General features: G+C 51.6%; 5 protein-coding genes and 1 long non-coding RNA gene across 13 annotated transcripts; 2 read left to right on the plus strand and 4 right to left on the minus strand.

Moving 5' to 3' along the window:
* Nucleotides 1-205: 205 nt before the first annotated feature.
* Nucleotides 206-20,066, minus strand: TYK2 (tyrosine kinase 2). Of its 4 annotated transcripts, none has more exons than XM_063109287.1 (25): nt 19,880-20,066; nt 19,132-19,288; nt 18,606-18,818; nt 15,620-15,743; nt 15,378-15,525; nt 14,845-15,008; nt 12,258-12,624; nt 11,587-11,790; nt 11,351-11,508; nt 9,822-9,930; nt 9,545-9,734; nt 9,362-9,465; nt 9,099-9,266; nt 8,908-8,995; nt 7,720-7,847; nt 6,541-6,676; nt 6,300-6,454; nt 5,395-5,545; nt 4,827-4,924; nt 4,383-4,575; nt 3,909-4,027; nt 3,524-3,654; nt 3,073-3,190; nt 1,643-1,753; nt 206-1,572 (listed from the first exon to the last, which is right to left on the minus strand). In XM_063109287.1, exons 3-25 carry the CDS (start codon nt 18,796-18,798, stop codon nt 1,438-1,440), a joined length of 3,492 nt encoding a protein of 1,163 aa, XP_062965357.1. In that variant the 5' UTR covers nt 18,799-18,818; nt 19,132-19,288; nt 19,880-20,066; the 3' UTR covers nt 206-1,437. The 4 variants fall into 4 exon arrangements, with proteins under 4 accessions (XP_062965357.1, XP_062965354.1, XP_062965356.1 ...); XM_063109284.1 differs by having other exon boundaries at nt 3,482-3,654; XM_063109286.1 differs by having other exon boundaries at nt 3,482-3,654; nt 19,099-19,288.
* Nucleotides 20,067-35,621: 15,555 nt separating this feature from the next.
* CDC37 (cell division cycle 37, HSP90 cochaperone) lies at nt 35,622-44,961 on the minus strand. The gene is made up of 8 exons (XM_063110905.1): nt 44,760-44,961; nt 38,988-39,263; nt 38,616-38,724; nt 38,417-38,532; nt 38,210-38,332; nt 37,381-37,563; nt 37,204-37,275; nt 35,622-36,183 (listed from the first exon to the last, which is right to left on the minus strand). Exons 1-8 carry the CDS (start codon nt 44,859-44,861, stop codon nt 36,028-36,030), a joined length of 1,137 nt encoding a protein of 378 aa, XP_062966975.1. The 5' UTR covers nt 44,862-44,961; the 3' UTR covers nt 35,622-36,027.
* A 19,428-nt stretch (nt 44,962-64,389) lies between these two features.
* PDE4A (phosphodiesterase 4A) lies at nt 64,390-99,852 on the plus strand. 3 transcript variants are annotated; one of them, XM_063109100.1, is made up of 17 exons: nt 64,390-64,631; nt 75,364-75,555; nt 75,930-75,966; nt 76,077-76,147; nt 77,020-77,069; nt 77,260-77,372; nt 80,899-80,992; nt 82,496-82,719; nt 84,133-84,231; nt 84,330-84,494; nt 84,774-84,873; nt 85,061-85,215; nt 85,480-85,602; nt 85,960-86,142; nt 88,512-88,907; nt 97,062-97,150; nt 99,488-99,852. In XM_063109100.1, exons 1-17 carry the CDS (start codon nt 64,390-64,392, stop codon nt 99,489-99,491), a joined length of 2,337 nt encoding a protein of 778 aa, XP_062965170.1. In that variant the 3' UTR covers nt 99,492-99,852. The 3 variants fall into 3 exon arrangements, with proteins under 3 accessions (XP_062965170.1, XP_062965168.1, XP_062965169.1); XM_063109098.1 differs by lacking the exons at nt 97,062-97,150; nt 99,488-99,852 and having other exon boundaries at nt 88,512-89,453; XM_063109099.1 differs by lacking the exons at nt 64,390-64,631; nt 97,062-97,150; nt 99,488-99,852 and adding an exon at nt 65,907-66,128 and having other exon boundaries at nt 88,512-89,453.
* A 9,302-nt stretch (nt 99,853-109,154) lies between these two features.
* KEAP1 (kelch like ECH associated protein 1) lies at nt 109,155-118,087 on the minus strand. 3 transcript variants are annotated; one of them, XM_063111616.1, is made up of 6 exons: nt 117,866-118,087; nt 115,167-115,852; nt 112,247-112,932; nt 110,551-110,756; nt 110,125-110,301; nt 109,155-109,882 (listed from the first exon to the last, which is right to left on the minus strand). In XM_063111616.1, the coding sequence occupies exons 2-6, from the start codon at nt 115,803-115,805 to the stop codon at nt 109,716-109,718; spliced, it is 1,875 nt and encodes a 624-aa protein (XP_062967686.1). In that variant the 5' UTR covers nt 115,806-115,852; nt 117,866-118,087; the 3' UTR covers nt 109,155-109,715. The 3 variants fall into 3 exon arrangements, with proteins under 3 accessions (XP_062967686.1, XP_062967685.1, XP_062967687.1); XM_063111615.1 differs by lacking the exon at nt 117,866-118,087 and adding an exon at nt 117,465-117,556; XM_063111617.1 differs by lacking the exon at nt 117,866-118,087 and adding an exon at nt 117,151-117,415.
* Nucleotides 118,088-118,698: 611 nt separating this feature from the next.
* LOC134386970 (uncharacterized) lies at nt 118,699-119,739 on the plus strand. The gene is made up of 3 exons (XR_010024567.1): nt 118,699-118,776; nt 118,980-119,156; nt 119,697-119,739. It is a non-coding gene; the product is annotated as an uncharacterized LOC134386970 (long non-coding RNA).
* Nucleotides 119,740-122,144: 2,405 nt separating this feature from the next.
* On the minus strand, nt 122,145-124,803 carry S1PR5 (sphingosine-1-phosphate receptor 5). The gene is made up of 2 exons (XM_063110017.1): nt 124,769-124,803; nt 122,145-123,330 (listed from the first exon to the last, which is right to left on the minus strand). The coding sequence occupies exon 2, from the start codon at nt 123,312-123,314 to the stop codon at nt 122,145-122,147; it is 1,170 nt and encodes a 389-aa protein (XP_062966087.1). The 5' UTR covers nt 123,315-123,330; nt 124,769-124,803.
* Nucleotides 124,804-137,187: the final 12,384 nt, after the last annotated feature.

A 137,187-nucleotide genomic window follows, 5' to 3' on the forward strand; every position in this document is an offset into this window, starting at 1 on the left:
AAAGGAGAGTGACTGAGGACGTTAGTCACTCTCTGCTCTGCCATTTTCTGCCATATGAGACCCTGGGTCACTGCCACCATCACCAAGACCCTCACCAGATGTGTCCCCTGGACTTTGGATTTGCCAGCCTCTGAAACTGTAAGCAACAAATATCACTTTCTTATAAATCACCCAGTTCCAGGTATTTTATTATAAGCAACAGAAACAGACTCACACATTGGGTAAAATACCTCTGAAGGCAAATACAGGAAGCATGATGACACTGGTTGCCTCCAGGGAGGAGAAATCGGTGGCAGAAAAGGAACAGAAAAAAGAGACATGTCATTGCCTACTCTTACATGTTTTTGAATTTTGAACCATGTCACTATTAACTATCCCCCCCAAAAGATTTTTAAATTATAAGGAACATTTAATTTTGAAAAATATTAAAAGCAATTGTCATTAGTATAGTGTGGAATTGATCAGGAGAGCTGCAACATGTAGTCTTTAGAAGCCTTTTATGGGGAAGGAAATTATTTAACTGACTTCCACAAATGTGTCTGACTCGATAATCTACCTCAAGTCACATCTGTGAAGTAGAAACACTTTGGCAAACATCAGGAAAACAAAAAGATTGCAGGTTTATTAAGCACTTGCTTGCATGTCTCGCTGCTAAGAATGTTACATACACCACCTCGTTAGCTCTTTACATTTGTCCTATGAGGTAGCAAGCAAGACCCTCTCCATGGTTGAGAACTAAAGCCCAGAGAGGTGAAGCTATTTGCCTGAGGTCACACAGGAAGGAAAGGGTAAGGGCTGGCTGGTTAGCTCAGTTGGTTAGAATGTGGTGTTATAACACCAAGGTCCAGGGTTTGGATCCCTGTACAAACCAGCTACCAAAAATTTTTTTTAAAAAAGGAAGGAAAGGGTGAAACTGGCTAAGTTTTATCTATGTGTTGCATGCCCCCCAGCCCTAGATACTCTGTACATTTAATAAGTAGCCATTAAGAGCCAGTTCTGTGTGCCAGGCAGTGGTCTAGATGGTGGTTTAGAGGTGAGGACAGTTTAGTAGGTGAATCCAGCTACTTCTGCAGTGTCTCGCTCTAGCTGCAGTCCCCAGGAGAGCAGACCCCAGCTGACCCACCTTGCTGAAGATGGGTTCCAAGGACCACAGCCTCCAGGAGAAGAAAGATGAATTTATTACCAGCTAGTGGGAATGGTGGGTTTCAAGTTTGGGAGCTGGGGGAAGACAAAAGGATGGGATTCAAGGGTCTGATTAGCCCCGTGCCCATATTGACTCCTTCAGGGTCATGGTCAGGCTCATGGCCATGGAAGGAAAGTCAGTTCACAGAGGTGGGGTCTCCACACAGGAGTAAGGCACAGGGGGGAGGGGAAGAGGAGGCTCTCTCTGTAGGTGCTGCCTGATCCAATCCCCCTAAGCAGAACTGCTATTGTGCTTCAGCACACACTAAACACCGAAGGAGGCTGGCCTTGGTATTTCTCGTGGACTGTCTTGAAGATGGGTATGAGGTTCTGGAAGGTCGGGCGGAACGAGGCCTCTGTTTCCCAGCAGTTCTTCATGAGAAGATAGACCTAAGAAGGAAAAACCCAGGCTGTAGTTGCTGCTCTCTCCATGGCTTGATGGTGGGGGCAGGAAACTCACCTCATAGGGACATTTGTCAGGCTGTGGCAGCCTCTCCCCTCGATCCAGCAGCTCAATGAGTCTCGGTATGGTCATCTGCCCCTGGGTGGGGCCTATGAGCTCGATGAATTTCTACAGTAGAAACAAGAAAAGCTCTTTTCAAGAGGCAGTGAAGACTGGGTGGAGGTAGACCCCATCAGCAGGTTTTTTGTTGTTGTTGTTTTTTTTAAAAGATGACCGGTAAGGGGATCTTTTTTTTTTTTTTTTTTTTTTTTTTAAAAGATGACCGGTAAGGGGATCTTAACCCTTGACTTGGTGTTGTCAGCACCACGCTCAGCCAGTGAGCGAACCGGCCATCCGTATATGGGATCCGAACCCGGGGCCTTGGTGTTATCAGCACCGCACTCTCCCGAGTGAGCCACGGGCCGGCCCAGGTAAGGGGATCTTAATCCTTGACCTGGTGTTGTCAGCACCATGCTCTCCCAAGTGAGCTACGGGCTGGCCCTTATTTGTTGTTTTTTTTTTAAGCTGGCCAGTAAGGGGCTTTAAACCCCCAACCTTGGTGTTATCAGCACCATGCTCTAACCAAGTGAGCTAACTAGCCAGTCCTTGATTGCATGGATTCTAATCCCACCTCTACACTTCTCAGCTGTATCACTTTGGACTTATGACTTCACCTCTTTAGGCCTCAGTTTTCTCATCAGTAAAATGGGGTGATAACATTTACCACCTGACGTCACTGCAGAAGGTGGATAAACCAATATTCATAGAGTAAGTCTGAGTCGGGTGTTTGCTATTATTACTAATTCTTATTGCAATTTGTTTTTACTTTTCCAGAATTGTTTTTTTCTTCCTAGAAAGGCACCCTGATGGCCCTTGGACATAATCTCCCAACACACTCTTGGCTCCTCCCCCAGACTACACCTGGCCAATCCCTGTGGCTCCTGACTACTACACAGTCATTGGCCACCAGGCAGATATACATGAGCTTAGCTGGGCTAATGAGAGAAAGTCTCCACAAAATATGCTAGAAAGAGAAGGACCCGTGGTCCCCTCAGCCTGGGGGATGGGTGCCTGGAGGGCTGGGGGACACTGTTGTCACAACAGAGAGAGATCTGCTTGAAAGAGACTACCACAGAGAACAGTAGAACTTAGAGATGGAGAAAATGGATTCCTGATGACATTTGAGAGCCCATCAAGCTGTGCCCCTGTCCCACCCCCGTGGAGTTTGCAAATAATGGAATAAACAGTTCCTATTTTATTGCATCTATTTGAGTGGGGTTTCTGTCACAATCAAAGCCCCTGCCACTGTACGTGGCCCATTTTACAGATCAGGACTGTGAGGCTCAGGGAGGTTAAGTGCTTTGCTAGCCTGGGGAGCTGAAATCTGAATGCATGCCTTTCTAACTCCTCTGGTAAACTCTGGCTTGGGGTGCGGGCCTGGCTCTTACCGATGGGGGGCTCTGGCTGGAGTCGCAGTGCGTCAGCAATTCATACAGGGTGACCCCGAAGGACCAGACGTCAGATGCATAGTAGAACTTACATTCCTTCAGGCATTCTGGGGCATACCTGGGGGGAGGCGACACTCAGGCCTGGGGACTGGACTCAGGGTTTGGGGGGCTGTCAGACCAGGCTGCATCCTTCACCTGGGACTGAAGGACATCTCTGGGCCCAGTTGGACCCCTTCCTTAAAGAAGGGTGAGGTTCTAATTGGCCAGGCTGGCCCTGCCCTTTGCACCTCTAGGACCTGCCTAGTTTCACTGGGACCAGGCCCTGTCAACTGAGACCCAGTATCTGTCTCCACCCAGCCTGCCCCAAGTGACCCTGGCACCCCCCTCAGACTGCACCACGCCTGGTCACCAGAATACAGGGCTGTCCCCATCCTCGCGCACGCAGTAGTACTCGTGGCCTTCGGGCACAGCCTTGGCTAGGCCAAAGTCCCCGATCTTGACCAGCCTGTCGTTGTCCAGCAGCACGTTGCGCGCAGCTAGGTCTCGGTGGATGTAGTGCTGAGCGTGTAGATAGGCCATGCCCTGGGGGTGGGGCAGGGCAAGTCAAGATCAGGGGCAGAGGTCTTGGCAGGGCCTGAGGAGCGGTGTCTAGACAGGCAGGTCAGGCCTGTGGGGACCCAGCCACAATAGCAGGCAGGATGGCAGGTGGGGTCAAGCAAAAGGAGCAGAGCCTGTTGCCAAATGGGTAAGAGCGGGGCGGGTAAGCAGCTGGGATGGGATCGCTCAGGGCAGGCCAGAGAGAGCAGGTTCTGGAAGCAGGGGCGAGCCTAGCCCACCTCGCAGATCTGCTGGGCGAAAAGTAGCAGCTGGGCCAGCCCGACGTTGTGCCGGGGCAGGTAGTCTCGGAGGCTGCCCAGGGGCACGTACTCCATGACCAGCTGCACCGATTTCTCACCTGCGGAGGAGAGGGGTGGCCCGGGGGGCGGTAGAGGGAGGGGCCGGGGGCCACCCACCCGGAGCTCTGCAGAGACTCCTCCAAGGTGGGGAGGGAAGGCCAAGACCCCGCGCACCCTATCCTGAACCCCTTCCCCGGGCGAGGGAGCTGTCGGTGGCTCCTGTCCAGCCTGGCCCCAGCAGACAGCGCCTCCAGGTGGGGAGGAGGCAGCTGGGCCCCGCCAGCCCTGGGGTTTACCAACCGCGTCCTCCAGTCTGGGGTTGAGAGGCTCTGATTGGCCAGGCAGACTGGCCCCGCCCCCGAGCCCCCCCGCCCATGCTCTAACCCCGCCCCCGCGCCTCTAGGCCCCGCCCACCTTGGTCCTCGCAGCAGCCCTTGTACTTGACGATGTGCTCGTGGTCGAGCGTGCGCAGGATGTCGATCTCCCGCCTCCAACCGTAGCAGAGCTGGGGGCTGCTGCCCGCCTTGAGGGCTTTCACGGCCACCATCTCGCCAGTGCCGTCATTGGTCGGGTCGTAGCAGTACAAACTGACTTTGCCGAAGTGACCCTGGCCGGAGCGGGCGGATGGTCAGCCCCACCCTCGAGGTGTCAGACGCACCTCCGGGCAGATCCGTCTGAAAAGCCCTAGGCAACACCTATGCAGTGTTGATGGGTCTTCTTGGGGCCTAGGCCCCCTTCTAATTCCCCAGGGCCTCTCTCAAAGCAGAGGGTCTTCTAGGCCAAACCACACTTTTCCTTAATCCCCAAACTCATCCCCCACCAGGTGGGCCATTCTGGCAGCCCAGGCCCCGCCCTCACCTCGCCCAGATCCCGGATCTTTTTCAAATAGCGCTTGTGGAAAACCTTGGAGTCTGACACCAGCAAGTTCGGGTTCACGGCCAAGACATCAACGAGTTCTGGAAGAATCGCAGTGGGTGAGGTCTGACCCCAGTCCCCTCCCGAGCAGGTTCACACTTGGGGGTCACAAAGCGGGCCCCTGCTTCCCCTGCATCCTATCCCAGAGGTAAGGGGACTTTTTTTTTTTTTTTTTTTTTGCAACAGCTGGAAAATTCCACTTCCTATCCAAAATGCAGAGTCTGCTGCATCAAAACTAACACCTAGCATGTTCTGAGATGGAGTGGAGGACACAAACATTTTAAGAAAGAAAAGAAAAAAACTGCGAGGGTCTAATTCGTTCAAAGAAGTTGTGCCTGTCCCCAAGCAAAATGTTAAGGAGAGCTCGGTGCAGCCAGGCGCCCTTAAGTGAATTAGAACCTGCACACACCCTGAGCCACCACACAGAGACCTTGGGTGCACCGTGCCGCATCAGCAGGGATCCCAGCCCCGGACCCCTTCCCCAGGGTCCCAGCACTGGGATGGGGCTCACTGTGGGGCTGCAGCTGAGTGAGGTCGCGAAGAATAGTGCGGAATGATGGCCGCTGGGTGGGGTCATAGGTCAAGCACTGGCTGGTGAGCATGGCCAGCTCTGGACACGAGGGCTCGGGCAGCTGGTGCTGCTTCTGGTAGAAACGCTCTTTCTGTGGAGGAGGGGACCCATAGGAGTCAGCACACCCTAACCCCTACCCTGTTAGGCAGAGTCAAGCTCCCTGAGCAAGAGGGCTAGACCAGCCAAATGCCTGCTCTTGTCATACCCATTTCACAGATGAGACAACAGAGATTGGGCAAAGCATAAAGGACCTGCACGTGGCCACAGAGCCAGGGCTGGGCCCAGGTCCAGCTGACTCTGCCGAGCTGCAGCATGTCATTCAGCCCTTCCTGCCCTGGCTTCCACCACCTCTGCTCTATGCCCCTCATCTCTCCACCTCCAGGGAACTCCTGTAGACTGCAGCTCCAGAATGCACCAAAGCCTTTGGGCCTTTGCACAGGCTTTGCTCTCTGCCTAGGCTGCCCTTCCTAGCCTGGCTCACTGGCATAATCCTGCACTGAGATAAAACCTCCTCTGAGAAGCCTTGCCCAACCCCTCAGCTGGGTCAGGAGTGACCTCTGGACACCCCCTCCCATCACAGCCCTGGTCGCTCTGCCTAAAACTGAAGCATGTCCCTTACTTGCTTTCTGTGCAGCAGACACTACAGATTTCCACAAGGACCTTGGAAGGCTGGGACTACCATTAACCCCAAGTGACAGACAACGTGATGGAGGTCCAGAAAGATGAAGCAGTGGATGTGAGGCCACCCCGCAGAAGGAAGGAAACTTTGGACTATGAATCTGCCCCTAGGCTCCTCAGAGGTAGAGGCCCTTAGTGGGGAGGACTCAGGAGATCCCTGGACATACCTGGGAGAGGCCATGGCCCTGCAGGGGGACCTCCCCATTAAAGCAGATCTCCAGGAGGGTGGCACCAAAGCCCCACTTGTCAGCGGCCGTGCTCAGGCTGTTGGCCCCGCTGGGCAGGCACTCGGGGGCTATCCAGGGGATCCGCTCCACCCGCTCTGGGGGCCAAGATCAGAGGTCACCAAGGGTGGGAGGAGTACAGAAGGCCCCCTTGCCCCATGCCCAGCCCTGCTCAGGTACTCACCCTCCCTGGAGAGGGCACCCAGGCCCACGCCTGGGTCACTCAGCTTGATGAAGGGGCTTGTGCCCTCAGCCTGCCCCAGCCGCGCCAGCAGGATATTCCGGCCGCACACGTTACCATGAACCAAGTTCTTGTCCTCCTGGGGTGCAATGGGGTGGGGAAGAGAGAGGGAGTGGCCACTGGGGAGGGGCATAGACCCCATTCCCACACCCCCTTCCCATAGGGCCCTCAGAGGGACAGCCAATGTGAAGAAGACGATCATGGTCAATATTGGGATACTAAAATTCTGTTGGCATGACCAGGCAGCACTGGGAGCCGAGTGGGTCCTTCCTTTCTCCAAGAGCTGGTAGCCAAAGCTCTTGGCATTGGACAAAAGGCCAGAGGACCCCAATGCTGTCCTCAAATGCATGCCAGGCATGTTGCTTCCCCAAGGACTTTGCACAGGCTGTTCCCTCTGTCTGGAATGTTCTTCCCAGACGCCCTCATGCCTCCCTCCTTCCCTTACCTTCTTCAGTGAGGCTGTCCCCAGCCCCACCCGTTTAAAACTTCACCTCTTCCCCAAACTGTAGCAACCCCTTATCTCCACCCTGCTTTTTTCCCATAGTTCTTACTGCTTTAAAATATATTGTCTTGGGCCGACCCCGTGGCGCACTCGGGAGAGTGCGGAGCTGGGAGCACAGCAGTGCTCCCGCCACGGGTTTGGATCCTATATAAGGATGGCCGGTGTGCTCACTGGCTGAGTGCAGTGCGGCCGGTCACAAAAATGACCAAATAAATAAATAAATAAAATATATTGTCTCGTACTTAATTTTCGTTCCTTGTTTGTCCCTCACAACTAAAATGCCAGTTCCCTGAGGACATGCATTTGTCTGTTTTGTTCTCTGTTGAGTCTCCAGGGTCTAGGACAGGGCCTTGCACACAGAGGTGCTCAGTAAACATGGAATGGGTGGTAGCTCTGGAAGCTTCAGTGACTGGACCAGGAGGGGTTGGGGGATGAATGGCAAGAGAGTGTCAGAGGAGGCCAAGGGCAAGCACGAGGGCCTTGGACCCCAGGCGGAGCAGTCAGGGTGTAAGAGCAGAGGTTCACAGACCTCTGCGTGATGTGTCAAGGCCTCCCACCCCAAAGCTAAGGCCACTCTGGCCCTCCCTCATTGAATCCAGCCCCACCTACAGGCCACGTACCAGGTAGCTGAGGGCACTGGCCAGCTGCTGGGCCACTGTCACCTTCCAGGCCATAGGCAAATGGCCCCGCTGTTGCCGCAGCCACACGTCCAGGGGCCCATGTTCCACGTACTCCGTCACCATGATGTCTGCAAAGACCCAGCCTCTCCAGGGACCGCCTGCCCACCTTCCACCCTCTAGGGGACCAGGGGGCTGGGGGGTTGGACCTGGGGAAGGTGTCGTAGGTGGGGTTTGGTCTGGTTTGGGAGTGAGTTTAGAGAGAGGAGAAATGTGGAACAGGGCACAGGGTAAGGGGGGTGCGGGGTGAGGTAGAAGCAGCTGGTGGCGCATGGACCCAGGCGGGACACAGATGAGGCTAAAGGTCAAGTGATAAAGGTGATCACAGAAAGTGGAGAACTGGGGATGGGTGTAGACGAGCGGAGGTGTGGAGCTTGAGTTTGGGGTATGAGCGATGTTAGGATAAAAGAGTTGGGCTGGCCGGTTAGCACAGTTGGTGAGAGCACAAACCTAATAACACCAAGGTCAAGGGTTCGGATCCCCATACTGGCCAGAAGCCAAAAAAAGAAAAAAAAAAGGATGCCAGAATAGTTGGAGTTAGGGGGGCTGGGGGTTGCAGGGCTGGGGAGCAGACCAGCATTGCAGGACAGCAGGAGAGATGCATACACATACGGAATGGAGGTGCTGGTGGGTCCAGGATGTTCCTGTATGAGGAGTTTTGAGGTCGCCACAGAGTAGGGGTAGAGGTGGTGGAGGCTCAAACCAGGGTTGTATATGTAAGGGCTGAGGTTTGGGAGGATCAGGGTACAACAGGACCAGGGTCTGCCTGGGGCCATAGTGCCGATGGGGTCTGAGGGTGGATGGGGGCTGGGTTGTGGAAGATGTGTGTTGGTTGGTAAATGAAGATCGGGATGTAGTGGGAATCAGAGTGTAATTCAAGGGTCAGGGTGTAGGGGAAGGTCAAGGTATAGTCAGGGGCTGGGATGTAAGCTGAGGATTCGTTTATATTCAGGAATTGGGATATAGGTTGAAGGTCAAGGTATAGTTCAGGTCAGGGCACAGATGAGAGTCGAGTAGTCATGGGGGGGATAGTCAGGAGTCTGTAGGTCGAGGATCAGGGTACAGCCCAGGGAGTGGGTGTAAGTGGGGGTCAGCCTGCAAATGGGGGTGGGTGGGGTGGGGCCCACTCACTGTCAGAGCCGCGCACGCAGACGCCATGCACAAAGGCCAGGTGCACGTGGGAGACCTGGCTCATGAGGCTGGCTGTCTCATAGAAGGCCTGTGGGGACCAGGCAGGTCAGGGGGCTACAAACCCGACCCCTCAGACCCCACCCCTGCCCCCACCCCCGCAGCCATGCCTGGAAGTAGATGTGCTCACTCACCAGGGCAATGTTGTGGTGACCGGGGTCCAGCACTTTGAGCACCACTCTCAGGTCCTGGCCAAGGCTTCTGTCAGCTTCCTCACCATCCACTTTGCCTTCCTCGGGGCCTTCAACTCGCAGGAGGCCCTTGTACACATTGGTCCTCGTGCCTTGGCCCAGGTGGGACAGCTGCGGGGACATGGTACTGAACACCGCTGGCAGCTGACCTCCCTAGAGCCCCAGCCCCATGTCCCTAGTGGCCCTGCACCTGCCCCCCCACTCACCTGGGTGATCTCCTCCTGGCGGATGCGGTGGAAGCTGAGCTGGTTGAGGTTCAGTGGCCTGGTGCTGGTCCGAGGCCCCCGCATGACAATGAGGTTGGAGATCTCTGGGGGCAGGAGCCAAATCACTGAGAGCTAGCATGGGGGACAGATGCCACCCCCACCGTGTGGCCCCTGGCCTCATACCTCCTGGCCGTGGCAGGCAGCAGCGGCGCAGGGAGAAGCAGTCGTCCCCGGCCCGCAGGGAGCAGCCCTGCAAGGCGGCCCGCAGCTCGTGCATGCTGGCAAAGGCCCGGCCCCAGCCCTCCAGCATGAAGGTCCCCGCCTGCTGTGTGATGGGGAACTTGCGCAGGCGCCAGCTGCATGCGCTGGGGGCCTAGGGCGGGGGGCACGGGCGGGCGATGAGCAGGGGTCCAGAAGAAGCATGCCCAACCCCAGCCTGGGACCCCCACCCTGGGCCCACCTGATCACGCTGGGCCACCGTGAGGATGAGGCGGTAGAGGTGGCTGGTGCTCCAGTGGATAAGGAAGAGACCCTCCTCCAGCTGCAGCTTGGCCCGCACAAATGGCTCCCTGGGAGTGGAGGGGACAAGGAGCACTGTCAGGCCACCTAGGGCCACTGCTGGACCCAAGTCTGGCAACAATGACACACAAGACCTGCCCAGAGGGGCAGACATGCAGCTGTCAGACATGGCTGCTCACATGGTGACACTGACACACACACACACGGCCACTCACATGGAAACACAAGCACACACTTGTGTATAACAACATCAGACACAGCTGCTGACTAGCGGACACACACTGAGACATAAAATAGCCATCAAATGCTGGTACATACCCAGCCAATAGCCACTCACAGGGTGACACATGATAGACAGTCTGTCACACACCCAAAGGACAATGATCATAGGTATATTTAATTACCCAGTGTTGGGGCTGGCTGGTTCCTTGGTTGGTTACAGTGTGGTGCTGATAATTACCAGTGTAACATGGGGACACGGAGGCCCTGACGTCCCACACCCAGAGGTGAAAAACATCACAAGTGCAAACCAACACTATGAAGTGTCACAGTAGTACAGGCCCAGCAGCTGCACACGCAGTGGCTGCCACACAGACATGGCCTGCAGACACCTGTCCTGGTGGTGGCACACCTAGCCACATGGCAGCCACAAGCCTCATGACGACAGCCACTTCACCCTCCCCTGGTGTAGAGATGAGGCTATGAGAGGTCACACCTCTAGAGACACTCCCAGGTACAGATTCCCAGTGTCACAGGTAGGATAAGGGACAGCCAGATACAGGGCCAGTGACCAGAGAAGCAGTCACAAATCATGACCTGGCAGCATGCAGGACAGCCACACACACGACTGCACTTGGTGACCACAGAGGTACAAACACGTCACATTCTTAGCCCCAGAAGTTACAACCAGAATTGTTCAGATGGTGACCCACAAATCACCAGCACAGACACACACCTGAAGAGGTGGAAGGACCCAGTGTGCCCGAGTGGCCACTGCTGCTGCTGCAACACAGTCCCACAAAAATCACCCGTTCCGCACGAGGACAATCTCAAACAGTCACTAGAACAGTGACACAGCCTCATGACAAACGGGCAGTTATACATCCAGACATACATGATGACGGTCCAAACACAGCACTCTTATGATGGCATGGGCAGCCCTCAAATTACACCAATCTTCCCATGAACTTTTTGAAGTCTCCTGGTGTGTTTGCATGCTCCCATGCATACACACGGGCAAACGTGTATGCACACACTAACCTGAAGACGTGGGTGCACACGTTTGCACGCACTCACACACACACACACACACGTACGCGCACAGGCACTAACATAAGCACATACTGATGCAGATGCACGCACACGCTAAGACACGCACACACACACGCACGTACACACCCCCGGTCCCTGGAGCTCAGTCTCACTGGCAGCCACAGTGGTGGTCGTCCCTGTCCCCCGGCCCCCACTCACAGCAGGGGCCCGTGGATACCCTCCTGGATGCTCATCACCAGCCGTGGGGGGGCCACCTCGTGGCACAGGTAGTGGCTGGAGTCAGCCGTCAGACGGAAATAGCCATCCACCAGCGCCACGAAGGACAGGGCTGTGGCCCGGGAGGGCAGGCTCAGCTCCTGTGGGCCAGCAGGACATCTGTCAGACAGGCATCACAGGCCAGCACTGCCCGCCCAGCCCCCAGCCTCAGGCCCCACCAGGCACTTGTTGTCCTGCCGGTGGATGCTGACGTGGCACTCTTTCAGCACCATGTGGGTGATGTCCTGGAAGTCGCAGAAGTAGGCCCATGGCGGCTCCTGTGGCCTGTCCACTGGCTGGTCACTTGCTTCGTGTGCCTTGGCTTTCTTCCCAGACAGGGTGGCTTGAGGACTCCTGCTGCTGCCACTGCAAGCACTGGAACCCTGGAAACCCCAGCAAGCGTGGCAGGGGATGGAGCAGGACAACATGTGTTTATCCCTGTTGCGCATTCTCCCAGGGCAGAGATGGGGGCCAGAGGGGCCAGGCACCTCCTCAGGTAGCCCCCCCAGAAGTCCCAGTGTCACAGGTGGAATGGGACCCCCACCCGCGAGATACACATGCCAGAACCAGAACCTCAGGGAGGGCAGAGAGAATTCTGGCTCACTCAACCCCTGATGCCAAGTCCCCCAGTGACAGACAAAAGGATTCCCCAAAGGGGCAGACCCCAGAAATCAGGTCCCCAAGGGGTAGACAGAGAAAATTCTCCAAGAAACAGACCCCAGGGGACAGACACCCCCGGAGCCATGTGGGGAAACCACAGCCACCATCAGGAGCCCAAGGCCAAGGATAAGAAGAGACCCCCGCCCCAGTGCTACCTGGACCCCCACAGTGGCAGATGCACCCTTCTCACCTCTGCCTTCACTGCCCGCCACTGAATGCCACCAGTGCCTGTCACTAGCACCTCGTGGGTGGAGGGGCCCACAGCAGCCTCAGGGCTGGGGGCTGGAGGGGCCTGCCCACTGTCCCGGATGTAGCAGGGCTCCCCCTCAGCCTGGGCCCGCAGCTCCAGGTGGCACACAGGCACACGCTCCGTGCAGAAGCGGGGTGCCAGCCGTTCCAGTGTGGCCAGGTACTTGACCATGACGACCTGCTGGGAGAGGCAGCCCGGCTGGAAGGCCCGCAGGAACCTGCGGAAGACATTCCGCAGGCGTAGCCGCGTCAGCGCGTTATGCTGCTGGATCTGCTGTCGGAAGGAGCGCGGGATGCAGTCCTTGAAGCTGTGGGAACCATGTGGAGAGGCCGGTCAGGAGCCTGGGGGGCACCCACCACCTGGCTGGGTGACATGGGCCAAGTGGCTTAACCTCTCTGAGCCTCAGTGGCTTCATCTAGAAAATAGGCACCCTGGGCTGGCCGGTTAGCTTAGTTGGTTAGAGCATGGTACGTGACACCGAGGTCAAGGGTTCAGATCCCCACACTGGCCAGGCGCCAAAAGAAAAGAAAAAGGCACCCTGTTGTGAAGGTAGAAATTAAGATATGATAAAGGGCCATCCCAGGGAAGCAAGTGGTATGGGGATCTGGGACCTCTGGAGGAGACTATGGGCTGAAATCCTCTCAGGCAACTTCCTTAAGCTCTAAAGGGCTGTTTCCTTAAAGCTTCATCTGTGAAATGGGGACAAATAGCAGCCACCTGTAAGGCTGACCAAAGAGAGAGTTAAGTGAATTCTTACTTGCAATGTGCTTGGACTACTCATGAGCCCTCAATACGGACCTTGTGAGTGTCAGGTGTTATGATCATGGGAGAAGTCACTGTTGTTTGTATCATGAATTTTATTTTTTTTTATTTTTTATTTTTTATTTTTTATTTTTTTTAAAAAGATGACCGGTAAGGGGATCTTAACCCTTGACTGGATGTTGTCAGCACCACGCTCAGCCAGTGAGCGAACCGTCCATCCCTATATAGGATCTGAACCCGTGGCCTTGGTGTTATCAGCACCACACTCTCCCGAGTGAGCCACGGGCCGGCCCTGTATCATGAATTTTATAATGACCACTAAAGAGCCCAGCTCTGGAAAGCCCCTCTGCTCCTCCCCAAGTCCCACCCCCTCATCCTTCCAAATCTGTCCCCTTCTTTCCATCGCCAGCCTGCACCTGACCACCAGTATGGCGGACCTAGACTGCAGGTTTCTGCACTTTGGTCTCTACTTCCCAAGCCTCTCTCCCCTATCCCTTGACCAGAGGGATCCTAAAGCTCAAAGTTCTAGCTACCTCCTGCCCCCTCTTCCAAGCTTTCCAGGTCTCCCCAGTGCCCTCAGGAAAAAGGCCCCCTGACAAGTGGCTGACTGACTCCTGCACCTGTGACCACATTCTGCGTTAGGTGTCCCTGGAAACAGGCCTTTGCCACCTTCTGCCTCTGGGCCTTTGTATATGCTGTTCCCTCTGCCTAGAATGTGTTGCCAGTGTAGTCTGCAATTGGGTAAAGTCACCTCAATTTCAGGTGTCCTCAGAGCAGTCACCTCCCCTCAGAAGCACTCTCTGATCTCCAGTCTGGACAGAGTGCCTTCTCTAGGCTCCCCGGGGCCCTTGGCTTTGCTGTCACAGCTCCAGTCTTTCAGAGTGATAAAATGATAAGGATTGGCAGATATGTACTTTGAGAAGAATGGCCAGTCCTGAAAGACCCAACTCTTGTGCTGCCTCCCTCAAGCAGGGCGCTCTGATTGCCCCAGCCCTCACTGCAATGCATTGATCCACCACTGCTCTGGTGGTGGCGGTGAGCAGAGTTGGCTCCCCAGACTCCTGCCTCCTTCCTCTCCTTGAATTCTAATGAATTCTCAAGGTCAGTGGGCTCTGAGGATCTGCCAAGTCCCCACCTCCCTGCTCCAACCTCTTCTCACTCCCCCTGGCTCACCCTGCTCCAGCCATAGTTCTTCCAACTTCCTCAACAAACACAGGACACAGATCTCCTCTCCTGATCCTATGTCTGTGGCAGACATCACTAATCAATCACAGCATTATTTCCTATTTGATACAAGAGCCTTTGGTTCATGATCTGGCTTCAGGACCTTTGCACTGGCTGTTACCTCTGTATAGAATGGGTTCCCTCCTTCACCTCCTTGCTTGAATGTCACCTTCTTAGTGAGGAATTCCCTGACTATTTAAAATTGTAAACCCATCACCCCCTGATACTCCCTATCTCCCTTTTCTGCTTAATTTTTCCTCATTGTACTTAACACCATCTAAAATATTGTACATTTCCCTTTCATATTTGTTTACTGCCTGACTCCTTCAGGAGATGTGAGCTCCAAGAGGGCGGGGAGTTTTGTCTGCCTCATTCACTGTTGTGTTCTTGACACCTAGAACTGGTGCCAGCACGCAATAGATGCTCAATAAATGTGTTGAATGAATGAAAATATGGCAATATGCAAACTCTACCCCAGCCCCCAGATGCTTAGAGCATTTTCCTCCCACCTACACAGTGTCCTGACCCCATTCCCAGATACCTGGTCTCCTTGGCCACCTGCGCCAGGGGGACATTGTGGCGGAGAGCAAGGTGGCAGAGGTGCAGAAAGGCCATGCCCAGGCTCTCATTCTTAAAGTGGTGGATCTCCTCTTCACTCGATAGCTCCCACAATGATGCCACATCGTTCACAAACTCATGCTTGCCCTGGGGATGGGGAATCAGCAGAGAGGGAGGTGTGAAAATGTGTTTGCTCTCCAGCTAGAAAACACTAGTTCCTTGCTTCTAGCCACCCTGGGGAGGGGAGAGACCACAATTTTCTGAAAAGGCCAAATACACAACATACATGCCTCCTCTGCCCGATCCTATGTCTGTGCCAGACATCATTAATCAATCACAGCACTCTTTCCCATTCAACCCAAACTGTTTTGGTTCAGGCAGCCAAAAGATCCCAGAGGGCATAAGTTAAAACCTATTAGCTATATTGGACTGGGAGGGAAATGGGGGCTCCTGAACTGTCTCTAAGTCCCCCACAAAGTGGGGGCTCTTGTACTGCCTCTCCAGCCCTGCTCATACCTGCTCAAAGAGGTACTCAAAGGAAGCTGGGTCCAGGAGTTGCACCCCATGCTCTGCCTGTTCTGAGGAAGCCTCAGCCCCTGGGGGTCCACAGCGGTACACAGCCGGCTCCTGAGGATTCATGCCATGCCAGTTCCGGAAATAAAACCTTCAGGAAGAGAGGGGGAGCAGCTGGGGCTTAGCACAGACTCAGACCGGCTCCAGAACAAAAAGGGACAAGCCCTCCAGTGGACCTTCACCACCTTATGCGGAAATACAGCATCAGGCTTGGGTCTCCAGACACCTCTAAGATGTGGTTTGGGGGCAGCCACACTTGGGCCTGGGCATCAAAGAGGGCGAAGAGATTGACGCAGGGTGGAGTGATACCTGGACCAGGAAAGAAACAATGTCAGGAGTCCCATCATCTGCTGCCATCAGCCCTGAGGACCCCCAGACCCACTGTTGCCATTCACACATCCTCCCTGGGCCACCTCCCCTGCCTACAGCATCAGTCTCACATTGCTTGTGGGCAGAGGACAATGCAATGTGTTAACCATGCTGCAGCCTTAGCATGGTTAACATTTGGAGGACTACATTTCCCAGCATCCCTTGCAGCTAGGATGGAGGCCACTTTACTGGTTTCTGGCCAATGGGATGTGGGCAGAAGCAATGAGCACGTTTCTGAGCCTGGAGATAAAACTTCCTGCCATTTTCCCTGTCCCAGGGATGTCAGAGGCTCCTTGTGCAAAGTTGCAAAGCTATAAGATTAAGGTGAACCTTCCGACCTAAATTCGATTTTAGGTAAACCTCAATTGTCTTAAGTTAGTAAGATTTGGGGAATTGCTTGTTACTGCAGCAAAACCTACTCTAGACTGACTAATACAACTCCACAAACTGTTGGCTAAACTCCAGCAGTTATCTCCCTAAACTCCAGCCTCCCACACCCCCCAATATCCACCCACCTCCCATGGTCTCTCCATAGACATCACAGGCCCCTTTAGATGTGCCTTGCTCCAAAAATATCTCATCCATGGTCCCCAAACCTGTCCTTCTTCTGCCCAGTTCTTCCAGCTAGAAACTTGGTCCTTGTCCTCAATTTTTCCCACCCCCTCCACAGCACATCAGTCACCAAGTCCTGATCTTTGTGCATCTTCCATCTGGGATCCTTCCACTTCCTTTAAATTCAAAACCCAGCCCTAGTTCAGCCTCCAGACTTGCCACCATCCCCCACTCCAGCCACTGAAGGCATTTTTGTTTTAATATACATCATTTAAAAATTTTATCGAGGGCTGGCTGGTTAGCTCAGTTGGTTACAGAACAGCCTTGTAACACCGAGGTCAAGGGTTTGGATCCCCATACCGGCCAGCCACCAAAAAAATCTTTTTCCCAAAATAGTTCCTTCAAAATAACTTATGATCACCTACACACCAGCCACCAGATAAATAAAACTTGACAAGTGCAATTGAAGCCCTCGCCTACATCCTTTTTCTTTCTTCTGCAAAGAGGTAACCATACTCCTAAACTAGTGTTTCTCATTGAAAGATCCTCTATGATCTAGTCTTGAATGTTATCAACTGTAAATGTGTGTTATTATACTGTAGGTATCCATCTGCAATATGCTAATTTTCATGCTACAATAGGTTTTATAGCCAATTCTTTTTTTTTTTTTTTCGTCTTTTTCATGACCGGCACTCAGCCAGTGAGTGCACCGGCCATTCCTATATAGGATCCGAACCCGCAGCAGGAGCATCGCCACACTCCCAGCGCCGCACTCTCCCGAGTGCGCCACGGGCTCGGCCCCTACAATAGGTTTTAAAGTTTCATACAGGATGATATGTGTAACTTTGGTTAAATTCCTTTTTACTGGCTGCATAGAATTCCAGTGCTCAGTCATCCCACAGTTTACTTTTGCATTCTCTTGCTGAGGGACTTTGTGACAGTCTCCCATTTTTCACTACAATAAATGAGGCAGCTCTGAACATTCTCATGTGTGTCTCCTGGAACACATGAGCTAAGTTTTAGGTGGATATATAGGAGTGGAACTATATGGCCCCAGAGAATATACATTTTGACTATGTTAGGTGATGTCACATTGCTTTCCAAAGTCACCCCACAAAAGTAGGATACCTCCCTTGTGAGATGACTTTCTAAAGAACCAATCATATTTCACTCTCTGGCTTAAACCTTCCATGGCTCTCCCATTGCCCTCTGAGAAAGTCCAACCCCCTAAGCACTGAGTAACCACGACCCGGCTTCTGCCTGTTACACTCTGGTTTCAATTCTTACTTCCCCTTCCAAACTCTCAAAATTGATATCCCAGGCATCCTGAAGGTCTTTTGCTTCCTCAAACAGATCGAGCTCTCTGGGCCCTCTATTCATGCTGTTTCCTCGGCCAGGTGTGTTTCACATCACCCAGCAAATCCATCTGCGTCCTTTAAGAATCAGCCATTGGGCTGGTGGGTTAGTGAAGTTGGTTAGAAGGTGGTGTTATAACACCAAGGTAAAGGGTTCAGATCCCCATACTGGCCAACTGCCAGCCAAAGGAAAAAAAAAAAAATCAGGTATTGATGGGGAAGTACAAGGTATTGTAGAATCCACACTGGTCTCTTGGTTCCTGCCTTTGTCCCCACTGTCTATTCTCCCCACAGGAGTCAGAGATCACCTGTGAGTATACAAATTCTTCTCTGTTCGCAGTCCTTCATGGCTCCCACCTTGCTTGGAGTAAAATCCAAAGCCTCCCCACAGCCCACAAGGCCATGCACGATCTGCCTTGTCACCTCCCTGTCCTTGCCTCCTCTCATCTCTCCCTTGCTCACTCCACTCCAGCCACGTTGGCTTCCTGGCTGTTCCTGGCAAGTTCCCACCCCTGGGCCTCTGCGTGTGCTGCTCCCTGTACCTGGTACCATCTTCCCCCCGACATCAACATGGTTCCGTCCCTCACCTGCTTGTCTATGTTCAACCAGCACCTTCTCGGAGAAAGTTCCTCTCTCCACCCCCAGCACTCCACATCTCTCTTTGCTGCTTAATTTTTCTCCATCATTTCTGGCCTCCTACCAGTTGTTTATTTATTATGATTCTTGCTGTCTTCTCTACTAGAATATCTGCTCTATAAAGGCGACAATTTGGGGCTGGCACACAGTAGGTGCTTACTCAGTGCCTGCTGAGTAAATGGGCAGATGGATGGATGGTTGATGCCCAGCTGCTGCCTGCACCCCCAGCCCTGCCATGGGGCTGATGCCCCAGACTCACCAATTTTGTGTGCAATCTGTATGCAGACGTCTTCGGCCGTCAGCGAGGCCTCACTGAAGGTGACCCAGGGCTCTCCGCCATCAGGGCCAGCCCAGTGCAGAAGCACCTTCAGCCCTCCCAGGGCAGCCATGGGCTGAGCTCCATCCTCATCAGGCTTGCTGCCCCTGGTGGCCCGCCCCTGGCACAGAGGCATGCTTCTGACAGCTGGCTCAGCTGGCAAGGGACGACTCATCAGCTCCCAGGCCTCAGCCTGGAGGCCCCTTTAGCACCTCAACCTTCCACCCACCCAGGCTGAGACCCAAGGGAAAGATTCTTGGATCCCCCTGGCTACACATCCTCAGGCACCCCAACTCCCCTCCCTGAGCCTCAGTTTATGCATTTTTTTGCCAGGGTTGGGGTATGCGTCCCCACCTATTACATCAATGATCACAACAGGGAGCCTTCCTCTTTTTTGACAAACTTGTATCGATATAAAAATCTGCTCTGAACCCACCTCCCTCAGGCAGGTAGGTGTAGTCAGACAGACCTGGGGATGAGTCCAGGAGCTCCCTGTCAAGCAAGTCACTTAGCCACTCTGGGCCTCAGTTTCCCCATCTGGAAAATGGCGGTGCTGAGAGCAAGGCCATCAAAAGATGGTTGCGACGTTTCAACGCAGTCCTGCATGTTACACATTCAGCACAGACCTTGATACGGGCACAAAAAAAATAACAAACAGTATGACCAAAAAGAGAATAAAATCCTTATTATTGGTTTTATCTTGTGGTCATTTTTCTTGCTGACTCCCATGAGCCTAGGAGGGTGTGTCCATCTCTGTCCCTCCAGGGCTCCCGGATTGTCCTGGAGGTGTCAGCGATTCCACCCATGTTACTGATTTAAGACAAACAGCTATGGGAAAAGGAAAATATAGCGACACAATGTCAGATTACTCAGGACTGGGCTCCTCTCTGGCTCTGTTTCCTCATCTAGAAAACAGGCACGTAATAGTTTCTACTTCAAAGGGGTATTGGGAGGACTCAATGAGATGAGGCAGGGAAGGTGCTTGGCATAGGGCCTGGCACGCAATAAGCGCTTAATAAATGCTCGCTATTATTATCTACTAATGTTTGCGATGAGATTCTGGGGATTGGGCTTTTGGGGTGCCCACTTCCTCCTTCCTCGTCCCCATTGGGCCCAGACCCAGCTTTGAGGATAGGATAGAGGTGGGATCTGCACCTAGGAAGGCTGCACCCCCTCTACCCCCAAGACCCCCAAACCCGTCTGGCGGGGACACCCACCGGGCACCGGACCAGTCCCGAGGCGGCGGGTGCTCCAGTCCACCTCCTGCCAAGCGCCGCCAGTCCCCGCGCCTGCTCCTTGATGACCCGCCAGGCGCATCCTTTCTGATCACCTCCCGGGCGCGCCCCTTCCGCCCTGGCCTGGCTCACCCTTGCCCGGGACTCTGGCTCGAACCCGGGACCCTCCCCGCCGGCACGGGGAGCCGCTGCTCATTAGCCGCCGAGACACCGCCTCCCATTGGCCGCCCGAAACGAGCACGCCCATTGGCTTCCGTCCGTTCTCGTCACAGATAAGCGTTGGTCTTTCCGCCGCCGATTGGTCCTCGGTCTCACTCATCGCTCAGCTGCGATTGGTTGGGAGTGAGCCCGGATGCGCCACAACTCATGCGATTGGCTGCCGCGAGGTGACACACGGAGGCGGGCTGGAGAGTGTGGTGTGTGGGCTGTGCGGCCGGATCCTGCATTCACCAGACGGGCCGTGGGCTCAAGTCAGGTTGATACGGTCCTGACCTTGGGGCACAGGCACATGTCCTCACCTAGGCGTTCAAGGCTGCCGCCGGCCGCTATGCAACCCTCCTACCCCATGTCACGGGGCTCCGCATTCCATCCCGTCCCACCTCTTTCCCTGGCCTTTGCCTGGCCGACATCCTCGCTGGCTGGAGTTCCCCCCTTCTCTTCCGGGAGGGATATCTGGCCCAGCTACTCACATCCCCTTCCCGATCACCTGCAGCGCTGTCCTCTGAGGCCCCCTTGCTGTCAAGGTAGCAGCTTGGACATCCCACCAAATCTGAGGTTTTTTGGTTTTTTGTTTTTGTTTCTTTGCTGCTAGCCAGTATAGGGATCTGAACCCTTGACCTTGGTATTATCAACAGTATGCTCTAACCAACTGAGCTAACTCGCCAGCCCTCACCAGATCTGAGTTCTAAGCCCTGTTCAGAAAGTTGCTGAAATTTACAGGGAATGCTACTGCTGAGTCCTTTAATCTCATTCTTTTATTTGGTCCTGGCAGCAGCCCTCTGTGTGGCGGTTGTTAGCCCCATTTCACAGAGGAAAAAACAGACCTAGAGAGGTGACGAAGACTCTCTCCTTGACCTAACTTTAGTCACAGTTTCATCCTCTGAGCCCTCTTCTCCACTAGTCCTTGACCAGGCCTCGACTTTGGCCCTGGTCTTGTCTTTAGCCTGTCCAAGCCAATATTAGCAAAGAATCCTGTCATGCCCCCGCCCTTGGTATCTGATCAAGTTCCTCATGCCCCCACCTCTGATGTATAAATCCTTGGCCTGCCTTTAGCAAGAATCCCACTATCCTTGATGTCTCCTCTTCGTAATTTTCCCTCCATGGACCCCCTTACCCCACTCTTTGGCTAGCAATCTCTAAATATCTTAGCTGTATTTGGAGTTGAGCCTGATCTCTCCTATTGCAATATCCCTACTGTATAGTCCTAAATAAAGTCTTCCTTAAAGTTTTATTTATTTATTTATTTATTTATTGGAAGCCGGTCTGTACCTGGAACGTGGTGTTATCAAGCACCAGGTTCTAACCAACTGAGCTAATGGGCCAGTCGCTTATCATTTTCACAAGTGTCAGAATAATCTTAGGGGCTGGCTGGTTAGCTCAGTTAGTTAGAACACAGCATTGTAACACCGACGTCGGGGTTTGTATCCCTCACTGGCCAGCTGCCAAAAACAAAAACAAACAAAAAGAGTATAAAAGACAGAATAATCTTTTTCTTTTTTTTAAAAGATGACCGGTAAGAGGATCTTAACACTTGCCTTGGTGTTGTCAGCACCACGCTCACCCAGTGAACTAACCGGCCATCCCTATATGGGATCCGAACCCGGGGCCTTGGTGTTATCAGCACCGCACTCTCCCGAGTGAGCCACGGGCCGGCCCCATAATCTTTTTCTTTAACAGAGGTTGAGTAAATAATCTTCCTGGTTCACACTGCTCATAAGGTCAGAGCCAGGTTAGATCTGACTGTTTCTGAAGTGGAGCCTTAACTGCCATGGCCAAGGGCATGTGGCTGCTCCTCTCTGAGTCTGAGAAAATGTGTGGAAAAGATTTTCTCACAGGGAAGTTGTGGTGATTCAGTATGAAGATGGAGATAGAGACAGCCTAGCACTTGGCAGGTAGTGAGCCCTGGGGACCTGGGGGCTGGAGAATGAACAGGGATCCTTCCTGACAAGAGAGTAATACAATATGCAGCTAGGAGAAAGAATAAGTCTCTGTACTGACATGGGGAGATGTCCAGAGTGTCTGTATATTTCACAACAAAGGAGAGCAACGAAAAGAATGTATTGACTTGTATTTCATTGTATCCGCTCAGCCCACCTATGGAAGGACTCAAGAGAAAAATGGGAATATTGGTTAGCTCAGGGGGGAAAGTCTTAGGGTCCTCCTGGACTCCCCCGTTTTTCTCTCACACTGTGGTTCATCAGCAAAATCTGCCTGCTTCTTATCCCTCACTGCGTGCAGCATTACATGCCTGGACAAATGCCCTCACCTCTGCTCCTGTCCTTGCCTCTCAAAGTCTGTCCTCCCTGAATTGGCCAGAGGGCACCTGTGAACACCCGAGACAGGCCTCATCCTTCGGCTCAGAACCTTCCACGGCTCCCACTTCACTCAGAGGAAAAGCCTAACTCCTCACTGTGGCCCGCCAGCCCTGCATGATCTACTGCTGTCACCTCCCTGCCCTCGCCTCCTGCCTCTCTCTGCCTTTGCCACACAGTCTTCCTCAGTGTTCTCACAACACACCTGACCTCAGCGCCTTTGCACTGTTTCCTCTACCTGGAATACACTTCTCTACATATGCATTTTTTTTTTTTTTTTTTTGACAGCTGGCCAGTGCAGGAATCCGAACCCTTGACCTTGCTGTTATCAGCACCATGCTCTCCCAAGTGAGCTAACTGGCCAACCCTGTTTCTCTAGATTTTTGTGTGGTTCCTCCCCTCACTTTATTTAGATCTTCAAATACAAAATTGCTTCTTTGTGTACCTTTTGACTTATAAAAATATACTGTACACGTCCTTCTGTCACTCGATTCTATTTACTCAATGATATTTTCTTTGGAGATTCCATCCATGTTTACGTAAGTGGCTCTAGAACATTCCTTTTCTCTGTGGTATCATATTCCATTGTACAAATCAATAGATCAAAACTTAATTGTCCATTCTCCTATTGATGGCATTTTAGGTGGTTTCTGTGCTACATGAAACATTCTGGGGGGTGTAAATGCATATAGGCATGGTGTTTTGTTTTGTTGGACTTAAAGGAATTTCTTACCTTTTATAAATGCAGGTGATTAGGCCCAAGGCCTGATTGTGTGAGTTACAGAATTGTAAAGCCATTGATTTTATTTATTTATTTTTTTTAAAGGATGACCGGTAAGGGGATCTTAACCCCATGCTCAGCCAGTGAGCAAACCGGCCATCCCTATGTAGGATCTGAACCTGTGGCCTTGGTGTTATCAGCACTGCACTCTCCCGAGTGAGCCACGGGCCGGCCCTGTGTAAAGCCATTTAAATGCACAACTGGAATAGTCTCTAATGCAAGGTAAGGGTAGTGGTTTGGAAGGACTGGGCCCCTAAGACTTGGAATGGGATATTGGGCAGTGTCTTGCTACAGCTACTGTGATTAATGTCTTGAATTCTGCTCACAGTGCCAATTGTCTAGCTCTTTATCCCGTTCGTGACGCCAGTTGTAAAGCTAGGCGACCATGCTAGTTGTCGTGGCTCTTTTACCTGCCAGTAATCCTGCACTGACTGGGCCTTTGGTTGAGCTAGGGCTGGGTCTGGAGCTCCCAGACCCCTCAAGCCCATTCACAGACTGAGTCACAAACCCTTCTTATGACAGGCTGGGTCACCAGACCCCTTCACGCAGGTCTATGAGCTAGGCAACCGGCCACATGGTCCTTGGAAGCTGCAGGTCTGGAAAAACATGGCCATGCAGGGCAGGTGCCCAAGGCAGTAAACACCAGCCAAAGCAGCGCCACCATGTGGGCACACACACACAACGTTTACTGAATTGCCCTGAACTAGCTCCGAAGCGAGGGAAGCCTGACCAAATTGTTCCATTTACCCAACAGGCAGATACAGATGAGCCTGAGAACTTTGAACACACAAATACCCCTTATTCAAAGGAATTGTTGTAAGAACCCAAATGCCCCAAGGGATCACACCCTGATCACATAAGCCCTTCTCGGCCGCACCCCATCATGGCGCTGGTTGCCCTTCTCTTCCGTACTCTCCTTCCCGCCGGTGCGAATCGCAGGCCAATCAGCTCACCCCAAACCCCATGCAGTATGCTAAGTAGGGATTGTATTTTAAACCAATCAGCTTTCCCTTAAAGCCCTATATATATGTGTCCGTGCTGCCTAATAAACGAGCTCTCTCTGGTCAACTGGTGTTGACTCGTCCTTTTCATTGGTGCCGAAAGGCAACACTTTCCGGGTCGCCCCTCAGGGCTCCCTCGAGCGGCGACACTTTTCGGATCGCAGAGGCAACACTTTTTGAGTCGCCCCTCGGGAACTCCATCCTGCCAGGACCCGCCTCCCTTCCACCGCTCACCACTGACGGTCCACCCTTGTCCATTCTTTTCGGCACTGGCTCCTTCCGCTCACCACCGGCTCATCATTAGGTAAGTCCCCTTTCCTAAAGGGCACCAGCCCGTTTTTCAGACTACCGCAGGGAGTCTAGCCGTGATCGTCTGGTAGCCCCTAACGCCCATACCCCACCCCACCACGGTCTTCACGACCACCATAAATTCCCAAACTATAACAGGTTCCAAAGCCCCAGTAAACTTTTACTTTCATTTTTGGAGGTTAAAAGCCCCATTCTGTTCTCTCCTCTCTCTTTCACCCTCCTGTCCACCACTCTCTTCTCTCCACTTCCCAGGTCCGGGACCGACCAGAAATTCCTAGTGCTAGGTTCCTTCAGGCACCGGGCTTTTGCCCTAGAGAAGTGAAGGTCTGAGTGATGACCCACACCTCCCTTCTCTCCTCCTGGTTCGTACCTGAACCTGCCGGGACTGACGTGACCTACTGGGGATGCCCTCTAGGATCCCGCCTTTCCCAACCGGCCGAAGGATCTGTCTTATCACTAATCTCTGTCCGATTTCTGTCTAAATTCCCATTAAGAGACCAGAATGAGTGCTTCCTCCTCCTCCCTAGGGGACTCTCCACTTCAATGCCTTCTGTAAAACCTCACCAACCTTTCCCTCAGGCCGGATATTAAGCCCAAACTCCTCACCAAACTCTGCACACAAGATTGGACTTATTATCCTTTAGATAATCAAAACACATGGCCCCCTGAGGGCACACTAGATCCTAACATTCTAGGAGACCTCTTTAACTACTGCCAGCGCCTAAAAAAATGGAAGGAGATCCCCTACATCGAGGCTTTTCGCCTCTTGGCTCAGAACCCCACCCTCTGCTCCTCCTGTGCTCCCTCTCAAGTCCTTTTAGCCTGTAAACCATCTTCACAGTCACCCCTCGATTCTTCCACCTTCGACCCTGCTGATGAACCCCCACCCTACCGACCTCCTCCTCCCCTGTCATCCACGTCACCTTCTGCACCTCCTGTGCCATCCACTCCTGTCTTTACCCTCCCCTACTCCTGACCCACTAAGCCCCCCTTTCACCCGTTCCCGAGGACCTCCCCCCGCCCCTTTAACAATTGCCCCACTACGTGAGGTAGCTGGGGCTGAAGGAGTAGTTAGGGTCCATGTTCCCTTTTCCCTAGCTGACCTAAAAAGACTAGGCTCTTTCTCTACCGACCCTACCACCTACCTTAAAGAATTCCAGTGGATCCTGCAGGCCTACAGCCTCACACATCATGACATCTTCATGCTCCTAGCCAATATCCTCCTCCCTGAGGAACGCCGCAGGGTCTGGGATACAGCCCAAACTCATGCCACTGACACCCATCGTACCAATCCGGATCACCTGCCAGGCTCCCAAGCAGTCCCAGAACAGGAACCTAATTGGGATTATAACACAGCCCAGGGAATCCAGGCTCGAGACCATTTTGCCTCTTGCTTAATAATTGGCCTCAAAAAATCGGCTTGCAAGGTCGTCAATTTCCAAAAAATTCAAGAAATTGTCCAAAAAAAGTAGGAAACTCCCTCTGAGTTCCTCAATAGATTAACTCAGGCCTTTCAACAATACACTAACTTAGACCCCAACTCAGAAGATGGAATAGTCCGGGTAGGAGGTAAACAAATCTTTCCCCAAAAAACCCCTCTTTTAACCTGCTGCCTTCAAGGCACTCAATCCGTTTTCTCCCATTCCTTTCTAGTCATGCCACAATGCCCCATCCCCTTGTTGGGTCAGGACATTCTATCACGGCTTCAAGTCTCTATAATATGAGTAAGGGTCCTCCTGAAGAACCTTTGCTCTCCTCACCTCAGCGCCCTTTTCTCAAGCTTCGATAGGCCCTTCTAACAGCCCCTGCACTTCATCTCCCTGATCTAACTAAACCCTTTTTCCTCTATGTTCATGAAAATACGGGACAAGCTCTAGGCGTCCGAGGACAGAATTACGGCCCCTCCTTTGCCACCGTAGCATGCCTATCAAAACAGTTGGACCCCACTGTACGAGGCTGGGCACCCTGTCTAAGAGCCCTAGCAGCGGGGCAGTTACTGCATAAGGAGGCATCCAAATTAACATTTGGGGCACCTCTCACCATTCTCTCATCACATCACCTTAAAGACCTCCTTACCTATAAGGCTCTCCAATCCCTCCCACCTTCCAGAATCCTAACCCTCCTATCCTCGTTTCTGGAAAATCCTGCCCTATCCTTCACTACCTGCCAACCCCTAAATCCGGCTACCCTACTGCCTATACCAGATTCCCCCAACACCCCTTTGCACGGCAGCGTAGAAAGCCTTCAGAATTTCATACCTTACCGCTCTTCCATCACTGAGGGGCCCCTGTCTCACGCTGATCTCGCATGGTTCACGGATGGGTCCTCATTCAAGGAAGGAAACACTCATTACGCAGGGTATGCCATAGTCTCCCTTGATTCGGTTATAGAGGCCCAACCTTTACACAAGGGTACTACCAACCAGCAGGCTGAACTTATCGCCGCCACGCGAGCCTGCATTCTAGCTGAAGGAAGAACTCTTAACTTATACACTGACTCCAAATATGTCTTTCATATACTTCTCTCTCATGCCGCTATATGGAAGGAACGCGGTCTGCTTAACACCAAGGGTAACACAATCGCCAACTCAGCTTTAATCTCCACATTAATTGAGGCATCCCATTTACCTTGTGAATTAGGAGTCATTCATTGCAGAGCCCACCAGAGGGACGATTCCCCAATCACTCGCGGGAATTGTAAGGCTGACCTTGCCACAGGCACTGCGGCACGGCACCCACAGACACAAAACCAACTTCCCATTCTTCCATACGGCTCCCAAGGTTCACAGACACCCTCTCAGCCTCAACTGCCTAATGATGATAAGTCCTCTCTCTTTCGCTTGCTCCATGACCTGTTTCACTCTAGCCCCCAAGCTTTATCCCAGTTTTTACAAGCCTTCTTCTCAATCACCCCATCTGACAAAGCCCTCTTGCAAAAAATTTCCTCCTCACGCACAATCTGCCAGCGTACCAATCCTAACACCCCTCTCAAACCTGGGCCATACCCCTCCCACCAGGCCAGGGGTCTCACACCCGCAGCCAACTGGCAGGTCGATTTTACACACATGCCTTCTGTCCGGCGCCTCAAATACCTCTTGGTGTTTGTTGATACCTTTTCAGGATGGGTAGAGGCATTCCCAACATCCAATAAAAAGGCCTCCACCGTAGCCCAGACTCTCCTTTCCCAAATCATCCCACGATTTGGGATGCCCACTTCCATTCAATCTGACAATGGACCTGAATTTACCGCCCAGATAGTACAAAAACTCTCCCAGTCACTCTCTCTCCCCTGGCACCTACATTGCCCTTACCGACCTCAGGCATCTGGAAAGGTAGAGAGAACCAACAGAACCTTAAAGGACATACTAACTAAATTGTCTCTGGAATTACACCTTGATTGGGTCCATCTTCTACCTCTCGCTCTCCTCAAGACCAGGGCTCTCCCAAAAAGGCCCTCCCATCTTTCCCCTTTTGAAGTCATGTATGGTAGGCCCCTCCTACCCCTGGGGATCACAGCAACTGAAGGACCCATACCACCCACCATGGCCTTACCCTTGCTCTCCCACCTTCGCACCGAGCTATGGAAGTACAAGGACTGGCTACTTCCAGATCTGTCACTTTATTCTACACTTCCCCGGAACCTAAAACCCCCCTAACCCCTAAGTGGGAAGACCCATGTCCTGTCATCCTTTGCACTCTGACCGCTGCTAAACTTGCCCTGCCAGGTAATCATGTTACTCCATGGATTCATATTTCCAGGCTGAAGCCTTACACTCAGGATCCGCCCTTGGCCACCGAGAACACCAATAACAAGCTGCAAAAGAACTTAACACACCATTCTTTTAAGTGTGTCCCTCATCCTACCGACCCTCTCAAACTCCGCCTATCCCGGACCTCAGCCCTACCCCCAATTCCGGAGACATGCCTTCTCCTGTTCTTTTCATTTCACCCAGGGAGCTTTCAGGCCCCTCTGCTAGCTCCCCAGGGTCACCCATTTACACCTGGCAAGAGATTATTTCTGAAACACTCATCTTTCTCTCTCTCTCCCGGAAATTGTTCTCTAATGCGACCGCTCCTGGCGGCCGTCCCCTTAAACGCTTCCCTTCCTCAACCATTTATAACCACACCGTCGCCCCACCAGGCTCTTTCTTCTGGTGCAATGGAACCCTCTCTACCTCCATCCTATCCAATCTTACTGTCCCATGCCTTCTTGACACCATCGTCCCTCAACTCACTCTGTACACCAGTTCAGAACTGTTCTATCTTCTTCATCCACCCTCAAAACAAAAAGGGGCCGCCTTCCTCCCAATCATGGTCGGTATTTCCCTGACAACATCAGCGGTCGGAGCCGGCCTGTCGGGAGGAGACATAGGACACAGTTTATGGGCGGTCAAAGACATCAATACTAAACTTGAAGGGGCTCTGACTTCCACTGCCGATTCTCTTTCCTCTCTACAGAGACAGATCACCTCTTTAGCTCAGGTCACCCTCCAAAACCGTAGAGCACTAGACCTCCTCACCGCAGAAAAAGGAGGTACTTGCATCTTCCTTGGAGAAGAATGCTGTTATTCCTCATAAGCTGCCTTTTCTTGCCCTGCATCATTCTTCAAGCCCAAGTGGGAAAAATCTCTAATCAGGCCTTTAACCAGCTTTTGCTTAGAAACTACCAGCTTCTAGGTACCGATGAACCCCCCGCCTCATCTCGTGAGCACCTCAGCCGATGCTGAAGAGACACCACCTTACAGAGGAAACGCATTCCTACACGCCCTCGCCACCGACGCCTGGCTGCTCCCTCCAGTCTCCAACTACGAACAATGGAACTGGGGCATATTCGTCTCCAACTACGAACAATGGAACTGGGGCATATTCGACTTGTGGCTTCAAGGACTTTTCCCCTTTTGAAATTACTTTTTTCTCCACCCTCCTTTGGGGTTTCATAATGGGTATTTATGTACCTTCCTCCCTTTGCCCCCCACCCACAACGCGCAGTTCAGCAGGAAGTAGCTCGATGACTTCAACGTCCCCTTTCCTAAAACAAGAAAAAGGGAGGAATGTAAGAACCCAAATGCCCAAGGGATCACACCCTGATCACATAAGCCCTTCTCGGCCACACCCCATCATGGCGCTGGTTGCCCTTCTCTTCCGTACTCTCCTTCCCGCCGGCGCGAATCGCACACCAATCAGCTCACCCCAAACCCCATGCAGTATGCTAAGTAGGGATTGTATTTTAAGCCAATCAGTTTCCCCCTTAAAGCCCTATATATGTGTGTGTGTGTGCTGCCTAATAAACGAGCTCTCTCCGGTGGATCGTCAACTGGTGTCGACTCGTCCTTTCAATTGTCCTTCATACTTTTTTTTTTTTTAGTAGCTGGCCAGTACAGGGATTGAACCCTGGACCTTCTTTCATGCATTAAAAAAAAAGAAACAAAGACTCTTTCATGGGCTTCACCTTGGGCCAGTTTTATTTATTTATTTATTTATTTAAATTTTTTTAAAGAAAATGTTATTTTATTAATACTTTTTACATTCTAGGATGTTGTTGTGGAGCAGTTGGGAGGGAGGGGGAGAGGGGAAAGGGGAAGGAAAAGGGATGGAGGAAGGAGGAAGGAGGAGGGGCAATATTAAGGCCTGTGGCACTCCCCTCATTCCCAAAGGGAAGACTGGGGGGCTTCCAGTGGTAGCTTCGTCATTGTTGGGCTGGGTGCACATGTCAGGGGGGTGTAGCAAAAGCCCTCCCCAGCTAGGAAACCCAGAGCCCTTCTTGCTGTGGCTTGGTGGTCGTTGCTGGGCTGGTTGCACCTGTGTAGGGGCGTGGCTGAGGCCCAAGGCCCCCCATCACCCCGGCTCAGGAGAGCCCAAGGTGCTTCCTGCAGCAGCTTGGTGGTCACAGCTGATGGGCCGAGTTTTAAACAACAGTAATGATAAAATAAACCAAGCTCCTGAGCCAAGAAATAAAATCTCACCACTCCCCAGAAGTTCCTCAATCAGAATAAACAAATCTGCCTCTGTCCCTTTTGCCTGCTATGTTTTTCTTCCAAGCCCTTATCACAACTTGACATTTCATGGGAAGTTTCTTTGAGCACGGTTTTAATGCCTGTCTTCTGTTCTAGAATGTCAGCCCCACCAAGGAGGGGTCTGTCTGCTTCCCAGCTGTGTCTCCAGGCCTGGAAGTCTGCCTGGCATTCTGCCTGGCATTCGGTAGGTGCTGAAGAAACCAGCCAGCACTGGGGGAGTGCATGGCCTGGGAGCCGGGATCCCAGGCTGCTGTTCTGCTACTGTAGAAGGGCTGGCCTTGGCCTTCTGACCTCAACTTTCTCTCTGTCGCCGCCGGGAGTACAGTGGCAGGAAGCAGACAATGCTAGATTCCTCAACAGCCAGCCCTGGTGAGGCCAGGGGACCTCCTCCAGGCTTGGACGCTGGACCACAGAGGAATGGGACGCAATGTGCTCCATTCCAGAGGGAACCAACACGAAATATCAGATGGGCTGACTGATAACCATGATGGCAATAATCCCAGTGATAATAATAACTTATATCAATAGTTTACATTTTCCCAGGCTGGATGCTGGGCCAAGACCTGGCTACTTAGCCTTCCCTGGGCAGGTTCTTTTAAAGTGAAACAAATACCCCCACTTGACAGCATAAGAAAAAGGAGCAAGAGGCTGCTGTCCTAGGGCCTGAGACCTCCTTCCCTTCCTAAACGCCTATATCCCAGATGCAGCCCAGCAGGGAGGCCCCAGGCCCCCAGTTTGAATAACAGGCAGGGTTTTCCCAGGATGGGGGATTCCCCGGTGAGCGGCTTTTCATGCTAAAGTTAGGACAGTCCTGGCAAACAGGGACGGTTGGCCACCCTACCCTAGTGGGTTTTCAGGAAGAAGCTAGAACTGGGGATTCCCCTGACCCTGCGAGGCGGCAGGGAGGGACCTCCCCAGAGCTCCCATTGGACCTGGGAAAAGCCAAGAGTTGGTGAATTAAAAACAAAATCCCTTTGTGTTCTTTCAGATGGGAGAGTTCAGGGAACAATCACCCCCCTACTTCAAATAGCCATGAAGTTTCCCTGGAGTCCTTCCAAGAAGTTTCCATACCCCATTGGGCACATGCGTGAACCTGTTCTTTAGAAAATTCCCATGAACAGCCACAGATGGGACACTCTGTGCTGGCTTGAAATAGAAGAGTTAGATGCACAAAGGCTGGCACCAGACAGCCTGAGTTCAAATCCCCACTTGGCCATTGTGTGATCCTGGGCAGCCCCTTAACCTCTCTGTGCCTCAGTTTCCTCCTCTGCAAAATGGGGCTACTCAGAATCCCAAACTCAGAGGTGCATTGGGGCTATCAAGTGAGTTAATACTCATATGGAGCTTAGAATGGAGCCTGGCAAAGAGAAAGTGCTACTATATTTTCCATTTAATGATATTTCTTGGTGATCATTCCTTTCCACTACAATTATGTCTATTTTGTGGAATTCTTTTCTTATGAAATATTTCAAACACCCCAAAAGGCATAGAGATAAGTGAAATCATCACCTAGGCAAAAGATGGAAACAATCCAAGTGTCCATCAACAGATGAATTAATAAATAAAATGTGGTATATCCATACAATGGAATATTATACAGCTGTAAAAAAGAAGGAAATTCTGACACATGCTACAACATGGATGAAACTTGAGGACATTATGGCAAGTGAAATAAGCCAGTCACGAACAAATACTGTACAATTTCCCTTATATGAGGTCCCTAGAGTCATCAGATTCATAGACAGGGTAGAGGGTTTCAGTTTGGGATGATGAAAAAGCTCTGGAGATGGACAGTAGACATCAGATGGTTGATGGATAGTAAAGATCGGGTGGTTGGAGACCACCTTTTTGACCTGAGAGAACTGAGGGGGGAGCCACGTTGATGTCCAGGGGAAGAGTGTACCAGGCAGGGGGAACAGCAAAGCAAAGGCCCTGAGGGAAGACCTGTCCTTAAACTTTACGTAACTGCTATATAGCTGCTGGAATCTGTGACCGGCTTGCTAAGTCCATATTGTTCTTGAATCCCATCCAATATTGATGCAAGTTGTCTGTTTCACTCAATTGCACTGTTCTATTGTAGCCTTGTACAAATTAATAGACCACAATTTATTTGTCCCATCTTTCATAGATGGACATTTATGTGGTTTTCAGTTTTGTGGATTCAATGGCTCTAAGACACATCCTTATCATGCTATTCTTTTCTTTCTTTTTTTTTTTTTTTTTAACAATTTTTATTGTTTATCTTTGAATGAGTAATTCACTCACATGGTTCCAAATCTAAAAGGCACAAAAGAGCTTGACGGACAAGCCCACACTTTACTTCTGGGCCCCCAACACCCAGCTCATTACTGAATTCAAAATAGGCTTGTGGTTTGGCAGTTTCTGAAAAAGTCAGACATAGGATTACTGTAGGATCCAGCAATTCCACTCCTAGGATATCCCCAAAAGGATTGAAAATAGAAAGTCAAACAGAGACTTGCACACTAGTGTTCACAGTAGCATTATTCACAATAGCTGAAAGGTAGGAATAACCCAAGTGCCCATCAGCAGATGAGTGGATAAACAATGTGTCCTATACAAGTGTCAATCAAAAAGGACTGGTGGCCAGCTGCCAAAAAAAAAAAAAAAGGACTGATGAAATAATCGCATGATACATGCACATACTGGAGCACTAGGCAGTGCAGAGAGAAAGATGAAACTGATGTGCTACTGACAAGGAGAGATTTGCAGGCCACCTTGCTCAGTAAAAAAAGCAGGATGAACTACAGATTGTAGGGAGTGCTATGTTTTGCGTAAAATATGGGAGAGGTCATGGGTTCAGATTCCTGTACCAGCCAGCCACCAAAATAAAAACAAAAACCAAACAACAACAACAACACAAAAACAGGGGAGGGATAAGAATGTAATTGCTTTCAAAACCCTGGAAGGAATCACAGGAAACTGTTAATGGGTTTCAGGGGCTGGCAGGTTAGCTCAGTTGCTGAGAGCAGTGTTATAACATCAAGGTGAAGCGTTTGGATCCCCCTACCGGCCAGCTACCAAAAAAACACACAAAAAAATTGGTTTCTATGGTTGGGGGCAGGGAACTAGGTGGGCAGAGGATGAGTAGTTTACTACACTGTTTACCTCCCCAAACTGTGGGAATGCTTTAAAACCCTGGGCCTCTAGGGCCCGCCCGTTGCTCACTTGGGAGAGCGTGGTGCTGGGAACACCAAAGCCACGGGTTCGGATCCCTATATAGGGATGGCCAGTTCGCTCACTTGGGAGAGCGCGGTGCTGACAACACCAAGTCAAGGGTTAAGATCCCCTTACTGGTCATCTTAAAAAATAATAATAATTAATAAATAAATAAAATCCTGTGCCTCTACCAGGGCCAGCGCTAAGGTGAGGCACAAAAGTAGAGAGCGCCAAAAACACTCAGTAACCAGTGTAAGTATTTTAATGAAATATTTTATTAATAAAACAAAAATATCCTTGATAAAATATCAAAAATTTCAGGGCAGATATCAGTAACAGCACTAAGCCATATTGGAGCTCGAAGCAAGAGGAAAAATCGGGGATACTGATTATTTGAAAGTTTTCACAGTGAAGGATCAAAAAGAAGCTGTGGATCCTGCATGGTGGATCAGGTTTATTCAGGTCCCCCAGCCCCCACCTGCCACTCTCAGTCATGTGCAAAGTACTAGGAACAGCTTTTTCGCAGCTGGGTTTGCAGCTCACCACTGCCCCCTGGTGGTAATCAGCTTGGGCACAACAGCATCCTGTGGGCCCTTTTACCACATGCTTTGGTCTCCTGCGGGCCTACTGTGTGCCAGATCCAGTTTGTGCCCTGGTGCACCCATACTACATGGGAGGTGACAATACACAGGTTGGCAAAGCAGGGCACATGGGCAGGTGAGGCAGGCTGGGTGTCTGGGCATGACTCAGAAGGCAAGTCAAGAGGGCCTCTGGGAGGAGGTGGCACTGAGCTGTGGTCTGAGTGACAAGCAGCCACCATAGAATGTGCACCCCAGGAGGGGTGGGCAGAGGGCTCCACTGGATCAGAGATATTTCATGTCTCGAACTGATGTGTACCTGAGAGTTTATTGTACTACTTATTTTTTTGGTGGTTGGCCGGTATAGGGAACTGAACCCTTGATCTTGGTGTTACCAGCACCACCCTCTAACCAACTGGCTAATCAGCCAGCCCTATTGTGATTAAGCCCTTTCCTGCAGTGGAAATATTTCATGCCTTTTAAGGGATCCCCACTTCCAGGGAAATGTCCCAGGCAGAGCACAAGGTCCATATTTTGTGTGTGCACATGCCAGGTACTGTGTTTGCCTGAAGCATCATCACAACAGCCCTGGGGAGGAAGGGACCAACACTACTTTCACTGCACACAGGGGGACACTGAGGCTAAGTTACCTAAGGCCACACCGATAGAAATTTCCAGTGCTCAGGGATCAGCACAGAGGGAGTGGGGCTGGAAGGAGTGGACAAGAGGGGGAGTGGGATGGGGGCAGGAAGGTGACAGGCAGAGTGCAGTGGCCTGGTGAGCTGCCAGGATTTCAGCCTCTGCTCTGAGGGAAAGGAGCCCTGCCAGGCTTCTGAGCAGAGCAACCCGACTTGACCAAGGTGTTCACAGGCACCTTCTGGCTCCTGCCTGTTGGAGGATGGTGTAGAGAGAGGACAGGGAGGAGTCCAGGGCAGGTGTTAGGGCCACAGGTGATGGGGACCCCCATCAGGACAGAGGCCATGGGGACAAAGGGCAGTGGTCAGATTCAAGATCTGTTTTGGAGGCAGAGCAAGCCACGTGAGGTGAGACACAATCGCAATGCCGCTCCTAAGTGGATGGTGGCAGGGGGCTTGGCAGGACAGACAAGGGACTGATGGTTGGGGGGTGTGGTGAGAACTGAACTTTGGGGACTTTTGAGGTACAGGCTTTTGGAGGAAGATTGTTCCAGGCAGTGGAACAACATGTGCAAAGTAAGGATCCAGGCCAGCTGGAGGGCAAAAGCCCTGGGGCGTCATGGGCTCAAGCACCCCACCCACTTTCCCTCCCACCCCCAAAAGAAAGGCTCTGCCAAGAGCCCTCCGAAAGGCCCCAGCAAACATCTGAAATCCTTTATTGGAAGATCATTTGCTGTTTACCAAACAGAAGACTAGACAGGAGGCCAACAGTGAAAACAGAGCCTAGTGACCAAGCAGGCCCCTCGGTGGGGACCCTCCCCCCACCCGGTGGACTAGCCTGTTGACCTCTGCCCCTCCCTGGACCTTGGGGCCTTTGGCATAATGCTGATGGGGGGGCTGCAGGCAGTGAAGCCCCTTGACTCAAGGCAGAGACTTGGATGAACGCTGGGGAGCAGGAGCAGTTGAGAGGGAAGGGCAGGGCAGGCCCCCCAGGCTAGGGGGAGCAGTGAGAGTGGAGAAGCCAGGAGCTGGGGTGACGCTGTCTATTTTCATTTTCTGTAAAAGGGGCACAGGGGCCTGCAGACAGGCGAGTAGTGGCAGCTGGTCACACGCTGCCATCCTTCTCATCGCCTGGCTTGGGGACGGCTTCCAGCAGTGGGTCCCCAGGGCCAGCCTCCTCCCCCTCCTTGGCCTCACTGGACTTGGAGTTGGGGACCCAGAGGCCAGAGTCGATGCAGCGCTGCATGTGGTACTTTGCGTCCTGTGGGGAGAGGGGTGGCAGGTGAGGCTGGACTGCCACCACCTGGTGGCCTGCCTGTCCCCTGCACATCCTCAAGCCTGCTTCCTACTTATTCTAGATCAGGGCTGCCCAAAAGGACTGTCCACGATGGAGGGAAAGTCTATAAGCTGTGCTATCCACCATGGTGGCTGCTAGCCACGTGTGGCTACTGAGTCCTTCAAATGTGTCCAGTGAAGTGAGAAATTAAGTTAAAAAGAAAAGAAAAATTAGAAAAGAAAAAAGAAGCTTGCTGACCTTTGTTCTGGACCTACTTTGTTTATAGAGACAGGCAGTGAGCCTGCCAGCTGTAGTTTGCAAACTCTGTTCTAGATGTTTGTTTATTCCCATGGAAGCTTTTAGAAACTCCGGGCTTGGTCCTGTGACTGGACCCATTCCACAGATGAGAAGACCAGGATGGCCAACCAGTGAGCCAAGTGGCAGGAGTGGGGTCAAATCAAAGCCTAATTAAGATTCAAAGTCCTTGTCTACCAGAGCTATAATTATATAGCTATATGCTTTGGGCAACTGGTTGGCAGAGGGATCCAAACCCATGACCTTGGTGTTACAAGGCTGTGCTCTAACCAACTGAGCTAACTGGCCAGCCCTTGAACAGGACATGGTTGCCACACCTCTCAGGTGCCCCCTTCGCCACAAATTTTGCCAATTAATATTAATATCAAGAGAGAAACTGTGGTTTGGATGAGGAAACTGAGGCTGGGCTCATAAATGGCCCACAGTGACAATGACCACCTATCACAGGGCACATGCGCTGAGAGCTCCATGCTCACTGCTGTATGCTGGCACACAGTGGGTGCTCAACAATCCCACATGAGCATGTGGCATGGTGATACGACCCTCCTCTTAGTCCATGGAGGGGCCCAGGAGGGATACTTCTACCAGCCCACTTCAGAGATGTGGAGAACAGGACTGGGGAGGTGGGGGGGTTGGGGGACAGGGACACACGGTTTGTCCCAAAGGCCTGGGACATGGCTGGTCACTCACAGTTGGGTCCATTTTGCTGATGGCATCTTGGAGCATCTGCACGTCCTTCGCATCAAAGCACTTCTGGAGTTCCTGGGGGTGCACAGGGGCCGGGGTCAGGGCCTAGGTCCCTGTAACCGACCCCTAGGGTCATGCCCCTGGCCCACCTGCCACCCGCCTGGAACTGGGGAGCTGCACCTCAGGGAGGGACTCGTAGACCTCAACGGGGTCCAGGCCACCAGGGCCAAGCCGCTTTTTGCGCTCCTCTTCCTCATATTCCTTCATGGCCTTCTCGATGCGCAGCTTGGCACGGCCCCGCACACGCTCCTTGAACGCCTCCAGCTCATCATTGAAGCCCTCCATGTACTGGCGGTCAGCCGTCTGCGAGGCGCGGGCAGTGGTCACTGGCCCTGAGCTTGATACTCCAACTGGGGGCCCAGGATCTTCCCGCTGCAGTGCCTCAGATCCTCCCCAGGGCTCCCCGGGGTCTGGGGTCCTGAGTGACAGGATGGGCACCCCAAGGCTTGGGCCTCTCGTCTCCTCCCCTCTGTCTTTGCTCTTCCACTCATATGCTAATGACTACCAGCCTGTGCGCCCCCTTCACTGCAGACCTATGACACCCACATCCTCAGTGTCCTCACGTGGGGGTGTCACAGGCACCTTAAATCCAACATGGCCACATCCCAGCTCCTGACTGTCCCTCCAGCCTGCCCTGCACTCAGTCTCCCCAATCTCAATCAGGGTAGCCCTATTCCTCCAAGTGCTCATGCAGAAAAACCTGGCGGCATCCTTAAGTCTGTCTCTCACCCTACACAGAGACCTTCAGCACATCCTGTGAGCTCCACTTTCAAAATCTGGTTGGGATCTGACCCCTTCTGGTCCCTTCCACAGCTCTGCCCTTTCCTGATGTACAAGCTTTGATAATAGGAGCTTAAGTCCCAGTGGACACATGTCCCTCCCATCGAGGACTATGGGCTGGTTTCCTGAGGAGGGGGCCTCCGACCCCCTGGCTGCTCAGGGCCCCTACCTTAATCTTAGTGAAGAACTGCCGGAAGCAGGCACGGGGGTCCACCTTCAGGCTCTTGGCCAGCTCCAGGATGAACTGCATGACGATGGTCTGGTGTGCCACCTGCTCCATGAGCGCACATTTCTGCCAGGGAGAACAGGTACGGCGTTACCAAGTAGCCGCCTTAGGGTGGCACTTTTCTCCAGCCCCAAGGCAGGCTCCACTCACCTCCTCCACCTCAAGGTCAATGCACCAGATGACCAGGTAGTTGGCCGTCTCCTCGCACACCAGGTGGACGTTGTCCGACAGGTACTTCTGGCTGTCATCCCAGCGGCGAAGCATGCCTGCGAGAAGGAGGTGGCGAGATGGTGCTGGGAGGGGACTGGGGGAACAGGGCCCCTGGGCGGGGACGCCGTGCCGCACTCACCAAAGTGCTTGATCTGCTTCTCGTACTTCTCCACGAACGTTTTGTGTTTCTGCTCCCTCACCTCCTCCGAGTCCTCCTCCGCCTTCTCAGGCTTGATATTGACCATGCTCTGTGTTAGGGCGAGAGGGGGAGTGGGCTGGGGCCGGGCCGCGGAGCGCCTGGAGCACAGCCGGGGAGGCCTTGGCCGCAGCGCCCATCCCGTCCACGGAGGAGGTGGTGACTGCGCCATGAGCATCACGGTGGCGTGGGCCTTCGGGCAGATCAGAGGGGGACCGGTGGGGTACTACGTCCGCCCGGCCTCCAGACCTGCTCCCCGCCCCGCGCCCCGTTCCCCCGGCCCCGGCGCACACGTGTGCTAGCCGCCCCACCCACCTTGCTGAAGCCGTCCTTGCTGAGCGTGTCTACGTTCCAGGGCATGCTCTTTTCCTTCTTGCGCATCTCCTCCAGCTTCTGCTCCCAGCTCCGCTCCTCCTTGCGCAGCTGCTGCGCCTCGGCCTGCAGCCGCTCCAGCTCCGCCTTGCCACCCTCGGCCACCTCCAGCTCCTTCAGCTTCCGCTGGCACTCGGCCACCTTGCGCTTGCACTCGCGGCAGCCCCTGTCCAGCTCCTCCTTCTCCTTCTGGAACTGCTCCATGCGCTCCACCCGGGCCTGCGGGCAGCGGCGGCCAACGGCCCGTCACTCTGGGGGAACGGCACCAGAGACGGCCCCAGGAAATGTCCGCACCAACCTCACCCCCACGGCCGCCTGTGCACACCTGAGTCAGGTCAGCCCCTCCTCTGTTTAGAATCCTCCGTGGTTCCCACCTCACTCAGGAGAGCCCAAGTCCTCACTGCAGCCCACAAGGCCCTGAACAACCTGCCCATCACCTCCCGCCCCGCCCCCTCCCTCCAGCCACCCCAGCCACCCCACTGATTCCTGAGCCCACTTCTTTCTTGAACCCCCAGGGCCTGTGAACCAGCTGTTCCCACTGCCTGGACCTCTCTTTGCACAGACCCCCCCACAGCTTACTCCCACGCACCCTTGCCATTTTGGCTCCAGCGTCGCCGTACAGATGTCCCCGACCACTGTCCTGAAGATGGCAACCTCCCCCACTCTTTTATTTTTTTCACTAAAAAACATTTTTTTTGGCGGCTGACCAGTGTGGGGATCTGAACCCTTGACCTTGGTGTTACAACACCAGGCTCTAACGGACTGAACTAACCAGCCAGGCCCCTGCCCCACTCTGCTTTATCTTCCTCCTCAGCACTGGCCAGTTACTAACATCCTATGACAACTATTTATCACATTTTGTGCACTCTCCCCCCTCCAAGGATATTAGGTCTATGAAGGCAGGGATTTGTTCATAGGAACTGGGCCTGGCGCACAGTAGGGGCTCAGGAAACGCTGGTTGGGTGGATAAAGTAATGAGGTGTTAGATGGGGGCCTTCCAGCCCAAGGTTGCCAGAGTCCCCCCCCTCCAACCTGCAGCTCCTGCAGCTACACTCAGGCCCCCTCAAGCCATCTCTGCCTGGTGTCTCGCAGGCTTCTCCGACTCTATGCCCCAAACCAGGTCCTCTGCTGTATCCTCCCTCAGCAAAGCCCAACCCCCACACCTCCTGGGCTGCCACCCAGTCCTGATAGTTTTCACTTCAGATATTTCTTCACTTCCTTCCACCTCGAGCCTTGTGCAGGCCCCTCAGCTGTCTCCAGACCAGCATATCCTCCTGTGCGCCAGCTTGGGGTCCACCTGCCTCCTGCCCACCCCCACTCCGGGATGTCATTGCCCAAGCACTTCCTGCATGCCAAGCTCAGTGAGGGCACCCGTCTCTGCAGACTCCTGGCCCCTGCCTTCACTACCCCTTCCTCAGACCCCCGTCTGGGGCCCCCATCAGATTGCCCAGTCCTCTCTGCTCCCCACCTCTGCGTGGCTCCACCTTCATCTTCCCTGGCTCCCGGTGGTGCCTGCTGCATCCACAGCCACTGCCTTCTATCACTGTCCCTCCAATCCAGACTTGGAGGCCACCAGAGAGGTCTTTGAAACCCATACATCTAACCACCGCCCTCCTGGCAAGCCTACCTTGGGCTGTCTGGGTTCAGATGGGCTCCTAAGCCCCTCGCTGGGTCCCGCCCTCCTCGCCCCACTCTGGGTCCCAGACAGACACTGGCCCTTGGGGTTCCCCGAACTCACAGCCTCTGGACTTCCACACATGCGGTTCCTTCACCTGGAGCTTCTTCTGCTTCTTACACCTGCTCTGCACTCTTGTCTCAGCTTTGACAGAGCCCTCCCCAAGACCCCCGTTCCAGGCGCCACTGAGCCCCAAAGGCCACACTGCAACCATCAGACAATATGATGAGGTGCTGGAGGATGGCCTTGGGATGTCAGACCTCAGGTCATATCCCATGGCCACCACCTGTACTGGCTGGGTATCCCTGGGCCATCCCCTAACCTCTTGGAACCTCAGTTTCCTTGTCTGTTACACACAGACAACAGTGCTGACCTCAAAAGGTTGTGATGAGAGAAACAAAGGAGATCATTAAAGTAAAAGTCCAAAAAAAGAAGAGGAAAAAATTAAAAGTCCAGAATTGTGCTGGACGCTCAGCAAGCTCCATTCCTGCGCTGGCGACTGTTATTACCACCTCTCCAAGGCAACAATCTTTCTCTCTCTCTGGGGCTTACACAAGGAAATATCCTTCAACTGCTTAGCTTGATTTCTGGCCCAATGTAAATGCTTGATTGATAACTGGGAGTGGTTGTTATTTCCAGTAAGTAGTGGAGCTGGGTGCTGTGACAATGTCACTTAAACCTCTCCCGGACTTGGTTTTCCCCTCTGTGAAATGGGGCCTCACAGGTTGCTTTGGGGCCGCAATGAGTGACTCCACGGGAAATGCTTCCAACACAGCATTCAGTAAATGTGTCCCACTGTTATCGTCATTGTCATTGCCACCAGAATGGTCTGCTGATTCATTTCGGTGCCTTATTCCAAGGCTGTGTGCCCAGGTTCCAGCACAGGGCCTGGCACACGGTGGGTGAGAACTGGGAGACATGGACCCTATTCTATTACCTGACAGGACTGACAGAGCCAATCCTGAGCCTCAGTTTTGTCCATACGGATAAGGAGTGGAAAAGCGCCACACCATGGGGAGAGGCAGGAAAAAGCAACTCAGGCCTCTGCCACTTCCCTTCCCCTACCATGGGCCTGTGTAGCCCTAGAGCCTGTTCGCTGCCCTGCGAGGGGCTATCTGGGTTTGGCCTCACAGCTGGGCCCAGGTGGCAGCAGGAACCCACCACCCTGATGGCTTTTGCTGGGCAGGCAACACTCTCCCCAGTGTCCTTTGAGTGGCTGCCAGGAAGGCTGAGGCTAAAAAAGGCCCCCAGGAGCTAGTGGGGGTGGCAGTCTGCCCAGCCTGGGCTTTACACCTCCAATATGGGAGGAGCTGGAGCAGGCGGGCAGAAGCCACCTAAGCAAGAAGGGGCCACAGGCGTCACTGCCCTCCTGCCTGACAGATAGGGAAACTAGGTTCATGGAATCACACGATGTTGTACAGCTCATAGAAAGGAGCCACAAGGAACCACTAACAGCAGCTGTCTCACAGCAAGGGAGTTGGGCAGCTGGAAAGAGAGACTTGTCCCCTTTTGGAATCTTTGAAAAATTTTTTTCTACTGTGACCAAAAACTACCTAAATAATGATGATGATAGTAGCTACTGTTCCAAGAATATTACAGACATTATATAAATAAGGTAACCCTCACAACCCTATGGAGTAGATACTACTCATAGTCCCACTTGGGGAAACTGAGGCACAGAGAGATCAAACAACTCGCTAAGGGCTGACCAGTTAGCTTGGTTGGTTAGAGCACGGCCTTGTAACACCAAGGTCAAGGGTTCAGATCCCCTACCAGCCAGCTGCCAAAAGAAAAACCCAACTCATTGGAAGTCACAGAGCACATTAGTAACACAGAGCAGAGGGAGCCAGGATTTGAACCCAGGTGGTCAGGCCTGTGCTCCGAACCACGACAGGCTAATTTCTACTAAGCCACCTCCCCTCCAGAATGCTTACCCCCCCGCCCCCGGCCCTGTGCAATTTCTTTTCCTATCTGGTCTTGTTTCATTCTTACAAGGTTCTCACAGAGGTGAGGCCATATTGTCCCAGCTTCACACGGGCTCAGACAGGTTATGAGTGTCACCGCATCACAGAGAGAAGCAGCAAGTGGCAGGGCTGGGATGGGAACTCAAGCTGCTGACGCCCCCTGCCTGCCCTACTCCTTCACTACAGCCACAGGGCTCACTACAGCTACCAGGCGGGACAGGAAATGGTTCTGTGCCACGAGGGAGGAGGCTGTGGTGGGAGGACTACACTCAGGGTGAGGGGCAATCAGGCCACCCCGCCACGCAGGACCAAACCGTTTCTGCACAGTAGTAAAGATGAACTTTTTTAGGTGTTCCCAAAAATAGGCTTTAGAGCTTTGTGGAGGTCTGAAATATTTCATGATAAAACGTAACATACAGCAAGAAATAGAAGTGCTAGAACTTTCTTCCCACACTCCAGTGGCTGGCTTACCAGGCAGGTTAAATACCCAGGAGACTGTAGCTTTAAGGAATAGGTTTGGAGGTGGGGCTGGCAGCCAGATGAAGGGACTAATGTCATATCCCGGAAGGATGGAGAAGGGCTCTTCTAGGAGTTTCTGGATAAATGACTGGGAATTGCCATATCGGGTGAGGAATTCCAAACTGGAAGGTTCTGAGAGGCATACACCCTCAGTCTGACAGTTTAACAAGCACAAGTATGTGGATGCAGATTCTCTGATTTGGGGGACCAGGCGGTTAGACCATTAAGTCTTAGAGTCATTCTACTGGCCTGTGAGCACTGCTGGGCAGGGAGAGGGGTGGTAGGACATAGATCACCCAGACCTGGGGTGTGGATTTGGAGGTCCTACTGTGGGCAGATAAATTTTTTTTTTTTTTTTTTTTTTTTTTAAAGATGACCGGTAAGGGGATCTTAACCCTTGACTTGGTGTTATCAGCACCACACTCAGCCAGTGAGCGAACCGGCCATCCCTATATGGGATCCGAACCCGGGGCCTTGGTGTTATCAGCACCGCACTCTACCAAGTGAGCCACGGGCCGGCCCCAGATAAATTTTTTTTAAGGGAGGGCGGTTGAGGTAGTAAGTTTGGAATCAGACCAGGAGGGTCCCTGGGTGACAGAAGGGACAATATGAATTTCAGATTGTAGCAGCATGGAGGCAGGAGTAAGGGGAGATGGGTCTGGGGTTTGGGGTTTAGGATTCCAATGATTGGAGGTTTGTACAGAAAGCCAGTTTTGGGGGTGGGCTGTGACTGGGTATACAATACCAAGTAGGGACAGGGGCTCTGGCTGGACCGGAAGACACTCTGGAAAGGTTTCCTGGTGTAATGGGAAATGGGGTCTACAAGAGGTAAGCCCAAAGGAGAGAGGCTGGAATTGGAGGTGCACCATGGGGAGAGACGAGCAGGCTGGCTGGCAGGGAACCGGGTTTCAAAACCCTAGTCCTAGGTGGGACTGAGGGCCCTGGTGGGACACAGGTCTTACACCCTAGAAAGGAGACCCTGAATGTGAGTCGAGGGTCCCAACAGGAATCTCAGGGTAGGACTGAGTTTGTCGTTCTGTTTGGAAAAGAAGTGAGGTCTATGGATCAGAACGGGAATCCCTGGTCAAGAGACTGGGAAGTAGATCTCAGGATAAAATCAAAGTATTGGGGATCCAGAGTCTACGGGTTGGGGAGGGGCCAATGGGAGATCCCAGATCACAAATGGGTACCCGAATAAGATCCCTTATTAGGATTTGGGGTCCAGACTCCGAAGCAAAGTTCTGGGTGTAAATGGAAGGTCCCAGACAGGGTTAGGGGGACCTCAAGGTTCATCTTGGGAATCTAAACAATGAGAAAGCCCTGGGGGTCAATAGGGAGTTCCACGCAGAAATTCGGGAGAGGGGACCCGGAGATAGCAGGCAGGGATTAGGGTCCCAGCGGTATTGGGGTCCTAGAGTTGAGTCGAGGGACCTGAAAGTCCACGCTGTGGGTGGGAATCCCAGATGTCAAAAGCAGGGTCCTTGGGCAGTATTAGGAGTCAGAACTCTGGAGCGGGGTCCCGGGAGGGGGAGAAGGGGATGGGCGCGCGCGCTCTACCTGGTGCCGCCAGCGGAAGAGGCTGGCCGTGTCGATGTTGGGGTGCGTCTCGTCCTCATCGTCAGACACCTCGATGTGGTCCCACACGCTGTAGTCCACCATCTTGCCTCAGCGGCCCAGCCCGCTCGGGCCCGGTTGGCGGAGGCGGTGGCGGCGACAGTACTGGAGACTTGGCCCGCGGAGCCCCGCCCCTTCCGCTTCCGCCCCCGCCCGGGCGCGCACGCCCCTGCCTGCGGGTGACGTCACACCCCTAGTAACCGCGGCGGCGGCACTGACGACCGAGCCCGCCTTAAAGGGTCCTGCTCCCGTGTTCCGGACACGGAAGATCCGGCCGAGGCCCCGCCTCGTCGGGTCCTGGGGCTTCGCTAGGCACTTCCCGGGGACAATACGGATGGGCACTCCAACCACAAGCCCCCCTCATCTCCTGCCGCCTTGCGGTGGGCGTTTGCGCTTGCTGCAGGGGAACAGTTGATGAGACTTGAGGGAGAGGATTGTTCCCTTAGCCACGCCGCAGTGACGTCAGCCCGAGCCCCCTGCTGGGGAGGAGGGACCTCGGCGAGAAGACCGACCCCCTACCCCTCGGGGATCTAACCCTTCGCTGGGGAGTGGTGCCTGATCTAAGGAGACCTTTCCAGTCCGAGGGGACTTGGACCTACGCTGGTAGAGTCTAAGTGGGGGGGGGGGGTGTATAGCCCTGCGCTTGGAGGGGTAAAAATAGGGAGCTTGTGGCCCTGCTTTGGAAACTGGTGTTTCTCCGGCTGGGACCACAGCCTCCACCTCCGCCTCCATCTCCTGCCACTCATGAGCGAGGACTTACTCTCACACACCCCCTCTGGAATCACCAGGACCCCTATGACGGGTCTCGGGCTCCAGCACACGGCGTCTCCCCGCACGGCCGCTGGGTGTCGCTAATGTCTAGCCAGCGGCCCGTGCTCGGGGCCCCGTGCCTGGTGGGGGATCGGGATGGGGCGGAAGGGGGCTTTCCTTGTCGTCGCAATCTGGAGCCGTTCATAGCCCCTCCCGGTTCGTCTGGGGCCCCCTTCCTGGGCAGGGGCTGTAAGCACTCCGTTACTCTGAGCTTGGGAGACCCCGGCAGCGCACTTTTGTACATCCCAACCCATGCTTTCATGCCGGGATAAAAGGCCGCGTTGCAGCCTAGGGCCAGGATTATCTCAGATTACAGGGTGCTCCGCGGGGGGGAGGGGCAGGTGTGATGGGAGGAGCTCCAGCCACTCTGGTGTGGGACGCCGCTCTCCCCGACGCGGTATTGCGGAGTAGTGGGGAGCCTGCAGAGAAAGCAGTAAAGGTCTCCAGATGCGGGGGGGGTGATTCCCCGGCCCGGGGAGGGGGAGGGACCGTCCGGACAAAAGCGCCCTCTCTGTGCCGCTCCTCCCCCTTGAGCTCCATTCAAACCCGCGAGTGGGCAGGCAGGGGCGGGGGAGTCCCCCTTGCCCCCTCCCCCTGCAGCCGGGGCAATTCAGCATATCAGCGGCCGTCACTGCCCGGGCGCGCGCGCACACCAACCCACACCCTGGCGGGTCTCACCATCGCGCACACACATCCACATCCACTCACACACCAGCAAACAAAGGGTCTGGACACTTCTGTCCCCTCCCGCCCCTCCCAGCCGGAGAGGGCGGGGCATCCCCTCCCCAGCTCCCCTGCAAGGTAAGCTTCTGGCTGCGAGCTGAGGTGGGGAGGGGGGCCCAGCGCCCCGGAGGGAGGTGGCCAGGACGGTGGGGGCTTCCCTGGCTCCTCAGGAAAGCCGCGGCCCCCCACCCCACGCCCTTTGAGGGCTTCGGCCCGGCCACCATGCTGGGGGTGTATGAGGACGACCCAGGATGCCTGGAATTTCCGGGAAGGCGCGGGGGTCTCTACCGGGCTTCGGAAACTGGAGCTGCCCGACCCCGGCGAAAAGGAGTCCCAGGAGCCTCAGCCCCTAGAACTGGGGACAGGGCGCCGGAAGCTCCCCCATCAGCGCCAACCAATTACCAATCTGGCCAGCACAGCATCTCCCCAGATAAGAGAGAGAGACCCCTGAGATGTGTTGTACTGTCCCTCTGCCTCCCAGCCCCGGGACTTCCCCGCCCTGTGCCTCCCCTGCTGTGTCTCTTGTTCCTATGCGGTGGGGGTAGGGGGGACTGGGAATGGTTTTTTGGGCTACTCTTGCTTCTGCTGCGTCCCACTGCCACACACCACTTAGCTGCGGTGTGACCTAGCAAGTGGTTTTGCCTTCCCGAGCCCCAATTTCCTGATCTGCAAAGTGGGTAATGACACCGAGGATTCAGCGAGATCATGCATGCTGGGCCTGCCTTGGCTCCACCATTTATTTCTTCGCTCATTTCACACCTATTTCCCAAGTGCCTACTGTGCACCAGGCACTGAGGCCAGGCTGCAGTAACCAATACCAGCCGAGTCCCTGCTCCTGGCTTGGTGAGGGAGCAAGATCAGTGTATAAACAGAGAAATGTCCACTGCGATTTCAGACTGTGAGGCCTCCAATTCTGTCGTCAGGCGGCGAGTGACTAGGGGGAGGGCACTCAAGATTAAATGAGATTTCTGGTTCATGTCTGCCTTCCTCCTGCATTTTGAACTCCATGAGGGCAGGGTCAGGTCTAAAACTGTGCCCTAGGGGCTGGCCGGTTAGCTCCGCTGGTTAGAGCGTGGAGTTGATAACACCGAGGTCAAGGGTTGGGATCCCCACGTTGGCCAGCCACCAAAAAAAACCCCCAGAAAACAAAAACCTGCCTGGCACTCAGTAGGTGCTCAATAATAAATATCGAATGAATTAAAGAAGGGATTAGATTAGGACTGGACTCTTAGAAATTTAGATCAGGAAGGAGGTTTACCACGAACCATGAACTAATCCACTCCCCTCCCATTTTACACAGGAGGTGAATGAGTCCCAGTGTCCTCATTCCTATAAAAATGAGGATGGATGAAGGAGTGACTGTGAACAGCTGGGAAAGGGACAGGGTAGAGATCATAATTGAGCACAGGGCTTTCCAGGAACTCATGAGGCCCAGCCAGTGCCACGTACCACACAGACACAGCTCTGCATCCATTTATCCAACATGTATGTATTTAGCATCTACTATATGCCAGGAGCTGGGGACACAGCACTGCACAAAATGAAACTCCCTGCCTCCGACAGAGTAGAGGAAACAGAAAAGAAACAACATAAACAAAGAAATATACAACAACAAAATGTGATTAGGAGTGTGATGGAAATAGGGAGCTTATGACAAGAGAGAAAAATGGAAAGGTCCATTTCAGGTTGGGTATCCAGAAGGACTTCCTGGAGGAGTTGAATTGCTCTTGAAACACACACACACTCTAGCCCAGACAAATTTGATCATGCTACTAAACACCACATGCATAGTAGAGTCTGACAGCCTAAATGATATGCCTGAGCCCACATAGCTTCTGAACAGCTGAACAGAGATTTGAACTCAGAACCTGCATTTGTTTTTTTTTTTTTCTTTGTGGCTGGCTGGTATGGAGATCCAGAACCTGCATTCCTAACCACTGGGAGATGTTGCTTCCCTCTGCATCCACATGCATGTACTCCCCATCCCCCCACATTACAGTCACCCAGAGACATGTCCAACCTCAGGCCCACATAGAGTGGTGTGGCGCTGACCACACACTCCTGCAGGTACTGTCTGGTCTCAGCTATGCAACACTTAGACTCATAAGAAGTTCCAACTATCCAGTTGCACACACATGGCCATGTACAAATCCTCATTCACTAAGTCTCATGTACAAAGTCTCATTTATCCTCACTTCCCTTCCCTCCTAGTTATGTCTGTCTGACTGTCTGTCCCATATCCTTCTTTTGAGGGAAGTGGGAGTTGGGCAGGATGTCGAGTGAGTGAAGTCAGCAGTACTCCATCAGGCCAGGCCAGGCCAGCGGCTTCCAAACTGAGCTGGTGGCTGATGGCGCTGATGAGCTGGGTGGGGTAAGAGGCCTCTTTCAGCCTGAGCCTGGTGCCAGCTGCCCAGAGAGGCCTGCACTGCCATCTGGACCCCCATCCCCAGCCTGCTGTCAAGGGGAGGAGAAGGCAGGCTTAGAGGCACCCCTCCACCTTGGGCACTCAGGCCAGCTCCTGAGGCCCAGCCTCCCTTGCCTGGGTTTCTGCCAGGGCTGATTTCTGCAAGCATGCATGTGTGTCATGGCAGTGGTAGGGTGTGTGTCTCTGCTTCTCTCCCCTGGCCTGTCAGGCTCTTCTGGTGTGTATTCCTCCACTGCTTCCTTCATTCCACAAATCCTTGAATACCTGCCATGGGCTGTTCCAAGCACTGGAGATATAGCCAGGACTGGCTATAGAATTAGCAGGGCCCAAGAAAAATTCAAATGCAGGGTCCCTGTTTGATATTATGAAGACCAAGTTCAAGGATTCCAATCCCCTTACCAGCCAGCCATCAAAAGGAAAAAAAAAAAAGTCAAAATTATGAAGATTTTTTTTTTTTTTTTTTAAAGATGACTGGTAAGGGGGTCTCAACCCTTGGCTTGATGTTGTCAGCACCACGCTCAGCCAGTGAGCTAACCGGCCATCCCTATATAGGATCCGAACCCGTGGCCTTGGTGTTATCAGCACCGCACTCTCCCGAGTGAGCCACGGGCCGGCCCAAAAATTATGAAGAATTTTCAAGACAACAGCAACACATTAAACCTTCTAAGCATGGAGATCTGCACAACTTCACAGGCTGTACATCTATGAAACTGGCCCTGGATGCAGTCTAGAATAAGACAGAAAAATCCCCTGTCCTTTGTGGAACTGAGGGTTTGAGGAAAGGGGGAATAGATAAATATGTGATACATCAGGGGAAATAAGAGCTAAGGAGAAAAATAGGGCTGGCTGGTTAGCTCAGTGAGTTAGGGCATGGTGTTATAACACCAAGGTCAAGGGTTTGGATCCCTGTACCAGCCAGCCTGGGAAAAAAAGAAAGAAAGTAGAGCTAAGGAGAGAAATAAAGTTGAGTGAGAGGCAGAGGGCAACAGAGAAGGGGGAAGGGCATCTATCTCAGGGAAAACCTCTAGAAGGAGGAGACTTTGAGTAGAGACTAGAAAGAAGTAAAGGAGTCAACTAAGTTCATTCATTTATTCATTCATTCAAGAGATATTTGTTGAGCATCTACTGCATATCAGCATTGCCCTGGAGTCTCAGCATGGAACAAAACAGACCAACATCCTACCTCATGTCCTAATCAAAGGAGAGGCAATAACTAATAAAATAAGTAAATTATATATGTTTTTAGGTTGTTATAAGTCTAGGGGCTAACAAGTTAGCTCAGTTGGTTAGAGCCTGGTGCTTATACCACCAAGGTCCAGCGTTCAATCCATGCACCAGCAAGCCAAAAAAGAAAGGATGTTATACGTCTAAAGCAAACAAACAAAAGCAAAGTCAGGGGTGAGAGGGGCACGGGATGTCTGAGACTTGTTTTCCAAATGATGCAAGAGGTGTAAAGGATGTGAGGTCTGCACGTGCTCTAAGAGTTTGAAGATTAGCAAGGAGGCAGGTCGGAGGAGGTGTGTTGCTGTCTCTCATGTCTGTCTATAGTTCCATGTGAGTCAGCAAAAACAATAGTGATAACATTGTTATTATCAGGATAGTGGCTACTATTTTGTGAGTACCTACCATGAACCAAACACTGTGCTCAGAACTTGACACGCACTGGTGGTTCACTTCATCCTCATAATGACCCCATCAGGTAGGTATGAATGTTATCCCCATTTTACAGATAAGGAAACTGAGGCCCAGAGATGCTGGGTGACTTGCCCAAGGTTATACAGCTTAATAAGTGGCAGAGCCAGGATTTGAACAAATGTCTGTTGGTGTAATTCTGGAGCCCGAGCATCTGACTCCATCGCCCATTCTCTGGCTGTCTGAGCATATGTATCTGTCTGCATATATATAGAGAGAGGATGCCTCTCTTTCCCTCTCTCCCTATGTCTGCTGTATTCATTCCTTCCTTCATCCATTAAGCATTTATCGAGACTATGTGTGGGATGCCATGATAAATGGGTATGTTTCTTGCCCTCACAGAGCTCTGATTACTGGGGAATCCAGATCATTACAACCCAGAGTCATGTGTGCGTTAATGGGGCAGCATAAGTGGGAGTGGGAGCCCAGAATATGGACTGGCTCAGTCTGGCTGAAAAATAGAGGTGATCTTTAAGCTATCTTTATATGTTCATCCATTTGTTCAACAAATGTCTGTCGAGGGCCTGCCTGGTGCTAAAACTAGGTTGGTGAGATGATGCTTACATTCACTTCTACTAAGTGATGTTGAACTGAAGTACTAGCTTGTGCAATAAGGCAAGAAAAAGAATTAAGAGTCAAAGAAGGGGGCAAAGCAGCTAATCCACAGGAGACCTGCTGGAAACATTATAAATATGCTATTGGGTCCTTAAAATATTGAGCAAATACTTATTAAGAGCCTGCTATCTTCCAGACGCTATTCTGGACACTGGGAATATGGTAATGAATAAAATCAACAAAATATTCTTGCCCTCCTGCAGTTGATATTCTAGTGTGGGGAGAGACAGACAACAAGTGTAACAGATAAACTACATAGTATGACATGAGGTGATAAGTGCTGTGGAAAAATAGAGCAGAATAAGGGGGATCAGAAGTCCCAGGGGTGTTGTAACTTTAAATGAGGATAGGGCAGGGAGGGGAAAAATACCTGAAAAGGTTAGATAGAGGGCCCGTCTGTGGCTCACTCGGGAAAGTGTGGTGCTGATAACACCAAGGCCATGGGTTCGTATCCTATATAGGGATGGCCGGTTAGCTCACTGGTTGAACGTGGTGCTGACAACACCAAGCCAAGGGTTAAGATCCCCTTACCGGTCATCTTTTAAAAATAAATAAATAAATAAATTTGAAAAAAAGGTTAGATAGAAGCAAAGACCTAAAAAAAAAACAAAGATCTGAAGGAGGTGAAGGACCTGTGGATATTTGTGGAAAAAGTTCCAGGTAGAGGAAACAGTATGTGCATAGGCCCTGAGGCTGCAGCATGCTTGGTGTGTCCAAAAATAGCCAGGAGGCCAGTATGGCTCAAGCCCAAGACAGGGAGGTGACTGGGCATATCCTGCAGGGCTGTGTGGGCCATGTGTTGAGGATTTCACTTTTCCTCTGAGTGAGCTGAGAGTCATTGAGTGTTCCCAGCAGAGGAGGGACATGATCTGACTTGGGTTCTTTTTTTTTTTTTTTTTTTTTTTAAAGATGACTGGTGAGGGGATCTTAACCCTTGACTTGGTGTTGTCAGCACCACGCTCACCCATTGAGCTAACCGACCATCCCTATATAGGGATCCGAACCCGTGGCCTTGGTGTTATCAGCACCGCACTCTCCCGAGTGAGCCACGGGCCGGCCCCCTGACTTCGGTTCTAACAGGCTCCTACGGGCTCAGATGATAGCATTTATTAAGCACTTACTGAGTGCCAGACACTGTAAGGTTTGATGTCATTTCATTCTCACATGAATCCCATTGGGATTATCATTACATTTCACAGAAGAGAAACTGAGGCTCAGAGAGTTTGTCACTGACCATGGCCACACAGCTATAACCTTCAGCGCCTGAGTGCGAAGGTAAAGTGAACCAGTCTCTCCTTCTCGCAATCTTTTTGGCAAAAATCGGCGGCAGCAGAGCGCACCCATCATCGGGAGCTGCGTCTGTGTCCCTGTCTGTGTGTTTCTATTTCGACACGTCCCTGTCTGTCTCCGCGCGCCTCTGCCTGTGCGTCCCCCATCTGTGCCTGAGCCGCCGTCTCTCTCTGCGTCCGGCCCCCGCACATCGGAGCTATTTCGGGTTTAGGCATAAAAGCCCAACAGCTCGGAGGAGACGCTTCCTCCGGCCCCCGGCTCGGACCACGCGCCACAGGCGGCCAGCTCTGGGAGCTCCCTGTCTTCTCTGCGGGATCCCCAGGCGGGGAAGCCCCTGCGGGAAGCAGGGTGGGGGCTGGGGCGACCCGGGCCCAGAGGCTCCCGGCCCCCCAGTGGCCAACCCGGGCATTGACGCTGTCCAGAGCCCAGCCGTGCGTCAGCTGTCGCCCTGGCAACGGGACTGTGACGACAACAGGCGGTGCGTCAGCCACCGGCGGACGTCACGCCCCGGGAGAGGCAATCGGCGAGGGGAGGGGGCGAGTTCCAGGCCCTGCCGGCAGGGGGAGCTCCAGGGCGCTAATGGCGGATGCCTTTGACTTGGTCCTGCAGGAGGCCCTGGACTGGGCCGACATGGCCCCTGCAACCCCACGACGCGCTAGGTTGGCGGGATGAAGAGGAGTCGCAGTGTCCTGTCTGTGGCTGGGACCGGGGACGAGGTGCGAGGGGCGGGGTCTGAGCTGGGGGCGGGGCCTAGGCCGCGGGGGAAACGCGCGCCCTCTGGTGGCCATGGCTGTTTCCTGAGCGTGGCTTCACTACCCCGAGGCCGAGAGGAGACTCTCTAGTCCCCTTGTGCCTCAGTTTGCTCCCCTTATTCCATTTTTCTCCTGCTGCCCGGATTAAGAGGCTCTCAGCCCACGAGGAGAGGGAGGGGTCTTCCAAGGAGCTTCCCAACTGGGGAGAGGATTTTGGAGGGGGGAGGGGGGTCTCGGGCTGATATCTTGAGGGTCCCAGATTTGTAGGGAAGGAGGGGGCCTCTTAGACGTGAAGGGTGGGAAGACAGCCTGAAAAGGTGGAGTGTTAGAGGAGTCTCACACGTGAGAGACAGAATGTAGAGACACGAGGGCCCAGAGCCCAGGGCTGGGACATCGAGAGGGAGCTCCACAAAAATTATGTCTGAGAAAGGGCACTGTCAGACTTAAGTGGTGGGAAACTCACTGGGAGAGGTGAGCGAGTAGCTCAGACGAGAGGGGGACACAAGGAGCCTATACCCCCGTCAGCTACTCCCTCAGATGGCTAGGTAGGGGTGTTCCTGGGGGGAGGGGCTCAGCGCTTCCCGGCCAGGCCACGCCCCAATCCCACCCTTGTCCCTCCTCAGAGGCCGCGGGTGACCCCCGAGTCCGGCCGTGTCAACATGCTGGGGGCCGATCTCCGTTGCCCTCGCCGCCGCCTCTCGTCGGGTCTCGGCCTGGGCTGGGCCCAGCCGGAGCCGTCGGACCCCGGCGTCCCTCTGCCGCCACGGCCCACCACGCTGCCGCTGCTGATTCCGCCGCGGATTTCCATCACCAGGGCGGAGGCCAGCAGGTAGGCAGGAAGGGGACCCGACTGGGAGGGGGGGTGGAAATACAGGGTCAGCCACCAAGCCCTTCCTGAGCTCCAGGCTCCTGCGTTTTGCAAAACTAGCTGAAACTTCTGCTGTCGTCTGGCCAGTTAGGCTGTGCTGCCACCCCCTCCAAGGCACCCTTTGCAGCCTCCAGAAAACCCTTCTTCCATTCTTCCAGCTGCCTGAGTCCTTAAGGGGCAGGACTGTAGAAAGGGCTTTCAGCTCTGCAGCCCCCAAGGATGTCCCCATTTTCACAGAGCTGGGATAGTCTCGGGAGTGGGCCTCTGACCAGTGCGCACCTGCCTCGGTTTCCCCTGCTGGGAGGATTCAGTTTCTTTCATGCCTTAAAGGGGAATGGCGGGATTCTGGAGGAGGTCCGGACTAGCATTTTTCTTTCTCCTGGGATGATGCGAAATCTCTGAGCCCCGGCTTCACAGTGCACTTTCTTGCTATTTCCCATCTGGGGTCTTCCAAGGGCATCCCAACCCCCCTCTTGGCCCAAGGATGAGTCGGAGGAAAGCCAGACAGCTGAGCTGATCCTGGCTACTGGCCCGTCCCTGCCCCCCACTCTCTGCATCCCCAATTAACTCCCCATCTACTCAATTGGAGGGCTTCGTGGTCTCTGCTTGGGTCACAGTGCAATGGCTCATTTCCAGATGGGGGGGAAGTGACTGTCATTCCCCTCTGGGGCCGCCTAAGGTACGCCTACCCCCATCCCCCTCTCCTGTTTGGTTCAGGTCCAGCTTGTTCCATCCCGGGGCTCAGGCCACAGCTCCAATTACCAGCACTGGCCATTACCTGTGCCCTCTTTTTTCTGCAACCCCAGCTGTGCACTGACCGCACCCCCCCCCGCCTTACCCATCCCCCATCCACAGCTCTGTAGCCAAGGCTACAGCCCCCACCACCCAAAAATATGGCCCAGCCCAAAACTCTCAAACGATTTGGGGAGAACCCACAGCCCTCGCAAAACCCTTGGAATCCGTTTTGAATGTGTACTTGGGCGGGGGGGGGCGTCGAGGGGTGGTCCCGAGAGAAGTAGGGGATACAGTTCTGGCTTCTGGGATACCCCGCGGATGCTGATGGGGACCGGTTCTTGCTCGGCGTTCGCCTACGCACGGAGCCCCCTCTGGCACAGAGAAAAGTGGGGGTTGGAGAAGGGCATTTTTTTTTTTTTTTTTTTTTTTAAAGAACAGCACGGGGGGAGGGCGGTGGCAGACCGCACGGCCTGCCCCGGGGAGCCAGTGAGAGGGGGCAGACGAGGGAGAGGGCTTGGTCCCTGGGACGAGCACCAGAGCCGTTTCGCGTCCGAGCGCTTATCTGCCTAGGGGATGGGGCACGGGGACGCGTGCACTCCCCCAGCCCAGCAGCTACCCGGGCTCGGCCGGGGCTGGGCGGGGGGAGGTGGGGGCGCTCTCGGATCCCGCTCTCTCTCTGCTCGCTTGCTCGGCACGGCGCTGGGGGAGGCGGGAGCGTGAGTCACGGTGACTCCCGATTTAGGTGCCGGAAGGGGGGCTCTGCCAGCGGGGGCCGCAGGGAGGAGGCTCGGCTGTTTACTCGCCTGAAAAGGGCACGGGGACCCCGCGGCCACCGGGGACCTGTCTCAGTCTATCTCCCGCAGAAGCTCTTTAAAGGAGGCAGCGATAGATAGAGCGGTGGGCGGGCAGCAGGGGTATCAGCCACAGGGTGTCCTGCTGGAGCCACATGGGAACCAAAAGGACACACCCCAGAAACACCTCTAAGAGGCCCCAGGCTGACCGCATACACACATACCCCAACACTTATAGACGCCCTCAGACACCACAGTCTGACGACGGAGGCAGAATCGCGTGCACAACTCCGCAAGCACGCACCGACAACAAACACACCCAAGCGTGTGGGAACACATACAAAGCCCCCAGGCCGCCGGAACGACCCCCTAGGAGTGCACACCCTTAAACAGGCAGCACACGTGCGCACACATCCTCACCCACAGAGATACACACAGCGCAATCCAGAGAAACAGGCAGACAGCAGCAGCCAACCACGTGCGCACACACACTTCCAGCCGACACCGAAAACACAGACAGCCCTCGGAAGGGGCCACGTGTGCGCACATCCCGCCCCGAGCAGGCACCGTCACCGTCCTCCGACCCACAGATAGGAGATCCCCCGCACACCGCCGCTGCCCGCTGCAATCACCGTGCCGTGCCAGCGAGACCACTCCCCAAAAGCTCCCCCGGGCCAGGGGTAGCGGCGAGGACACGCCAGTACCTGGCTCCGCCCCCACCTTGATGGACGGACTGACTGGCACACCGGCGACCAGTCGCTTTTCTTCTTCCCGATCGGATTAACCGTTTAACTCCTTCGTGCCGGTGCGCGCCGCTGCTAGGCAGGGAGCTCTTGGAGAGAGCTGAGTTCCGGCGCCCCCTCCCCGCCGGGAGCAGGGCTCTGCGTGGGCGGGGAGGGCCCCCCTCCTTGGGTGGCTGCCCCCCATCGGCCCGGACAGAGGAGGAGGGGGGCGGCGCTGACAACCGCGGCGGGCGGGGGGCGGGGAGGGGCGGGACGGGGCGGGGGAGCCCGGGCTGGCGCCGAGCAGGGCGCGGAGCGCGGCGAGCACAGCCGGGCACTGAGAGGAGCGCCAGGCTCCGACAGGAAGCCGCGGCGCCCGGCCCGGGGGCGATCGGCCCACAGCGCCCCCGGGTCTGTCCCCGAGGCGCCATGGCCCCACCGAGGCCCGGCACACCCGCGGGGCCCCGGGCTTGTTGTCTCCCACGCAGCTGAGCCGGGTGCCGCTCGGAAAGGCCGGGCCCCCCCGGGGCGCAGGTAGGGGCTGGCGCCATGGAGCCCCCGACCGCCCCTTCGGAGAGGAGCCTGTCCCTGTCTCTGCCCGGGCCCCGGGAGGGCCAGGCCACCTTGAAGCCGCCCCCCCAGCACCTGTGGCGGCAGCCGCGGACCCCCATCCGCATCCAGCAACGCGGCTACTCGGACAGCGCGGAGCGCGTCGAGCCGGAGCGGTCGCCGCACCGGCCCATAGAGCGCGCCGACGCCGTGGACACCGGCGACCGGCCCGGCCTGCGCACGACCCGCATGTCCTGGCCCTCGTCCTTCCACGGCACCGGCACCGGCACCGGCACCGGCAGCAGCAGCGGCGGCGCGGGCGGAGGCAGCTGCAGGCGGTAAGACTCCTGGCAGCGGACGCGCGCGTAACGGATAGGCGCGCAGGCAGGACGCAACTCGTCCCGCGGACTGCAGGGGGCGCTGTAAGGCGGGTGGGGTCAGTGTGATTGGCGGGGGTGGAGGGGAGGAGTTCTAAGCGGGGGCGTCTGGGACCCAGCCCCTGGTAGGGCATTGTACAGGAGGCTTCCTACTGATACCTGTCCTGGGGTCGATTTAGGGGGCGCAGTATACTGCGTCGGGTATTAACAGGGTCTGGGTTGGGGAAAGGGGCCCAGCTTTAGGGGTCTATATGCTTAGTCGGTGAAAGTGCGGGACAGTGGCTAGACTGGTATTACTTGGAGGGATTTTCCTGGGGGCAAGTACTGAGGGCTAGATTCATTGTTTGGGGGGGTGTCCTAGGGAGTACTTTGTAGAGGATGCCTGCTGGAACCACAATCCTTACTCCAGGCTGGGGGGCTCTCGGGGTCCTTCTCGGGGGTTGAGGACTCTATGGGGGGGACCTCTGTGGACTCGCCCTGTAGCAACTGGGATCAGAAATTCAGAGGGGGCCTCTTACGGGAGCACGTGTTGGGGGGCTATGTGTTGGGTTGGAGAACCCCCCTCAGGGTCTAGTGTTAGGGTTCTGTAACTGACCAGAGGCAGGAAACAGCGCAGGGGGGATGCACAGTCCCAGCACAGGGTGAAGGAGTCCCTGCATCTGCCGAGGTGACAGTGTAGTGAGGGGGTGTACTTGGGCTTGCTCTGACGGTATCCTCTGGCTGACCCGAGTGTGCTCCCGCTGTTAGTGTCTGTCCAGCTGTGGCTGCCTGGGCTTCTGGGGTCCTGTGGTTGTGACACGGTGACTGTGTGTGCTCCAGGGACAGTGTAACTGTGAGAGTGTAACTGTGTGGTTCCAGGATAGTGTGGTTGTGACATGGTAACTGTGTGCTCCCAGAACAGTGTGACTGTGATTGTGTGCTTCCAGGGACACAGTGATTTTTCTTTTTTTTTAAGATGACCGGTAAGGGGATCTTAACCCTTGACTTGGTGTTGTCAGCACCACGCTCTCCCAAGTAAGTTAACTGGCCATCCCTATATAAGGATCCGAAACCATGGCCTTGGTGTTATCAGCACCACACTCTCCCAAGTGAGCCACGGGTTGGCCCTGGACACAGTGATTTTGCAGGGTGACTGTGTCTGCTTCTGAGACAGTGATTGTGATGGTGACTGTGTGTGCTCCAGGGATGCTGTGACTGTGACAAGGTGACTATGTGTCCTCATGGGACACAGTGATTGTCAGAATGATTGCTCCCAGGACAGTGATTGTGAGATGGTGTCTGTGTTCCAGAGACACAGGGATCGAGACTGTGTGTCCCTGGAATGCAGTAATAATGGCATTGTGATATGTACACTCTCAGGGACAATGTGATTTTGGGAACTGTTCATGTTCCCCAAGACACTGATGACTCTGTTTTCAGCTACCGCAGGTGCCCATGTCTGGGAGCTGGTGCTTTGACTCGGGGCTGTGTTCTCATCTGCCTGGTATTCCCTAAGAACTGGTGTCGTCTAACCACCTGGCATTCTTAGTTATTGTACCTGCCCTGATGGTGCTCCAGGGTCTGACTGTGTGTGCTCCAGTGACGTGTGCGACTGACACCCAGGGGTGCCCTGCTGCTTGGGATGTCACTAAGATGGTCAGATTTGGCCTTCTCATCTTTGGAGTTCCTGAGTGAGGCCCTCCTACTCTTCCTAGGTCTCTCTGGGGACCTCCAGCAGCCCCCACAACCCCCAGGTCACCCCCACCTCTGTTCTGGGCACCCTCAGTCCCAGCACTCTTGCCCCCCCACTCCAGGAGGCTAGTGTCAAGGGCCCAGCACTCACAGCCTGATAGTTCCCAAAGGGAACTGTAGAGATGCTGTAGGCAAACAAAGCTGGAATCAACAGGAAATACCAAGACCAGGGGCAGCTAGCCAAACCAGTGCAGGTCACTGTCCTGAGAGACTGAGGAGGGAGTGGGATGTGGGAACCCGGCCCTATTCCCTTTTAAGGTCCCAGGGAGCCCCATCCCCCCACCCCTGGTCTCTGGAGTGCTAACTCTCAGGAGACAGTGGCTGAGTGGTAATAATCATCATTACTTTAGTGGTATCCATCTTGTAGTGGCTCATTCTTGGGCTCCGTGCCAGGGACTTTTCCACACATTCTCACCCCTGGTTCCCTGGGAGATATTCCTGTTGGACAAATGGGGAAACTGAGGCCCAGAGAGGCAAAATCGCTTTTTCTTCTTGTCCGAGCTCACACAGCTAGGAAATGGCAGAGCTGAGACACCAATGCAGGTCTGCCTGATGCCTGTGTGTCTTTGCATAAGTGCCTTGCCCTCTGTGAGCCTTAGTCTCCCCATCTGTGAAGTGGGGCTGTTGTTGGCACTGCCCTGTGGGGGTCAGTTGGAGAGTTCTGTGAGCTCGAGGATGTGTGTAAAGGACTTAACATAACATAGTGAGTGTTTAGTAGATTGTCTCTCAGTGACCTGGATTCAGGGAACTGGAGGTGGGGCCTGGTGGGACCCTACTTCTCCAGGGTGAGAAGGAAAAACAGGAACCTCTACCACATCCCCACATGTATGTAGGTTTCTGTTTCATCGTGAGTCTGTGACTCTTTCAGTAGTTGTGCTGTGTGGGCAGCTGGGACCAATGGGTGGGTTGTGGACTGAGGCGGGGCACTGGTGCTAGAGACCTCCCCCTACCCCCTGGGCAGAAGGAGGAAGGGGACTGAGAGGCCTCCAAAGGGAACCTCCCTCCTGAGAACAGGCATTTCTCAAGAAACGGGGTTCTACCAGTGCACACACAGGGGATTCCCGCATTCCCCACGTTGGAGTTGATCCAAACCAGAAAGGGGGTCCAGCGGGACCTCTAGATTTGGTCCAAAGGAACCCCCAGGCAGAGGGTACTGCCCCCCACCTGAAATGACATTTATTTCTCCCCTCCAGACCTGGGGATGTATGAGACGGCGCTTCTGGCGCCCTGCGGGGCTGAGTCACGGCACTGCCACGATCTGTCAAGAAGCAGATGGAGCGAGAGGAAGAGGAGGACTCGGTGGTGCGGGGAGGAGGGGGGCGGCTGCCTGGCTTGGGGGCGGGGCCAATTGCAGACCTGTCCCTCTCCTTGGGTTCCCAAACTGTCTCCATCGAAGGAGGCTCTGCGTGGTCCCAGGAGGGGGTGGAGGCAGCCAGGCTGGGGTCTCTGGCTGGTCGGTGGTCTCTGTCTCCACGAGGATCCTCGCCCCCCTGTTCCCTGGAGCTCCCGTATCCCTGGTTGTGTATTAGGAGCGGCTCCCTCCTGGCGCCCCTACCTCCTCGCGCCCCCTGCTGGAAGACGAGAAAGGCACAGCCTGGGTGTGCGCTCCGAGTGCGGACCGGCCGCCTGGACGCTGTCCCCGAGCAAAGCAAGGTCGCGGCCGCCGCCGCCACTGCCGCGGCTCCTCGTATTATTATTTCATGCTTATTGAGTGCCCTAGAGAGTAGGCGCCAGGCCGGCCGACCGCAGGCTGCGGGTGAAGTCCTCGCCCTCCCCCCGGTTGGGACCAGGCCCCTGCCCCCATCCCCCACACCCGGTGCCAAGAGCGGCGGAGAGTGCCGCCTGGCGGACCCAGAGGAACTGAGCGGAAAAGTTGTGGACGGGGGGGTTCCCGTCCCGTCTCCGCGCGCTGGCCCCCCTAGCGGATGCCAGGGCCTCCCAACACCCACCTCCGTTCTAACTCCCAGCATGGTTGGCTCTGCACCCCTGCCGGCGAAACAGAGACGAAGTGACACTGGCCCAAGGTCACACAACAAGGAAGGGAAGAATTGGGGTTAAAAACCAGGTCTCTTCCACTCCAGACCAGTGGATAAGATTCTAACTGCAGCGCTGCTCCCTGACTCGCTGTGTGATCTGGGGCCAGCGACCGTGCCTCTCTGAGCCTCAGTTTGCTCGTCAGTAACTGGACTGAGAAATAACTGTCTACCCCCAGGGCTGTGGTAAGGCTGACGTAGGGACTAGGCAGACAGGAGCTGGTGTTTTGAGAAAGCACTTCCTTAAATGACATCAGTAGAGAGAAAGGGGGCGTCCCCCGAACCGCAAACCCAGCGCCGGCTGGGAGGGTGCCCATCTTTCACTGCTACCCGTTTGAGTGCCAGCTCCTCTGACTTGCAGGAAATTAGCTCTTTGGGCCTGGGGGAGCCACAGACTGGCGGGTTGAGAATGTTTTCACAACTGAGTGAGAAAGAGTTCAAATCCAGCCTGTGCCCTTTACTTGCTGTGCGACCTTCACCTGTCAGAGCCTCAGTTTCCTCTTCTGTAGCAGGGCCATTCATTCCACAAATATCGAGCACCTTGGTGGCTTTGGCTCAGAATGTGATAGACCCAGTTTCTTCTATCTGGAGTCTCAGACTAGGGGGTGAAGCAGGGATAGAAATAAAGCCATAAGATAATTCCAGATGGTGGCAGGTGGGATAGAAAGAAAAGAGGGACCCTGAGGTCAGGGAATGCCTCTCTGAGGAGGTGATATTTGAGCAGAGTCCTAAAAAAAATGAGGGAGTGTGCTATGTGGGTGTCTGATGGAAGAGGTTGCCAACCAGAGGCAACAGCCAGTGCAAACGTCCTGTGGTGGGAGTGTGTCTGATATGTTGAAGGAGCAGAGAGGCAAGTGTGTCTGGGGCAGAGTGAGTGAGAGGTGAGTGGCAGAAAATGAGATAGGGCAGTGATGGGCCAGCTTGTGTAGGGCCTCATAGACCAGGGTCAGTTTACATCTGGCTGAAGGAAACTAATCCGTGAAAGGTCAGTGTAGCCTAGTGGCTAAAATCTCAGTCTCTGTAGCCAGACAATTGGGTTTATAATCCAGCTCTGCTCCTTCCAGGCTGGGTAACCCTGACCAAGCCACTTTTCATCTCTGAAATGGGCCTAGTAAGAACCCTGTTCCCAAGCGTTGATGTGAGGAATCATCAAAATAAGGCAGGTGGTTTTCAGGTTAGCTCACTTGGTTAGACTGTAGTTATAACACCAAGGTCAAGGGTTCAGATCCCTGTATCTGCCAGCTGTCAATTAAAAACAACAACAAAAAATCCCAGGCATTGATGTTTCATGGTGAAGGTGATTAGGGAAAAAATGTCTACAAAGGCTATTCCACAGGGGGTAATAATGAAATAAAGGATGGCAAACGCTGGTCTATGGGCTGGTGGGTTAGCTCAGTTGGTTAGAGCATGTGTTAACACGAAGGTCCAGGGTTTGGATACCTGTACCTGCCAGCCACCAAAGAAAGAAAATAAAGTAAAAAGTAACAACATTGGTCTAGGTCCTGGCTCAGCCACTCACTGGTTGTCTGACCTGGAGCAGGTTGTTGCTCTCCAAGACTCAGTTTTCTCATCTGTAAAATGGAGACAATAGTTTCACCTCTTCAGCATTTCGTGAAGATTAAATGACATTATAGCTAGGGGCACTGAATGCACAGCAACCGTTCTAACGGGCTAGCTGCTATCATCATCACCCTCATGTGTATCCTCTGGCTTGCATATTATATAAACCCTCAATGAATGTTTTGTTAGGTAGTGATAAATAATTGTAGCTAACACTTAGTGAATGCTTACTATGTCCAAGCACTATTCTGAGCCTTTACATGTCCATCCATGAGGCGGGTAGTATTATTATGCATATTTTACAGCTGGGGAAATTGAAGCTCAATGAAATGAAGTGATTTGCCAAAGGTCAAATGGCCAAGAAGTGCCAGAGGCCAAACTCAAGTCCAGGCGACCCGACTATGAGCATGTGGCATTGGAGCCAACTGCTACAGAAGGAAAGGTATTTCTCAAAGGAGGGACCTTAAAAATAGAGATTTGCCCTTTTTAAAAAATTTTAAAACAAGCATTTCCCCCTTCCCTAACCCCAAAGAGCTGCAGACAGCGTGGGGTAGTTTGTGGGATTATAACCAGCTACCTGACTTTGTTCAAGAGTCTTCACTCTCTGAGTCTCAGTTTCCTCATCTGTGAAAAGGGATGTGTGTCCCCCCAGGGTCACAATGGTTAGCCATGCAGTCACCACTGGGGCCTCAGAAAGTTCCCTTCTGTGTGGATTACTGTGCCTCTCTCTGAGAGGAGGTTGAATTCTTGGTGCCACCTCATGAGCTGTGGGGTTTCAGGAATTCTAAGGAGTGACCGAGGGGTGGTCTTAGAGGTGTCTAGGGACTGTGGGCACACTCAGGGCTTCTAGGGTGTCTTAAGAGTTATAAAGCACATCTCAGGAGCTGTGGGCAGCATTCTGGAGTGTCCCCAAGGATTATGGGTGCATCTTGGATTCTGGTTTAGAGTGTAGGACTGTTTCAGGAGCTGTGGAGGAACCTAGTTGTGTCCCTGGGGTTTATGGTGCAGCCCAGGATTTTGGTGGCCTCCCATGAGTCTGAATGTGCCCCTGGGGTTTTCCTGGGGTTTCAGCACTTCTGGGACACCTCAGAGATGCTGTGGAGCCAGAGATTGAGGAACATCTAAGAGACAGTGGAAGCATTCCTGGGGTTTCTAAAGGATTCTAGGATTTGGGGGAAACCACATGTGGTCTGTGGGAATGGCTCTGTTGCTGTGGGGACTCTAGGGGTGCTCTGGGAGGCTCTCTGTGCATGGATCAGGGATGATGGGGTGCTCTAGGTGATTTGGGGGACATCTGAGGAACTGTGATGGGAGTTCTCGGATCCAAAGGGGTTTCTCTTGGGCTCTCAGAGCACCAGTGGGATTTGTGGGTGCATCTGGGGATTCATGGGATGCCCCTGGGATTTGCGGAGATGTCTTGGAAACGATGAGGTCACTGCTAGGATTATAGGGACATCTGGGGAGCTATGGGAGTGTGCCAGGGTCTATGGAGGCCTTTCAGAGAACCTCTGGGTTGTATGGAGGAGCTCAGGGATTTTGAGGGTACCCCTCGGCCCTCGTGGGGATTGTGGGGATGTCTGTGGGGCCTCTCAACACCATGGGGGGTTTTGTGGGAGCGCCCCAGAGAGTTTGGGGGCATCCCCGGTGTTTGTGGAGACGCTTCCGGCGATCGTGGGGACGTCAGACGGACTACGTGCCGCCCTGGGGTCTGCGGGGTGGTCCCCGCCCGGCCTCGTGGGCGCCCCAGGCCCGCCCCGCCCCGCCCCGGGGGCGGCCCCAGCGCGAAGCCGGAAGGGCCGAGACGGCCGGGCGGGGTGGGGCCCGCGGGCCCGGGGCAGGGCTGGGCTGGACGGGCGGTGCGGCTCCCCAGCGCCCGCCGAGGCGGGGCCGCCCCGCGGCCATGGCGCGGTCGCGCGGCCTGGGCCGCATCCCCGAGCTGCAGCTGGCGGCCTTCCCGGCGGCGGCGGCGGCGGCGGCCGAAGACGAGGCGTTCCTGCCCGAGCCCCCGGCTCCGCGCGCGCCCCGCCGCCCACGATCGCCACCCTCCTCGCCCGTCTTCTTCGCCAGCCCGTCCCCAACTTTCCGCAGGCGACTTCGGCTTCTCCGCGGCTTTCAGGATTTCGGCCGCCAGGCGTGGGCCGGGTAAGTGCGCGCTGGTGGCCGTGAGATCGAGCCTCCGCTGGCCACTTGGCACAGGCCAGGGCCTGAGGTTGAGCCTCACTTTTCCTCTTTCGTCACTTGGGTGATAAAAATCATCCCTGCCCGCCAGGGTTGCCGTGGTGACATCTGATAGGGCATGCAGTAGGCGCTCAATAAACGCTACATCCCTTCCACTTCCTGTGCAAACCTGAAGCTGCGGTCACATCTGGGGGGAGTGAGGCGACCTGCCATCCAAGGTGACCTGGGGACGTGTGTTCAGTTATCTTGATCCCAGTCTAAAAGCCTGTGAAATGGGGCCAGCAGTGCCTTCTGGGGGTGGCCTTGCGGTGAGGCTCGATGTTGTCACCGAGTGCACCGGGCACGGAGGACAAATGGAAGTTCCCTTCCTGGCCAGACGCGGGGTGGGCTGCAGGGCGGGAAGCCTAGGGGTGACAGGCCTGGAGGCCACATCCGGCCTGGCTTCCCAGTGTCCGTTTGTCTTGGAGGGAGGCTGGCAGCCCGGAGGTGGGCACGAGCTGGTGCCGGGGACTTCCCTGGGTCCTCTGACTCCCCCTGTCCTCTCTGCCCTCCGCACGTGCTTGTTTGATAATCCCAGACACAGGTGGGGGAAGGCACCGCTGGACAGGACGCGGGCCCAGCATCTGGCCTCAGGGAAGCGCTGGGGGCGGGGACATCCGAGCAGAAGGGACCAGAGCCTTTGGGAAATCGCATGGGGTCTGATGGGTGCTGGGGGCAAACCAGTGCCTCTCTCCGGGTTCCTGTCAGTGTCCCTGGCTCCACTTCTGTCTCTCGTGTCTCTGTTTCCGTCTCTCCCCTCTCCAGCCCCCAAATCCCACCTCCCTGCATCCGTCCTCCCTCCCCTGGGTTTTCGTCACCCGGCCCCACACTCTGCCCGCGCGCGCGGCGAGTCCCGGTCCCCCGGGGGCACACGGCGACCTGAGACCTCCAGCGGGCCCGGCTCGACGTCAGGGCGGGGAGGGGGGGAGGCGGGGCCGGAGGCGGCGGCGGGGGGCGGGAGGGGCCCGGAGTCGGGGAAACCGGAGCCCGGGGCACCCCCGAGGCCCTGGAGGGAGGAGGCAGGCGGGAAGTGTGCGCCCAGTTCCGCAGGACCCCTGCGGTGGGAGGCAGGCGCGGTGCCCGCCCGGGCGCTGCGGACACCGGGACACTCGACCTCCCGGGACCGTCCCTGGGGGGTTACGGGGGGGGGGCGGGGGTGGAGGCGGCGCCGGCGGCGGCGACGGCCGCAGACACCTTGGGCCTGGCGAGCAGAGCAAGCCACCACACGGTACAGCCGGTACAGCCGTCCCCATGCGCGCCCCGACGGCGCTTGACTCCCATGCGCTCCAGCGCAGCGCCCCGGGCTCGGGCCCGGGCCCGGCCCCCGGCCCTGGCACTGCCCTCCGTGGGCCCTGAGTCCCTGACCCACTTCTCCTTCAGCGACGAGGACACCCGTTGGCACCTGTCGGGCAGATCTGTCAGGTGGGTGGCCCGCAGCCAGTCCCCTCCTTTGCGACCAAACAACGCCGGCTGTGCTGGGGGGGGGGGAAGGGGGCCTGAGCCTGCCTTGGGGGCGTCCCCGAAGTGGCTTCCAGGATCTGGCTGGGGCCCCACCCCCTTCCCTGGCCCCCCAAATCCGGGTGCTGCTGAGGGCTTCCTGAAGGTGGTGGCCCCAAAAGTGGGGTTGGGTCCTGCCCCATTCCTGGCTAGCCGAGGTGGGATCCCTTCACCTTCTTTGTGCCCCTAAACCTGGATCTCCCTCAGCTCACACTGGCAGCAAATATGGGTGTCCAGAGTCACCTGGGCTCCACTCCCAGGCTGCTGGCCTGGAGCCAGGTTCCTAGGGCCCTGTTCTGCTTGGTGTCTCCCCCATCCTCCTCCCCCTTGCTGGGGCTGCCAGTGTAAACCAAGCCGGGTGATGGTGTGGAGGAGGGAGGGGAGGGGAGGTTGGCCAGGACTGGAGGGTATTCAGAGTCAGCTTTAGAGAGTGGGGCCTGAAGTGGCCTTTGGTTCTCAGAGTTCTTAAGCCTTGTCCTCTTGCACCAACTCAGTCAGATACCTGGACACACACGTGGTCTCCAGCAGGACACACACAGCCACATGCAGACACACACAGACACACCCACACACAGGGCAGTTGGGGTCACCTGGTGTTTACCGTACTAGGTGTGGGTCTCCTGGCTGGTGGGAGCACCGAGAGAACCACACAGCTGACCCATGGCCACACACAGGTGACACACAGACCACAGTGACCCTGGCCCACCTCTCCCACAGCCTTGTATACACTGCACTCACCACAAGAAGACACTCTCACTGAAACACACACACCTCACACTCCCACCTGCACCCAGACACATACTGGAGCACACTCATATCCACGCAGGGGTCAAAGACAGTCACAGCATCTGTGTGGCACACTCTCACGAGGTTACACAGATGAGATGCATGCATAAGCATCCAGACCCCACTCACCTGCACAGATGTGCAGCTCCACACACACACCCACGGGCACACAAACCTCCCCCTCCCCCGGACTCATATATACACCAACTCCACTTGAATACCCAGCCCCACAAACAGCTGTGTCACCTGGCACCACACGGCCGCCTGGCAAACACACACCAGTGCCCGCCCTCAACCTCCATGTGACCTTCACAAAGCAAATGCCAGGTCCTTCCATAAAGGTTGCCTGGCACCTCCTCTGAGAGTCAGGTGAAGAGGGCAGGAAGCCCAGGAAGACACCAGCCTGTCCTGGGGGGACACAGACACCCAGTGACTTAGCATGCAGCTTGTAGCATGGCTGCTGGGTTCAAATCCACATTCTACCACTAAGCAAGATATCCATCCTTTCTGTGCCTCAGTTTCTTTGCCTGGAAAATGGGGCCTTAACACATGTGCAGGTATAGCACGGTGCCCAGCATGTGGCATTCAATAGCCGTTGGCTGTGTTTGTTGTTATAATCTTTACCAACTGTGACGTGTCCCCTTTCCTTGCCCTCCCCACAAGCTTGTTTGTTTCCCATCTGTCCCTGCAGCAGAACTCCCAAGGTCTAGGTCTGCCCCTGGACTGTGCAGTCCTCCCAAGGCCCGGTTTGATGCCCGGGGAGCCCAGGTGGGCAGGCTTAGGAGCCCCATAGAGGTGGAGGCAGGTAGCAACTTCACTTGAGACTGCCACCGAGTGGGAGGGGAGGTCTCGTGCAGGTCATTTCACCTATGATGGAGTGTGTGGGCGTGTGGCTGTGGTGTCAGACTGTCAGCTGCCCCTGAGTCTAGTCTGTGGCTTTGTGTCACATTGGTACATTGGCAGAGCAACCTCCGGCCTGACTTTGGGCCACCCTGAGCAATTGGTGGCAGGCCAGGGAGGGACAAGTGACTCTCCAGACCCAATCCCTTCCCCTCTGCCTTCCTTCTGCCCAGGGGACATCTGCTCCTGAAGCACAAACATCAGGGCCCTGGAGAGCTCCTCTTCTCTTCCAGGCCTCTGGGCTCCTGCTGACGTGAGTTGAGTCCCCTGGGGCTGGCGCATCTGCCAGCCATGGGAGCAATGGACCCTCTTGGGACCTGGGTGTAGCTTCCCTCAACTGCATTTTAGGTTCCTGGGCCAGGGTCCTCCCTAGGTAGGGGTATTTCTCTCCCCTCCCGGGGGCACTCAGCAGAGCCCAAAAATCCACTGAGCCCTGGGACACAGGACATGGTTCTCAGGCAGTGAGGCCACCAACCCCTCACCACCCCGGTGCCTCAGTCTCCCCGTCAAATAAGGATGTTAACAGGACCCACACGATAGAGTTGGCTGGCGACGTAAATGGGTTAATGTGTGTAAAGCATCTTGTTATTCTTACTGTTTACATAAAAGGATCTAAATTGGCACCAGGTACACAGCAGGTGCTCAATAAATGGGCATTATCATCAAAGACCCAAGATGATGGTCTATGAGTATTCCACCTTGAGAGTGTTCTTTTTTTCTTTTGAAATTTACTTTTAAAAATGTATAATGATGTAAATTTACTTTTAAAAATGTATAATAAAAATTCACTCTTTTTAGTACACATTCTATAAGGGTTTTTTTTATTGTGGCAAAATACGTGTGATATAAAATTGATCATTTTAACCTTTTTGGGGGGCGGGGGATGGCTGGCCGAAACAGGGATCTGAGCCTCTGACCTTGGTGTTACAAGGCAGTGCTCTAACCAGCTGAGCTAACCGGCCAGCCCTCATTTTAACCATTTTTGAGTGTACACTTCACTGGCATTAGTACACTCACTTTGTTGTACAGCCATTAGACCACCATCCATCTCCAGAACTTTGTCTTCTCAAACTGAAACTGTACCCATGAAACACTAACTCCCCATTTCATCTCCCCAGCCCCTGGCACCTGCAATTTTACTTTCTGTCTCTGTGAATTTGACTATTCTGGGTACATCCTATAAGTGGAATCACACAGTATTTGTCCTTTTGTATTTGGTTTATTTCACTTGACATCATGTCCTTAAAGTTCATCTGTGTTGTAGCATATGTCAGAATTTCATTCCAGGGCCGGCCCGTGGCTCACTCGGGAGAGTGTGGTGCTGATAACACCAAGGCCACAGGTTCGGATCCCATATACGGATGGCCGGTTAGCTCACTGACTGAGCGTGGTGCTGACAACACCAACTCAAGGGTTGAGATCCCCTTACCGGTCATCTTTAAAAAAAAAAAAAAAAAGAATTTCATTCCATTTAAGGCTAAATAATATTCTATTGTATGGATACATCACATTTTCTTTATCCATTCATTCATTGATGGATGCTTGGGTTGTTTCCACCTTTTGGCTCCTGTGAATAATGTCGCTGTCAACATGGATGTGAAGTGTCTTTGGGAGTCCCTGCTTTCAATCTTAGGGTATACACCTAGGAGCGGGATTGCTGGATCATATGGTAATTCTGTTTAACTTTTTAGGAGCTGCCAGAGTGTTTTCCACACTGGCTGCAAGATTTTATATTCCTGCTAACAACGTACAAGGATTCCCATTTCTCCACATCCTCACCAATCTTGTTATTTTCCTTTTTTTTTTTTTTTTTAATAGCCATCCTAATGGATGTGAAGTGGTATCTCGTTGTGGTTTTGATTTGCATTTCCCTAATGACTAATGATGTTAAGCATCTTTTTATATGCTTCTTAGCCATTGGTATATCTTCTTTGGAGAAATATCTATTCAAGTCCCTTGCCCTTTTTGGGGGGGGGGGGCAACTGGCTGGTAAGGGGATCTGAACTCTTGACCTCAGTGTTATAAGGCTGCACTCTAACCAACTGAGCTAACCGCCCAGGCTGCTTGCCCGTTTTTGAATTTGGTTGTTTTTCGTTATTGAGTTGTAGGAATTCTTTATAATCTGGATATTAATCCCTTATCAGCTATGTTATTTACAAGTACTTTTGATCTGGGTTTTAGCTGCTCTGTCAACACTGAGTGGGAAATGGATTGTTCGGGATCAGAGCAGCAGAGGGGAAACTTGGTCAGGGGGATGCTCCAGGTGAAAGAGGAGGTGGCGTGACCTCAAGGACAGGCAGAGTGGAGGAATTCTGGGCACCATCAAGGTCCCTCTGTGGAGGTCAGATCAGAGGCCCAGAAGGCAGGTCAGAAACTGAGAGAAGAGGTGGAGGGAGGTGGGAGTGCCCTCCTGGCCCCCCTACCCCAGTTCCTTCTCTTGGAGTGAAGAGACCAGCTGCCTGGAGAGGGGTAAGAGGGGAACGGGACAAGGTGAAAGGCCACTTACAAGTAGCATCCTGGACAGACAGTGGCTCGGGACTCTGCTGTCCCTCAAATTCCTGCCTCAGCACTGCGTGCAGGGAATGGAGAGATCCCCAAGAACTTTAAAGGTAGGGGGGTGTCCTCAAGACCCTCAAAGGTAAAGGGCCCTACAGAAGCCATCCTAATGGGTGTGAAGTGGCATCTCGTTGTTGTTTTGATTTACATTTCCCTGATCACTAAGGCCATTCCTATATATTTTCTGGAGAAATGCCTATTTGAGTCCTTTGCCTATTTTTTTTTACTGAGTTGTTTGGTTTTTTGTTTTTGTTGAGTTTTAGGAGTTATTTATTTATTTATTTATTGACAGCTGGATGGTACAGGTATCCGAAACCTTGACCTTGGTGTTATCAACACCAAGCTGTAACCAGCTGAGTAACCAGCCAGCCCCAGGAGTTCTTTATATGTTCTAGATATTAATCCCTTGCCAGATACGTGATTTGCAAAAATTTTCTCTCATTCTGTGGATTGCCTTTTCACTCTCTGAATAGTGTCCTTTGATGCAGAAAAGTTTTTCATTTTGATGAAGTCCAATTTATTTTTCTTTGGTTGCCTGTGCTTTCGGTGTTGTATCTAAGAAACCATTGCCAAATCCAGTGTCATGAAGCTTCTAAGAGTTTTATAGTTTTAGCTTTTATGTTTAGGTATTTGATCCATTTTGAGTTAATTTTTGTATATAGTGTAAGGTAAGGATCCAACTTCATTCTTTTTCATGTGGATATCGTTTTCCTAGTGCAATTGGTTGAAAAGATTATCCTTTCCCCATTGAACGATCTTGTCACCTTTGTTGAAGACAATTTGACCATGTATGCGAGGGTTTATTTCTGGGCTCTTTATTCTGTTCCATTGGTCTTTACATCTGTCTTTATGTCAGTACCACACTGTTTTGATTACTGTAGCTTTGTAGTCAATTTTGAAATCAGGAAGAGTGAGTCCTCCAAGTTTGTTCTTCTTTTTCAAGACTGTTTTGGCTATTTAGGGTCCCTTGAGATTCTGTATAAATTTTAGGATGGGTTTTTCTGTTTCTGCAAAAATCGTCATTGGGCTTTTGATAGGGATTGCATTGAATCTGTAAATCACTTTGGCTAATATTGACATCTGAAGTCTTCTAATCCATGAACATGGGATATCTTTCCATTTATCTATGTCTGTAATTTCTTTCAACAACACTTTGTAGTTTTCAATATACAAGTCTTGCCTCCTTGTTTACATTTATTCCTATGTATTTTATTCATTTTGATGCTATTTCAAATGGAGTTGTTTTTTAATTTCCTTTCTGGTTTGTTCATTGTTAGTATATAGAAATGCAACTGCTTTTTGTGTATTGTCAGTATCCTGCAACTTTGCTGAATTTATTAGTCAGTTCTGTGAGTTTTGACATATGTATAATGTGGTGATACCACACTATGGCTTCTTTAACTTATCACAAGTCATTTGAAACTGATCCAAGTTGTTTTGTGTATCAGTAGTACATTTTGTGTTTTTTATGGTGAAACAGTATTCCATGGTATGGATCTGCCACAATGTATCCATTCACCAATTGATGGACATTTTGGTTGTGACCAGTTTCTGCTGGTTATGAACAGAGCTGCCGTAAACAATTGTGAACAGGTTTTTGGGTGGACATATATTTTCATTTATCTTGGGTAAATACACAGGAGTAGATTTGTTAGATCATGGTAAGTATATATGTTATTTCATAAAAAGTGATAAACTGTCTTCCAAAGTGGCTGTATCACTTTGCATTCCCACCAGCAATGTTCTAGTTCTTCACACCCTTGACAACACTTGGTATTGCCTGTTTTTGTTAGTTTGTTTTAGCCATCCTAGTAGGTATAAGGTGGGATTTTATTATTTTAATTTGCATTTCCCTAAGGACAAATGATGTTTACTAGGCTTATTTGCCGTCAGTGTATCTTCTTTGGTGAACTGTCCAAATTTTTGCTCATTTTTTTTTATTGGGATGTTTGTCTTCTTCTTATTGAGTTTTGAGGGTTCATTGTATATTCTGGATACAAGTCCTTTGTCACATTTTTTTCCCAATCTGTTGATTGTCTTTCGATTTTCTTGACAGCATCTTTTGCAGAGCAGAAGTTTCATGGTGATTTTTAAAAAGTTTTTTAAAGTTTGTTTCTTAAAAAGAAGTTTGAATTTTTAAATTTAAAATTTCTAGTTTCTTTCCCAAATTTGGAATATCTGGCTACTCAGGGGCTCCATCCCACCTTGCTTTCTATGTTGGCTGTCTGGATCCTAGGAACATTTGCTCTAATGAGGGGAATGTTCTCTAATGGGGGTCAAGTAGGCAGGGGCAGCAGTTAACATTTTGGTGGGAGGAGTCACAAGACCTAGTTTCAAATTCTTTTTTTTTTTTTTCTGTTGGCTGGTGTGGGGATCCGAACCCTTGACCCTTGACCCTTGACCTTGGTGATATCAGCACCACACTCTACCAACTGAGCTAACTGGCCAGGTTCTGGGTTCAAATTCTGACCCTGCCATGATCTTGCTGTGTGACCCAGAGCTAATCATTCTCCAGTTTGAGTCTCAGTTTCTTCATCCGTAAAATGAGGTTAATGAAGTCTCTTCCCCACACTGCAGTACTGGCCCAGAAAAAAAGGCTCAGTATATGGAAGATGGTATTATCATCTTGGTCTAGGAGATTTCTAACTTTTTTCTTTTTTTTTTTTTCTTTGTCTTTTTTTGTGACCGGCTGCACCGCACTCAGGCCATCCCTATATAGGATCCGAACCCGCGGTGGGAGCGCTGCTGCGCTCCCAGCGCCGCACTCTCCCGAGTGCGCCATGGGGTCGGCCCCTAACTTATTTCTTAGCAGAGGCATCATTCCAATAAAATCTTATGCTGACTCTCAGTAGGTAGGACTGGAAAGGGGAGGGCTCCTATCCACTCTCCCTCCCCTATTGTACCCCTCACAGTAGGTCTTGTGGTCCACTGACCAGTCTAACTCCCTTGCTTTCACAATGGTGTAACAGACCAGAGAGGGTAGTGGCCTTCCCAAGGCCGCACAGCACATTCTAGGCACACAGCTCACCACTCTCATCCTTATTCTTTGTATCAACTGCCTTACTGAGTCTACTTCCCAAGGGGTCTATATGGGGTTGATAGACTGACAATTGCCAACAGTTTTTTTTTTTTTTTTTTTTTTTGCCGCTGTCCGGTTTGGAGATCTAAACCCATGACCTCGGTGTTACAAGGCTGCACTCTAACCAACTATGCTAACCAGCCAGCCCTGCCAATGCTTTTGAGCTCTGGGCTCAAAAACTCACTGTTCTACGTATTTTATCTGTGTTGACACTGGTCACCTAGATGACCCGAGTCAGGTGGCTCTTGTCCCCATTTTGTGAATGAGGAAACTGATGATTTACTTTCCACAGGTTACACAGCAGGCACATAACACAGCCTTGGGTCTCCCTGCCTCATCCTGGGGGTCTCTGTCTCACTAGTGTCCTGCTGTCTCCCCTCTCTCTGTATCTACATCTTTTTTTTTTTTTTTTTTTAAAAGATGACCGGTAAGGGGATCTTAACCCTTGACTTGGTGTTGTGAGCACCACGCTCAGCCAGTGAGCTAACCGGCCATCTGTATATGGGATCCGAACCCGAGGCCTTGGTGTTCTCAGCACCGTACTCTCCCGAGTGAGCCACGGGCCGGCCCTGTATCTACATCTTTGTCACAGTCTGTCTGCATCTCCACTACAGCCACACTAGCTTCTTTGCTAGCCCATGGACAAAAACCGAATCCTGCCCCAGGGCCTTTGCACTGGATTTCCCTCTGCCTGGAGTGCTTTCTCCCACCTCCTGACTTGTGTGGCTCCTTCCCATCCTTCAGCCCTGCTGAGATGTCACCTCCTCAGTAAGGCCTGCCCTGACCATGGCATGGCACATCCAATTCAATGTATTCATTCATTCATTCATTCATTCATATGTTTAATGATTCATTCAACAAACACATCGTGGGTATCCACTGTGTGCCCGGCCATGTTCTCAGCCCCGGGGACACAGCTGTGAACAAAGCAGACAAACATTCCTGCTCTGCAGAACTTCGTTTTAGAAGGGAAGGTAAACAGTAAAGAAGATAAGTAAAATATAGATTATGTCAGGTAAGCAGTATTTTGTGTGTGTGTGTGTTTTTAAAGAATGAAAATAGGAAATATCAGGGCAAGGGTTGAAATTTTAGGTAGGTTGGTCAGGGAAGGTCTCCCTGAGGAGGTGACATTTGAGCTGAGGCCTAAAGGAGGTCAAGGAGGAGCCACTGGAGATCTGGGCAGGAAAAACAGCCCGTGCAAAGGCCCTAAGGCATGAATGTTTCTGGAATGTTTAGGGACCAGCAAGGAAGATATTGTGGCTGGAGCAGAGTGAGTAAAGTGGGGAGTGGGAAGTCATGCGGCAGGACCTACAGCAGCAGTGAGGGCTTTGGCTCTGGTTCTGAGTGAGGTGGGAGCTATAGAAGGTTCTGAGCAGAGGAGGGATGTGACCTGACTCAGGTGTTCACAGGCTCTCTCTGGTGGCTGTGGAAGGAAAAGACTGGGGGTGAAAACAGGAGCTGGGGACCAGGGGAGAGGTGAATATACTGGTCCAGGATAGGGTTGACGGTGGGCTGGCCAAGAAGGGGGTAAATAGACAGATTGTGGATAGATTTTGGCAGTGGGGCTGATTTGAGGTGCCAAGGAAAGAGTGGAGCCTAGGATGACCCCACTGCATTTAGCTTTGGGGTGTCCCCAGCCCCTGCAACAGGGCCTGGTGCTCAGCAACCATTTGGTCTCTGCAGTTCCCTGTCTCCCACATGTTTTGGGGTTTCCGTCTCTCTTTAACATCCTCTACCTGCATCCCCCCTTCCAGGAATTTTCTAGGTCTCCTCATTCCTCTTGACCTCCCCAACACCCTCTCGGCCTCCCTAACCTGTCTTCCCTCCTGTCCTCTGCAGCTTCGAGGCAGAGAATGGGCCAACGCCATCACCCGGCCGCAGCCCCCTGGACTCGCAGGCGAGCCCAGGGCTCGTGTTGCATGCCGGGGTGGCCACCAGCCAGCGCCGGGAGTCCTTCCTCTACCGTTCAGACAGCGACTATGACATGTCACCGAAGAACATGTCCCGGAACTCGTCGGTCACCAGCGAGGCGTGAGCACCATCCTCCCCACCTGCCAGCTCCCCCAGGCCTGGCTCCACCAGAAGCTGCCCTTTCCAGCAAGGAGTGGGAGTGCCCACCCCCAACCTCCTCAAACCCCATCTTGTGCCTCCCCCCAAAAGGACTCAGTCCTCTTATAGCACTTCCACCCAAGGAGTTATGAGTGCCAACCCTATCTCTGCCCCCGCTGTCCCCCTATTCCCCCCACCAAGCCCAGCCCCTGCAGTATATTTACCCCTTCCCCGCTTCATCTCTGCTCCCCCCACTCACCTGAGCTGCTCTCCCTGCCCACCATTGCTCTGGGTTCAGCCCTCACAGAGTGTTGCATCTCTGGGCACCCGTGACCTGCCGCTGTCCTTGATTTCAGGCACGCCGAGGATCTCATTGTAACACCGTTTGCCCAGGTGAGACACCCCCCTCCCCAAATGGTTAAGGAGGGCAGGGGCCCCAGCCCTCCCCCACACTTGGGCAAAGGGGCCCAGCCACCTGTCCTCACTGCGGCGCCCCTTCCCAGGTGTTGGCCAGTCTCCGGAGCGTTCGCAGCAACTTCTCACTCCTGACCAATGTGCCCATTCCCAGCAACAAGTAAGTCGAGGCTGGGCCCCAAAACCCATGATCGTGAGCCTAAGCACACCTGGGTTTGGCTATCAACCCTGCTGTGTGGCCTCAGGCAAGCACTTGACTTCTCTGAACCTCTGTTCAGGCAAAAACTCCCTTATAGCCAGTGAGTCATTGTGGTTTGAGAGCCTAAGACACACGAGCTTTTATAAAGAAAAATCTAGGGAGGTAAGGCCACAGCCCCAGCCCCAGGACCACTCTAGGCCCTGACACCAACTTGCTGGGCAATTGGCATCCTGTGGTGTTTCTGTTTCCCCTCAGTAAAATGGGAATTATGATAATGCCTCCATTAGATAGCTGCTGTGGGGAGTCCAGGAGATGGTATAGAGAAAGAACTAGAACATTGCCCTGCACATGATAAGTCCTCCCTAAATACGAGTTGTTCTTATTATTTTAGGGCAGGGGGTGTGACTGAGTGCTGCTGGTTCCTTTGTGGGTAGGGGGCAGAGCCATTCTCAGAGGAGTTGGGAGGTGGTTGTCCAGGGAGCAGAGACTTTGGGAACACAGGACCTGACCCTACCACTGATCAGCCATGTGGTCTTGAGGAAGCCGGTTCACCTCCTTACGCTTCAATTTCCTCATCTGTAAAATGGGTTCTTGTGGGGCTCATTGAGAGGCTGCAGGCAGAGTACATGGCAGTGTGCCTGGGCCAGAGTAAGTGCTCAGAAAAAGAAAAACATGCCAAGGTCAAAGGTTCGGATCCCCATACCGGCCAACTGCCAAAGAAAAAAAAAGAAAAGAAAAGAAAGAAAAAAAGGAAAACTAGCACCACTCACAAAGAGGGGGATGCAGGGATCTGGGGGTGCCCAGACTGACATTGGAGCCCCATTTCTTTGCAGGCGGTCCCCGCTGGGCGGCCCACCCCCAGTCTGCAAGGCCACGCTGTCAGGTAGCTAAGCCGAGGGGGTGGGAATGGGCTCCTCTTGCAGCCCCAGTGGGGATGCCTCAACCGCGGTGGCTGTCTCACCCCCTTCCCCAGGACGCCACTCAGCTGGCGGACCCCCATCACTGTGGGCTGGGGTCTCTGGGGGTCTGCCTGGGGACCCTGTCAGCCATCACTCCGGCTGCTTCTTCCCCAGAGGAGACATGCCAGCAGTTGGCCCGGGAAACTCTGGAGGAGCTGGACTGGTGTCTGGAGCAACTGGAGACCATGCAGACCTACCGCTCTGTCAGCGAGATGGCCTCACACAAGGTGTGCGGGGGGGGGGGGGGGGGGGGGGGGGGGGGGGGGAGCCTTTGGGTGGAGCCATCTACTGGGCGGGGCTACGGGACGGGGTCAATCCCTGGGTGGGACTGGCCGGGGCTATGGTGGGGCCAACCACTAGGTGGGTCCTGTGGGCGGAGCCAACCACTATTGATGAGGGCGGGGCCAATCTCTGGGTGGGGCCTACAGATAGGGCCAATTCCTGGGCTGGGCGCACCTTTTGGGGACAGCTTCAGGATTTGTAGTTCCTGTAGATTCTTACTTTTCCCGGGCCTGGAGGAGCCTGGTGTGTACTGGGGTTTGTGCATCTGGTTGTACATCTGTCTATAGGTGACCATCTCTATTGGGCGGGGTTGTATGCTTGTATGGTCTGCGGGTATGTATCTATGTCTATGCGTCTGTGTAGCTGTTGATTTGTTGGCTACCTATTTGCAGCACTGGTGTGTTTGCCACTGAGGGGTGGCGCGCAGGCGTGTACCTGTGGAGTGTGTATAGGGGTACACAGGTGATTGTGTAAGGCTCTGGCTGTGCTGGAGCGGTGTGTATGTCTGCGGGTGTGAGTTGGTCCAGGTGAGAATCTGTGTATCTCTATGTGTTTGCAGGGCTGCAGGGGAGGGTGCAAGCCTTCCATGTACAGGTGTGCAGACCGTGCACTGCACAACTCCAGGGGGCACCATTCAGAAAGCAGGCAGTGTGAATGATGTTTCCTAGAGTTGTACAGCATGGTGGCAGCCCTTGTGGGTGGATGCCTATCAGGAAATGAGTGTGCAGGTGGGGGTGTCTTTGTTTGGGGGTGCATACATCTGTGGGTGGAGGCTTGTCTGAGAACGTGCGAGTCTGAGGGCGATTGTGTTCCTGAGGATGGGTCAAGCATCTGAGAATGACTGTGTCTCTGTGTATGGGTCTGCGGGTGTTCTGCGATGGTGTGCGTGTGTGTATTTGTGTATCTGTGGGAGTGAGTGTGAGTGTTCCCTTATGGATTTGTCGGGGCATATTTGTGTCCAAGGGCATAAGGATATTTCTGCTTGCTTGAAAGTGTCTGTGGGTGTGTTGAGTGCGTGTGTGTCCGGTGTTTGGGTGCTAGTCCCTAGGTGTGTGTCTGTGTTCTTGGAAGGGGTGTGTCTGCAGGCATTTGTATCTCTGGGTGCTCAGCTGCATGGCTATAAATGTGTTGGACATCACAGTTGTGACTGTATCCAGGTGTGTGTGTGTGTATGTGTGAATGCACATGCACGTGTGTGTGATTGTGTGATGTTTAATTGCAGGACTGAAAGCATTTCGGTATCTGTGTGTGTTCGAATGTCAAGTGTCTGGGTGTGTGTTGGTGTCCATGGAAGAAGTGTCTCAGGGTATTTGTGTGTGTGTGTGTGTGTGTGTGTGTGTGTGTGTGGAGTGTCTGGGTGTGTTTCCATCTCTGAGTGTGTCCATGGAGGGGACATTTTCTCACAGGGGGGTGTGGGCCTCTCCGCCTCTCCCCTTGCAGCCCCACCTGGGTCCTGGCTGAGGCCTGTGGGCTCCGATGCCCCTTTAACGCCCCCCCACCCCCAGCACCACCTGACATCGCATGCAGCCGGCCGGTGGTGCTGCAGTGAGCTCGCACACGCACACACACCGGTGCACACACGGAGCCCCTAGCCTCCGCAGCCTCTTCCAGGACCCTTGTCCTGTCCCCCCATGGGCAGGGGCCCCCTGCTGCCACTGCATCCAGCCACCGCAGAGGGGGGGCCCATCAGGGCCAGGGGCTGGTGGACCATGTAACCAGGGCTGCCTCCGGGAGCGCGGAGGGGAAGGGAGCCCCCAGCCCTGCTGGGCCGGCCCAGGCCCCTCCGCGGCTCCCTGTTCCACTTCCCACCCGCCCAGCACCCCCCTCCCTGAGGCTGTTAACCCCGGGACGCCCCAAGCTCAGCCTCTGTGTGCAGCAGGCAGCCCTGAGCAGGGCTAAGGCTCCAAGATGCCCTTGGTGGATTTCTTCTGCGAGACCTGCTCCAAGCCCTGGCTGGTGGGCTGGTGGGACCAGGTAGGGGAAAGAAAGGCGGAGGATGGGTGGGAGACCTACCCGGCCCTCCACCTCAGACCCTCCAGCCCCTGTGTGGCCGTGTGTGCAGCTGTGCACGTGTGTGGCCTGGAGATAAAGGCTTGTGATCATCTCTGTGTGACCCAGGGCTGGGTGTGGATGGCGGGAGGCTGGGGGTGTGTGGCTCTCCTTGGGGGGGGAGGGGGGTTGGGTCTCCTGCTGGGTGTGACTGTATGAGTGTCTGGATGTGTGTATGTCTGCGATGGTGTGTGTCCCCCTGGCCATATGCTTGTTTGCCTGGGTGTTGGTGTGGCCCTGTCTGGATCATATGGTTCTGACTGTGGTGTTGTATACTGGGCCACGTTTGTGAGCCCAGAGCTGGCTGATATTTTGGGGGCAGGTGGCCCCAAATGTCAGTGACTGCCATATTGTGTGTCTCAGGTGTGTGACAATGTAGGACTGGGAGCCTGCAAATCTGTGCAGTTGTGTGAGATTTTGTGGGTCCATCTTGTGTGTGTATGCATGTGTGTGTGTTATGTGTACCCAGGGTCTCTTGGTAGCACCAGGATGGGTGAGCACCCTGTCTCAGTGTGGCCCATGCAGGCTCACCCTTCCTGCCAAGTGTCCCTCTGGCATCACTGGACAGAGTATGCTCCTGCTTTGGGGGTGCTTTGGCACAGCTTGGGGGTGGGGAGCCAATGCCCTTTCTCCTCCATGCACAATGTCACAGCAGAGGCCTGTGTGAAATGGCATGGGGGGACCAGGAGGGGCTCCCAAGCCCAGTTTTGAGTATACTTCATTCATCTGTGCATCTGTCCACCTCCTTGAAGTTGGAGGAGGGGGGCTATGATGGGAACCCAACTCCCCCTCCCCTGGGTGACCAAACTGGGGTTATCTCAGCTCACTGCTCTCCCCTGCCCTGGCCAAACCTTCTCTTCCCCCAGAGCTTGGGCACTGCAACCCTTCTTCCAAACTGGGCAGGGGGCTGGGAGCCAGGACCCCCAGGGATTGGTGTCTCTGTCTGGGAAGACCTGGGCCAGGGGTAGCTCTGGGAAGGCAAGGGTTAAGGGGCTTCCAGCTTGCCCCCCTTTCCCCCAGCTCAGCAGCTGGTTGGAGGGGGAGTTGCTAAGGAGACTCCCATTGCCATGGTGACGGGAGTCTCCTGATACCCCATTGGCTCCCTGTTAGGCAGGAGGCCCTCCCTTCCACAGGTGCCCCTCTGGCTCCTCCTTAGGGGGAGTGTGGGGAAGGGAGTCCCTCTTTCCTCTGGAGGGGTATGCTGATCCTGATCCCCCAAGCCTGGGGACCCCCATCCAGAGGTGGGAGGAAAGGAAAGGCTGCCCCCTCTCCCTCCAGCAGCCTGGTAGGGGCTCTGTCTGAGCAGAGAAATAGGAGGGACTTATGGGGTCTTCAGGAGTTTCTTGGGAAGTGCTGACACACACGCCCACCCCCCACTATGATTTCCCCATCATCCCTTCCTTCTTGACTCCTTTACCTTAGTTCAAGAGGATGCTGAACCGTGAACTCACACACTTGTCAGAAATGAGCAGGTCAGGAAACCAGGTCTCAGAGTACATTTCTACAACATTCCTGGGTGAGTGAAGGGCAGCGTCTGGGTTGGAGGGACACAGGGGCTGGGGGGACTGCCCTAACCCTGGGTCCTAGTGCCAACATTTACCCAGGGACCCTGACTCTTAACTCCCCAAAGGTCTAAGTCACCAAGCTCAAGAGTTCCCACAGTCATGATGCCCCCAAACTCAATAGGACCCCAACAGCATTTGAATATATGAGCTGAAAAGCCACTCCAAACTCAGTGCAATCCCAACAGAACTCTCAAACTCAAGACCACAGGAGACTTCCCAAAGTGAAATAGAATTCCTAAACTTTAAAAATAGTCTCTGAGATGAAAAGCCTCCCAAATTCAGTAGAACCTAAAATTCAATAGAATCTCTAGACTTGGATTGGCATCCCCAAATTCAGAAGACTCCCCCAAGCTCAAGAGAGATGCCCAAACTCCATAGGGTTCTCAAACTTAAGTAAACTCTGTGCTCTAGAGCCCACAAAGGACCCACAAACTTTGAAAATATTCCAAGCTAAGTAGCCCCCACAAATCAATAGAATCTCCAAACTTGGTGTGACCCCACAAATTCAGTTGACTCACAAAGCTTTAGATCCTCAAACTCAGTAGGATTCTTAAGCTTTGAAACCTACAAAAGATTCTCCAAACTTGGGGGAATTTTCTAACTTGATGGAACCCCAATACAGTAGGATGCCCCAAATTCATAGGAACCCTTTACTAAGCTCACGGGGACCTCAAACTCATCCTAACCTTTGAACCCAAGAGCCCCCGAGCTAAGGATATCCCTCCAAACTCAGGATAATATCCCCTTCACAATTTATTGCCAAACCCTAGAGGCCCCCAGCAAACTGAAGAGGAGGGTTCAGAGTTTCAAATGCTCCCACCAATGGGAGCATGGCATGCAAATGACCCCTACTAGACCCTGTCATTGACCGTAGCCAATGGAACATGGCATGCAAATGACCCCTATTAGATTCTGTCATTGACTGGCAGCCCCAGGTCACAATGGGTGACCTTGGCTGGGCTCTGGAAACCCTTGAAAGCTCAGGAAAAGGGATCCTGGAGCTGGCCCCCAGGCAGGTTAGGGGGGGCCATGGAGCCAGAGACCACTCTGCCCTCCCTCCTCCCAATGATACCCCCCACCACCAGCACTCTCTGCCACCATGGGGGTGTCTTCCCCGACCAAGAAGTTTCCCTGGGTATCTGGGGCAGGCAGCAGCTCTCCCTGGCATCCCTACTGCACTTCCTGACTTCCCACGCCACCCTCCCACCAAACCTGGCAATTGAACTGGGGCCAGCCCACAGCCCTGGGCTGGCGCCAGGACCCCCACTCCAGCCTACTACCTCCCAGAAGAATTCCTGTGTCCCCTGTGGTTTCTGGTCTCTGGGTAGCCATCAGCATGACACCAAGAAGGGGTCTGCCCTCTTGGGTGAGGCTTCCCAGGATGCGTAGAGGGCTGAGGGAATAGGGAGACTCTGGAGGGGGGGTGCTCATACTTGCCCCCTGATCTTCTGCAGACAAACAGAATGAAGTGGAGATTCCATCACCCACGATGAAGGAGCGAGAAAAACAGCAAGCACCACGGCAGAGACCTTCCCAGCAGCCTCCGCCCCCCATGCCGCAGTTCCAGCCCATGTCTCAGATCACAGGGGTGAAAAAGTTGACACGCAGCAGCAGCTTGAACGACTCCAGCATCCCTCGCTTTGGGGTGAAGACTGACCAGGAAGAATTGCTGGCCCAAGTGGGTGGGGGCTCAGCAGGGGCTGGGCTGAAGAGGGGCAGGGGTCTCCAGGGGCAGGAGTCATGTCTTAAGATGGCTCCCCTAGAAGTCTGAGATGAAGATTCGGGTGTACCTGCTTTATGAGGAGGGGTCACAGGAGGGAGGGGTGACTAAGCCCAGCAAGGAGGTGGTCTCAGCTGGACTCCAGCCTCAGCCTGATTCCGTGGGAGCTCTGGAGTATAGACAGCATTATGGAGTTGAACCCACGTTGAGGCAAGAGTGCTGGATCTTTGTACCCCCACATTAGTCATTGGCTAGGGACTGTCCCCAGGGGTGAACAGCATCACCCGTTCCCTGCCCCTTTTGTGGGGACAAGAGAAGTTTTCCTGGAAAAAGGGGCAGCTGTGAGCCTTAGCAAGCAATACTCCCAGTCACTCAGGGGTTGGTGTACAGGCCGGTGATGTGGATCTGGACAGAGTCCCAGTAGTTCTGCTGCAGTCCAAGCCTGGGTTTGATTCCTGGCTCTTCCCGCAGATAGTAAATCCAATCTTGGCAGCTGTCCAGTAAGGGGATCTGAACCCTTGACCTTGGTGTTGCAAGGTTGTGCTCAAACCAACTAAGCTAACCAGCCAGCCCACTCAGCTGATGTTTATTGTAACCGTCTTTGAGCCACCTGTGGCGAGTCCTCCCCATTGAGTCATCTGGTGTCTATTGAGCACCAACTATGTGCTGGCAATGTTCTTGAATCTTGAGAGACATGGAAAATTAGCCTGTGTTCCTCCCTGCCACCACCAACTGGGGGGCTCATGAGCAGGTTAGCTTGGAGGCTGAGCTTGCATAGGGGTCAGCTGAGCTGGGTTCCCATCCAGCTTTTTTTTTTTTTTTGTCGTTTTTTCGTGACCGGCACTCAGCCAGTGAGTGCACCGGCCAGTCCTATATAGGATCCGAACCCGCGGCGGGAGCGTCGCCGCGCTCCCAGCGCAGCACTCTACCGAGTGCGCCACGGGCTCGGCCCCCCATCCAGCTTTTTGTGTGTGTGTGTGACTGGCTGGTAAGGAGATCCGAAACCTTGACCTTGGTGTTACCAGCACCACTGCTGTCCTAAGTGATCCATCCAGCTTTGCCACTTGTGAGCTGAGAGATCTTGAAGAAGTCGTGTCACATTTCTGAGTCTTGGTTTCCTCACCTGTCAAATGACAAGTATTTAGTGCAGTCCTTGGTGGTTAATAAGCGCTCAAGAGATAGTAGCTGTAGTTGCTTTGTTATTTTCCAGCCCGGTAGGACCTGGGTAGTAAATCCTGTGTTCCTGAATATGCCACCCACTGGGTGAGCAATAATGGTGCTTCCTTCAGACCTGGGCCCCAGACTCCTAGAAAAAGATCTCCAGGGCTCTGGCTTTTGCAGGCTCCTGACCTCTGGCCCCATCTCCACCAGGAACTGGAGAACCTGCACAAGTGGGGCCTGAACATCTTTTGCGTGTCGGATTACGCTGGAGGCCGCTCCCTTAGCTGCATCATGTATACGATATTCCAGGTGATGGGAGCAGAGGGGAGGGGACTGAACTGCGAGGGACGCAGGGCAGGGCATTGAGGACCGGCAGGGGTCACCGCTCTGCCCCTGCCGGCCCTCAGGAGCGAGACCTGCTGAAGAAGTTCCGCATCCCTGTGGACACAATGGTGACATATATGCTGACGCTGGAGGACCACTACCATGCCGACGTGGCCTACCACAACAGCCTGCACGCGGCCGATGTGCTGCAGTCCACCCACGTGCTGCTGGCCACGCCTGCGCTGGACGTGAGTGCCTGCCACCTCCCTCTGTCTCCCTGGGCCCCATCCCTGTGACCGCCCATTTCCGGCCTCCTGTTTGTCTCTGTGACCCCCTGTCTCTGGCCTCCATCTCTGTTTGACCTCGTTCCTCTCTCTAATCCTCGTCTTCCTCTCCTGACTCATCTTTCCTGACGCCCCCCCCCCCCCCCCCGTCTCCCTTTGCCACCCACCCCTCTCTTACCCTGTCTCTCTTATCCCCATTATTCTAAATTCTGTCTGTCTCTGACCTCCTCTCTCTTCCCCCAGGCCGTGTTCACCGACCTGGAGATTCTTGCCGCCCTCTTCGCGGCTGCCATCCACGATGTAGACCACCCTGGGGTCTCCAACCAGTTCCTCATCAACACTAGTGAGTGGCCCTCCCTAGGGGCGCGGCTGGCGGGCCGGGCTGGGGGCGGGGCTGGGGTTGGAGGTGGGGCTGGCGGGGGGGGGGGGCTGGTGGGTTGGGGCGGGGCTACCGGGCTGGGGGCGGGCCTGGCCACGATGGGGGCGGGGCGGCCCACCACCTCTCCTGACCGTCTGGGCCTGGGCCGCAGATTCGGAGCTGGCCCTTATGTACAACGACGAGTCGGTGCTCGAGAATCACCATTTGGCCGTGGGCTTCAAGCTGCTGCAGGAGGACAACTGCGACATCTTCCAGAACCTCAGCAAGCGCCAGCGGCAGAGCCTGCGCAAGATGGTCATCGACATGGTGGGCGGTGGCAGGGACGGGGACAGAGAGGGAAAGGAAGACGTTGAGGAGCAGGCTTGGGAGGAGAGGTCCTAGAGGGACCCTCTGAAACCTGAGTGGGCGGGTTCTGCCGAGTGAGAACGTCAGAGGCTCTGGTTTTATAACACCAAGGTCAAGGGTTCGGATCCCCTTATGGTCAGCCTCCAGAAAAAACAGCGACCCTGGTGTGTACAGTGGGCAGGCGGGTGGGCTTCTGCAGCACTTGTGATGCCTCTTTGTCCACAGGTGCTGGCCACGGACATGTCCAAGCACATGACCCTCCTGGCTGACCTGAAGACCATGGTGGAGACCAAGAAAGTGACTAGCTCGGGGGTCCTCCTGCTGGACAACTACTCTGATCGCATCCAGGTGCCTCCCCACACACCATATAAGGAGACTGGACCCTCTCCTCTCCTCTCCTGCCCACTTTAGGTCTGGGTGACTGCCCTTCCCTTGTGTCTCCCATGTAGCCCATCTTCCTGTCTATTTTTCTCTGTCCCCTCTGCCATCTTCCCATTCTAACTCCATCTGTCCTTCCCATCTCCCCCCATTTCTCCCACTTCTCTCCAAATCCCTCATACTTCTCCCCCTCACCTTCTCTTCCCCATCTCTTCCCCTCTCTTCCCACCTTCACTCTCCCAAATGGGAAATAAGAAAGCCTGAGGCCCCAGCCTGGGATGGGGCATGGCCTCTGAAGGTGTCCACCTGTCCCCTCACACCATTCAGGTCCTACGGAACATGGTGCACTGCGCGGACCTCAGCAACCCCACCAAGCCACTGGAGCTGTACCGCCAATGGACAGACCGCATCATGGCCGAGTTCTTCCAGCAGGGTGACCGTGAGCGTGAGCGTGGCATGGAAATCAGCCCCATGTGCGACAAACACACGGCCTCTGTGGAGAAGTCTCAGGTACAGGATCAGGGAGGGGATACAAGGAGCTCAGAGCTCCAAGTCCCAGGAGATCCTGACATTCCTCTCCACAACGTCAAGTTATTCTTTGTTTGTTTATTTGTTTTTTCATCTTGTTGAAAAATATGCAACATTTTCTCTTTCAGGACAACACTCATAGTTTGTAGACCTACTCTAGAGAGTTCTCATGCATTTGCAGCAACCACCAGAAACATCAATGATGATACTTACCTGGCTGTTATTTACAGACCTGGTGTCAATTTCGCCTCACAGTTTCCCTGTAACCTGGCCGCTAACAGTTGTCTCTGATTTTCAGTTAATTTTGAGATGCTGTGAAATGTCTTCATCATGTGCTTGTTTAACTTAACAACAGAGACAGCAACACAATCTCATAAAAGAGTCACCGCAAAGTGTGACATGACAATTCCTCACCCTCCCCTCTTTGTCTCCTCCCTGGTGAGACCCAGTCTTCTTGTTGTGGTGTATCTGCCCTTCCAGACCTGGGTTTCTCAGCCTCAGCACTGTTGACATTTGGGGCAGATCATTCTTTGTGGTGGCGGCTGCCACGGGCATCGTAAGATTGTTAGCAGCATCCCTGGTCTCTACCCACTAGAAGCCAGGAGCACCCCTCCCCATTTGTAACAACCAAAAATGTCTCTAGACATTGTCAAATGTCCCTTGGGGGTGCAAGATCTCTCTTTTTCTCTCTCTCTCACACACACACGCTCCATTGAAAACCTGTTTTATACACTTTATTTATTTATTTATTTTGTTTGTTTTTGGCAACTGGACAGTATGAGGATCTGAACCCTTGACCTTGGTATTATCAACACCACACTCTAACCAACTGAGCTAAACGGCGAGCCCCTGTTTTATACATTTTAATATGCAGTTATGTTCACAGGCAACTTACTAGCAATAGTTTGTGGGTTTAGCTTTTTAAAAAATATATATAAGGGCTGGCCAGTTAGCTTACTTGGGACAATGCGATGCTGATAACACCAAGGTCAAGGGTTCAGATGCCTGTACCAGCTAGATGTTTAAAAAAAAAAATCTATATCAATATTTTAATGCAATTTGCTTTTTCTTTCCAACAATGACTTAGAGATCTTCCCAGGTTATCAAACATGGATTTAGTTCATCCTTTTCGCTGCTTTATAGCATTCCCATAGGGCCAGCCCGTGGCTCACTTGGGAGAGTGCGGTGCTGATAACACCAAGGCCCCGGGTTCGGATCCCATATATGGATGGCCGGTTCGCTCACTGGCTGAGCGTGGTGCTGACAACACCAAGTCAAGGGTTAAGATCCCCTTACCAGTCATCTTTAAAAAAAAAAAAAAAAGATATAGCATTCCCATAGATATTGCTAGATGATGGTGTCTTTAGATATAGCATTCCCATAGATATTGCTAGATGATGGTGTCTTTAGTCATTCCCCTGTTCATGGACATTTAGGTGTTTAGCTGTTAGGAATTCACAGTGACTTAAACAAGATAAAGCTTTATTTTTTCTCTCTCATGTAAGAAAAGTCTAGAGAAAAGAAATCTGGCATAGAGAGAGGCTCCACAAAATCGGCAGATATCCGAGAGCTTTTGGTGTTTCTTTTCTACCATCAGAAGCTCGGGGCTTCTACCCATCCTGGTCACAGATGCTGTCAGAGCTCCAACCATTCTGGCTACATTGCAGGGAGGAAAGGCCACTGCCAACAGAGGCAGCTCCCAGCACCTTCCATCTACAGGTGGTCACATGGCCACCATCTCTTTGCAAAGGAGGCTGGGAAATGTAGTTTTCATCTGGACACATTGCCTCTCACCAGAAAAATCAAGGTTTGGTCTCTGAGTGGAAGGAAAGGTGTTATGAGAGTGTTAACCAGCAGTCTGCCATGAAGTTATTTCTAGTTTCTCTTTGTTGCAGAAAGTGCCACAATGAGGAGCCGGCCCGTGGCTCACTGGGGAGAGTGTGGTGTTGGTAACACCAAGGCCACGGGTTCGGATCCCTATATAGGGATGGCTGGTTAGCTCACTTGGGAGAGTGTGGTGCTGACAACACCAAGTCAAGGGTTAAGATCCCCTTACTGGTTATCTTTAAAAAAAAACAGTGCCATAATGAATATGTATGATGTACCACAAGTTTTGAAAACGAATCCCCAATTGATGTGTATGTAGAAGTGTTTCTAGTTTTTGTTTAGTTTATATCTGAAATGTGATTTTTTTTTTCTTGCTGTGCAAGAGTCTTTCCGGGGTGAATCTGGAGAAGCAAAACTGTTGGTCAAATGGTATAAGCGTGTTTTTCATTTTATATGAAGCCTCAATGTGGTGGTGCCATCACCCCCATAGGCCACCTATTTATACCGTCTTCTTCATCCCCCAGGTGGGTTTTATCGACTACATTGTGCACCCGTTGTGGGAGACGTGGGCGGACCTCGTCCACCCGGATGCACAGGAGATCCTGGACACGTTGGAAGACAACCGGGACTGGTACTACAGTGCCATTCGCCAGAGCCCATCGCCACCACCAGAGGAGGAGCCAGGGGGGGCAGGCCACCCACCCCCACCTGATAAGTTCCAGTTTGAGCTGACGCTGGAGGAAGAAGAGGAGGAGGAGGTGTCCACAGCCCAGATACCATGCATGGCCCAGGATGTATGGAAAGTGCGAGGACTGTCCACGGCCAAGGAGGCCAGGGCCCAGGAGCCATGCCTAGCTGAGGCACCGTTCAAGGTCAAAGGCGAGGATGAGTCCACGTCCCAAGAGGAGTCCATGGATGCCGTAAGCTGCAGCAGCCCCCCTGCCCTGTCTCCTGAAAGCCCCTATCTGCCTGCCTTGAGGACCCCATCCATTCCAGAAGAGGCCCCGGGCCTCCTGGGCCTCCCCTCCACGGCGGCGGAGGTGGGGGCCCACAGACAGCATCAGGCTGCCAAGAGGGCTTGCTGCGCCTGCACAGGGACGTCAGGGGAGGACCCACTGGCCCTCCCGGGTTCTGGTGGGTGGGGGTCAGGCGGAGACCCCACCTGAGCCCCAGCCCCGTCATCCCATCACCCTCCCCGCTCCCCTCCCCCACCATCCGCCCCAGCCCACCTCCTCTGCTGCCTCAAAGACTCTTGGCCCTCCTGAGAAAAAAGAAAACAGAAAAGTGGGGTTTTTTCTCTTTTCTTTTTTTCCCCTTTCCCCCTGCCCCCACCCATGGGGCCTTTTTTTGGAGGTGGGGGCTGGGAAATGAGGGGCTGAGGTCCCAGAAGGGATTTTATTTTTTGAATTTTAATTGTAACGTTTTTAGAAAAAAGAAAAAAAAAAAAAAAAGATGAAACACAGCAACTGTAGATGCTCCCGTTCCTGGTTCCCATTTTCCACCTCCAGACCCCTCTTCCCCACCACCCCCACTAATTCCAGGCTCAGTCTTCCAGCCTTTTCCACCTCTTCACCTGGGCCCAAGCAGGCATGGGGTCTCCTTCTGGGCTTCTGAATTTTGGAGGGTCTCCAGAATGCAGCCAGGAATAGCCATTCTGGTTGGGGCTGGGCATGGTTACTGCAGGAGGCCCCAGCTCCAGCCCCTCTCTGCCTTTCTGCACCCCCCAAAAGTCTTCCACCTCATTTTGCACAACTCCAGCCATCCTGACTAGGGGCTCAGGGAGCCAGGAGGAGCTGTTCACTTTAGGATGCAGGGGGTGGTATCCAAGGACATTCACACCACCAGCCTTGGAGCTGAGATGTGAGGAGGGCCTGACCCCCCTCCGCTTCCCATCCCTTGCCTCTTCCCCTTTGAGCTCACTTTGAATTTTCCCTGTGTGGGGGGAGGGCTCTGATCTGCACACCCCGACCCCCCCACACTTCTTTCAGCTGCTTCTCCTCTTGTTTCTGCCTTAATGATTCCCATGGCCATAGGACAGGGGATCGCAGTGGCTCCCACCTGCACCTTGGTTGTGGAGGGGCCAGGCTCAGAGCTCCCATCCTGGGCACCCCCTCACCCCCAGCGTCCTCCTGACCCCCTTCCAGACTCTGCCTGTGGCTCCCAGCCCTTTGCCCTAGGAGGAAGCAATAACGGTGTACACCTTCGTCCCTCATCCTGGGCAGCTTTTCCCACCCTGGCACCAAAGTAATTTCTCCGTGTCCCTACCTTGTTAAGTCTCTCCCTCTCCCCCAAGCTAGTCCCTGAGCAATATGACAGACAGATGCAAGGCCATTTTTCTCCAAGCCATGGGGGACTGTTGGAAGGAAAGATTCCCTTTATCCCCACTCCTTACGCCCCTCAGCCTGGTTCTGCAGCTGGGCTGGGCTGGGCCTGTTTCATTCAGTAACCTCCATCCTGGGCTCCCTCTCCCCCAATTCTGAGCACACGGTACTGTAGCCCCCAGTCCCCCCCACAGCCTTCCATCTGTCTGTTCACCCCGGTGGGGAGTAACACTCCCTCCCACCCCCACGATGCTATACAGGGTTCATTTTTGTAGTGAAAGTCGTTTCTGTCCCGGCCGGTGACCAGAGTGGGCCTTTTCTTTCTTTTTTTTCTTTTCTTTCATTCTTTTTCTTTCTTAGCTACTTTTTTTTTTTTTTGTACATATTGTATGTAAGGTTGGTTTGTAAATTATTCTACAGAGGCAGAAAAAGGGAAAATAAACTTGCCCTTCCCTGGCTGATCTAGTCGGGAAGGTGGGGAGGGGGGTCTCCCAGAGGGAGAGTCTCCATTCCTGCTGTATTATACAAACTGTACCATAGCCCCAGGAAAGTGTAGACTCACCATGGTTGTTTTACGAGAAGTCGTGTCATCGATGGGGGCACAGGCTGGGCAGAGCCTGCCCCCTTCCCCTTCCCCAGAGCTGGGGGTGACTGGTGAGGTGCCCCCCGACCCCCAATCAGGGTTCCTCTCCCCAGGGTGGGTGCAGGACCCCCGTGAGCTCCTTGCGTGTTGTCCACTTTGATGATCAATCAATCGGTGCGTTGATCGATAAACAATCCTTCGATCTTGTCTCTAATTAAACCGAGGCTTTCACCGATGTTCCTGGCTGATGTGGCTCTATTCTCCATCTTGTTTATTAAGGTGACTCCTGCACTGTCTGCCTGGGTGGGGTAAGTGGGGGCGGGAGGTTGTTTGTAGATGGAATTAGACTCCCAGCCTGGACCAGGCCCTGGCACATGGGCTCTAGGTTATAAAAATGGAAGTTCAAGACTACACAGTCTTTCAAGGTCAACAGACACAGGTAAGCCTTGCTTCTCCCACTTAGAGCGCATCTGACACAACTCTTGGGTTCTTCTGGTACTTAGCAGTTAGTTCTGGAAAACTCAAGGGGGCCTGATGGACGATGCCTCTACCATCTGGCTACCAGGTTATAATAAAAGATCTCAGCCAAATTCTGCTGAGCAGACATTAACAGGCACAAAATAATGTATATCTGTAAGTTCCGTGAATTTCCACCGTTCAATCCATTTTGGTATGGCAACCTTCATATTACATTTTAAAAAGACAGGATTTTGTGTCATTTCCAGCCTATAAGCTTTACGGATATCAATCAGGCAAGCTGGATTTTCCAAATTAATGGCTGGACACAGATGATTCGGGATTGAAATTATGTTTTTCTAACCTGTTCATGCAAGTGAATCTCAGATATTTTAACCAATCCATGTATTTGAATACTGTTAATTTCACCCATGGGAGCCCATTTTCCAATGTTTATTAGGCTAATTAACAAGCCCTTGGTTTCACCAATAAAAGGTTTCTGACATTCATTATGCTAATGAGCAAGACTTCTGGGTGTGTATAAGGATAGGGGTAGTGGATATGTTTGTGATGTGGATTTTCTGATTAGAATGCTGGCTGCCTCTGGGGTTTAATAAAACGAGATGCAGTCACCCCTCTGAATCTGCCAGTTCCACATCCACAGATTCAACCAACCCTAGATGGAAAATATTTGAAAACATAAAAATAAAACCAATACAATGATAAAAAATTATACAGTATAACCACTAGTTACATAGCATTTACATAGTACTAGGCATTATAAGTAATCTAGAGATGATGTAAAGTATACGGGAGGATGTGTGTACGTTATAAGCTAATACTACAGCATTTTATATGAGAGACTTGACCATCCTTGGATTTTTGTATCCGTGGGGGGTCCTGGGATCAATCCCCATGGTTACTGAGGGACGACTGTCCACACGTACATACACAGTGCTTAAGTGATTAGGCATAATAGGATCACTAGATGTATATAATCATGACACATGGGTGTTCTGAAACGAAATGAGGGCATCTCGGCTGGGCCTAAGGAAAGGTGACCCACCCATTCTGCCATTTGTCCCTAATCACCAGGGACCCTGGGTCTGTACCCCAGCTCTAGCTAGGTGACCTTGGGGGTGATCTCGCTGAGCTTCAGTTTTTTTGTTTTTTTTTTTTAATTTTATTTTGTCGATATACATTGTAGCTGATTATTGCTCCCCATCACCAAGACCTCCCTCCCTTCTCCCTCCCCCCCTCCCCCCCAACAATGTCCTTTCTGTTTGCTTGTCGTATCAACTTCAAATAATTGTGGTTGTTATATCTTCTTCCCCCCCCCCCCGGTTTTTTTGTGTGTGTGTGTGTGTGTGTGTGTGTGAATTTATATATTAATTTTTAGCTCCCACCAATAAGTGAGAACATGTGGTATTTCTCTTTCTGTGCCTGACTTGTTTCACTTAATATAATTCTCTCAAGGTCCATCCATGTTGTTGCAAATGGCAGTATTTCATTCGTTTTTATAGCTGAGTAGTATTCCATTGTGTAGATGTACCACATTTTCCGTATCCACTCATCTGATGATGGGCATTCGGGCTGGTTCCAACTCTTGGCTATTGTAAAGAGTGCTGCGATAAACAGTTTTTTATCCTATGAAATGAGGATAACAACAGTCCCAGACCTACAGCCTTGCTCTAGGGCGAGGCTGTCCAGTAAAACTTTCTACGATGATGGGAATATTCTTTTTTTTCTAGCGGCTGGCCAGCTGGCCGATATGGAGACTACACCCATGACCTTGGTGTTACAAGGCTGCACTCTAACCAGCTGAGCTAACCGGTCAGCCCTGATGATGGGAATATTCTACATCTGTGCTATCTAACAAGGTAGCCGCTGGCCATGCAACTGAGGGAATGGAGTTTTAATTTTCCTTTATGTGAAGTAGCCACAGTTAGCCAGGGGCTACTGTGTCAGACTGTGCTGTTTTGGAACTGAAGCCAGAGTTCACGTAAAGCATTTAATCTGTATAGAGTTCGCCTGCTTCACAGTAGCTGTAAGGATTATCGGGGGTAAATATCGAGGGGGGCAGGAGGCTGGCTAGTTCAGTCGGTTCAAGTGCACCCTTGTAACACCAAGGGTGTTAGATCCCTGTCCCGGCCAGCTACAAAAAAAAAAAAAAAAATGTAGATATCGTAGCTCAGAGGAGTGAGGGCCAGATTGGACCCAGAGGGGAGAAGCAAAGCTGGAAACTAGGTAGAAGTTTTCAGGGAATCTGAACTTTGTGCAAGAAGCAAAGAGGAGACACAGACATTGTCCCGAGGGTGTTTCAAAGGGAGGCAGAGTCAGGGAAAGGGCATTGGGCTGAGGGTCAGGAGACGATATACCAATCCCAGGCTGCAGGGGATAGTGGGTGGCCCTGGGGGAGGCTTCTAGCTCTGGGACTCAATTTACCCAAGTGTAGAAGAGTAAATATGATGTCCCAAACACCTGTTGTATTGGGATGAGGTGACAGGCAGAATGTGTGTCAAAGGGGGAGGGTGGCATGTGACTGCCAGCTGACTCTTTAAAATTCCCCGGGATAGGGAGTTCATCTTTCCTCAGGCAAAGGTGACCATGGACACTGGGGCACAGCAGCAAGGCCTGGTAATCTGAACAGGCCAGGGGGACCTGGGGAAGGGTTGGAGTCAGTTCATTCTCTGCAGCTGACATCAGCCATTTGCAGGCTGTGTGGTCTTGGGCAAATGGCCCCACCTCTCCCAGCCTTTTGAGGGCCCTGCCCTGTGCTAAACTTTTTAGGTGGATTATCTCATTGACCCTCCAGCTGTACTTGAGATATGTACTATCAGGGGCTCCCTTTTGCAGATGAGGAAACTGAGGCCTGGGATGTGATCTCACGGTGTGGGGAAAATTCAGGGAAATAAGATACGGATTTTACTTCGACTAACGCCTGTTCAACAATGACAGCTGCCCAGATTCTTTTATATTATTATTATGTCATGTGCATAAAACTGGGAGATATGGGTAATATTTCCCCCTCTTTAACAGCATAAAAATATAAGGAAGTACAAATTAAAATAAGAAACTCCTCCAATTTCACCTGTTAGTGAATAATAAAAACATGGGCCATCTTTGGGATAGGCAACGCACTTTCACAGCTCATTAGTGTTGGTGGAACTTGGCACATACAACTTTCCAAGAGTGGTTTGACAACATTTATCAAAAAAATAACAACCATGCATGCATTTTGACCCAGCCATCGTGGTTTGAAAACTATTTATCCTAAAGAAACAATTGGATGAATGCTTAAAGATACAAATGTGCAAATACGTAAAGTAAAAAATGCCCATACTGTATTCGTCAGAATAGAAGAATTATTAGGAATCCATATGTCCAACATTAGGGAGTCATTAAATTACGCTCTACCTGTGTGGTGGGATAATACACAGACTTTAAAAACAATGAGGTGGATCTATATTTACTGTAACAATGAGATGTTCGCAGCAAGAAGAGCAAGTTTCAAAACGTTCTGCATTATATGACCCTACTAAAAAATATGTGCATAGAAAAGATTGTTCATCAAAATATTAACAGTGTTTCAACTGGTGTGATTAGAAGAGATCTGTTTTCTATCCTGTAGTCTTCGATATTTTCTGAATTCTTTGCAACGAGCATATTATTTTTATAATCAGAGGGAAAGTTAGTTTACTCGCATAACCGGGAAAGAAAAAACATCTGTTATTATCTGAGAGGCACAAAAGGGTGGTAAATCAGCACAGGGACTCTAGATTCAGCTTTCCTGGCTTCTGGTTCCACCTCTGCCAAAATAATAGCTGGGTTAGAGCAGGTTATGTACCTGCTCTGTGCCTCAGTTTCCTTCACTGTAAAATGCAAATAAAAATAGCTCAGGTTCACCGGGCCGTTACTATGTGCCAGGCACTGTTTGTTTTTCGTAAATTATCGTATTATTCTCACAACAGCCCTATCAATTGATTATGATTATAAAATGGGTCGTAGGCATCAATAAGCCCCGAAGGAGGGAGGGCTGCGAGCGCGAGTCCTCGAGCGCCCCCTAGAGTGGGACCAGGGGGTTACAGCAGGATCAGGAAGCGGCGCACGCACAGAACGGGTGGGAGGCGTGGCGTGGACGCGCGGGAGTTTTTTACGCTCTACGATTGGCTGCCGTAGTCGTCATTGGCCGAGAAAACAGCCAATGAGGGGCGCGGCCGCTTTGCCTTTCGAACCCCAGGGCTGAGGGAGCCGAGGCGTTGCACAGCCTATGGCGCTCGGGTCGCAGCTGGTGCCAAGGCCCCCGAGGTGGGTGAGGGGACCCTGGCGTCATTCCCCGCTTCCTGAGGGGACACCTGGCATCATCCCTTTTTCCTGAGAGTGACCAGAGCGGTTCCCACTTCCTTAAGGGGATCCTGGAGTCATCTGTCCTTCCTGAGGGGACCCTGGTGTCAGTTCCCTTTCCTGATGGGGCCCCACCATTGTGCTTTCTTTCTGCAGGAGACCTGGGCGTCATCCCCTCTTCCTGGGCGGACCCCATATTGTCCCTTCGTAAGAGGACCCCAGAGTCGCTCCCCTTCCTCAAGGCTCCCGAGCATTGTTCCTCCTTCCTGAGAGGGGCCTGGCATTGTCCCCCCAATTTGAGGCGGGCCCCCCCAGTTGGGGAGATTGGGAAGGCAAGACTCAGCCCACCCTTTTTGAAGGGTGGGGGGATTTGAAACTGGGTGATAAAGGAACTCACCATGTCACATGTCACATGAAAAATCTTTTAAGGAACTGGGGCTGTTTCTCCTAAAATAGCCACAAGAAGGATCTAAAGCTGCCTTAAAATATTGATCAAGTGCTTTTCACAGTTCTTGACATCGTCAGCAGTTATTAAGTGATTGAATAAGTGCAGGGCTGTCAACTGGGACGGGTATGACTTTGTTCCACGAAGTTCCAAGAGATCTGATAGTAACGTCAGGGGGAGATCGAAAGGGCTTCCTTATGCTGAACTGAAATCCTAACAGGCTGAGTAGGCCTACCCTTCCATAGGGCTGACAAAATCCACACCCTTGGAGAAACATCTGGAAGACCCGACCAATCCCATTCAATCCTACATGTGTTTATTGAACCACCATTGTGACCGAGAATTTGGCTACTCATTGTTCAAACATGTGTGAAGCTCCTATTGTGAGCCAGTGTTGTATGTAGGTGTGGAAATAAAATGGTGAGCCAGACAGAATAAGAGCATGGGCTGGCCGGTTGGCTCAGCTGGTTAGAGCAAAGCCTTAAAAAAAAGAAAAAAAGAATAAGAATAGAAGCATCGGGTTGGCTCGTTAGCTCACTTGGTTAGAGCATGGTGCTGATAACAAGGGCTCAGATCCCCTTATCAGCCAGCCACCAAAAAAAAAAGAATAGAAGAAACATGGGGGAAGGGGAGATGGGGAGATGTTGGTCAAAGGGTGCAAAGTTTCAGTTATGCAAGAGGAACAAGCTCTAGGGATCTCCTGTACAACAGTGTTGCAGTGGGTTGAATGAACCCCCAAAGCCATTAAAACTTAATCGCCACTGTAACTGTTGAGGGTGGGAAACCCAATCATGATAATTGAAAGGTGGGACCCTGAAGAACTGATTAGACTGTAAGGACCACGCTGTGGTTTATGGGTGTGGTTCTGAGGGCTTTAAAAGGGGAGCATGTGAGAGTCTCTCTCTCTCTCTCTCTCTCTGCTCAGCCATTCTTGCCATGTGACATCCTGCATTGCTGTAGAGTCATATCACCAGGTGTGTTCCCTGGACTGTGGACTTCTCAACCTCTGAAACTGTAAGCAATAAATATTGTTTCTTTATAAATTACCCAGTTTCACATTTTGTTATAAGCAATAGAAACAGATTAATACAAATGTGAATATAGTATACTTGAAATGTACACCCAAATCAGGTTTCTGAAGATACTTTTTATATTTTTGAGAAACTGGATTTTTAAAGTTTTTACAAAACTGTCATGATAATGGCAGTACTAAGACATTCATAATCATAATGATTACAATACACCTTACTGGATTGTTTCTACATATGATTGTTTTTCTTAAACCCTACAAAAACAATTATTTAGAAATAGTGTTATACAGGCCGGACCATGGCTCACTTGGGAGAGCGTGATGCTGACAACACCAAGTCAAGGGTTAAGATCCCCTTACCAGTCATCTTTAAAAAAAAAAAAAAAATGTGTTATACTTGTTAAAGAAACTTACCTATAATTTCAGTCTCACTAATGTAAAATATTGGGGCTTAAGTATATGATTCAATCATTATTACCTTTATAGTGTATTAGTGTATGCAGGGAAAATTTCATGCAAACTGCTGGAAAATTAAATCTTATTACCAAAAAAAAAGAAAAGAAAAGAAATTTGCGAAGAGGGTAGATCTTTAAGTGTTCTTACCAAAATAATAAAAAAGAAAGAAAAAATGGTAACTACATGAGGTGATGGAAATGTTAGCTTAATTGTGAATATTTTACAATGCATATGTATACCAAATCATCAAGTTGTACACTTTAATATATATAATATATATGTTTGGCAGCTGGCTGGTGGGGAGATCCAAACCCTTAACCTTGGTGTTATAACACTGCTCTAACCAATTGAGCTAACAGGACATCCTATATATAAATTTTGGGGGCCAGCCCGTGGCTCACTCGGGAGAGTGCGGTGCTGATAACACCAAGGCCACGGGTTCGAATCCTGTATAGGGATGGCCGGTTGGCTCACTGGCTGAGCGTGGTGCTGACAACACCAAGCCAAGGGTTGAGATCCCATTACCAGTCATCTTTATACAGGAATAAAAATAAATAAATAAATAAAAATAAAAATAAATAAATTTTTTAGTGGCTTAAAACAATTTAAATATATTTGCTTTTGATACTGTGGGTTGGCAATTTATGTTAGGCTCAGATGATTAGTTGTCTACTCCATGTCCTGTTAGCTGGGCTCACTCATGCATTCTTAGTCACTAAGGAGGTCAGATGGGGCTTATTGGTCCTGGGTGGCTTCACTCACATTTCTGCTGGTTGGTATTGGCTGATGGCTGGGCCTCTCTCCATGTGGCCTGTCATCCTCCAGTAGGCTAGAGCAGGCTTCTTCACAGGTTGACAGACCCATCCTAAGAGGGAAGAACTGGAAGCTGTATTTATTAAGGCCTAATAAATAGCACAGTCTCCCTTCTGCCACATTCTTTTTTTTTTTTTTTTTTTTTTTTTTTTTAGTAACTGGCCAGTATGGGGATGCAAACCCTTGACCTTGGTGTTATAACACCGTGCTCTAACCAACTGAGCTAACCCTGCAGTCCCAAACTTTCGCTTCCACCAAGTACCCACATATGTCAACAGAATTGGATAACGGCCTCTTTTCCCAGTTAAGTTTACAGGTTTATTATAAAGGAGACAACTCAGGAACAGCCAAATGGAAGAGATGGAGGGCTGGCCAGTTGCTCATTTGGTTAGAGCTCATTTGGTAACACCAAGGTCAAGGGTTCGGAAGAGACAGGGCAAGGTATGGGGGCAAGTGTAGGGGGCTTTAATGGGCTCACAGCACCTCAATGTGTTCACCAACTCAGAAGCTCCATTTTTTTTGGACGGCTGGCCAGTATGGGAATCCAAACCTTTGACCTTGCTGTTGTAACACTGTGCTCTACCCAGCTGAGCTAACTGCCCAGCCCTATATGTACAATTTTTTTTTTTTTAAAATATGACCAGTAAGGGGATCTTAACCCTTGACTTGGTGTTATCAGCACCACGTTCACCTAGTGAGCTAACCGGCCATCCCTATATGGGATCCGAACCCGTGGCCTTGGTGTTATCAGCACCGCACTCTCCTGAGTGAGCCACGGGCTGGCCCCTTTAAAAGTTTTTTTTAATTATTTTTTATTTTTTATTTTTATTGAATCATAATTGGTTATACATATTTTGGGGGTTCAATGTTGACCTGTGTTGATCAAATCAACATTACTAGTATATGTATTGTTACAAATTGTACTTATTCTTTATGCCTCTTCTCCAATCTCTCCCTATCTCCCTGTCCCTCCCCTCTCCCACCAGTGATAATCCTAGATTTCTTCTCTCCTTCTGAAAGAGTAATGGTTACTCTGTCGATTTGTTGCCTAGATGATCTGTGAAATGCTGAGAGATGTGTTCAGGTTCCCCAATATTATCATAGAGCAGATGCTTCTTCTGTCACTCTGGAATGGGCTTTGTGGAGAGAGACATCCTCTTCTTTTCTTTGGTCTCTGCTGGTGACTCTCCTTGTGTCAATGCACTCCAGTGGCTGGCAGACCATCTGCGTGGTGGTTGTGACATCTAGCCACTAACACAGCAGACATGGTTACTGTGGTGGGCCATCCACATGGAGGTGATGTTTTTGGCATGCTCCTTGGCACTGGCAGTGTGCCTGGTTGTGGGAGGGGGGTCCGGCCTCCATGCCTCGGGCCTATATGTACAATTTTTAATTGTCAATAAAGCTAAAAAAATAAAAAAACCCAAAAGAGAAATTAAAAGATTTTTAAAAGAATAGAAAAATAAATTATAAATACAAGGCCAACAAATACTTTCTTTCGGACTTCTGCAAGCTACTTTTTCCTAAAGCACTTGTCAGGGTTTCTGGTTGTACATTAATGAATAATCCTGCAAATATCTGTCTCTCCTAGTAGACTGTAAGCTCCAGGATGGCAGAAACCATGTTCTGCTCCCAATTGTATCTACACGTGGTAGGCGGTGAAGTATTTGTTACCCCTGCCCCTGAGTAAGATATGAAATCAGAATAGCTCTGGATCCCAGTAAAGTAGGGTTCAAAGTGATTCCATCATTTTAAAAGATTGCTCTATATTCGTGGGTGTGAAAATGAATGAAAGAATGATTAACTAGGAGTGAGATGAAGCTGACCAATTTTACATGCGAAAAGAAAGAGGTCAGCTCTTGTAGAGGGGGAAAAATATTGTTTTTATTTTTTTCAGGTGTTTTCTTTTTTTTTAATTTTATTTTATTTTAAAGTTGACCGGTAAGGGGATCTCAACCCTTGACTTGGTGTTGTCAGCGCCACGCTCTCCCAGGTGAGCCACGGGCCGGCTCTTCAGGTGTTTTCCATGGGGAGGATATGGAGAAGTAACAGCAAATTTCATATTAAACTAGAATAAAGAAAGAATATTCCAGTTAACTACAAGCATTTAAAAATTTTTATACCTACTCAATTAAAGCAAAAAACCCAAATCTTGGATGATTTTGTTCAGTCAGCCAATATTAATTTTTTTTTTTAGACATCCCCACACTGATGTACTGGTTTTTTTGGGGGGGAGGGGGTTTGGCAGCTGGCCAGTAGATGTACTTTTTAAAAAAATTATCGAGATGAAATTCACATAACATATATCAGCCAATATTGATTGACTGATTGATTGATTTTAGCTTTTTTTTTTTTTTTTTTAATTTACACATTGTCATTGTACATACTTATGGGGTAAAATCTTACGTTTTGTTTTATTTTGGTTTTTGGCAGCTTGCCTGTACAGGGATTGAACCCTGGACGTTGGTGCTGACAGCTGCAGCACTCTCTAACCAACTGAGGTACCTGGCCAGCCCACAATCCTTTTTTCTTTTTTGCTATCACATAGTTGTTTTATGCTGTGCTGCCTTTTTAAAATTTTATTTATTATTTATTTTTAAAGAAAATGTAATTTTATTAATATTTTTTTTTTACATTCTAGGATGCTGTTGTGGAGCAGTTGGGAGGGAGGGGGAGAGGGGAAAGGGGAAGGAAATGGGATGGAAGGAGGAGGAGGAGGAGGAGGGGCGGGATTGAGGCCTGTGGCACCTCCCACATTCCCACAGGGGAGACCTGGGGGCTTCCAGCAGTTGCTTGGTCATTGCTGGGCTGGGTGCAGATGTCAGGGGGGTGTGGTGAAAGCCCTCGCCTCCCCCCACCAGCCCACAATCTGATGTTTTGATACATATATACGTTGAATAATAATTAGGTCAGGGTAGTTAATCTATCAATTACCTCATGCATTTCTCATTTCTTTGTGGCAAAAATATTCAAAAGCCTCCCCTCTAGCTGTTATGCAATATATAAAACTTAACTGTTAACCACAGTCACCCTGCTGTGCAATAGAACATCAGAACTTATTCCTCCTATCTAATTGTAATCTTGTACTGTTGATTCAGCCAATATTTACTGGAAGTCTTCATGGGATGGTGAATGAAACAGATGTGGTCACTGCTTTGCTGTGGTCTGAATGTTTGTCCCCTCCAAAGCTCATGTGGAGTTGGCTCAGTTGGTTGGAGCATAGTGTTATAACGCCAAGTCAAGGGTTCAGATACCTGTACTGGCCAGCCGTGAAAACAAAAAACAACGAAGCTCATGAGAAAGCTTCATCTCTAATGTGGCAGTGGTGACAGGCGGGGCCTTTGGGAGGTGATTGGATCGTGAGACTCAGTCCTTGTGGATGGATTCATCCACTCGTGGGTTAATAATGGGTGCTGTGGATTGATTGAATTGTGTCCCAAAGTTCATATATTAGAAGCTTAATTTCTTAACTATTGAGGTCCTATTACGGTAATTAAAAGGTGGGGGCCTTGAAGACGTCATTAGATTGTAGGACTGTGCCATAGTGAATGGATTAACAATGGTGGTCAGGGGTGTGGTTCTGAGGGCTTTCAAAGAAGAGCACATGAGAGGTGAATCTCTCTGCTCTGCCATTTTCTGCCATGTGAGACCCCTTAGTCACTGTCACCACCACCAAGACCCTCACCAGATGTGTTCCCTGGACTTTGGACTTCCTAGCCTCCAAAACTGTAAGCAATAAATTTCATTTTCTTACAAATTACCCAGTTCTGTGTATTTTGTTATAAGCAACAGAAACAGACTAATACCATAGGTTAATGGATGAGTGGGTTATCACAGGAGGAGCACCAGTGGCTTTATAAGGAGAGCAACATGCTCTTGACATGCTCTTGGCCTGTTGCCATGTGATACTCTCTGCCGCCTCCCTTCTCTGCAGAGTCCCCACCAACAAGAAGGTCCTCACTGGACATGCCCCCTGGACCTTGGACTTCCCAGCCTCCAAAGCTGTAAGAAAAAAAATTCATTTTCTTAGAAATTACCCAGTTTCAGGTATTCTGTTATGAGCAGCAGAAAATGGATTAATATATTGAGCTCTTGGAATTTACAGTTTAGCTGGGGAGTTGAACACTAAACAGGCCTGCAAAATGAACATATTGTATATTGTGGTAAGCACTATGAGGAATAATAAGAAGGAGGCTCATTTAGACAGGGGGTGGAAGACTGAATCAGGAAAGGCTCTGAAGATGTACCATTTAACAGAAAACCTAAAGGATTTATGTGGTTTGGTTCCCTATACTGGCCAGCCACCAAAAAAAAAAAAAAAAAAGATTTATACGGAGTCATCAAGTGAAGAACAGAGCAAGGTACAAGAATTTCACAGCAGCTCTATTTGTAATGGCCAAAACAGGAAACAACCCAAATGTCCATCAACAGGTAAATGGATAAATAAACAGTGGTTACTTCCATACAGTGGAATGCAATTCAGCAATAAAAATATACAAAATACAGGTATACACAACATGGCTGAATCACAAAATCATTAAGCTGAGTAAAAGAAGCCAGACCCCCTCGCTCCAAAATAAAGACAGAGTAGTGTCTCATCATATCATAAGATTCCTTTTATAGGAAACTCTAAAAAATGCAAACTAATCTATAGTGATAGAAAATAGCTCAGTGGTTTCTTGGGGATGGGAGTTGGGGAGGAGCAGGAGGGTGAAAAGGGCACAAGGAAACTTTGAAACTTCTTGGGGCAATGGGTGTTCACTATTTTGATTGTGGTGAAGGTTTCACATGTCATACCAAGACCTATAAAATTGTACATTTAACAATTAGCACTTTATGGTCTGGCCCATGGCTCACTCGGGAGAGTTTGGTGCTGATAACACCAAGGCCCCAGGTTTGGACCCCTGTATAGGGATGGCCGGTTAGCTCACTGGTTGAGTGTGGTGCTGACAACACCAAGTCAAGGGTTAAGATTCCCTTACTGGTCATCTTTAAAAAAAAAAAAAAAAAAGCACTGTATTGTATTTCAACAATATGTCATTAAAACTTTTAAAAAGAGTTGAGGGCTAACTGGTTAGCTCAGTAAGTTAGAGCTCTGTCTTGTAACAGCAAGGTCAAGGGTTTGGATCCCTGTATGGCCAGCTGCCAAGTCTTGGCTAACATTATTAATCTTTCCTGGCCCTGAAGCTGAGAGCAAGGGAAGGCAAAGAGGCAGCTACAGTCAGGCTGCTCAGTTTCCATTTCCCCACCGGAGTTGTCCAGATCAGCTGACTAAGTCCCGGAGGATCCTGGGACATGTAGTCTGAAAACAGTGTTGGAGGTTCCCTGCTTAAAATGTGGCGTAATGAAATCAAAGTTAGAACTCTGAGCTGTGGATGTGGTGCTGGGGCTCGCAGGAGGGCCAGTCCTTTAAATAGGGAACTTCCTGAATAAATTTACAGTTTTATTTGATTTATGAAAAATAGCACTTGCTCAGAATTTTCGAAGAATGCTAATTTCAAAAAAATTTTTTGTTTGTTTCTTTGGCAGCTGGCTGGTACAGGGATCCGAACCTGTGACCTTGGTGTCATAAGGCTGAGCTCTAAGGAGAATGCTAATTTTAAAAAATAGGAACAAAGCCTATTTTAAAAATAGGAATAGCTATACTCTGGAGCTGGTCAAATCTTGTTCCTTTTCTAACTTTCCTTCTCTGGAAATAGTTCCTTTTTTCACGCAGAGGCCCACAGGCGGTGCTATACTCCTTTTAGACCGAACTGCCTGTTTCAACCCTGAGGCTCCACCCTATGATCAGACAGGTGGGTTGGTGTAAGTACTGGTGCTTTACAGGTAACAAGAGCTAGCAAGGGCTGGTCAGTTAGTACAGTTGGTTAGAGTACAGCCTCTTAATACCAAAGTCACAGGTTTGGATCCCTGTACTAGCCAGCCGCAAAAAAAAAAAAAAAAAAAAAAAAAATGAGAGTGAGCCAGTGAGGACTTTATTCTTACTGTATTTACTTATTTTTGTCTTTTTGAAACACCTTAAGCAGTGAGGAATTTTACATAACACAGGTAAAGTCCTCTGCTTTCATGATCATTCTAACACCCTTGATAATCAGTATCCAGTACTTACCTCCTTCCTAGTCGATAATACTACATTTATTGCTTTCTTACTGTGCACCAGGTGCTAGGTACTGTTATTATTCCCATTTTACAGATGAGGAAACTGAGGCACAGGAGATCTGCACCAATTGAGTGCCAGAGATGAGTCTCAAGACTAGGGTCTTAACCATTTTACTGTTTGTTAGCTCAAAGTTTATTTTGTTTTGTTTTTAATTCTTCTTTTCTTAAATCCTATCTTCTGCAATATAAATTACCACTAACATTTATATTTTAAAACCAGAGTATACTCCCAAGGGAAAAGATATTTGCTGAATCACAGGTAGGTTGTATTGCACAAAATGAAGTCCACTGTCATCCTGTTTCCTTCACAGAGCTGAAAGTTACCTGAAAGTTACTTTAGACATTGTCCAATTAACTGACAGAGGGTAGTTATTAGCTTACCATCACCATGAGTCCAAACTCTCTTTCACCTACATCTTTGATACCTCTTTCTGTGCTGGAACTTCCCCTCAGTTTATAAACATGTTTTGTCTTCTAAATCTTAAAAGCAAATTCCCAAATCCTCTCTGAGCCCTTTGTTCCTTTCTAGCCTATCATCCAATCTTTTTCTGCTTCTTCTCACCCCAATGTCTCAAAAGCAATGTTCTCCTCCTTGACTTCTTTTAGTATTGTCGACTCGGCAACAGTGCTTACTCTAAGGAGCCCCTCAAGAAATATTTATCAAAGGAATCTATTACTTTACCCTCAAAATTCTACCAAAATAGTTCTTGGTAAGATTACTTCCCAATTGCTAAATCCACTGAACATTTGAGGTCTCTATCTCTCTGAACCTTTTTGCATTTATAGTGTCTTTCCTTAAAACTTTTTTTTTCAGTGGCTGGCCAGTAAAGGAATCCGAACCTTTGACCTTGGTGTTATCAGCATCACGATCTAACCAATTGAGCCAACCAGCCAGCCCCAAAATGCAATGTCTTGGGACCCACCTACTGAGTGAGAGAAATCAGAAAAATTCTACACCTATTTATGATTAAAAACAACAGTAACACGTAGCAAGCCGGGAATAGAAGGAAGCTTCCTGAACTTGATAACACTTCCAGCAAAACATAAGGTTTAGCTTATACAGAAAATCTTTTGGCTAATGTCAGATTTAATGGTAGATCATAAGAAACTGTCACTTTATAGAGAGGAATAAGATTAACTATGCCCCTAATCAACATTGTACAGAAGATCTTATAGCTAATACTATAAGACAAGAAAAATCAATGAGTGGTATAACAACTAGAAAGGATGACATTACACTATTGTTATTTGCAGGTGATTTGACTATCTGCTGAAAAATCCTAGACTAGTAAAAATAATAAGGGAATTCAGCAAAGAGACCAGTGGAAGATCAGCATATGAAAATACTTCAAAAAAAAAAAAAGAGTTCAAGGGGCTGGTTAGAGCACGGTGCTGATAACACCAAGGTAAAGGGTTTGGATTCTGGTACTGGCCAGCCAAAAAAAAAAAAATTTAATTATCTTTCAATTCTATTTTCCCATGAACTTCTTGAAGTACCCTTGTATCTGTATCAACAACTTTCTTATATAATAGCAATACCAATTTAAAAGGGTCATGGAGTAAAACTCTCATTGATAATAGCGACAAGATCCATGACGCTCCCATGAATAAACCCACGAATAAACCCACATGCAAGTCCTTAGGGGAGAAATTTTAAAGATTTCCTGAGAACATCAAAGAAGACTTTACTAACTGCAGAAATAGTAATACTAAGTTCATATATAGAGAGAGACCTATTATTATTTCTCCCCAACTTGGTAATTTTAATGCAATCTAATCAAAATTTAAAGATTTTTCATGGAATTTCATCCTTCATAGTGAAATGCACATAATGAAATGCGCTATTGCACACTGAAATACACAATGATAGCTGAGATTATTTTTAAAAGAAAAAGGGGAAGACATGCTATAAATCTGTAGTAATTATAACAATGAAATTGGTGCAAAATGGATATTTAGGCTAATAAAACATAACAGAAACTCAATAACAGAGTAGAGTTCCATGCAGATATGGGAATTTGTTATAAGATATGGATGGCATTTCAAAACTATGGGTAAAGAATGAATTATTCAAGAAGTTGTTTGAAAAATAAATGGTTGGTGGCTAGCTGGTTAGCTGACTTGGTTAGAGGTGCTGATAACACCAAAGTCAAGGGTTCAGATCCCCTGTAACAACACCACATTCATTCTAACCGGGCATATCTAATCATATCCCTCCCTTCATATCTAATCAGTCTCTCTCCCTTAGCCATCATCTCTCATCTGGACTAATCTATTTATCTCAACATCACTTATCTAGCCTTCCCCAATCTGCTCTTGTCCCCAGCCAAAGCCATTTCAACCTGGCTCCCAGAGCCATCAACTTCAAAATGTGAACTTACCCATGACCCCCACTTGCCTGTCACTCAGCATGTTTGTAGTTACTGCTTCAGCATCTGGATTTCCTAGTGTGACCAACAGTCCTGGTTTTCCCTGGGACTGAGGGGTTCCTGGGCTGCCAGCCTTGCAGTGTTCAAACTGGGAAAGTCCTAGGCAAATGCAGACATGTTTTTCACCCTACTCTCCTACTAGGCTGTCATTTCTTTTTTTTGGTGATCTGAGTCCTTGCCCTTGGTGTTATCAGCACCATGCTCTAGTCAATTGAGCTAGCTGGCTAGCCATTAAAATAAAATAAACCAAGGGCCAGCCCGTGGCTCACTCAGGAGAGTGCGGTGCTGATAACACCAAGGCCACGGGTTTGGATCCTATATAGGGATGGCGGTTGGCTCACTGGCTGAGCATTGTGCTGATAACACCAAGCCAAGGGTTGAGATCCCCTTACCGGTCATCTTTTAAGAAAAAAAAAATAATAATAAAATAAAATAAAATAAACCAAAAATAAATAAATAAACCTGATCTCAAGACCAGGGCTCTAACCCCTCTGAAAAGAAACACCACCCCAGGACAGGCTACATGGCTTCTGGCAACCACAGACGCATAAATCCCAACTGTAGATTAGATTGCTGTTTCTAGAACTTTTGCTGCTACACTCACTGGCTCCATGGGACCTCTTGAATATCCCTTCTCACAAATGCAATGGTGCAGTGCATTGTGGCTGAGACAGGCTTCTTTGGTGTGTTCCACAGTCTGAATCTGAACTTTACCACTTAGTGGCTATGTGGCCTTGGGCAAGTCACTTCTCTGAACCTCTACTTCTCCGTTAGAGTTCAGGCCTGCCCTTCCTAGCTCACAGCACTATTGTGAGGCTCAAATAAAGTGTAGAAACACTTTGCAAATGCCAAAAGACATACCCACAGTGATCTTTACGATTCCTAGTCCTCCCCTACCCATACAATGCAACCAACATAGACTTATTTTCTTTTTCCATCAAAACCCTAGGACAAGGGCCAGGGAACCCCTGGGCACAAATAATGCAGCCTCCAGGTGAACTGACTGAGGCTGCAAAAATGGAGGCACCAGGTTCCCACTGGCACCCAGAAGAAGGAACCAAATGTTTCCTCCCTAAGCTACTTGGGAGAACCTGTGGGTTTCCCAAGAGTTGGGACCATCGTTTATTCATCTTTTCCATAGCCACAGCACAAATAGTTGATTGGTAAGAAAAAGATCCAAGCTGGCTGGTTAGCTCAGTCCATTACAGTGCAGTGTTGTAACACCAAGGTCAAGGGTTTGGATCTCCATCCTGCCCAGCCACCAAAAAAAAAAAAAAAAAAAAATCCAGGCCACATATTTCCTCTCCACAAACTGTTTAGGAAGGACCAGGGTGTTGAACCCTTTGCCTAAGATAATTCCCAATTGGCTCCATTTCCCAGGAATCCCTTTGTCCTTTTAATACTCAGGCACCTAAATACAACAAAGATTCAGTCTGTATTATCACAGCACATAAAAATGGCCAGATATTAGAATGTGTCAGAAATGGGAGAAAATGGGCCGGCCTGTGGCTCACTCGGGAGAGTATGGTGCTGATAACACCAAGGCCATGGGTTCGGATCCCATATAGGGATGGCCGGTTAGCTCACTGTGTGAGCATGGTGCTGACAACACCAAGTCAAGGGTTAAGATCCCCTTTACCGGTCATCTTTTAAAAAAAAAAAAAGAAATGGGAGAAAAAAAAAAAAGGCCAGATAGAATTTCACCAAATTTGGAAAGCATGTTGGAGATAGTTTGCCTTAAAATGTAAACTGCAGGCTGGTCGGTTAGCTCCATTAACACCAAGGTCAAGGGTTCAGATCCCCATACGGGCTGGCCGCCAAAAGAAAAAGAAAAAAAAAAAAAAAAAAAAAAAAAAAAAAAAAAAAAATATATATATATATATATATATATATATATATAAAAACTGCACAGCATATATGAGATTAACCTCAGGGAGTCTTTCAAAGCAGCTGAAACAGACAGACAATTGTGTGGCTTGCCTCCGGGGAGAAAGATGGCCTACATATCAAATGCGATGAGCAGAAATAACAATCTGGTTTCAAATACAAGCCCTAAATCGAAGACAGGTGTGCCTTTCAGGAGACGAGCCCTTTCTGTCCCCGTTTTAAGACCTCCATCGGAGAGCCCAGGTGGAAGACACTAGTTAGTTTGTTTTTTATTTTCATTGGAAAGTTACAGGGTTACTTATCAACAAAATGACTGTCCAGGGCAGAGATATCCAGTGGCTTCTATATACAGGCCCATCCCTGGGGACCACACTTCCAGAGGGGCCTCAACCCCTGAGGCCTCACTTGGCCCCTTCCCAGGGTCCAGGAACCAATCATAAAGACACCAGGACAAAAACTGACCTCACCCTTGCTTTGACCTCCAAAGGAGGTGGCAGCAGCTGGTGTGGGACTCAGGCTTCATCTCCAGCCAGTGGGTGTGGGGACCTCTCTCCTGGGAGCCAGGCCTTCCCAAACCCCCGCTGTGCAGGCTGTCTTGGACATTCCTGGGACTACTCTGAGGGGCTCACGGGTCCCCACTCTGGCCTTCTTTTCTTTAGAGTTGTCATGTTAACACTGAGGCATCCCAGCCTCCCTTCCTGGAGGATGAGTATCCGCTGTCGCTTTTTCTTTCGTCCCTGTTTTTGTACAAAAACAACACTCTTGGTCAGACCAGTGATTTTCTTGCCCAAGAAACAAAAGAGGCTCAACAGGTACAGTTCTGCTGGTCAATCTGCTTCCGGCAGGGTTCCATGGTGACAGCGACGCCCACCCCACTCCGGCCTGACGTCATGTGGGTCACCTCGCTCCAGGTGTCTGTGTCTGGGTCGTAACACTCTACGCTGTCCAGGAATGTATGACCGTCATAGCCTCCTTCAGGGAGAGAAAAGGGGACAGTGGAGTGAGGGCTGGCCGGTCAGCTCAGTTGGTGGAGCGTGGTGCTGGTAATACCAAGGTCCAGTCAATCCCTGCACTGGCCAGCCACCAAAAAAAAAAAAAAAAGCAGCCTGGAGGAAATTTCTTACTGAGATTTGCCACCAAACCACCCACCTGTCCTTAAAAGATGGGGCTAGTCAGGACTCTTGTCCACCCAGCTCCCTCCCCAAGGGCCTCACCGAGGACATAGATTCTTCCTTGGTGCACAGTAATCCCCAGAGCACTTCGCCGATGCTTCATGGGGGCCATGAAAGTCCACGTTTCCGTTTCCACGTCGTAGCGCTCCACGCTGTTCAGCTGGTCCTGACCATCGTAGCCTCCCGCGGCGTAGATACAGTTGTGCAGGACGCAGACTCCTAAACCGCACCATGCAGAGAGGGTGACTCTTAGGGGAGCCCTTCCCTCTCCCCTCCCCGCACCTGAGGGACCCCTTGGAAATAGAATTGGGAGAGAGAAGCTTGGAAGCTGTTGGAACACAGCTCTCCTGTGTGTGCCACAGGCTTGAGGGTTGAATCAGGAGGCCTGGCCCAGGCCTGGCCGAGTTTCACCCGAAATGGGGGGGAGGGCATTTCCTGGATGCCCCCCTCCCTGCAGCCCCCACCCACCTGCCCCACTTCGGATGGTGTTCATGGGTGTGATCATTCGCCACTCGTTCCTCTCTGGGTAGTAACACTCAGCTGAGTTAAGGCGGTTCGTCCCATCGAAGCCCCCGACGGCATACAGCAGACGATTGAGGACAGCTACTCCCACCCCGATCCTTCGCGTTAGCATTGGGGCCACCAAGTGCCACTCGTCCCGCTCTGGCTCATACCTGCAAGGGCATAAGAACAGCAGGGACAACACCTTCGTGGAACACTTACTACAGACCCCATACCCTGCTAGATCTTTTTTTTCTTGGCAGCTGGCCGGTACATGGATCTGAACCCTGGATCTTGGTGTTACCAACACTGAGCTCTAACCAACATAGCTAACCAGCCAGCCCTTCTGCAGCTCTTATACACTAGACCTCTATAATCCTCACAACCATTCTCCAAGGCGTGAGGTATCAGCAGCTCCATTTTCCAGATGAGGAAACTGAGGCTCACAGACCTCAATTGTTCAAGGTCACAGGCCAACAGACGGGGGTCTGCTGGAGCCCAGTGGCTCAGTCACAACACTGACCAGCTCTGTGCTGACTGTTATGTGTGTGACTTTACCAAAGCCCCACCCAGCTTGGTGGGCAGGTGGTCCCCATTACTTTCCCCCACTTCACAGATGATAAGACGGAGGCACAGAAAGGTAAAATGATATATCCAGCCATCACCAAGGAAGTAGTGGAGCTGGAATTTGACTCTAGAACCCCAATTCTTACTAGGCTATTGCCCAAGATGGTTTCACTCAAAATGTGATGCTCAAAGCTGGGGTGACCACACATCCCAGCTGGCCCAGCACTTCAAGTTCACACCTGTGCTTCTGGAATAATGAATAGTGTCCTTTTCCTTCTCAAAAGTGGCCTGCTGAGGGAGAGCATCCTCCCATTGTTCTATTAATAGGCCACATCCACTAGAAGCCTCTAGGGCATTTAAAATCCCTATTCCCGGGCTGGCCAGTTAGCTCAGTTCATTAGAGAGTGGTGTTGATAACACCAAGGTTAAGGTTTTGGATCTCCATACCAGCCAGCCGCCAACAACTAAAAATTCCCATTCCCTAGCCTTGCTCCAAACCCACTGGCTCCAGAATTCCTGGCATCTCCAGCAGTGGACTGGGGAGTCTGTCTTGTTTTAACAAGCTCTCCAGGTGAGAAGTGTATCCTACACACTTCTGGGAGGAGAAGAAGGTGGAGGACTATGCTACATAAGGGTCAAAACCCCAGAAGGCTTGACCACTAAACACAGGGTGACCATGCACAGCTGTGCAGGTTGTGCACTGCACAAGGGCACCACATCTAAAGGGGCACCTTCTATGTCTGAGACCCCATACATCTGTTTATTATGACAATTTGGGGACAGATGGCAGTGAGATGTTATGTTTTAACTTAATTAGCATATTAAGTTAAACTGACAGAACTTTCCCAAAATCTGTACAAGGGTGCCATATGGGTTTGTGACAGTCCCGTAAGCAATTAACAGCCCCAGACCCATCATCCAAGGTCACTGACCATAAATCTCCCAGGAGTTTAGCTTCACCTTGAAGCTTCCACTTTCTGAAGGCAAGGAGAAAAGATGGGCATTCAACACTGGGCAGAATGCTCGGATCACAATAGCTTGGGACCTGTCGGTAGTGGGACCCACAAAGCCCACCCCTCCAGGCCCTGCCACTCACCTCTCCACACTGTTGTGATGGATGCAGCCATGGGAGCCGCCAACGGCATAGATGTGCCCATCGATGACCCCAACCCCAATGCGGTTACGTGGCACACTCATGGGGGCACAGGGCGACCACTGGTTGGTCATGGGGTTGTAGCAGTCCAGGGCACTAGAGTCGGTGTTGCCATCAGGTGAGTTGTTCCGGCCGCCCACGGCATACAGCAGCCCGCCCACCACACAGCCTGCCAGGCCACTCCGTGGCACCTGCAGGTCCGCCAACCGCAGCCAAGTGCCATCACTGGGGTTGTAGGCCTCCAGGTAGCTGAGGGACTGGCGGAAGTAGCCGCCAGCTGTGTATATGAGGCGGCCCACCTTGGGCGCCCGGCAGGGCATCACCTGCGTGGGCTTGTGCAGGGTGAGCTCCTGGAAGATCTTGACCAGGTAGTCCTTGCAGCGGGAGTCTGACTGCAGGATCTCACACTTCTGCAGCTGCATCTGCAGGAAGTGTGGCGTGAGCGAGTGGCAGCGCACTGCACGCAGCAGTGCCTGCACATAGAAACGCCGCTGCTCACAGTCGTACTTAACCCAGTTGATGCAGGCGTGGAAGACTTCAGACTCGCAGCGCACATTCAGGTCATCCCGGCTGATGAGGGTCACCAGCTGGCAGTGGGACAGGTTGAAGAACTCCTCTTGCTTGGCCACCTGCAGGGGGACGTTAGTGTGATGGGTTGGCTCCATGTGTCTCCCCCACCCCTTATCAAGCAGTATGACCTTGAGCAAGTCACTCAACCTGTTTCTGATAGTCTCAGTTTCCTCATCTGTAAAATGGGGATTTCAATAATATGAACTTCATAAGTTGTGAGGATTAAATGAGTTAATACCATGTGCCAGGCATGCACAGTTATGTGCCATATAGTGATGTTTTGGTCAGTGATGGACCACATATATAACAGTGGTCCCATAAGATTACAATGCAACTAGAGGTGTGTAGTTGGCTATACCATCTAGGTTTGTATAAGTACACTCTGTGATGTTTGCACAACAATGAAATTGCCAAAGGACACATTTCTCAGATCGTGTCCCCATCGTTAAGCAAAGCAACACAATGCATGACTGTAGTACATACTCAGGTAAATGGGCAAAATCGCAATGTATGTTTTGGTGTCATTTGTTTTTTAATTATAAGAATGTGTTACCAGACTGGCCAGTTAGCTCAGTTGGTTACAGTGTGGTGTTATAACACCAAGGACATGAGTTCAGATCCCTATACTAGCCAGCCGCCCAAAAAGTGTTACCTATTTTTTTTTTAATTGAAATTACATTTTCCAGAGGGGCAGGCTGATGAAAAAGGAAAAAAGCAATAGCAACAGAATATTCTGAAAAAAAGAAGTGCCAGCTCTGAAGAAACAATCCTGAGTTGTAATTTTGGCCCTATCACTTTTAGCTATGTTTTGTTTTGTTTTTGGTTTTGTATTTTTGGTGGCTGGCAGTACAGCGATCCGAACCTTTGACATTGGTGTTAAAACACTGTGCACTAACCAACTGAGCTAAACAGCCAGCCCCTAGCTATGGGACCTCTGAAATGCCCCATGCCTTGGTTTCCCTCCTTTGTAAAATGGGGATTGTATTAATAGCTACCTCCTAGCAGGGCTACTCCTAGGCTATACAGGGCCCCAGACAGGATAGCTGGTTAGCTCAGATGGTTACAGTGTGGTGCTAACACCAAGGTCCAGGGTTCGATCCTTGTACTGGCCAGCTGCTAAAAATAAAAATAAAGGGCCCCAGATAAATATTTCTCATCAGGCACCTGTCTCGAGAAACCATTTCAGTTCTGGTACTCCAAGCTCAAGTAATCTCAGGAAAGAAATGTTGTGCAGGCCAGTGGGAGGGACCTACTTGCTGGACCACCTTCCTGGAAGCCATGGACTCTGAGACTAATTCTAGAGCTCCTCGGGTCATCTGGTCAACCCCACATGTAGTGCTGCAGCAGGAAGAAAAGCATCTATCTCTGAAGTAGAGAAACAGGGACCAGGGTAGCATCCACTCCAGCTGGTCCCAACCACCGAGGACTTAGAAAATTTCCAGGAAGCACTCCAAATCATGGGATTCCCTAAGGCTTGGGGCCAGGGGCATGGTCCTGCTTGCCCTAGCACAAAGATGACACTTCCTGATCACATGGTTGGGAAGAGTTGATGATTTTTTTTTTTTTTTTAAAGATTATCGGTAAGGGGATCTTAACCCTTGACTTGGTGTTGTCAGCACCACGCTCAGCCAGTGAGCTAACCGGCCATCCCTATATGGGATCCGAACTCTCCCGAGTGAGCCACAGGCTGGCCCAAGAGTTGATGATTTAAAGGATGTAAATTACTTAGACCAGGGCCTGGCCCACTGCGAATGCTCACTACACACTTTTTCTTATTATCATCTCAAATTTTTGCCACCCACGAATTTGGGCTCATTCTTGTGATTTTTTTTTTTTTTTGAAGAACCCTCCTATGATTTTTCTCTTAACAACTTCCTCCACTGGAAAATGAAAACGAAACCAAAAACAGTGTAAAAACAACGCTGCTTAGATCAAAGAAAACACGACTCAACTGTCAGACTGGCAGTTTGCAGCCTGTCACAGGTGTTCAAGAAATACGTTCTGACTGCCTGAAAGGCTGGGCCCTGCCCAGTGCACCCCAGGGTTTGGCTACAGTCATGTTTGCTTCATTCTGTCCCCACAGAAACCAGGAAGCCTGGAGACCCACGAAGACCTCACCTTGCCCAGCTGTTAACCAGTGTCTCCCCAGATGTGTGGAGTAGGAGCTCAGAACCCCACTTCTCTCCAATTCCCTACCTTGACCCTTCACATCTCAAGGGCAGACAGTGATGACCTCCCATCTGTCCCTGGTCCTCTGTCTGACACTGTCCCCTAGCTCCATGTCCTCGCTTACCTCCCCAAAGTGCATGTAGATGTACTCGCGGGCACGCTGGTGCAGCTCAGCGCAGCCAATCTGCTCGGCGAAGTTGGCGATGCCAATGGCATTGCTAGGGTCCAGCTGCTGCACCAGGAAGTCACTGCAGGCGCGGACAACACTGTCAATCTGGTACATGACGGCACCGTTCATGACGTGGAGCACGCACTTCTCACCCATGGAGATGGAAGCTGTGTAGGCGAACTCAATGAGCCGCTCCATAACCTTGGGGTGGATGCCCTCAATCGACACCACCTCCATGCCCTGCTCCCGCAGCCCGTTGGTGAACATGGCCTTGAAGACGGGGCTGGATGAAGCCAGCACCACCTTGTGGGCCATGAACTGGGCAGCTGGTGCATCTTCATACTTGACCTGCAGGGTGACATCACATAGCTGCTGGCTGAGCCGTAGCTCATTCATGATACCAAAGGCCTGCTTGGTGTGATCCTCCAGTGTGTAGCTGAAGGTGCGGTTGCCATGCTGGGAGGGTGTCACCTCAGCTTTGCACTCGGTGGAGGCGTACATCACCGTGTCCCCTGCCCCCTCGGGGCGCTGTGGCTGCAGGGGCAGGAATTGGCTGCGGGCCCCGGCCCCGCTAGGCCTGGGTTCCAGCTGCATGGGGTTCCAGGCGACAAGGGACAACACCACCACTGGCACTCAGGGGCCTGGAGGGAGAACACAGGGATGGGAGCAGGGCCTGGGACTAGGTCAATACCCTCCAGGCCTCCTTTTGTAAGATAAAGTGATTTCTAGGTCAGTTTCCTTCCCAAGCAAACCGGGTGAAGTGAGATCTATTTGTACTACCAGCCCAGCGGCCCATCCTAAAACACAGGTCAGATCATGACCCTCCCCTGCTCAGAATCTTCCAACACCTCCCATGGTGCTAGGAGTAAAACCGAACTCCTCAGTGGCCTGCAAAGCTCTAAGCAGACAGCCCCTGCCCACTTCTTCCCTTCACTCACTCTTCCAGCTATCTGGCGGCCCTTCCCTTCCTAAACCACGTCAAGCTCATTCCTTCATTCACCTCACCAACATTTATTGAGTGCCTACTGTGTGCAGGGCACTGTTCTGGGCACTGGGAACACAGCAGTGAGCAAGACAAAAACCCTGGCTCCCTGGAGCAGATAACTGGGGAAATCAGGACCATAAATAAACTAAAATAAGCAAGATGCGCCGAAGTCAGGGTAATGAAGAAAACTGCCACAGCGCTGTGACAGTGTGACTTCCTGGCAGTTACTTCAAACTGGGTAGTCAAGGCCTGACAAGGTGAGATTGCAGCAGGGACAAGGACGAGTGCATGAAAGGGTTGGGGGTTTCAGGCAGAGGGAACAGTGAGTGCAAAGGCTCAGGTGCAGAAGAGAATCAGGACAATCCGGGAGGAGTGTAGTGAGAGCGAATGACTACAGAAGGGGTTCATGGAAACCCCTGGAGACTGCAGGGCCAGGGGATGAATTCTGTTTTTAAAGGGGGGTGGGGGGAGTGAGGATCTGCAAGAGGCTCCTCAGATTCTGCATCTCATCTTTTTGAGGCTCAGCCCGGAGTCACCCCCTCCCTCTTTCCTTTTCATCCCAGCACTCTCAGGAACTCAAAGATCTCCTTGGCCTGTTTGTTGAGGGATGGACTCTCGCCCCCAGCAGAGGGCAGGGAGAGCCCTGGAGGTCAGCGTTGGGCCTACCCTCCTCTGTGCCTCCCAGGGCGGCACCGAGCAGGGGTCAGCAGGCGGTGGCTGGCTGGCTGCCACTCTGCTGTGCCTCCGGAGCGCCCTCCTCCACCGGGCCCAGCGCCGCTCGGCCCCCTCTCCCGTGCCGAGGCCTCGGGCTTGCCTCTGGGTCTTTGGCCAATCGGTCAACGGTTCCGCCTGGGCACCGGGCACTCCCCCCGTCCCCCCCACGAAGCGACAAGTGGGGGACTGCGCATGCCCCGCCTGAGCCGCCACCAAGGCCTGGAGAAGGCAGGCACTGACCCCGCCGCAGCCTCTTCGCTGCCAACCCCAGAGCAGAGACCGAACCCCCCATGCCCCGAGGTTCCCGGGCCTGCGTCCGAGCGGCGCTCCCTGGGCCTCACTCCCGGCTTCCGTCATTCCCGGGCCACCCCGGGAGTCGCGCCGTCCAACAGTAAGATCGGACCCGGGCCGCGCCCTTCTGGCCCTCCGCGGGGCCGCGGGGAACTCGGCGGCGCCCCGGGCCACGGCGTCCCGTCCTCCGCTCCCCGGGCACGACCGCAGGGGCGCTCGCGGCCCGCGGTGCCCGCGGCCCGGGCACAGGCCGCCTCACTCACCCCGCCATGGCCGCGCTCGGGCTCCGCCTCCGCCGCCCGAGCCTGGGCGCCTCCATCTCCGCGCGCTGGGGGGAGGCGCGGAGTGCGCGCAGGTCACCATGACTAAGCAGAGCCGGGCACCGACCGTGTCAGAATAAAAGTCCCCGTGTCCTCCGCCGGCGGCGACAGGACAGGACCGGGCCGCTCCCCACCCCATCCCCCGGCTCCGCTAGCTGTCGCTAAGCTGCGCAGCTCCAGCGCGGCGACCACAGCGCCAGCCACTGCGGCGGGGCGGAGAGCGCGTCCTCGGGCGCAGCCGCCCGCGTGTGCTCAGAGCCCCGGGTTCGAGACGTTGCGCGCCCTTGCCCGAGCCCGGGATCCGGTGAAAGTCCCTTCCCTGCAGCCGCCGCCTGCGCGCTCACCTCGGCCCCCGCGTCGCCTCCGTAGGTGACTTGCGGGGTGGGGATGCCCCCAGCAAGGCGACGGCTTCCAGCGGTGGTGCTACCCGCGTGCCGCGTTTCCGGGAATCGCGAGCGGCTCCTGCCTAATATTCGCTGTTGGAGACCTTAGGGCGCTTTCGCCGTCGGGGGTCCTCGGCTCCGGGGCGGTGTGGCCTGCGAGGTAGCGGCCGTCGGGTGGGGGGCGGCCTCGGGACGTCCGGGGAGGAGGCGGGGAGAGGGCGCGGCAGGGAAAGAGCCGCGATTCCCCGCCCTTCCCGCAGGTGCCGGGAGCCCGTCGGCGAGGAGCGGGGCGCCTCTGTCTGGCCCCCCTTCGCACTGTCCCTTCCATCTGCCCGGTTTCGTCGTAGGGCATCTCCGCGCTGACTACTTTCCAAGACCTGCTTTTCTCCCTTTATCTCCGCACATCGCAGGCCTCGCGGTCCGGCGGCCGCAGGATCCAGCTAGAATGATCTACATAGTTGGTTTTTCCTTGTCTTTATTTTTCAGTTATCTCCCATCAAGAGGCGCGCGGCCCTTTTCTGGGGGGGTTCAGAAACCCAGGTCTGCCTCTCGCCAGCTCTGTGCCCGTGGGCCGCTACTTAACCTCTCTGGGCTTGTTTCCTCTCTGTAAATGGTAACAGTGGTAGCACCTACCCGCTAGGTTATCATGAGGACTAAATGCGAAAGCTAGCGCCCAAGAGATGTGAACAATCGCTATTTTGCGTGGCTAGAGATACCAATTTGTCATCTGTACTGTTTATGTTGTAAAGTTAACTATTTTTTTTTTTAATTTTTTTTTTTTTTTAAAGATGACCGGTAAGGGGATCCGAACTCGTGGCCTTGGTGTTGTCAGCACCACACTCTCCAGAGTGAGACAAGGGCCGACCCTAAAGGTGACTTTAAATAAATGTATTTATTTTAAAGAGTCCATCGAAATGAAAAGAGAATAATAAAAGGAAACGCTAGGCTGAAGAAATATTGGTCTAAGAATGGGTTCCTGGAGCCTGGTGAATTTGGGGAAATCAGTGTCCCAGCTCAGGGTCTGGGACACCCGCACCCCTGGCTGGGCTGGTTTCCCCCATTCTTTTGCTTGTAGCTGCAGTTCCGAACATCTCCAGAGGGGGCGCCCTTGCACGATCGGCGAATACGCGGAATGGCTGAGGCTGTAACAAGCACCTTCCTGGCACGTTCGGGAAGACAACTTCTCTATCTCTCAAAATGAAACTTCCAGGCCCTGTGAGCCTGCCGTGCCGCTGGTAGATATTTACCCGAGGTACATTCGCACACGTACAAGAAGCTGTGTGTACACAGACATGCCTTGCAGTGCTGTATATCATGGCCAAATATTGGACTCAACCCACAAGTCCCTCCATAGGACCCTGACTTAATAAATAACTGGTGGCACATCCATCCTGTGAAATACTATGCAGCCGGTTAAAAGAAGCAAGACATTTATTGTATGGATATTTACCTCCATTTTTTGTTTGTTTTTTGGTAGCTGGCTGGTACCAGGATCTGAACCCTTGACCTTGGTGTTATAAGGCTGTGCTCTAACCAACTGAGCCAAGTGGCCAGCCCTCAATTTCTTAAAATATGAAAAAAAAGAACAACTGCTATAGACCGAACTGTGCCTCCCTTCCCCATTCATATGTTGAAGCCCTAACCTGCAATGTAATGTTCGGAGATGAGGCCTTTGGGAGGTAGTTAGGTTTAGATGAGATCCTGAAGGTGGGGCCCTTATGATGCGATTAGTAACCTTATAAGAAGAGACACCAGAAAGCTTGCTCTCTGTCTCTCTCTCTGCCATGTGAAGACACAGTCAGAAGGCAGCCATCTGCAAGCCAGGAAGAGAGCCCTCACCAGAGCCTGATCATTCTGATCTTGGACTCCCTAGTCTCCAGAACTATGAGAATGAAATTTCTGTGGTTTAAGCCACCCAGTCTATGGTATTTGTGTTTTTTTTTTTTTTTTTTTTTTTTTTTTTTTTAAAAAGATGACCGGTAAGGGGATCTTAACCCTTGACTTGGTGTTGTCAGCACCACACTCAGCCAGTGAGCGAACCGGCCATCCATATATGGGATCCGAACCTGGGGCCTTGGTGTTATCAGCACCGCACTCTACCGAGTGAGCCACGGGCCGGCCATGTTTTTTTTTTTTTTTTTTTTTTTACTCTCTATTTCTCTCTCTGTCTCTCTCTCTCTCTCTCTCTCTTTTTTTTTTTTTTTTTTTTTTTTTTTTTTTTCTTTTTTGTGGCTGGCCAGTACAGGGTTTGAACCCTGGACCTTGGTGTTATCAGCACCACACTCTAACCAACTGAGCTAATGACCAGCCATCTGTGGTATGTTATGGCAGCTGGAGCAGATTAAGACAGCAAGACGGTAAAAAAAGAATGTGCGAACGAGCCACAGTTTCCAAGATACACTATTAAGTGAACAAAGCAAGATGCAGAACAGTGCTGAATTTGTGTAAAAAGATAGGAGGGGTATTTACATTTTGGTTCATTAATCTACAGAATACCTCTGGAAGTTCCCCAGGAATCCAGAGAGCAATCGCGATAGGGAAGGAGAACTGGATACTTTCTGAATTTCATAAAATAAATCTATAAATCCCCTACCATCGCAACATCGAACAACAGAACCATGGGGTGATGTGTCCAAGGTAGCCTGAGTTCCTCTGGAAGGGCTAGGGATGCCGAGCAGAGCAGGGAATTATGTCCAGTCCTGGGAGCAACCTGGGAGAGTGACCCCAGGCTTGAGTGTGTTTTTATTCTGGGAAATAGGATGGTTTCCCGTGCGTGTGGCCAGCAGAGACTTGGGTCCCCAGGTTCGGTCAGGGGTCCCCCAGACTAGGTCAGTGGCCACTGTTAACACCATTGTTTGCGGCTACCTGCAGTTCCAAAGTCCCCCGGAAGGTGGCGAGCCAAAGTCTGAATCCAACGCCAGACGCCCCCCGCCCCGCCTCCGGACCATCCCTGCCGTACAGGGGTCAGGAATGCGCCTGGGGACATGCCTAGAGCCGTGTCCAGAGCGCCTGGGGCCTTTTATGGGCACAAGCGGGGCCCTGTTATCGCCCCAAGCCAAGAATGCAGACCCCCGGGGGGGGGGAGTGGCCAGACCCTCTGGAGGGGCCAGATACCAGGCTTGGCCTACTTCAGCCTGGGGGCCTGACAGCCTGGGCTAGTAACCTGGCTTGGACACTGGAGCAAGGTACACACTGGAGTTCCCTCATTTGTCAAGTGAGGGTGAGAAAACCTACCTTGCAAGGTTGCAGTAAGGGTGATAAAAAGGTGTGTCCTGGGCCTAGGACTGGAGGGTTCTAGCCAGGCATAAAAAGTGTAATTGTTCTTATTGTTTTATTATATTTTTATTGTTTTTGAAGGATCTGACCGCACTCAAAGTAATGTTGATGTGAGAATTAGGCTGAGTCTCCCAGAGTCAAGTTTTGGCGTGTCCTGCCTTGGTGGTGTCCTTGACAATTTTCTTTCCCCTACTCTCACACCTAATTCCTCAGTAATTCTGTCTGCTGCCCTAAAAATCCATCCAGAATCCACCTGGTCTGAGCATAGTCAGAGTTCCCATCATCCCTGCTCTGGGCCAATGCAGTCCCCTTCATCCTATTCCAGCTTGCAAACGTGCCTTTCAGAGGCCACAGGGTGCTTGTGGACACCTGAATCAGGACACACCCCTCTGCTTAGAACCCTCCATGGCTTCCACCTCACTCAGCAAAAGTCAAATCCTCTCTGTGGCCCACAAGGCCCTGCCCAATCTGCCCGTCATCTCTGTGTCCGTGTCCCCTCCCATTTTCCCCCTCCATCGCTGCTCCAGCCACACCGGAATCCTCGCTTTTCCTAGAACACCTGGGCACATTCCAGCCTCAGGGCCTTTGCACTTACTGTCCCCGCATCCTGAAATGCTCTTCCTTCAAGTGTTTCCAGGACGATGACATATCAGTTCACATCATGTGTCACCACCTCTACAGAGAGGCCTCCCGACCAACATCGCTTCACTGTATTGTCACTGAAAATGATCTCCATTATCTCGTCACTCAGTTATTGTCTGTGTCGCTCACCACAGCGTCAATTCCACGAGGGCAAGGATTTTGTGCGTTTGTTCGCTGTTTTGGGGTTTAGTGTCAGTAAATACATTTGCCCTGCGTCTTTTCCGCCTCCAACATCTTCGTCTGCGTTTCCCACAAAATCCATTATTTAGAAAGAAAAATTTGCAGAACAGCTCTTGGGGACGACAATGGTGGGCAGAGGGCGTCAGTCTGTGGCCGGGGGCGCGCCGGGACTGCCCGCGGAGCCGCTGGTATCCAGCCCGTCCCGCTGGGGCGACGAGCGCTCCGAGCGGCTGGTGCTGCCGTCCAGGCCCAGGGGCAAGCACCTGCACGGGCCTCTGGAAACCTCAGCCGCGCTCCCGGACCTTGGGGAGCCCCCTGGTCCTCGGCCGCAGGAGCGGCGGCCGCAGCAGACGAGTCGCAGGAGCGCATGGCTCAGATCGCTATTGGTGAACGTGTAGATGATGGGGTTCAGAAGCGAGTTGGCCATGGCCAGTCCCAGGAAGGGGTCGGCCTGCAAGAGCACAGGACAGGCGCGAACGGGGCATGCCACGTCGAGCAACAGCAGCAGGAAGAGAGGGCCCCAACAGGCCACGAAGGCCAGGAGCACCACGCTGAGCGTGCGCACCAGCGCCTGCGAGCGCGGCGTGCGGCGCGCGCGGGTCGAGGTGCCTCCGCCAGCCCCGGGCCGCGCCCGCAGGCGCCGCGCGTTGGCTCGCACCTGGCAGTAGATGTGTGCGTAGAGCACGCAGATGGTGGCCAGGATGCCCACGAATGCCAGCACGCAGAAGAGCACGTAGGCCTTGGCGTAGAGCGGCAGGACAGTGGAGCAGGCGTCCAGGCGACCCAGACAATTCCAGCCCATCGCGGGCAGTAGCCCGAGCAGCAGCGACACGCCCCAGGCGGCGGCCGCCAGCGCCAGCGTGCGCCGCCGACTGGCGGCGGGCGCGGGTCCCCGGCGCGCCATGGTGAGGCTGCGCTCGAGCGCGATGGCCAGGAGGCTCAGGACGGACGCGGCGAGCGTTACGAAGACGCCGCCTTCACGCGCGAACCAGAGCGCGGGCGACAGTCGCAGGGTGAGTGGCCCCGACAGCAGGATGTTGGCGGCGTAGGCGGCGCCGGCCAGCAGATCCGACAGCGTGAGGCTGCCCAGGAGCAGGAACATGGGCGCGTGGAAACGCGGGTGGCGCCCGATCACGAACAGCACGGCCAAGTTCTCGAGCACGATGAGCGCGCACACCGCCAGGCACACGACGGCGTCGGCGCGCAGTCCCGCGCCGGGCTGGTAGCGCGCGCCACGGAGCTTGCCGGTGTAGTTGTAATGCAGGACGATGACCTCGCTCACTGGCGCCGGCCGCAGCAGCCCCGGCTCCATGGGCCGCGCCCCAAGGCTGCGGAGAGGCCGGGTGCTGTGTCAGGAGGACCGCCCACCTCCCATGCACACCATCCCGCGGCCTGCGGGGGCGGGCACCGATTATGCCTGGCAGCTCTGGGAAAGGGGCCCTGACCCCTGCCTACCACCCCATATGCACATGAGCTCCAAGGGGAGTTCAGGATGGAAGGGGGAGTGTCCATGGCAACAGACACCACACACAATATCAGGAGGGGACAGAGTGACACACAGTCTCACAAAAAAGGGACACTAGTAACGCACACAAGCAGGGATGTCTGGCATATTCAGTCATAAACAGAAAGAAACGCAAACAAACATGACCAAACACAGAAAGGGCCACACAAAACAGTGACACCGTGGCACATACACACATACCCACAGGGCAAAAATAAACAGTCATATATCATCAGGGAGACCCAAAAATACATTCATACATGGACAGAGCAACACAAGAGCAAAAATTCAGTCACACGCAGATGGGGTCACACACCAGTGGCACAGGCCACAGTTTCACAACCTCCTCTCACACCCAGCCTGGGGCTCAGAGGCCCACACTCCACACACCTCACCTCGCTGCACACAAGACTTTTTCCTGCCCAAACGCCACCATCCACTCAAAACCCCGTGGGAAAGCTGATCCTATCCAACCATTTTACAGAGGAAGAGCTCTAGGGGAGCAGACAGGACCCACGCTGCACAGACAGGCTCTTGCAGAGGGGCACACGTTTCATTAAAGTATAATGACATGTCCTGCCTGCGACTGGGCCTTTTACTCCCCTTTAGTCACTACCCTCCCTTTAGTCCCAATGTACAGATGAGGAAACTGAGGCTCAAAGAAATACTTTGCCGAGAAGCAAGCACAAAGGTTTTCACTCTCTCACACAAAAACATAGCCACGCAGAGACGGTTACAAAGTCAGGCAAGTCCCACTTAACAGATGAGAAAACCAAGGCCTCGGGAGGGGAATGGGCTTTTTGGCACAGGACAGGGACAAATGTATGCCAGACAGCTTCAGTCACACACGGAGAACCACGCGCTAATACAGACTGACAAGGAGTCACTGGCACAGCCACGCTGGGGATGGGGTGGGGGGTGTCCCAGTTACACGGAGACGTGAGTTACACATGCTCTGATGGGGACACCTCTTAGAGGCGCATGGCCTCTTCACCACTCTCCTCGTCCGGTGTGCCTGGCAGGAGGACTGAAGCATGGAAACTGGCAGTGGCGCGGCCAGGAGGGAGCGAGACCCGGGAATTCCAGGCGCCCCCACCCATACCCCGGGCTCGGCACCCAGCCGGGGAGTCGCCGGCTTTCTCCTCCCTAGAGGCCTCCGGGAAAGGATCGGGAATCCCCAGCAAGGGGCGGTGCGCCTTTCCAGACCGGGAGAGTGGCCAGGCCGAGCCCCGCACCGCCAAGGACCCGTGCTGTACACTCACCCCTGCGCCCTGGTCGTGCGCCCCCCGCAGTCGCGCTGGCTGGAGCAGAGTGAGCGGACGCGGCTCTGGGGGCGGGCCTGGAGCTGGCTGGCGAGGGGGCGGGCTGACGACGCGGAGGGCCGGCGGTCGCCAGCAGTAGCCCCCTCCCCTTGAGGCTCGGGCACTCAGCCCGTGGCTGCCAGCCTGTGCCACCCGCTGCGGCACCGGAGCATGCCCCGGCGGCGACTGGCACCGGCGAGTCCTCAACTCCCCCCTGCAGGCCTGGGCTGCCCTCCCAGGGACTCTCCGTCGCGGTGGGAGGATCCGGAGGCGCGGGAAGGGGAGGGTTCTTCAGCAGGGAGGCCACAGCCTGAGCCGCTTCCCCCCCAACAGAGGGGTCTCGTCTGTGCTTGGGTGTCTAGGCCCCTCCCCATTTCCCGCCCACCTCCCAACTGAGCTTCCTGGGCTGCATCCCAAGGACGCCCCGTCGACGGAGGGACCCGGGCACCGAGGGTTTGGCCTGAATCCTGTCCCCCCAGCTTCTAGGTCCCGGCTGCTCCCCGGCACAGGCCCCTCCCCATTTTCCACTCCCATCCCAGGCTCGGGGCTAGTGAGGGAGGGGCAGGCGCAGGCAGAATTCGGGTGGGAACCTCCCTGTCCCCAGATAAGGAGGATCTGGCAAGTCCTGCCCCCTGGCTCCCCGCATTCCCCCCACCCGGTCTCTCCCACCCTTATCGCTCCCGTCAGTGTGATTTACTCATTTGTCGTGTGTCTGGGCTGTGTCCCAACCAGACTGTCAGCTCCACTGGGGGGCAGGGGCTTGAGTCTGTCATGGGCACTACCGGGACACAGATGGTGCCCAATAAGTGTCTGCTGAGTGAATGAATGAATGAATGAATGAATGTCTCCATCCCTTCCTCTGTGCGTGTCTCTCTCGTCCGGGTTCTCAGTCTCTGTTTGTTTCTCTCTGTCTCTGTATGTGTCTCTCAGTCATTGTCGCTCTCCCACGCCTCTCCCAGGCCCGCTCCTCCAAAGGGCCAGTCCCAGCTGGCCCCGTACCTCCCACTAGTTCCCAGGAGCTTCCTGGCCGGGTCCAGCTCCCCCACCCACGGAGCAGCCGCCACAGCCGGGAAGAGGGGCTGGGTCTGGCTGCGGTGACCTTCACCAGAACCCTGCCCTTTGCCCCGACCGCTCCAGGCCTTACTGGCCGCGGGGGAGGGCGCCCCAGGAGCAATGATCCAGAGGCCAGGGATGGGGGTAAGTCCGGGGTGCCCCTGTGGGAGAAACCGCGAGGGACACCCAGGCAGGGTCGCCCCTGCATGAAGCCCCCTGGATCCTAGGTGCTTCGGCCCCCTCTGTACCCTGGGTGGGCAGAACCGCTCCTGTCTGCTCCGACCAATCAAAGACAAGCGCGGGGACAGCACAGCCAATGGGACCCGCGGCGGGGGACAGCGTTAACCCATCGGTGCCCGGCGGCTCACAGCCCTGCGGACCAAGCCTCCGATCGGATCGTGCCCGCTGGGATGAGCCTTGAAGACCCCCCAACGCAGCGGGGCCACACCTGGCACCCAGCAGGCGCTCGATAAATGATCTCCTTCTGCAAAGGGGAAGCCGCACCCAGGGTGGGGAGGTGACCTCTTCACACCTCCCAGTCGGCAATCGCACCTCCCGCGAGCTCTGCGGACTGGAACGGGGCTCTTCCGCTCGCGGGTCCCGGGCCTAGCACCTCCCACTCCTGCTGTCTCCCTGCTCCTCTTTCCCACGGATCGGGACCCTGGGGACTTGGGCTCTGGCGTCTCAGGCAGATGTCTCCCTGGATGCCTCTGTGCTTCTATCCCTAACAGCCAGTTCACGCCCACGGCCACAGTTCTTAAAACTCAGATGCGTCCCTCCCCTGCTCCAAACCCTCCCATGGCTCCCTATGTTGCTATGAGTAAGTGTCCAAGTCCTCCCGCAGCCCACAAAGCCCTGCACGATCTGTCTGCCTGCCTTACTTCTAGGTTCGCCCTGCTTCACTCTGCTCCAGTGCTACTGCACTCTTTCCTGTTCCTCACAAACTTGGAGACCTTTAAACTCCTTGGGACACCTGTGCCCAGCAGCTGTCCTTGCTCCTGCTCTGCTCCATGGCAGGAAAGAAAAAAAAAGACCTTTGAACTTGAACCTGGGGATCAGTCTGCTTGGAACATCCTTCCCACAGCTCTTCCCAGCTGGTCACCTCCACAGAGGGGCCATCCCTGATCTGTCCCTCTCCTCCCCAGTTTCAAATGGCAGTTGGCATCATTTGAAATCACCTTTTTTATTTATTTGTTCATCTGGCCTGTTGTGTGTCTGTGCCCTAGAGACAGATCCAGGAAGGAAGGGACTCTCTCTGCCACTCTGCCCAGACATCTAAAGATTAAGGGCTCCAAGTCTAGAGCCAGGCTCAACCACTTCATGCCCCAGGACCCTGGGCAAGTGATACCCCTCTGAGCCTCAATGGCCTCATCTGTAAAATGGAGATAATAATAGCACCCACTCCCAGGGCTGTTGTTGAGGATAAAAGAAGTCGGAATAGAGCTGGGGCATACAGTGAGAGCTCAATAAATGTTAGCGCATGTGCTATGGGTCACCATTGTACCCCCGCAGAGGATTTAGGAAGGGACCCAGCTCAGGCAGCAGCACCACCCCATCTCATCTCCACTCCTACCCCCCAGGACAAGCCAGGTCTCTTCCCAGGCGAAGGGCACCCCTGGCCTCCTCGCCCTGCCCGCAGCCCGCCCAGCCTGCCTGCCTGAAGCGTGCCTGGACCAGCACACCCGCTCGGCCGGTTCTGCTGCCAGGGTTTTCCCCCACAGGAGCCACCCTGCCCGGTCTGCATCTCCGAGAGGGCAAAATGCCTCCCATGACCCCCTGAGAACCCTGGCCTTCCCAGAGAGGGCTGCTGGAGGGCTCTCCATTCCCACTCTCCCCACCGCCCTTGCCCAGTTCTGAGACTTGACCGTAGCCACAGGGAGGTATGAACTGAGAACTTTCCCACAGCAGAGACCAGAGCAGGTAGAGTTGGGGGTCTCAAACTGGAAGCCTGGGAGCCAATGCTGGCTCACGCATACAAGCCTCGTTTGTCCAGCTCAGTGAAGTCACCCCCTCAAACAGTTGTCTGAACTGGGCAGAAACACTGTACTCTAGCCAGTACACTTGTTTCTCATGGGGAGACAGGTTAACAATTCTGAAAATACTTGCATGATAAAGTTGGACAAAGAAGTACATATGTTGTAGATATTGATAGCCAGACTTCATACTGTTGGAGAAGGAAGTTGCAAATAAGCAATGGATGGGGATTATCAGTAAAAATTCGTGTTTATTTTAATAGATAAGAAAATATAGATATGTGTGTAAACACAGGTTGGCACACACAGACACACAGAGGGACCAGAATCAGTGACACCCCAATAGCAATGAGGACCACCCAGCACCCAGATCTTGGTTTCTAAATACCATTTTCCAATATGAAGAATCAGGGCTCCTTGAAGGAATGGCTGATTCTAGAGCTGGGGCAGAAAAAACACAAAACAAACCTGGAGCATCTTGCAGTACCAGAAATTCTTTTTTGTTTTGTTTTTTAAGGTTTCTCTCTCTCTCTCTCTTTTTGGCAGCTGGCGAATATGGGGATCTGAACCCATGACTTTGGTGTATCACACTCTCCCAAGTGAGCTAACCAGCCACCCCCAGAAATTACTTTTAAGAGAAACAGCAAAAAGACCCGGGAGCCAACCTGAAAGAATTCCCGTGGCCAGAGCTGGAACAATTTGAGCAACAAAATAAATAGCAATAATATTGGATTAGAACTCAAAGAGTAAAATAAATGTCCACAAGTCCATGATGGTATAGATACGTGATTGCATACATTTTAAAATGGAAGAGAAAGGACAAATCTTCCTTACAAAAGAATTCCAGTTGATAAATGTGGAATGAATATAAATAGAAAATCCCCCTTAGAACACTAAAATATGGCTGGCTGGTTAGCCCAGTTGGTTAGAGCACAGCCTAACAGGTCACAGTTTGGATCCCTATGCCAACCACAAGAAACAAACAAACAAACGAACAAAAAACTAAAATGAAAATTGCTGCAGGCAGAATCTACTAATTAATGATGAAATTAGTGGTCAGAACTTTAAGGGGACACAGGACATTTGCATAGCCTCAAAGTTTCTCCCCCAAAATATTTATTAATTACCTTGGTGGTTTTCACCTTTGACCACAAATTAAACATTCCTCTTTCTGAGGGATGGAGCTTAGTTCCCTTTCCTGTTAAGGTGGGCAAGACTTAATGCTTTGCTTCTAAAAAATTTAATATGGGCCACACAGAAAACTGCACACAGATGTTTACAGCAGTTTTATTCATAATTGCCAAAGCTTGGAAGCAACTGAGATGTCCTTTGGAAGGTGAATGGATAAATTATCTGTGGTACATCCAGACAATGGGATACTTTTCAGCATTAAAAAGAGGGCTGACCCCGTGGCTCACTCGGGAGAGTGCGGCGCTGGGAGTGCAGCAGTGCTCCCACTGCGGGTTCAGATCCTATATGGGGATGGCCAGTTCACTCACTGGCTGAGCACTGTCACAAAAAAGGACAAAAAAAAAAAAAAAAAAAGAGATGAGTGGGCTGGCTAGTTAATTTGTTTGGTTAGAGCACGGTGCTGACAACACCAAGGTCAAGTGTTGGGATCAGGCATGAGCAACGGCCTAGCATCCTTCCTTTTATTTTATGTTATTTTAAAATTGAGGCGCTGTTCTCATAACATAAAATTAACCATTTTGGCATATAGTAACCAAATACATATATAACCAGTGGCATATAGTACATTTAAAATGCTGTGCAACCACCAACTCTATCTAGTTCCAAAACATTTTCATCACCCGCCAAAAAACAAGTGTTCCCCGTTCCTACTTCCCCTGGCCCCAGGCAGTCTGCTTTTTGTCTCTGCATTTGCCTATTCTGAGTATTTCGTATAAACAGAATCATGCAATACATGGCCTTTTGTGTCTGGCTTCATTTCCTCAGCGTAATGTTTTCTGTGTCAGGACTTCATTTCTTTTTATTAGATCATAGTAATGTACTTTTTTTGCGGGAGTGGGGAGATGGCTGACCAGTACGGGGATCTGAACCCTTGACCTTGTGTGTTATAGCACCACACTCTAACCAACTGAGCTAACTGGACAGCCCTTTAGTAGTGTGGTTTTTATCAGAAATTCTAAAAATCTCCTAGAAAAGGCTTTGAGTTGGGAGGGGGAAGGGAGAAGGCTGTCTGGCAGGGGGGAGATCACCTGGTCCAAGGTGCTGGGCAGGACTCAGGAAGGGCCGTGCCTCTCTCCTGTCTCCTGCTCACCCCCAAGTCTGGCAAATTCCCCAGGGCAAAATCTGACCTCATCCCCCCACCAGTGTCCTCAGTTACAGCTTTTGGTAAACCCAGGTCAAGGAAGGTGATAAGCCCAAACGCTGGGGAGGCAGGTCATGGAGGTGGGTCCTGGAGCTAAGCCCTGGGGAGGCAGAGGAGGTGGGACCCCTCTAGGTGCCCCACTCACCCCTCACCTCTCGCCTCCTAGGCCTTAGGTTTGGAAGCTTGGAGTCAGGACCTCCCCCATCTCTCTTTCACACCTTCTCACACTTAGGCGTTCATTTCACAGGCTAGGTCAGGAGGGAAGGGAAAAGGACAGTGGAGCAGAGGCAGTGGGTCAGCAGGTGTGAAGGCCTGGAGGCTGGAAGGAATGTGCCTTGAAGAAGCTGAAATCAGTTCAGTTGGGCATGAACTTGGCTTAGGGCAAACGAGCAGGGGGACAGGAGGGAAGGCTGGCTGTGGGGCGAGAGTCAGGTTTGGTGGGGCCTCCAAGGCCAGACCTCTAGTGTCTAGGCACCTCCTTGCTGTGTGACCACGGACAGCTTACTTAACCTCTCTGATCTCAGTTTCCCTACCTATAAAATGGAGACATGAAAGTCCTTTTCTTTCTCACAGTGATCTCATGAAAAGAAATGTGATGATTAGTGTAAAAAGTTCAGCACATTTTCTGGCCCCAAATTAACCACTCCATAAATGTCAAACATTATTTTTTTTTAACAGCATTATTGAGATATAATTTACTTACCACAAAATTCACACATTGAAAGTATGCAATTCTGTGGTTTTTCTGTGTATTCAGACAATCATCACCACAATCAGTTTTAGAACATTATCACCACCCCAAAATTAAACCCTTTACCCACCAGCAGTCACTCCCATCCTCTCCTCCCCGCAGCCCCTGGAACCACTAATCCACTTTCTATCTCAATGGATTTGCCTATTCTGGACATTCATATAAAAGGAAATATACAATATGTGGTCTTTTGCATCTGGCTCCTTCCATTAAGCATAATGTTTTTGAGGTCCATGCATGTTGTAGCATGTATCAGAGCTTTTCTTTTTTGGGGCTAAATAATATTCCATTGAATGGATGGATACAGCACATTGTGTTTATCCATTCATCTGTTAATGGACATCTGGATTGTTTCTGCTTTTCGGCTATTTTGAATAATGCTGCTATGAACATGTGTGTACATGTTTTTTGTTTATAGGTATGATTTCATTTCTATTGGGTATATACCTAGGAATGGAATTGTTGGGACATGTGGTAAAGCTATTATTATTTTATTTTATTTTATTTTTTTGGCGGCTGGATGGTATTGGGAGGCAACTCTGTATTTGACATTCTGAGGAGCTATTTTCCAAAACAGCAAACAGCCAGACGGTTTTCCAAAGCAACCGCACTCTTTTCCAATCCCATGAGCAATGTACAAACGTTCTAATTTTTCCACATCCTCACCAACACTTATTATTTTCTGTCCTTTTTTATGATAGCCATCCTAGTGGGTGTGATGTATCTCATTGTGGTTTAAATAGTTTGTTATTTTTAATTTCTGTTTTTATTATTGATCTCTCTGCCCACATTGCAGTCCATCCTTCCTCCTGTCCTTCCTCTGTTCACAACCCTTCATAGTTCCTGGGTGCCTTCCAAAGAAAGTTCAAGCAGCCCAGGTCGTTGGCATCTGGCTCTTGCCCCCAAACCCCCAGTCCCACCAGCTCTTGCTTCTGAATCTTTATTTATTTTATTATTTTATTGTTTTTAAATTTTTTTTTTATTCATTCATTCATTTATTTGCTGGGTACAGTATTTTTTTGGTTTCATTTCTGTTTTTTCCTCTGAATCTTTAAATCTGGCAACTGCTCCTCATACTCAAAGACAGGCAGGCTTTGGGGTCAGGCAGATGTGAGTCAGAATTCTGGCTTTGATGATCTTGGACAGCTGGATTCACCTATGTGAGCCTCAGTTTCCTCATCAAATAAAAATTGTAATTATTTCTCTCTCATAGGATTCAGTGAGAGAATATATGTCAATTCTTTGGGGTAATGCCTGGAGTTAAGTAGGAGCTATATTTATCAGGATTCGTTTCCTGTAATTGGAGGTTCCAGAAAAAACCAGCTGAAAATTGAGTTCAATTTAAAACAACTCAAAGTGGTGTGAGGAAAAAAAAAAATGAATTGGCTCATGTTGTAACTGATAATCTAGGGATCTAGGGGTGGTGTTGACTTCAGGCATAGCTGGATCAAGAAGCACCAGTGTCACCAGGAGTCTAACTTGCTATCATCTCTTCAGACACCCCTTGGGTGGCAGATGTTCTGATTGCCACTACCGGATCCATTATCCTCACTCAGCAGAGACATCCAGTTATTCCAAGATTTCACCACAAGTCCTAGTACCAAATACCATTGGCACAGCTCAGATCACATGTCATAACCAACCAATCACTTGGCCTGGGGGGTGGACTGCTCTGATTGGCCAGGCTGGGGAATGTGGGCAGGGTCTTCCCAACTTTGCTCTGTGCACTGTGATGTGGGCCAGAAAGAGTCCCCAAACCATGCTAGGTTGTATTTCTGGCATCTGAGATGGGAAGGCCATGGGGCAGCACAAAGTTCAGGAGTTCAGTTTGGGGAGTTCAGTTTGGGGCTGTTTTGGTTTGAGATGGCTCCCAGCTATCATGTGGTGCCATTGAGTCATTGATTGGACATGAGGCATGCTCACACTTGGTATCTTGGTGGCTCACATCCTTTTTATTGCTTTTATGGAAATGTAATTTCATTCCCCTTTGAAGGATACAATTGAGAAATGTAATTACTATGCTGTATAATTTCTCCACTTAGAGCTAATTGCTTTTTATTTTTTTCCTTTACTTTACTCTCTTAATATATCTGGTAGTGTATCTCAATTCAACTTTCCAAATGATCGAATCTGCCACATAATCTATAGGTAGCATTCTCTTTTTCTCCTGGGTGCTCTCTGCTGGGGAATTCCACCTACCACCCTCCTGTGAATTCTCTTCATCTCTTTCCTATGGTGGGACCCTTGGTTCCTCAAGCTCATGTCTTTTTCCTGATTTACCCACTAGTTTTGGTGGAGTGTATCTCAGTAAACTGAGAATATGGGAGCATGGGAGGTAACATTTTTGAGCTCTTCCCTGTTTTCAAATGTCTGTACTCGCTTCTCACACTTGATCAATATTTTGGCTGGAAATGGTGCACTGGGTTGAAAATCCTTTTCTGTCTGAGTTTTGAGTCCATGGATCCATTATCTCTTTGCTTCCAGTGTCTTTGAATGTGCTGTTTGTTTTGCCAGGAATGTATTTACTTCTTCTCTTTTTCTGGCTGATTCCTATTTATCCCTTAGATTTCATGATAGACAATTCTAGGGTAGACCAATTTCTATTGAATGAAAAACTACCCTTTGCAGTTAGGTAGCTTCCTTGACTTATTCTGCCCACAGAGATGGGAGTGGAGATGACATCTCCATCACTTCTGTATGTCAGTCACTTTTGATCAGAGGCATCAAAAAGCCTACACATGCTCCTCCAGTGTCCCTTTTGCCCCTCTGTAGCAACTGAGGCAGGGGGTTCCAGATTGTACAGCCAGAAGATGGTGGGAGCCTTGTCAGCCTGGACCCCCGCATGACTGCGTGGAACTGAGCCCTGTGAGCCCGTGTAGGGTAAGTAACATGAGGGAGAAATAGTCTTTAGTTGTATCAAACCACTGAGCTTTGAACTTGTTATTGCAGCATACCTTGTTCTATTCTGCCTAATACAGAGCCCAATCGCTTCTAGGCTTTTTGGCTAATATCAAGTCTATTACAGAGCCCAACTTAAAAGTGGCTTCCTCAGAGAAGTCCTCCTGGATCATCGCAAACTAGATTACTTCCCCCTATTCTAAGCTTGTATTTTCCTACATGATCATGATTGCAATGGTGACTATATAATTATTTGTTTAATGAGTTCCTCGTCTATTTCCTCCATCTCACCGGTAAAACCCCAAGAGGACACAATAGTATCTACAGCATCCATTGCTGTAGCCTCATACCAGCATAGTGTCCAGGAGGTTGTAGGTGCTCAGGATACATTTACTGAAGGAAAGAAGTGTTTTATGTCCTTTAGCCAAAAAGGCACCAATGGGCAGAACTCATTTCTAGAACATTCTTTCACACAACCCACGGTGTAATGGATACATAAGAGGCAAGACAGGATGGCCCCAAAGAAGCAGAAGTTTGACAAGGAACGTGATCTACCGTGAGAAGGCACTTATCTGTATATTTACATTTTCTTCAAGACTGTAATTGATTCCAGCAACTGCTTAGCCGGGAGGGATTTCCAGTGTGTGATTTATTTCACTAAGGGACATGGGAACTGGGTGGAGATGCACAGAAACATTTTTGGAATTGCTGAGAGGCCCATGGTAAAATTCATGCTCAGATACCATAATACGGTTAACAAGAGAAAATCCTACTTTTACTGAATTCTACTCAAGTGCCATTTTGAGTTGGTGTCCTAATGTCACCATAGTGACTTGTTTTTTCAATTTTATTGAGGCATAATTGACATACAATAAGCTGCAAATACTTAAAATGTTCCAGTTCCTCTACATCTTTGCCAACCCTTTTTAAGGTCAGCCTTTTTCATTTTAGCTGCTCTTGGTGTTTGTAGTGGCATCTGATTATCATGTTACTATGCATTTCCCTGGAGGCTAATGATGTTGAGAATTTTTTCTGGTGCTTATTTGGCATCCATTTACCTTCTGTGGTGAAGGTAACAATCTGTTTAAATCTTTTGCCTTTTTTTTTTTGGCAGCTGGCCAGTGCGGGGATCTGAACCCATGTTGTTATAACATTGCCCCTATTTTTATTGGGTTGCTTTGTCAGTTTTAAACACATGGCAACTGTGAAGATTACCACTGGGGATAATAGTATTTCCCCTACTTTATGATCTTAGACAAACCCCTTCATGATTCTGAGCCTCTATTTCCTCATCTGTAAAATGGGGATAATAAAAGTACCCACCTCCTAGTGCTGTGCTGAGGGTTAAATGACTTAGGACAGCTAAGACAGTGGGGAAAAGGAGGGTCTAGTTAGTAAAACTCACGGGAATTGAGATTTTTCTTATTTTAATATAGATGTTTACAAGTATAAATTTTCCTCTAAGTGCTGCATGAGCCCTGCAGCCTATAAATTTTGATATGTTGTGCTTTGATCTTTATCTCAAAGTACTCTGTAACTTTCCTGTGATTTTTCTTTTTACCCATGGTTTCTTTAGGAGAGTGTTGCTTAATTTCCACACATTTATGAGTTTTCTAAATTTCCTTCTGTTATTGTGGTCAGAGAACATATGTTCTATGATCTTAGTCTTTTTTTTTTAAAAAAAAAAGAAAAGGAAAAACTTGAAACAAACAAAGTTTTCATGGAAAGATTTCCATTATCTTTCTTTTTTTAAAATTTTTTTATTAATATATATATTTTTTCCATTCTAAGATACTGTTGTGGAGCAATTGCGGGGGAGAGGGAAGTGGGAAGGAAATAGGGTGGGAGGAATAGGCAGGAGGGGGGATTGGTGGAGGTCGTGGCACCCTCCTCATTCTGTCAGGGGAGACCTGGGGGGGTCCCATGGCTCGGTGGTCATCACTGGGCTGGTTGCTGAAGTCAAGGAGGCATGGCTGAGGCCTTGGCCCCTCACCACCTCCATTGTCTTTCAATTCTATTTTTCCACGAGCTTTCTTTTTTTTTTTTTGTCTTTGTGTGACCGGTAAGGAGATCGCAACCCTTGGTGTGGTGTCGCCTGCACCGCGCTCAGCCAGTGAGCGCACCGGCCATTCCTATATAGGATCCGAACCCGCGGTGGGAGCGCTGCTGTGCTCCCAAGCGCTGCACTCTCCCGAGTGCGCCACGGGGTCGGCCCCTGGCCCCCACGAGCTTTTTGAAGTTCCCATGTGTTTATGTTCTATTTTATTGAATTTTTAAAGCAATTTATGTTGCTAAACTTAGACATTTAATTTCTGTTCTTGATTTTTTTAAGTGGACTTGTTGATTTGCTTAGAAATTAATTTGCTTTTGAAAAGTTTATTCATCTTGGGCAGGCCTGTGGCTCACTGCACAGAGTGTGGTGCTGATAACACTAAGGCCACGAGGGTTCGGATCCCATATAGGGATGGCCAGTTCGCTCACTTGGGAGAGCGTGGTGCTGACAAGACCAAGTCAAGGGTTAAGATCCCCTTACCGGTCATCTTTAAGAAAAAAAAAAAGTTTATTCATTTTCCTCTGTTGAAATTAACTTGATATTTGCATGCTTTTGGAAGACTTTAGAGAGTTCTTTCAAATAATTGTAGAGATTATAAAATGAAATATGTAAATTTTAACAAGTTTTACATCTCCAGTTTTTTTTTTTTTTTTTTTTTTTTTTAAAAAAGATGACCGGTAAGGGGATCTCAACCCTTGGCTTGGTGTTGTCAGCACCACGCTCAGCCAGTGAGCAAACTGGCCATCCCTATATAGGATCCGAACCCGTGGCCTTGGTGTTATCAGCACCGCACTCTACCGAGTGAGCCACGGGCCGGCCTACATCTCCAGTTTTTATGAAAATTAGAAGCCCTACTTTCTTTTTTTAAAATTTATTTTTTATTAGTATATTCACTGTTACAAATCATACCTATTCTTTATGCCCCTTATCCAGTCTCTCCTCTTCCCCCTCCCCCTCCCCTTCTCCCTCCCCTTCCTCTCTTCCCCCGCCCCCATCTAATAACCATATATTTGTTTTCTCCATCTGATAGATTAACTGTTCATCTGTTGGTTTGTTACCTAGATGACCTGTCCAGTACTGAGTGAGACAGGTGTTATCAAATTCCTCCCTGTTATCATACTGCCTCTATTACTCTGGAGTGTGCTTTGTGGAGAGAGAGGACCTCTTCTTTTCTTTTGATCTCTGCTGGTGCCTCTCCTTGTGTCAAAGTAGTTGAGAGTTCGGCGTGCCATCTGCGTGGTGGCTGTGACTGCTGCTATAGAGACTAGCTGCTTCTGCAGCAGCCATGGCAATTGCAGTGACTATGGTGGGCTACCTGCG

The sequence above is a fragment of the Cynocephalus volans genome, chromosome 10 (genome assembly GCF_027409185.1).
Source record: "Cynocephalus volans isolate mCynVol1 chromosome 10, mCynVol1.pri, whole genome shotgun sequence".
Lineage (NCBI taxonomy): Eukaryota > Metazoa > Chordata > Mammalia > Dermoptera > Cynocephalidae > Cynocephalus > Cynocephalus volans.

Coding starts and splice junctions, on each gene's coding strand:
- TYK2 (XM_063109284.1), bottom strand. CDS start 18,798: ATGCCTCTGTGCCAGGGGCGGGCCACCAGGGGCAGCAAGCCTGATGAG. Junction 5,546..6,299: donor AGGGCCATGGCCTCTCCCAG/GTATGTCCAGGG, acceptor CCTCCTCCACAG/AAAGAGCGTTTCTACCAGAA. Junction 1,754..3,072: donor CCAGCCAGAGCCCCCCATCG/GTAAGAGCCAGG, acceptor TTTCTACTGTAG/AAATTCATCGAGCTCATAGG.
- CDC37 (XM_063110905.1), bottom strand. CDS start 44,861: ATGGTGGACTACAGCGTGTGGGACCACATCGAGGTGTCTGACGATGAG. Junction 38,725..38,987: donor GCAAGGACGGCTTCAGCAAG/GTGGGTGGGGCG, acceptor GCCCTAACACAG/AGCATGGTCAATATCAAGCC. Junction 38,533..38,615: donor GAAGCAGATCAAGCACTTTG/GTGAGTGCGGCA, acceptor TCCTTCTCGCAG/GCATGCTTCGCCGCTGGGAT.
- PDE4A (XM_063109098.1), top strand. CDS start 64,390: ATGGCGCGGTCGCGCGGCCTGGGCCGCATCCCCGAGCTGCAGCTGGCG. Junction 80,993..82,495: donor CATTTCTACAACATTCCTGG/GTGAGTGAAGGG, acceptor GATCTTCTGCAG/ACAAACAGAATGAAGTGGAG. Junction 84,874..85,060: donor CCAGTTCCTCATCAACACTA/GTGAGTGGCCCT, acceptor CCTGGGCCGCAG/ATTCGGAGCTGGCCCTTATG.
- KEAP1 (XM_063111616.1), bottom strand. CDS start 115,805: ATGCAGCTGGAACCCAGGCCTAGCGGGGCCGGGGCCCGCAGCCAATTC. Junction 112,933..115,166: donor TCTACATGCACTTTGGGGAG/GTAAGCGAGGAC, acceptor GTCCCCCTGCAG/GTGGCCAAGCAAGAGGAGTT. Junction 110,757..112,246: donor CATCACAACAGTGTGGAGAG/GTGAGTGGCAGG, acceptor ATGCCCTTGCAG/GTATGAGCCAGAGCGGGACG.
- S1PR5 (XM_063110017.1), bottom strand. CDS start 123,314: ATGGAGCCGGGGCTGCTGCGGCCGGCGCCAGTGAGCGAGGTCATCGTC.